This window comes from Pleurodeles waltl, chromosome 1_1 (assembly GCF_031143425.1).
Source record: "Pleurodeles waltl isolate 20211129_DDA chromosome 1_1, aPleWal1.hap1.20221129, whole genome shotgun sequence".
Classification (NCBI taxonomy): Eukaryota; Metazoa; Chordata; class Amphibia; order Caudata; family Salamandridae; genus Pleurodeles; species Pleurodeles waltl.
The window spans coordinates 764,105,462-764,249,640 of record NC_090436.1 but is presented as its reverse complement, the minus strand read 5'-3'; positions in this window follow the sequence as shown (position 1 = coordinate 764,249,640).

Sequence of the window (144,179 nt, the reverse complement as noted above, 5' to 3'; positions counted from 1 at the left end):
GCTGGAATAATCTAGGAGGTCCACCCAGGTCTGTGTGAGATGTTTGTGACTGCCCCTGAATTCTGTCAGTATATCTCAGGGGTCAACCCAAATTTACTGATAAGTATGGCCTTCATGGGAGTATAATGTGTGTGGCCCTCTGCCTCTAGTGTAAAGAGTGTGTCCCTCCCCACGGTGGGTATGTAACTCCACAAGCTACCCCACAGTACATCTCAGGAACGTTGTATACCCTTAAAGCTACCTCATATGCTGAAAACCACTCATCAATGTTATCCCCACAATATAGCTGGGTACCAAATCCTTGTGTATGAGGACCATTCCTTTTCCAGTAGACATTGCAGGTATGCTGCCTCCATTACTGCATGGCTTGATGTCCAGATGTCTGAGGCTAAGCTCATGGGCCATCACTTTTCCACCATGGGCAGCCTCTTCTCTTCCAGACCTTGCTCCTTCTCTAATTTAGCAAGCGCTGACATAAGCTTTCTCTCCTCCCCCTTGTCCTCCATATCCTTGTGGGACAGGACTCTGGATGACACACTGCTTCCTGCCCCAGGTGGTATATCGAATCCTGAAAGGATGTTAACCCTCTCCTTTACAGGTAGCAGTCATAGACCCTACTGTGAATCTTGGTCAAATTCCTCTTAATTTTCTACCTCTTCCTCATCATCTGTTGGGGCTTGGTGGGCCTCTGCCCATACCCTCAAAGCCTTTTGATAATCTGCCTTTTTTATGCTCTTCTTAGCAGGCAACTCATTATCATGGCATAATGCCTTTAGGTGGACCACAGTGTAGCTCTCCCGGGAGGCCAGCTGAAACCTCACCTTTTGCAGTTGAGGTTCCAGTCACAACAGTCAGGTAAAAAGAGGATACATTTGGTAAAATCAAGAAGGCCAGTCAGGGAGACTGTATTCAAATGTGTCTTAGATGTGGAAAGGTAGTGTACACCCACTTACTGTGTAGCACTGCACAAACACAAGTCCTATACTCACCTCTGATCACCAATGTTAGAAGTTGGGTTTTGGCTTGGCAGAGATATGTACCGTATACAAGCAGAAGCCATAATCCTAATCATTGTCAGTCACAAATTTACCCTAAATTAACCTTTGCTCATCCCCCTGGTACCTTGACACAGAGCAGTCAGGCTTAACCTAAGAGGCAATTTGTACAGTATTACTACAACACTTCAACCAGCAAAACAGTAAAACACCACAAATAACACACATGGTTTGAAAAATAGACCTTAATTTAGTGAATTATACAAGACAAAACAACATAAATCCAACAAGTAGAACTTTAGATATGAATATTTAGAGAACAAACTTTATTGTAGTACTTGAAAGTATGAAGCGCAAAGTGAGAATCTGGTTGCGCTGGATCAGGTGAGATCTGAAGAGTCAGGTTGACCACAATGCAGCGTGGGTCAGATACAGGGATCAGCCTTGGTCACTGCAAGAGTTCCTTGTTTGCGTTGATGCTGATGGAGATGCGAGGAGGCGATGCGTTGTTGTTGATCATTTGGATGTAGGCAATGTGTCAGTACTGAGCAGAGTAAAAGCAAAGATGTATCAGAAATGCAGGTGATGCATCAGTCTGTCGGCGATGTGATGTCCTTGCAACAGTGGCGATGCATTGGCTTCGATGGAGATTCCCCAGTTCCGAGTGACGCAACAGCGCTAATGCATTGAGTTTGTCTGTAGCACCAATTTCTACCTACTTCCAAGGGTCCAGGACTAGATTGGCACCACTTGGCAGGGCAACACTCACATTTGGTAGAGTCCAAGTTCTGTTGGTGAGGAGTTGAAAGTGTTTTGTGTCCCTGACACTTCAGAAAAGAGGAGACAAGCCAGCTAACTCTTGGAGCCACACTGGTTCTGGGCTCAAGTGCTGTGGGTCCACTCCCTCTTACCCGCAAGGAGTGCAGCAGGCAGCAGGTCAGCACAAAAGCAGTTCTTCAAGAGCAGCAGTCTACCAGAGTAGCAGAACTTGTAGCAGTACAGCAGTTCTTCTTCCTGGCAGAGTTTCCACAGGTCCGGATGTGTTCTGAGTTGGTAAGGTCAGAAGTGCAGCTCTTATACCCAGTGGTGCCTTTGAAGTGGGGGAAAGTTCAAAGAAGGTCATTGAAGTGCACAGGGGTGCTCCCATTTTGCACTGGCTCCAGGCTCACTACAGGGGATTAAGCAGTCCTCAATATGGGGTCAGGGCACAGCCTATTTAGGTATAAGTGTGAGGCTGCGGCCAACTCCTTCCTCCCATCCTGCCCAGGATGGTCCATCAGTCACATCTAAGCTCCCTTTGTGTGTGGTTGTCAAACGAAAATGCACAGGGCCCCACCCAAGACATTTATTGGAAACAGGCTGCAGGCGACACAGGTCTAAGAGCAGGAAAATGCCAACTTTTTAAAAGTGCCATTATCAAAACTGTAAAATAAATCTGACTTTCCATTAAAGAGGATTTATCATTACAATTCTACAGGTACTAAACATGACAGATCTACCCATTCCCAAACAGGAATTACAGCCTATTAAATGTGATAAGGAATTCCCAATGCTATCCTGTGAAACTGGTAGGTCTCACACTAGTGAACAATGAATTTGAGAGTTTTTCACTAACAGAACCTGTAAAACTTAATTATATATGGGCCATCTACTAATTGCATAGCACAATGTCCTTTGGGCTACCTGGGGCCTACCTTAGGGTGCCTTATATGCAATAAAAGGGGAGCTTAACGTTTGGCAAGGGGTTTTAGGTGCCACATCAACATTGAATTGTGACACTACATTCAGGCTGCAATGTCAGGCCTGTGACATGTTTTAAAGTGCTACTTCAGTAGGAGGCACATGCAGTGCTTCAGGCCCACTAATAACATTTGATGTACTGGCCCTGGGCACAAAAAGTGCACTTTGATATGGACGTATAAGTAAACTGAATATGCCAATTAGGTACATACCAATCAAACCATGTTTTAGGGAGAACACATTAGCACTTTAGCATTAGTTAGCAGTAGTAAACTGCACAGAGTGACAAAAATGAATTCAACAAAATGGGAGACAAGCAGACAAAATGTTTTGAGGCGGACCACCCTAAGACTGTGAGGTCTATCATACAACATATACCCAGGTCCTGTGAATTAAATGCTGCTAGTGGATCTGCAGCAGTTATTGTACCCCCATTCAAGTAGCACCTCAAACGATGTCCCAAGTCTGTCATTACTGTCTAAATGAAGGTTTAAGCTGCCATTTTGATTCAGTAATATAACTACATTGCCAAATTTGAAACTTTTGTTTTTGCATATAAGTCACCCCTAAGGTAGGCCCTTGGTAGTCCATAGAGCAAGGTGCATTATAATTAAAAGGTTGGACATGTACTTTTTAGTTTGATATGTCCTGGTAGTGAAAAACTCCTACATTTGTTTTTCACTGCTGCGTGGTCTACATGTGCCATAGAATAACATTGGGTTGCCTCATTACATTTAATAAGTGCTAAATTTTGATTGAAGACAAATAAGCATCTCATATTTGGCATGTATGAAACTGTAATGACAACTCCTCTTTAATGGTAAAGTCAGATTTTACATTACAATTTTGAAAGTGCCACATTTAGAAAGTTGACGATCACGCTTAAGGGCAACCCAGTATTCCCCTAGGAACTGGGTACAGATAATGGGGGTCATTACAACATTGGTGGTAAAAGGCACTTACCGCCGTGCAGAAGACAGCCAACACACCCCCGCAGTCGCGGATATCCGCCACAGCTATTATGACCCACAGGTCGGAATCCGGCAAAATTCAGACACCCACACAAGTCCGGCACACCAAAGGTCAGTGATAAACTGGCGAAAACAAAGCCTCCACCGTCACGCCAACAGAAATACGCCCACACTATCAAGACCCGCGCTCAAAATAAACACACATATACAAAACACATTGGATAATTCGAAATAAACACACCTGATACACATACACACACCACTCCCACACACCCAATCCAATATAAAATACACACCCACATCACCCACAAACCCTTACGACCAGAATTGCGATAGAAGGCCAGAGAGAGACACCACAATCTATAACCAGGCATTCACAGGCACACAACACCATCACCCACATAACATCCACGCACCCCACATAACACACCACTAAATATCACCCCACATATCATAACACAAACCACCCCACACATCACCCACACCACCCCATGGCACGGCAAAGACATCCCAGGTTCTCTGAGGAGGAGCTCAGGGTCAGGGTGGAGGAAATCATCCGGGAAGAGCCACAGCTATTCGGATCACAGGTGCAGCACATCTCCATAGCTAAGAAGATGGAGCTATGGCAAAGAATAGTGGACAGGGTCAATGCAGTGGGACAGCAACCAAGAAATAGGGATGACATCAGGAAGAGGTGGAACGACCTATGGGGGAAGGTACGTTCCGTGGTAGCCAGACACCACATCGCAGTACAGAGGACTGGCGGCGGACCCTCACCTCCTCCCCCACAACTAACAACATGGGAGGACCAAGTCTTGGCGATTCTGCCTCCTGAGGGCCTCGAAGGAGTAGCTGGAGGAATGGCCTCTGGTAAGTCAAACCTTAACTATTACAACCCCCACCCTACCTGCATGCCATCACATACCCCCACCCTCGCCCTCACCCCATCACTCCAACTCCTCACACATGTCCCTATATCACAAACCACACATCCCAACACCAAGCCCTGCATGCAACAGCAAAGCATGGACACCCATCACCAATGCATGGCCACAGGACATACCCATTCACCCCCCTAAACCATCATCACACAAGGTCCCACACAGGAATGCAAGCACTGGGGTACATGGTCACCCAACCATTGCACACCATGGTACACACAGATGCAATAATCATGCCTTTACACCCCTGCAGGACCCCTACCCAACGCCACCGCACAGGAGGGTCCACACATGTCCACTCCACCCACAAAGAGGCCCACAGTGATGACAGCAGCTCTGTCCAACTGGATCTAGATGACCATCCCGGCCAATCTGGGACCTCGGGACAGTCGGTTCCCCTCACACAGTCACAGACCACCACAGAGCTTCCCCCCTCTGGAAACACCAGCACAGCACCCACCCAGCGGGCCCATACCTCTGTCCCCAGGACACGTCAATCAACAGTGTGCCCACCACTGCAGGGAACCCAGGCTAACCCACCACCCCAACAACAACAGAGACCTGGGGGCAGTGGCAGTGGGCACACCGTTCAGGGGACAGAGGCCCAGGAACTCAGGGGAACTGGGAGGGCTGCTGTGCGACAGGGGGAGGACAGGCCCAGGGAACCCACTCTCCACAAGGCCCTCTCCAACATCATTGGAGCGTACCATCATTCCCAGGAGATGATGGCAACGGTACTGGCCAAGTTTCAGGAGACACAGCGGTTGCAGGAGAAACAGTATTTGGGCTTCAGGGAGGAACTCAGATCCATCAATTCCACCCTGGGCACCATCGTAGGGGTGCTGAAGGAAGTTCTCAACACCAGGAGGGACACTGTGGCACAACAAGGGACCCCTGACACTAGCCTGGAGATGAACTGCCCACCACCTCCGCCGGCACTAGTGGACAGGAGGCACCGCCACAGGACCACCACACCAGCACTCCACCCCCTGCACATGGAGAACCACCCCGCAAATGGTCCCTGAGATCCAGGACAAAGACAAAGAACGATGCCAAGACCCCCGCCAAGAAATGAGACCACCCTGATGTCATCCTTTTGTCCCACCTTGTCACCCTGTCCATCCTCAAACTGCCCCAGCTCCACTTCCTATGCCCCTTTTGGACAATGTACCTGTGAGACTGATAGACTGGACTCTGCCATGGACCATCACCACTCCCCATTTTTACAGCACCCTCCAATATTGAGCACTTAAATAAACACCCTTAAGGCACAAAACAATCTGGAGTCTGTCTGTGATTTCGAAATAGTGTTTAAGCAATTACAGTGACAAAATGCTCTTACAATTGTTATGTCAACATACCTATGTCACACAGCTCTAGTCCATGAGGAAACAAAGCAGATGTCACACAGTGGGACCCACATCTGTGAAATCGTAAGGGAAAGTGAAAACTCAGTGACCATACACTGGGTGAAAAGGACAGACAGTAGAGAGGTAGTAGTGTTACATTACATGTAGAAGGCAGGTTTGTCTTCTTACCTGTGTCTCACTGGAAGTATTGCAGGATAACCGAGTTCCTGTTGTCGATGTCCTCGTCTTCTGCTTCCTCGTCTTCACTGTCCATAGGCTCCACAGCTGCCACAACACCTCCATCTGGACCATCCTCCTGCAGAAAAGGCACCTGTCGTCGCAAAGCTAAGTTGTGAAGCATACAGCAGGCCACAATGATCTGGCACACCTTCTTTGGTGAGTAGAATAGGGAACCACCTGTCATATGGAGGCACCTGAACCTGGCCTTTAGGAGGCCGAAGGTCCGCTCTATAACCCTCCTAGTTCGCCCATGGGCCACATTGTAGCGTTCCTCTGCCCTTGTCCTGGGATTCCTCACTGGGGTCAGTAGCCATGACAGGTTGGGGTAACCAGAGTCACATGAATAAGGCGAGGGACAACTGTTGGACAGACACTAACCTGTAGGGATATCCCCAGACCCAGACAACTATTCCCACTGATTTGGTTCCAGGTGCTCACCTAGTAGCCACACCCGGTGCCTCTGGAGTTGCCCCATCACATAAGGGATGCTGCTATTCCGCAGGATGTAAGCGTCATGCACTGAGCCAGGGAATTTGGCATTAACATGTGAGATGTACTGGTCTGCCAAACACACCATCTGCACATTCATCGAATGGTAACTCTTCCTGTTTCTGTACACCTGTTCACTCCTGAGGGGGGGGACCAAGGCCACATGTGTCCCATCAATGGCACCTATGATGTTGGGGATATGTCCCAGGGCATAGAAGTCACCTTTCACTGCAGGCAAATCCTCCACCTGAGGGAAAACGATGTAGCTCCGCATGTGTTTCAGGAGGGCAGACAACACTCTGGACAACATGTTGGAAAACATAGGCTGGGACATCCCTGATGCTATGGCCACTGTTGTTTGAAATGACCCACTTGCAAGGAAATGGAGTACTGACAGCACCTGCACTTGAGGGGTTTCCTGTGGGGTGGCGGATAGCTGACATCAGATCTGGCTCCAACTGGGCACACAGTTCCAGGATTGTAACACGATCTAGCCTTTATATGATGATTACATGTCTTTCCTCCATTTTCGACAGGTCCACCTGCAGTCTGTACACCGGAGGATGATGCCATCTCCTCACATGTCTCAGCGGACAGTGCCTATGAAGGACAACAGCGAGCACAGAGTCAACCAACTTAGAGGTACGTACACACAGCTTACACAGAACACAATTCATAATCCTAAATTAGCATGTATGAGTGTTGAGGCTAGGCCTAGTTATGTGTGACACAGTTAAAAATAGAGCCATGTTGGCCCCTGAAATGGCGGCTGCCTGACCTGTAAAGTGGGACAATGGGATATGAGGTAACTGCGCTGGTGTTGTACACCGTCGCGGTAGGCGGTTGAAGACCATGGCTCAATTCTGCATTGGTTAACATTGGACCCTATGGGTCCCAGGAGCCAATGACGATGTACGCTGGCGGTGATGGTACGCACCGCCGTGGACGTGACTGCCATTTTCTATCTGTTCAATCACTTGATACCTGATCTTCAACAGGAGAGGACCTACACTGCAAGTGCTGCTGTGACCTCAGTCTGGAAGAGACAATGGCTCGTGCATCTGGGGAAAGGGCCCCTGCCTTCACATTGAAGGAGTTGGAGAAACTCGTGGATGGGGTCCTCCCCCAGTACACGCTACTCTACGGTCCTCCAGACAAACAGGTAAGTACACTGGGAGCATGCTGTATGGGCTATGCCTGTGTGGAGTGGGGTGGATGAAAGATATGGGTGGGGGGGAGAATGAGGCATGCATGAAACAACGGTGAGTGCATGTGCCACATGGCAAGGGTAGGGATGTGGGCCAATGACTGTGACGGTGCAGTTGGAAATAACTTATCTTTTTCCCCTGTATAATTCCTGTAGGTCAGCGCCCACCAGAAGAAGGATATTTGGCGTGCCATCGTCAAGGACGTCCGGACCCTGGGGGTCTATCACAGATGGTGCACCCACTGCCGTAAGAGATGGGAGGACATTCGCCGCTGGAGCAAGAAGACTGTGTAGGCCCAGCTGGGGATGGCCTCCCAACGTGGGAGGGGTACCCGTCACACCATGACCCCCCTGATGTTCAGGATCCTGTCGGTGGCGTATCCGGAGTTGGATGGGTGCTTGAGGGTATCACAGCAGTAACAAGGGGGTGAACACACTCTCATTCTGCTGATTCAGCGTGCAGTGGAGGTGTCTGGGTGGGGGAGGTGGGCTGTGGGTTCCCCTAGGCCAGGGCGAGTGTGCTAGTTAGGTCTCCTATTTCAGGCAGGCCCTGTGGCACTCCACCCCACCTGGGTACAGTGCCAACTACACCTAGTCAGGCTCCTGTGACATCCATGTGTGCAGATGTTGGCCATAGCCTTGTAGGCCACGTCCCAGGGATTGAATAGTGGACCCCAAGTGCGCAGCGTAGTGCAGGGGGCTTCTGTGTCTGTCCTGTCCGTCAACGGTAGCGGTAATGCATGTACTCAACATGTCTTTCTTCTGTCGTCGTCCCCCTTTTTGTGGTCTTCCTGTTCTTGTGTGCATTAGCATCATCAGGCCAAGGAGCAGTGGCACCGGAGCAGGAGAGAGCTACATCCCACATAGCCCTACGGAGTCGGATTTCACCAGTGGGCCGGAGGGTGAGGGGAGCTCCACGGCGGGGACAGGAGCTGAGACCAGTGATAAGGACTCGTCCTCTGATGGGAGCTCCCTTGTGGTGGCAGGCCCATCTGTACCCCCCCATCTACAGGTACAGCCACCACCCCCCCTCCAGCACCGCCCTCCCAGCAGCCACTCAGCCTTTGCCCGTGCCCACTCACCCAGGAGTGTGGGCATCATCTTTGCCCCAGGCACCTCAGGCCCTGCCCCAGTTACCCCTGCTGCCCTCAGTGAGGAGGCCATTGACCTCCTCAGGTCCCTCACTGTTGTGCAGTCTACCATTTTGAATGAAATCCAGGGTGTAGAGAGGCAGTTGCAACAGACAAATGCATTCCTGGAGGGCATTCATTCTGGTCAGGCAGCCCTTCAGCAATCTTTTCAGACTCTGGCCTCAGCACTGACGGCAGACATTGTCCCTGTCTCTAGCCTCCCCCCTCCAACTTCCTCTACCCAGACCCACACCCCTCTACCTCAGCCTACCCCAAGCACACCATCAGACTAGCATGCACACACCCCAACACACAAAGGAAGCTCAGGCAAACATAAGCACCACACATCCCACAGGCACTCACGCAAATATCACACACATGCAGACATAGCAACATCCACTGCCTCCACTGTGTCCCCCTCCTCCTTGTCTCCCTCCTCCCTCCCAGTCTTGTCTCCACACCTGCATGCACTACATCTACATCCACTACTTCCATCACCACCACACCCCGCTCACGTGCAGTCACAACCCCCACTACAATTGACACATCCCCTGTGTCCTCTCCCAGTGTGTCTGTAACCCCACCTCCCAAACTACACAAACGCAGGCACACACCCACCCAACAGCCATCCGCCTCACGACAGCCTCCAGCCCATGCACCTTCACCCAAAGTCACCAAATGTACAACACCTACAACCACAACCCTTTCCTCCACTCCCAAACCCCCTCCAGCTACCCGTCCCAGTGTTCCCAAGAAACTTTTCCTGTCCACCCTTGATCTCTTTCCCTCACCTCCCTCACCCCATCAGTCCCATAGGGCCTGACTCTCCAGGTCCCAACCTAGCACCTCAGCCACGACATTGGCGCGATCAGTGGTGCCAGTAGTCACCGGATTATGGAGTGCACCAGGCAGCAGGGTAGCCAGTGTGGCAAGGAGCCACAGCACGGATAGTCCCCCACCTGTCAAGCATCAAACGTTGGCCAGTGCCCGGCGAGAGAGGGGGAAGACACCAGCCACCAAAGCCGCTCCCAGCGGTACAGATGGGAATGTGGAGTCAGCTGCGACACCTTCCAAGGTGGGGAAGGGGCACAAGAAACCCAGCAAGTCTGGGAAGATCGGCACGGCGGAGAAGACCGCTATCAGCCCCGCTGCCCAGGAGGCGACTGCCATCAGCCCCGCTGCCCAGGAGGCGACCGCCATCAGCTCCGCTGCCCAGGAGGCGACCGCCATCAGCCCCGCTGCCCAGGAGGCGACCGCCAGCACCAGCCCCGCTGCCCAGGAGGCGACCGCCATCAGCCCCACTGCCCAGGAGGTGACCGCCATCAGCCCCGCTGCCCAGGAGGCGACCGCCATCAGCCCCGCTGCCCAGGAGGTGACCACCAGCCCCGCAGGCCCAGACAGGACTGCCAGCACTGCCAACACCAGCTCCGCTGGCCAGGATGCGATTGCCAGCAGCAGCCCCGCAGGCCCAAACAGGACTGTCAGCAGCAGCCCTGCAGGCCCAGACAGGACCACCAGCAGCTGAGTCGCTGCCAAGGACACTGCCGCCACAAGCACCGCTGCAATGGACACCGCCGCCACAAGCACCGCTGCCAAGGACACTGCCGCCACAAGCACCGCTGCAATGGAGACCACCGCCACAAGCACCGCTGCAATGGACACCGCTGCCACAAGCACCGCTGCCAAGGACACCGCCACCACAAGCACCGCTGCAATGGACACCATCGCCACAATCACCGCTGCAATGGACGCTGCAATGGACACCGCCACCACAATCACCACTGCAATGGACACCGCCACCACAAGCACCGCTGCAATGGACACCGCCGCCACAAGCACCGCTGCCAAGGACACCACCGCCACAAGCACCGCTGGCCCATGAGCGCCAAGAGCACTGACGCTACTGAGTCCGCCACGAGCAGGATGAAGCACTCTGGGCACAAAGCCCCCTCCAGAACCAGTGGAGATTTACATCCACTACCTCTGTCCTTGGCAGGATGAAGCACTCTGGGCACCAAGCCCCCTCCAGAACCAGTGGAGATTCACATCCACTACCTCTGTCCTTGGCAGGATGAAGCACTCTGATCTGTCCTTGGCAGGATGAAGCACTCTGGGCACCGGGCCCCCTCCAGAACCAGTGGAGATTTATATCCACTACCTCTGTCCTTGGCAGGATGAAGCACTCTGGGCACCAAGCCCCCTCCAGAACCAGTGGAGATTCACATCCATTACCTCTGTCCTTGGCAGGATGAAGCACTCTGGGCACAAAGTCCCCTCCAGAACCAGTGGAGACTGTTATCCACTTGAGAGACTGTGGCTTTGCACTCCCCAGGATTGAACAGTGGGCAAACCACCCACTGTAGAGACTTGAGAGACTGTGGCTTTGCACTCCCCAGGATTGAACAGTGGGCAACCCACCCACTGTAAAGACTTGAGAGACTGTGGCTTTGCACTCTCCAGGATTGAACAGTGGGCAACCCACCCACTGGAGAGACTTGAGAGACTGTGGCTTTGCACTCCCCAGGATTGAACAGTGGGCATGTGGCCCCCATCGTGGATTTGACGTCGTGCACTCATCTGGCTGAGGTGCCCCCCTTTCCCTTCCTCCTGAGGTGCCTGTTTTATTTCTATCTGATGCCCTGCAGTGTTCTCTCCGTCATGTTCGGGTACCTTGTGTGGGCCTCACCCATGCAGTGTGGGCCCAGTGTTCCACGGACTTAAATGGAGCAATACCTGGACTTCTATTCTTGGTGTATGTATTTGTTAATAGTGTATATATATTTTTGCGTACTGGATTTTAATAGATTACAATGGTTACACTCATTTCCTTTTGTCTTTGCATTCTTCCGGGGGTGTAACTGTGATGTATCAATATGTATTAGTGTGTGTGTTGTCGTGGGTGTGGGTGAGGGTGGGGGTGCTGCGTGTTGCGTGTGTGTGTCGCTGTTTTTTCCCTCCCCCTCCCCTGTGTCGTAGGTGCAGTACTCACCGTGGTCTTCTCCGCAGGCGTTCGTGCTCCTGGTAGAGGAGCAAGAAGATGAAAGCTGTGAAGCTCTGGTTCCATGGCGTCCTGTTTCCTTGTGGAGTGTGTTGAGGTGAGCGTTTTTCCTTCGAAGTCCTGTTTCCGCCGTGTTTTTGTTTGCGGTGAATCTGCCCCGGAAAAGGTGGCTGATTGGTAGGTTGTGATACTGTAGGCAGTACATTGTCTTCCGCTTGTCTGTTGGCGGTGACCGCCGCACTGTTTGTTTGTACCGCCGTGGCGGTCAGAGTGTTAAAGTGGCTGTCTATGTTGGCGGTTTCCACCACAGTCGTAATTAAAAAAAAATTACCGCCGGCCTGTTGGCGGTCTTACTGCCGCTTTAACACCGACCGCCAGGGTTGTAATGACCACCAATGTCTCTCTTAAAAATGCTCCTACAGGAATTGTTTAGAAATAGTATGTGTACATATGAACCAGTCTTCAATTAATGAATAAGACAACTCCGTACTGTTAAAATCCAATATATTATTCAATAGGATTCAGGAAGTTAAAAAAATGTACAACAAATCGAACAAATGTCCATCTCATAAACAACAACACTGTATACAATCCCCCTAGATCACAAGATTGAATCCCAACAGAAGATCCAGGAAAGGGTCATAACCCTCCTCATGACACAATTCTGCACAATAATTGCCTGGTTTTCAGACCCAGTTCGAACAATTTCACAGACTTTCAATTCAGCTTGTCAAAAGAGAAGGTAATGTCAGAGTTTCGGCCGGTGGTGGCAGTCAGATGTTCATCAGACTATCATCAGGACTCAGTGTTGTTAAATAATACCTTCACAGAAGGAAAATTAGTTATAAAACAGTACGTGCAATCTATCAAATCACACCATGTGTACCGCCTGTTGAACCCAACAAAACACCATGAACACAGGTGTGGATACTAATATAAGCCACCACTTATATGACAAGGAAAGTTCTGAAAATACTTTAAAAACATAGCAAATGTGCATCATAAACTACACTGTGTCAGGCTCCCAACCAAAATAGCTATATTCTGCTACTTACAACAGGTTGATAAAATGAATAATGTAGCAACAAACAAGGGGACTTCTACCTACAAGCCCAAGTAAACAAATCCACAAAGATAAAAATATTTAAATTGCTTAACGTCATACAACATGAACTTTAGAAAAACGTTGCCTCCATTGCATCGTACTCATACCTTTTAAATATGGAATGCTAGCTTCTCTCTCCATCCGCATCCGCTCAACACATGCGAGTCAGAATCAAACATTGCTAGCCTTACCGGTGAGTCTAAATAAGGAAGTGAAAGGTCATGTGACCATTCCAGTGACTATGGTGGCTATTGTACACTGGTAAAATGTTTAACTAATACCCAGAGTTTGGAGACTGTTGTAATTACGGTAAGTATACTGTTGTGGACCTCAGTAAGTTATTTAATAAAATAATCGGTAATAACACAAGTTTATTAGTTAATTAAAACCATAACTTTTCCTTCCACATGAAAGTTTAACAGAGCAATTTTAGTGCAATAAGGCAATTACAGATCTTAATGTAAAATGTATAAAATTTCCTTCCACGTAAAAATGTTTTTAAAAAAAGAACTTACTAATGCTATATGGCATTAATTATAATAGGGCAACAGAACAAACTTAGTAAAAGTAAGGCAAATACAGCGTAAAAAGGTCCTGTGTTTAAAATGAAATGATATATGAAATTTCCTTCCACATAGAAATGAAAAGAAAATCAAAATAGACCAATGAGGCATTATTAAAGACTGGACAAAGTGGGAAGAGATCTTCTGTCAATTTTGTTTACCCCTACTTAAGTCTAATTGTTAGTACCAGACTTTATTACCAACCTGCTAAGCAACCCGAATCAACTACCTCGAAACCTTCCCTTCTTTAAGATATTCAGAGTGGGTTATAGGGAATGTGTTATCATTTCCGCCCTCCCTAAGACTTGGTTATTTCGAGAGGCTGTGATTTTGTTCAATATTGTGTTTCGAGGGTTGAAAGCTACAATTAATGCTTGTCTGCAGGTTCTAATTCTTAAACTGTTTAATTCTTTTTCATCAAGAGTCTCCTTTCAACCTCCAAAGCTGGACAACTGCAGACCACATGCACCAAGCTTTCTTCTGCTAGATGACTGAAACTGCACTCCTGGGGGCCTACTTGCCGCTCCTTCCTCTATTTTGGCATGAGGTCTAACGTTGGGACTTCACCCAGCCTTAGTCTGAGAAAGGATTGCTTTATTTTCCGTGAGTAGGAGCCAGCCGTAAGTAGTGATTCTTTTAATGTTTTGTAGGAGTTAAGGATCAACCCACTATGCTCCCTTTTGGTCAATAAGACCCTATCTTCAAGCCAGCTCTGTAGTTTACTTGCTTTATTCATGGCTTTATTGAAAACGGGGATGGGTAGAGACCGATCCCATACCTCATCGAAGTTCAAAAGACTTACTTTTTTCTAGATACCTTATGTAGTTGCAGTTCCCTCTTTCTAGGATAATTTCCTGCCAGACTAGATAGGCTAAAGACCCTTTTAAAGCACAGCTCAATTTGTAGCAGCATTTAATATATGCAGCGGGTCGGGCTAACGACTGTTTGACCAGCATGAATTCCAGTCTGACCTGGGCTGGCGGGACCTGCCCGGGGAGCTGAAAAACGCACTTATAGGTCTTTTTCAGAAGGTTATCCAGTAGATTGCTTCCATCCCCCTCATTATTTCGATCCCATAGGTAATAGTTGGACGTAGTTTCGCTCTCATTACAGCTGTTAATGGGTTCAGAGCCTGACTGCAGATTGAATTTGCTAGCTTACAAAAGGCGTAAGTGAGGGCCTGCGTCTTGCTTTTTATTGCTTCTTTTTGTGGCGTGTAATTACCTCTAGCGTCCACCACAATTCCTAGGTATCTATATGAGGTTACTTCCTCTAGGGTTTTCCCATTCATGTGCCATTTACATTGGCTGGTTGGCCTGCGGTTTAAGGTAATCATTTTAGATTTTTTTATGATTGATTTCTAAATCATTAGATCACGAATATTCTTCTAATGCCTTTAACAGTTTCTGCATGCCTATTCTGGTATTGCCGATTAGTAGTAGGTCATCTGCATATCGCAGATTGGATACTTGTTGTCCGCCCAGTGAGGGAGAGTGGGAGGAATGACCATTTAACTTGGTGGGGAGATCTGCTATGTACAGGTTGAACAGTGTTGGGGCCAATACACAGCCTTGCTTCACACCCACTGTTGTTTTGACTGCCCTGGATAGGTGAGAGCCTTCCCCCAATTTCACCTTCACCCAAGTATCACAGTATATCATTTTGATGGCGTTCACAAAAGAATGTGGCAGCCCCGTCAGTAGTAATTTACCCCAGAATTTGCCGCGGGAGACACAGTCAAAAGCAGCTTTAAAGTCAACAAAACATAAATAGGTTGGAGTCCCCTTTGCTTTTGCTCTAATTATGATCAGACCTAGCCCAATAAGATTTGTTAATGTTCCTTGGTGCTTAGTGAAGCAGGTTTGGTTAAAGGATAGAATGTTGTTGTCTGTGATCCAGGCTTCTAGATGTTTTAGCATACAGCAAGGAAAGGACCTGAGGTCAACGTCTAAAAGGCTGATTAATCTGTAGTTGCTTGGGGAGAGCGCGCTTCCACCCTTATATATGGGGTGGATTATTGAGCCTTTCCAAGATGCCGGAACGTTGCCTGTTGTGAGCACATTGTTGAATATTGCAGCCAGGAAATTGGCCCATATTTCCGTTTCTTGTTTGAATAATGCTTGGGGTAACCCATTAGGGCCGGGGGCGCAGTCCGTGACTTTCCAATGATTTTTAATAGTTCTGGTGCCGTAAATTTCAAAGCTTCAGGGATGTTGGGTTCCCAGCCAATCATATGCCCCTGAATTTGAGGGCCTTCTTCGATGGGCAGTTCTTTTAGATGGGACTTTAAATGGGATACCCATACTTTCTCTGCTATATTTGCATTATTGCATGCTTTTGCGCCAATGTCTATTGTATTTATGATTTTCCAAAATCTTTTGCAGTCAGGTGTTTCGATCGCAAAATGTAGTTTGGCCCACAGGGCCTCCTGTTGGCCTTTTTTAAAGGTCCATAGATCCCTTTTGTACAAGTTCCTTTGCTCTTGCAGAGTGGTCAATATTGATCCATTATCTGGACATTTACGTGGTGACCTTAACAGTTTACCTACAGCTGCTTTCCTTTTTCGCACTGACAACGGTAAAAGTGAACTTTGGAGGTGGTTCAATTGTACTCCCATTCTCGTGTTTTTTAAGGAATCTTTTTTACGAGGTCGGTGGCAAAAGACTCCCAAACTGTTGACAACTTTGCCCCACTTGTAGTCATTGATTCTAGCTTTCGTAGGGCCTCTTCTGCCTGACTTTCAATGGTTTCAGATGACCATTTGAGTCGCTTTAGATTTTCGGTGCCCAATGCCCTGTTTAGGGCTACCACTTTCTCCGTTTTTTGTGGTGATGCACAGATCCCAAATACCTGTGGCTTATGATCACTTTCCGTGCGGTCCATGATGGTAAAGGTGTTTACTAACTGATATAAAGCTGGGGACACCAGGGTGTAATCTAGATAGGAGACTGATTTCCCAGAGAATCTTGTCCATGCCAGTGGAATATTGGGGCACTTCTGTCCGTTTAGCACGAAGAGGCCTACTGATTCACATGTGCGTATAAAACTCTCCCCTATTTTGTCTTTCCTGAGATTTTTGGGGAGGGTTTGGCTGGGCATTCTTGCCACTGTTTGAATGTGGTCCTCACTAGGGGTTGAGGAATAAGCCAAGATTGAAGTCGCCCGACATTAGCCAGAATGCCAATTTTACTGTGCTTTTTATCCATAACAGTTGAGTTAGCAATTTGTTTGCTTCAATTTTTTTATTTTTTGGGTTGATGTATGTGTTAACCAGAATCAATGGTTCCTGTGTGATTTTTCCCCCAATCGTCTAGCCGGAGTAATTGAAAGGGTTGGTCTTCCTCCTTATGCTCAGAGATTTTTACCAAAAGGCTCATACTAACGTAGATGGGTAGGCCTCCCTTCGGCCTACCGGACCTATTTGTTTTTGTTGCTGGGCTAAGATATTCCAAGAATCCGATTATTGGTATTGATTCCTTTGCCCAGGATTCCTGTAGGAGTAAAATGTCTAAGGTACTGAAAACATTTATTACTGCAGGATCCTCCAGTTTTGCCCGTAGGCCACCGACCTTCCAAGAGCAAATGGATAATATGCGGTGTGCGGGTTGATCCTTACCTATTCAATTGTTGCCCATCTGTCTTGGAGGTAAAGCCGTCACTGCCCATTCCCTTTCCCCATACATTTGTTGACCCAAGACCACTCTTTCCCTCCCTTCTTCTCTCCATACTTGGACTGTCCGCTGATGCTTAGGTGGACATTTCTCACTGGACCTTTCTTCAATGGGTCTGCTGGCCTGATGTACTCCTTTTAAAACTGACCATGTGCTGTTGGAATTTCCCAGGGATTGTGAGGCTAGTAATGGAGTTGGATAGCGCTCTCCTTTGTAGATAGTCATCTCAATGCCCCAGGCTTTCAATTTGTCCTTTCTTTTCATGATCCGCTTTGGGATATCTGGTGCCGAGAAGATGGTGAGTGTTGGATCTGTGTTTTGTTTGCCTCTTGCTTGGATACATTTTATTGCTGCAAGGTCCTCTGAGGCTACAGACTGAAGATCCAGTAAGGCTTTTATGATTCTTAGGATAGAAGAGCGATTAAGAATATCTGTGGGGGACCTGTAGGTGAATTCTGGAATCCACAGTTACTGGCGGGTGAACTCCTGGGTATTCGTATCTGATATAAGTTGCTGATTTTGCTCTATGTGCTGGTTTTTCTCCTTATAACCATCTTCCCACTGCACAGTGGCAGGCTTGTTTCCCTTGCTGCCCACATTGGCCAGTGTTAGTTGGGGGGGCAGCGCAGACGTGATGGATTTTGGTTTTGTACTCTGGTGGCCCCTTGTGGGGATTGGTCTTAAGTTCGTTGTTGTGCCAATTGCTGCGGGTGACCTCCAGGGGGACTTTGTTGACTGGGTGTTGTCTGCTGAGGCAGGGAGTGTTATCACATCTACTATTGTGTTAGAGCTTGTACTTATGTGGATAGTAATGTCTCTATTATACCCTCCATTTGACATTGCCTGGTCTTTAGGTGATTCCTTTAGGCTAGTATCAGTGCTTTTTATGGCAATTGGTTGATGTAGTTGTGCGGACTTCCTTCCCTTCCTTGCCCGCTTTTGTTCTCTTTTTGAAAGGATCCTGGTTGTGGGAAACTTAGGCCCGTATTTATACTCCATTTGCGCCGAATTAGCGTCGTTTTTTTCGACGCAAATTCGGCGCAAAACTAACGCCATATTTATACTTGGTCTAGCGCCAAAGTATGGGCAAATAGCGTCATTTTTTTGCGTGAACGCCTTCCTAGCGTTAATGAGATGCAAGGAAGGCGTTCCCGTCTAAAAAAATTATGGCGACGCAAATGTGTCGTATTTATACTCCCGGGCAAAAATCACGCCCGGGAGTTGGCGGGTCAAAAAACCCTGCATTTGCGCCACTATTTAACGCCTGGGTCAGGGTAGGCGTTAAGGGGCCTGTGGGCACAAAATGAGCCCACAGGTGCCCTCCCCTGCCCCCAGGGACCCCCCCTGCCACCCCTGCCCACCCCAGGAGGACACCCAAGGATGGAGGGACCCACCCCAGGGACATTCAGGTAAGTTCAGGTAAGTATAATTTTTTATATTTTTTAAATTTTTTTGGTGGCATAGGGGGGCCTTATTTGTGCCCCCCTACATGCCACTATGCCCAATGACCATGCCCAGGGGACATAAGTCCCCTGGGCATGGCCATTGGGCAAGGGGGCATGACTCCTGTCTTTACTAAGACAGGAGTCATTTAAATGGCGTCTGGGCGTCGAAAAAAATGGCGCAAATCGGGTTGAGGCAATTTTTTTGCCTCAACCTGACTTGCCCCATTTTAAGACGCCCTAACGCCATTTTCCCCCTACGCCGGCGCTGCCTGGTCTACGTGGTTTTTTTCCACGCACACCAGGCAGCGCCGGTCTGCTAGCGCCGGCTAACGCCATTCCATAAATACGGCGCCCGCATGGCGCTTCAGAATGGCGTTAGACGGCGCTAAATTTTTTGACGCTAAACTGCGTTAGCGCAGTTTAGCGTCAAAAAGTATAAATATGGGCCTTAGGGTTCCCGGGCTTATTGATGGACTGTAGCGGAGGGTGATTCTCTATGGGTGCCATACTATCACTTGCTAGTTAGCGGTTGTCAGCCGATATTCTCTCCTTGCTTGTAGTTGATAAAACAGGTGCTAGAGAGGAAACGGGCTGCTACTCCTCCTCTTGTTTCAGCTCCCTCGGTGTAGATTTTAGCTTGGTGGCAAGTGGTTTTGTGCAAGTATCTTCATCCTTCCGGGTGGAGCAGATTTCTTGAAGTATTCCCTCTAGGATTTGCGGCAGTTGAAATATCTTTTCAACTACCTCTTTACAGGAACAAATTGTAAAGTCATTAGAGTGATTGACTTGCGCCCTTGTTATAAGTGCGTTTAATTCTTCCAACTTACTGTCAATCCCAGAGACAAATACTGCAAGGGTGTTTAGCAAGTCAACTTGAATGTTTATTTTATTTGAGTGAAATTGTGGCGCCATGACCGTTGCTTGCATTGAATTTAGGATTGCAGCCCACATTTCTTCTGACCTGACTGCCACTTGGGCTTGTATCTTTAAGTCGGGCTCTTGGTTACCACTTGATAATACTTTATTTATTGTTGTTTTCCGTGGGACTTTCTGTATGGCTGTCACTGTTTCTGCCTTCGCTGATCTGCTTGTGAGGACCTGTTCTATACCCCGGAGGTCCTGTTCTTCTTTTTCACATTCATACGTTGGAAATGAGTGGAGTTTCGGACTTTAGCAGAATGAGTCACCTTCCTGAGATTCCTGTTCTAAATGTTCTGCGATTGCTACCAGTTCTGAGTCCAGGATGGGTAGCTTGTCTGGACTAGATGTCCATTGGTACTTAGAGGTATCTAAGGATTTATTGCATAGGATTGAGTCTCGCCTTGGATTGTAGAGGTGTCCTGGTGTAGGAGTAGCTGGTATTGCGTCTTCCTGGCCAGTACTTGATTTTCGTAGGGTGATTTTCCCTGATCCCTACTGTTGGCGATAGGGGGAGGGAGGGCGGGGTGGATTTATTCTGAGTTTCTTTTCGTTGCTTCCTTGCTGTTGCCGGTCTTGGCTGGATGAGGTTATTTCCCCAAAACTTGTTTGGGTTGGAGCCAGGGAGTCGATCCTTTTTCTGGCGGCGAGGCTCCAGCTGTAATGAAGTAATCGGTTTTCTTGCAATGCTTTGGGTAGACTGCGGACTCTGGAGCCCCTTCCGGCGGGGTCACCGATTTCCAAAAGCCAGGCTCTCCCCAGATCATTTCTTCCATGCTGGCGTTATGGTCGCCTCCCCTGCGTGTGCCAATTGTTAGATTATGCCTCCTGCATTGGAGGGGGAGACCCTGTTCGCTGCTTGCTTTCCTTTTTGAGTTGCTTCATCTAGAGCCAGGTCTCCTTTCCTTTTTCTCTTTCCTTGTTTTGCAGGACGGTTGATAATACTGCCTCGTGCTTTGCCTGATCTCATGTTCGCTAAATTTAGCTGCCTTAGAGCGGGGTGATTTGGGTGGGCTTTCGAAGCGGGGGAGATAGGCCTTGTTGTCCCTTTTATTATTTTGAGGCAGCTAATTGTGCTGTCCTCCAGGAAGAAACGTTAACGTCCATTGATTTCTGAGGGTGCAGTGAAGGTACCCCTCAGGGGATACTTGGAGCTTTTGAGGATGTGCGCAGAGCGCAGATAGTCCGAAATTACCAGTCCGTAACGGTCCTTGTTGGTCCTTTCCTGCTCCTGCCCGTGAGAACCCTGGGCAAGGTGCAAAGTCGAGGGGTGGGGAAGGGGCAAGGGGGGGAGAGTGTTGAGGCGACGGACTACCTGGTGGGCCTACCAGGATAGGTGGGAGCAAGGGATGCTCCACGGGCTGCACATCCTGGCAGCGGGACCGGGCAGTACCAGATCCAGAACCTGGACCAGCTTTCTGTCGCCTTGTTACCCTTCCTGCCCCTCCTTAACCCCTTAGCCCTCTGCCACTCACCTGCTCACTTGCTGGTGCCACTTGCTGGTGCTAGGGGTTGCTTCACGGCCGCACCTGAAGTAGATGGCTGGTAGGCGATGCCCTGAGGCCTGACCTGGCGTCCCTGAGGGGCGTTCGTCTTTTCTTTCTTTGCCTCCGTGAATTGTGCCACCATTTATATGCCCTTAATGCCCCCAATGACCCCTATGCCCCCCGCAAGCCGCACCTGCAATCGGGCCGCTTCAGCGGGGGTCCGCAGAGAGCAGGGGATGCTGCTGTTGTTGCCGCAGACCTCTAAGCACGACTGCTGCGGGCATGCTGGGCTGCTGCGTGCAGAATCCTACCGCCCATACTGCTGCCCGTACCAGGGGGAGTACCACCAGTAGCGAGTGGCGGGCAGCGGTAGTGGTGGTCTCGGGTGGCGAGCGGCGAACGGTGAGCTTCGGCGGGGCCCCGTACTGCCACTGCTGCTACTGCGCTCTGCTCCGAGTGAACTTTCCTCCAGATCCGGAAACTGAGTTTCGAGTTGAGGCGCCGGAGGAGTCCATCTGGGCCATCAGCTCAGGCCATGTTAGTAAGATACACACACTGTCTGTCTCCAAATTGCAGAGCATTCAGGTATTCACATGTCATATGACCAATGCAATAACTGTGTCTGCCATCTTTAAATGTAATAATGGCCCATCTAAATGCTCTCCGAAAACTTAATGTACTTTCACAACCCTGCTGTAGGTAGCCCCAGAATCTAGCTTATTCATAGAACAGAAAGAAAAGATTGACCAAACCAATTATTCTCAAGGCATTGTTAGCCAGCAACCACAGCAACCAATACAACTAAATGTCAGAAATGAAAGTACTGATAATGGGACTCACAGCCCTCAAACCAACCATAAGAAAGAAAAGGACACAATAAGAAACCCTGAAAGGGACCATACCCTCTCTAGTAGAACTGCTAGATATTGATAGTGTCCGCTATTGCAGGCACAGAGCCATGAAAGGTAATTAAGATACATAACCCTCTAGGTGGAATACATTACATTAACTGTTCCTTTCAAGATAGTCTATCTACGACATTGCCAGTATTTGCCATTCCACCTGTTGATTCAGACCCATTTTAACTGTATCTGTAAGCCAAATCCATCGGTTCTCTTTAATAGGCAACAGGTGGTCCACATTTACACGTCTTATTGAGGGTTTTATAACATCAAGTACAAACAAGAGCACATCGTTGGGGGCATGTTTCATGAGATTGTAATGTTCAACCATAAGAGCATTCACAGCATTACACCGTATTCGTAATTGATGTTGAATAATCCATTTTCTGACCTCCTGAGTTGTTTTACCAATGTAACACAAAGTACATGGGGATTGAATGCGATAGACATAATTTTCAGAACCACAGTTAGAAAAATGTTTCAGCTGCCAGGTTCTCTGATTTAGACAATGGCCCTCGTTACAACCCTGGCGGTTGGAGATAAAGCGGCGGTAATACCGCCAGCAGGCCAGCGGTAATAAATATCAAATAACGACCACAGCAGAAACCGCTCAGACAGCCACTTTAACACACCGACCGCAAGGGCGAAACCAACAGGCACCACGGCGGTAACAATGTACCACCCACAGTAATATGACCCACCTATCTGCCACCTTTTCTGGGGCATTGCCAATGACATCAAAAGCCTGGCGGAAACACTGCACAGAAGGGAAACAACTCACCTCTGGAGACCAAGGAAGAACCATGCCGCCATGGAGCCCGAGTTTCATGTCTTCCCCATGATCTTCTACCTTCTGCTCCATTACGAACACCAACGGTGGCGGAGAGGACCACGGTGAGTACTGCCACCTAGCACACAGGGGAGGGTGGGAGGAAAAATAGAGTGGCGTACACACGCAACACACAACACCCCCACCTCCAACAAAACACACACAACAAGATGCACTAACATTACATATACACTCCGTACCCCTCAGGAATAATGCAAGGAAAACTACCATAGTGTAAAAAGGCTGTAATAAAATAAATATAGGTGAAATTTGTGCATCCAAATCAAAAAGTATAAACATATTTGCAATGCAAGGGACACTGCCCAGTCCTCAATGTCTGTGGGCCACAGGGCCACATCACAAAGTCCAAGGCCCAACCTCACTCCTGCAACAACACAGAGAGAACACTGCAGAGGCATCAGGTTGAAAATATGCACCTCAGGGGGATGGGGAATGGGAGGGCATCTCAGCCAGAAGATGGTACAGCACCACTGGTCCTGGAGGGGCTAACATTCGCTGTCCTTGGTCCTGGGGAGTGCAAGGCCACAGTCTCTCAAGTGGATGACTTGCCCACTGCTTGGTCCAGGGGAGTGCAAGGCCACAGTCTCTCACGTGGGTCATTTGCCCACTGGTTCTGGAGGGGGCATTGTGCCCAGTGTCCTTCATCCTGAGAAGGATTGGGTGAGTGGATGGGCTCTCCACTGGTTCTGGAGGGGGCATTGTGCCCAGTGTGCTTCATCCTGGGAAGGATGGGGTGAGTGGATGGCTTCTCCACTGGTACTAGAGGGGGAATTGTGCCGAGTGTGCTTCATCCTGGGAAGAATGGGGTGAGTGGATGGCTTCTCCACTGGTTCTGGAGGGGGCATTGTGCCCAGTGTGCTTCATCCTGGGAAGAATGGGGTGAGTGGATGGCTTCTCCACTAGTACTAGAGGGGGAATTGTGCCCAGTGTGCTTCATCCTGGGAAGGATGGGGTGAATGGATGGCTTCTTCCACTGGTTCTGGGGGGGGGGGGCATTGTGCCCAGTGTGCTTCATCCTGGGAAGGATGGGGTGAGTGAATGGCTTCTCCACTGGTTCTGGGGGGGGGCATTGTGCCCAGTGTGCTTCATCCTAGGAAGGATGGGGAGAGTGGAAGGCTTCTCCTTTGGTTCTGGATGGTACATTGTGCCCAGTGATGAAGATCGTGGGGAGTGGAAGCTCACAGTCTCTCACCTGGGTGTCAGACCCACAGGATTTGCAGGGGCCAGGCCGCACAGCAGCCCATGGACGCAGGACTACACACTGTCTGCAGTGCTGTGCCAGCAGTGGTGGGGGGAGGCTCCAGCCCTTTCCCTGCAGCCTCGGATGGCTGCCCACTGGGGATGCTGCTGCTGGCAGTGGTGCTGGTGGCGGTGCTGGCAGTGGTGGGGGGAGGCTCCAGCCCATCCCCTGCAGCCTCGGACGGCTGCCCATTGGGGCTGCTGGCAGTGGTGCTGGTGCTGGCAGTGGTGGGAGGAGGTTCCAGCCCATCCCCTGCAGGCTTGGATGGCTGCCCACTGGGGCTGCTGCTGCTGGCAGTGGCACTGGTGGCGGTGCTGGTGGCGGTGGGGGGAGGTTCCAGCCCTTCCCCTGCAGCCTCGGACGACTGTCACAGTGGGGCTGCTCCTGCTGGCAGTGGCGCTGGTGGCAGTACTGGTGGCAGTGCTAGCAGTGTAGGGGGAGGCTCCAGCCCTTCCCCTGCAGCCTCGGAGTGCTGAACCACCATGGTTGGTGGTGGGGGCTCCGACCGAGTCCCAGCACCAGGCCTCTTGTCCTTTTTGCCTGCTGGTGCAGGCCCCTTGCTTTTCCTGCCAGCAGCTTGGGATGGCTCCTTGCTCGTCTTGGCAGCAGCTGGGGACTGCTCCTTGCCCTTGTTTGCAGCAGCTGGGCGTGCCTCCTTGCCCTTCTTTGCAGCAGCTGGGGGTGCCTCCTTGCCCTTGCTTGCAGCACTTGGTGCAGGCACCCTATCAGTGTGGCTGCCTGGTGCCCCGGATCCTCTCCCACCTGGGGTAGCTGTGGACACTACTGTGCCTCTGGACTGGGTGGCTGAGGTGCTTGGCTGGGTTCTGACCACCCTCGCCTGATGTGACGGACGGGGGTGGGAGGGCTAGGGAAGAGGTCAAATGTGGAGAGGAAAAGCTTCTAAGGGACATTGGGGTGGGAAGTGGGAGATGGTTTGGGCGTGGGCGTAGAGGGAGTGGTAGTAGGAGGTGTCCTTACAGCTGTGTTTGTGTGCAGGTGCATGGGCTAGATGCTGTTGTGAGGTGGATGGCTGTTGGGTGTCTGAGTGCTTACGTTTGTGTACTTTGGGAGGAGGGGGCACAGACACAGTGGGAGAGGACACAGGGGACGTGTGCATGGAAGTGGGGAGGTGACTGCCAGTGAGGGGCATGTACTGATAGGTGTGCTGGTGGTAGTGGATGAGGATGTAGTGCATGCAGGTGTGAGTGGAGATGCAACTGGGAGGGAGGTGGACAAGGAGGAGGAGGGGGCCACAGTGGAGGCAGTGGATGTTGGTATGTCTGCATCTGGATGGTATTTGTGTGAGTGCCTGTGGGATGAAGTGTGGTGCTTGTGTTTGCCATGACCACTCTTGCGTGTTGTCCTAGGTGCATGCTCGTCTGACTGTGTGCTTGGGATAGGTTGGGGTTGAGGGGAATGGGATTGAGCAGAGGAAGTTGGAGGGGGAGGCTAGAAACAGGGACAATGGCCGCCATCAGCCTGGATGGATCTATGTTGGGCCGCCATGTCAGTGTGAATACCCTCCAGAAATGCATTTGTCTGTTTCATTTGGGCTGCCAGCCCCTGGATTTCATTCACAATGGTTGACTGCCCAACAGAGATGGATCGCAGGAGGTCAATAGCCTCCTCACTCAGGGCAGCAGGGCTCACTGGGGTAGGGGCTGAGGTGCCTGGGGCGAAGGAGACGCCCAACCTCCTGGGTGAGTGGGCATGGGAAACACGCTGAGGGGATGCTGGGAGGGCGGTGCTGGTACAGGGGTGGCAGCTGTACCTGTAGCTGGGGTGGGCACAGAGGTGTCCGCAACCACCAGGGAGCTTCCATCCTTGGAGGAATCCGTGTCCGAACTGTCACCTCCTGTCTCCGCTGTGGTGCTCCACTCACCCTCCGTCCCACTGGTGCCCTCACCGTCAAGTGGATTCGGCCTCCTGGGCCCTGTGCAATGCAGCTCACTCTGTCGTCGGTGCCTCAGCTATTTCACCAGATGATGCCAATGCACATAAGGATAGGGTGACAAAAGAAAGAGGGAGGGGGAAGAGACAAAGGATGCACTTGGTCAATGGCGGCAACAACACCAACGTTGGCGTACACGACACACACACAGGGAACAGCCCTATGCACTATGCAATGCACTACCAGTCACAATGCTAGTCACCAGCCCATGGATAGGGACACCTAATGCCACATGCAGCATACCTGAGACCCACAGACCCCTGCCCAGTAGAGGATGCCTACTACCTTGGTTAGAGATATATTACATCAGAAACCTACCCAACAAGGGACCTACTCTGCAATGCCAGGCCTGGCCTAGGGGCACCCACAGGCACACATCCCCCACCCGGATACCACCCCACCATGCACAAGTTGAATATTGGGGCACTGTACTCACCCCCTTTTGGCTGCTGTGATGCCCCCAAGTGCCCATCCAGCTCCAGATTGGCCACTGCCAGTATGCGGGCCATCAGGTGGGTCAGGGTTCGATGGGTACCCCTTCCTTGTTGGGAGGCCATCCCCAGCTGGGCCTCCGCCGTCTTCCGTGCCCAGCGTCTCAGGTCCTCCCACCGTTTGAGACAGTGGGTGCTCCGCCTGCCATAGACCCCCAGTGTCCGCACGTCCTTGGCACATCATATTCCCTTTTTCTGAAGGGCGCTGACCTGCAGGGAAATGGATACAGGGAAAGATATTAGTCCGACCGTCCTGCATGTTATACTTGTGGCCCAACATGCCCCTTCCCATCCCCATTAGGACAGACATGGCCCAGCATACATGCAGCATGGTGCCCAGGACACATCAACCAACCCCCCCCCACATGAGGCCTTCACACACAGCACTCCAAGCATTCAAGCCCCATGCATCGTACTCACGATGTACTCATCTGTTGGTCTATAGTCCCATACAGCATTTAGTACTGGGGTAGGAACCCATCCACCAGTTGCTCCAACTCCGCTGTGGTGAAGGCAGGGGCCCTTTCCCCAGTGACACGAGATATGGTAAGTTCCAGACACAGGTCACAGCAGCACTTGCAGTGTAGGCCCTCTCCTGTCAGGTCAGGTAACAAGTGAGTGAACAGATAGGAAATGGTGACGTCCGCGGCGGTGCATACCGTCATCGCCAGCGTACATCACCATTGGCCACTGTACCCCACAGGGCCCAATGTTAACCAATGAGGAGTTGCACAGCGGTTTTCGACCGCAACGGTGCACTACGTCAGCCGAATTACCTCATTCCACCTGCCCCTCCAAACAGGACAGGCAGACGCCATTTCAGGGGGGGTGCAGGCCATGGTTCCTAACTGCATCACAGTACACATATGCACCATTTGGACCTCTCCAACAAAATACTGTTACAATCACACATGTATTAAAGAGTAAGGTTTGGAAATAAGAGACACTGACCAGCTGCTCACCATTTTGTTCCATAGATTGCAACCGCTGAGGATGAATACGAGATGGAGACATCCCCCGTGTACAGACCCCTGGTGGACTTGGCAACAATGGAGAACAGGCACATTATCCTCACTTATAGACTGGACAGGGCCACAATCAGAGAGCTGTGTGCCCAATTGGAGCCTGACCTAATCTCTGCTATCCATCTCCCCACCGGGATCCCCCCTCTTGTGCAAGTGCTATCAGAGCTCCATTTCCTGGCAACTGGCTCCTTTCAAGTGACACTGGGCTTGGCAGCTGGAATGTTCTCCGTAGTACTGACAGGAGGGTAGTCTGCCCTGATTAAACATATGCACAACTACATCATTTTCCTCTAGGTGGAGGATTTGGCCACAGTGAAAGCTGATTTCTATGCAATGGGACATATCCCCAACATTATTGGGGCAATTGATGGTATACATATAGCATTTGTCCACCCCTGGCAAAATGAACACGTGTTCAGTAATCAAAAGAGATTTCACTCGATGAATGTGCAGATGGTGTTCCTGGCGGACCAGTACATCTCCCACACCAATGCAAAATATCCTGGGTCTCTGCATGATGCCTTTATCCTGTGGAATAACAGCATCCCATATGTGATAACTCAACTCCAGAGGCACAGGGTGTGGCTAATAGGTGCACCCCGGTTCCCACCAAGTGGATGTTGATGTATGGGCATGATGTGGACCCTAAGGGTTGGTGTGTGGCTAACAGTTGTCCCTCAATATCTGCAGGTGACTCTGGTTACCCCAACCTCTCATGGCTACGGACCAGTGTGAGGAATCCCAGGACAAGGGCAGAGGAACGTTACAATGAGGCACATGGGTGAACAAGAAGAATTATAGAGAGGACCTTTGGCCTCCTGAAGGGCAGGTTTCGTTGCCTCCATCTAACATGTGGGATCCCTGTACTACTCACCCAAGAAGGTCTGCCAGATCCTCGTGGCATGCTGTATATTGCAAATCCTTGCCTTACGTCGCCAGGTGCCTTTTCTGCAGGAGGAGGATGCTGGAAATGGCTGTGTGGTAGCAGTGGTCTCTGTGGACAGTGAAGATGAGGAAGCAGAGGATGAGGATGAGGACAACAGAAGTGCAATAATTTGTCAATACTTCCAATGACACACAGGTAAGACAGTGTAACTTCACATTTAATTGACAGTTTTGTGTTTGACATTGTCACTGGAAGGCTGATTTTCCCACTTCTATGGCCACTCACTGCACCCTCTGGTATCTCTATTTGCAGATATGTGTGCCCCACTATCGTTCCTGGTGTGTTAACTGCAGCCAACTACAAGTCATTCCTATGTATACATTTCTGTACAGTTGATTTTCAATGTTTAAACCTTGTTAAACTAATACATACTTAAATCATTTGACATACTAGTATTACTTCAAAGGGTGTATTTTAAGAGGTAGAGGGGGATGTGCAATGGGCTGGGGGGATGAAGAAGGAGAGTCCAGGTTGGAGTCCAATCTATTTGTATCACAGGTACATTGTCCAAGGGGGCATAGGAAGGGGAGCAATGGCAGTTCAAGGTGGACAGGGTGACAGAGTGGGACACAAGGGTGACAATCAGGAGAGTCTTATTTCCTGGCTGGGGTCTTGGCAATAGTCTAACGCTTCTGCCTGGATCGCAGGGAACGTTTGCGGGGTGGTTCTCCTTCTGCAGGAGGAGGGGTGCTGGTGGCCTGTTGGTCCTGTGGCGGCAGCGGAGGTGGAGGGTTGTTCATCAGTTTGGCTAGTGGCAGAGGCCTGATGGGGTGCCGCTGTCTCCCTCATACTGTTGGCCATGTCTGCCAACACCCCTGCAATGGAGACCAGGGTGGTGTTAATGTCCTTCAAGTCCTCCCTGATACCCAAGTACTGTCCCTCCTGCAGCCACATGTTCTCCTGCAACTTGTCCACTATCTGGCCCATTGTCTCCTGGGAATGGTGCTATGCTTCCAGGATCACAGTGAGTGCCTCCTGGATAGTCGGTTCCCTGCGCCTGTCCTCCCCCCTCGCACAGCAGTCCTCCCAGGTTCCCTGATGTCCTGTGCCTCTGTCCCCTGAACCGTGTGCCCACTGCCACTGACCCCAGGTCCCTGATCGTCCTGTGTTTGTGGTGTGGCCTGGGGTCCCTGTTGTGGTGGACACACTACTGATTGATGTGTCCTGGGGACAGAGGTATGGGCCCGCTGGGTGGGTGCTGTGGTGGTGTTTCCTGAGGGGGAGGCTCTGTGGTGGTGTGAGTGTGCCTGGGTAACCGACTGTCTGGAGATCCCTGAATGGTCAGGTTGGTCATCCAGATCCAGGCGAGCAAAGCTGCTGTCATCACTGTGGGCCTCTTCTGGGGGGGAGTGGATTTTGCTGGCACCTTTCCTCCGGTGACATTGGCTGGGGGACCTGTGAGGATGTAAATGCAGTGTTATTGTTTCTGCGTGTGACATCATGTGCATGGGTGTGTTGCCCTCAATGGTTGTCATTGCCCTGGCAGATTTGCCTTTTTGTGAGTTGCTATTTGGTGGGCTAAGTGATTCTCTCCAGTGTGCATGCAGTGGTGATAGGTGTCCATGCAGGTCTGTAAGAGGTGTCCATGCATTGCTTTTACATGCAGTGCTTGATATTGGGATGAGTGAGTTGTGATGGTGGGGTATGTGGGAGGTGGTGAAGTGATGGGAGTGAGGGTAGGTGAGGGGGTTTGTTATGGCATGCAGGTAGGTGGGGTGTTAGTAATAGAGATTTGACTTACCAGAGTCCAGTCCTCCTCCTACTCCTGCCAGGCCCTCAGGATGCATGATTGCCAAGACTTGCCCCTCCCATGTTGTTAGTTGGGGGAAAGGAGGTGGGGGGTCCACCACCAATTCTCTGTACAGCTAGTTGGTGTCTTGCTGCTGTGGAACGTACCTTCCCCCTTAGGTCGTTCCACCTCTTCTTGATGTCATCCCTTGTTCTTCGTTGCTGTCCCACGGCATTGACCCTGTCCACGATTCTCCACCATAGCTCCATCTTCCTAGCAATGGATGTCTGCTGCATCTGTGATCCAAATAGCTGTGGCTCTACCCGGATGATTTCCTCCACCATGACCCTCAGCTCCTCCTCAGAGAATCTGGGGTGTTGTTGCAGTACCATGGGTGTAGTGTGAGTGGTGTGGGTAAAGGGGTGTGGAGTGATGTGTTGGGGTGTGTGATGTAAAGTGCGTTGGTGGTGTATAGGTGATGATGTTATGTGGCTCTGGTTGTGTGTGCCCTTGCTGTCTCTCTCTGGTATCAATTCTTTATAGTCGTAAAGGGTTGTGGGTAATGTGTGTGTGTGTGTGTTTTATAGTGGTGTGGATGCTTGGATCTGGTGTGTGTATGTGTGTCAGGTATGTGTACTTTGAAGTGTCGAATGTGGTGTTGTTTTGTTTGAGAGTGTATATTTTGAGTGCAGAGGTATGTCCGGCCAATGGTTTACCGCCATTGAATGTCCGCCGCTGTGATTCGTGGGACATAATCCTGTGGGCGTTGTTCTGTTGGCGTAACGGTGTGGGTTTGGATACCACCAGTTTATCACTGACCTTTGTGCTGGCGGACTTGTGTGTGTTGCTGTATAGTGACGGACTGGTATGTGTGTGTCATAATATGCTTGGCAGTTATCTGCCTCAGCGGCGTTATGTTGGTGGCAGTTGGCATAGCGGTAAGTGGGATTTACCGCCAATGTCATAATGAGGGCAATATGTTTTTACAATTTTAGTGGAAGCACATGCACTGCAGTTCCCACACAGGTAATGTCCAAACCTTGGTGTTAGCCTCCAGATGTTACTCAGTGTGTGTGGTTCTGGTTCAATGTAGGCCCTCACTAGACTGTCTCTCAAGTTTTTTCCTTTTTTGAAGACAAATAATGGTTTCTCAAGTGGAATATCAAGAGAGGCTTATAAATGCAAATTTTTAAAAATAATCTTTTTAATTCAATTTGACTCTGAAGCAAAGGTTGTAACACAAGTCATACGAGAATGAACAGCTTTCTCTTTGACCTGGAGTAAGGCTTGTCAATCGTAATGCCAGGTAAGTTTCAGGGATCTTTTAACCAGTCAATATGAGCAGCCTCTTTTAATCAATTTGGACATTAGAGTCTTGGCTTCCAAAAAATAGTCGTCTTTCTTAGTGCAATTACATTTAATCCTTATGAATTGACCAAACTGCAAATTGTCCCTTAAATTCCTAGGATGATGGCCATTCTATTTCAGAAGAGTATTTCTGGCAGTGGGTTTCGTATATGGGACTACATACAGCTCACACTCATCAACTGAAATTTTTAAATCTAAAAAATTTATGGAAGGGTAAATTGTAAGTTTCTATTTTGATTATTAATCCATTTGTGAAACTGTAGTAGGTCACTTATTGGACCATGCCAAATAAAGATGTCATCTATACACGGGAGCCATTTTATGATGTAACTACCATAAGGAGTGCCCTCCTTATAGATGGTATACTCTTCAAAAGTGGCTACATATAGATTTGCAACATCAGGAGCAAAAATAGCTCCAATCGCTACTGCCTTTATTTGTGCAAATAACTCAACATTGAATACAATTTTTATGAAAAATGGCGCACAACTGCGCTAACACAGTTGTGCGTCATTTTTATTAATGCTGGCTAACATCATTCCTTAGCGCCATCATGCGCTATATTTATGAAATGACGGAATGATGGCGCAAAGGAATGGCCAGCGTCATAAAAAAGACGCTAGGCTGTGGGGGATGGCATTAGGGGAAATGGCGCTAGTGGGTCAGCAATAACGTTAGGCTGGTTAGCAGCAACATTTCTGCTGCGAATCAGCCTGGTGTCATTTATTGATGCACAAGCAGCCGAAAAATGACTCCTGTCTAAGTATTGACAGGAGTCATTACCACCACCCCAATGCCCACCACAGGGGATCAGTTTCCCCTCGGCAAGCCCTACGTACCCAGTGCCAGGCATAGGGTCTCATGTAAGGGGCCCCCAGTGGCACAACACACACATACACAAACAATCACCTGCAATTTACATAACATGGGCTCCTTACTTCATTCTTTTTCTCCCTCTTTTTCTCAGGCAAAGTATGATGAGGAAAAATGAGTGCTGTTCCCCAGAAATGAGTGCCAGTGGGCCCCACCTGCAACCACCAGCTCAAACTAAGGGGCATATTTATACTCCGTTTGCGCCGAATGTGCGTCAAAAATTTTGACGCACAATCAGCGCAAACGTTGCCCCATATTTAAACCCTGACGCCCGAGGCCGCGCACAAGAAAAATCCGCAGTGTGCGCATTTTTCTGGAAGCGGCACCCCGCCCTGCGTTAATGGCATGCAGGGTAGGCGTTCCCGTCCAAAAAACGACGCACACGGCCGCGCGTCGTATTTATGCTTCCGGGCAAAAAAGACTCCCGGCCGGTAGGCGGAGCAAAAAAATGGCGCAAAACCCGATGTGCGTCAAAATTTAACGCCTGGGTCAGGGCAGGCGTTAAAATGGGGCAAACACACCTGTATTTAATCAGAACAAACAGCAGAGCAGCAACAGGGAGACATGGAGGTGATTTGTCTTCAACGTGCACGTAGACGCAGAGCCCTGCAGCAACAACAGCAGCCACTACAACAACAGCAGGGACCCCAAAGACAGCGCAGAAGGCAGGAGAGGATATTCCGCCCAAGAACAACCCTGCATGGCCTCAGGGAACACGACATCATCCAGAGGTAACGGTTGAACTGGCAGGCCATTCAGCAGCTGCTAAGAAATATCAAACAGCAGTTGGCCCCCACTTTGGTGACACCCCGCACCATACCAACAGAAACAAAGCTGCTTGCCGTACTTCACCTGCTGCCAAGTGGCTCGTTTCAGACAACTGGTGCCCTGGTTGGTGGAATATCCCAACCATCATTCTCTGCATTCCTGCCAAAAGTACTGGATGCCATCATTCGCCTGACACCCCGCCACATCTGCTTCCCTAACACACTGCAGAAGCAGCAGGAAACTAAACAGGGGTTCTACGCCATCAGTGGCTTCCCACACGTCCTTGGTGCAATCGACTGCACACACGTACGCCTTGTGCCACCTGCTGCGACTGAACACCTCTACCGCAACAGGGAGCACACACATTCAATCAACGTGCAGGCCATAGTCGATCACCAGGGATTGATCAGCAACATCGTGGCTAAATATCCTGGGAGTGTACATGACGCATTCATCTTACGTCACAGCACCATCAACCTACACTTCCAGGATGGACGTATGGCAATGGACTACTTGTTGGTAAGGACAAAAATCTAACTCATATACACACTGCACAGCAACCCTCTAGGACAAACAACACATACACCACATTAGCAACACCTAGCCAGGAACACACTGAGGTACTCACATCACAAGCCATGTGTCATAAGTCACCATTGAACCTGTCGCACATTGGAATGTACTCCACAGTTTAATGTGAAGACATTAATGAGTGTGGTTGCCTAAATGTCACCTTGCAAATTGGAAGTGTCACAATAACCTGTACATTAACACATTGCATAAGTCTTAAGGTATGGGATGTCCAGGGTACTTTCATATGAACGTTTCAACTACACTTTCATGTTTTAACTCTGCATGGAACTATCATCTCACCCCCAGTGAAGACACACCGACACCTGTATCACAAGTCACAATGCAAGGGAGGGCACACTGTTATTAAAATAAAAATACAGACTGCTGACAAAAGGCTAGCTAACAAACACTCGCTCAGCAAAGGAAAAAACCCAATGCAAAACTTTTACCCTACAAGTATAGGTTGTCACATTAGTACACAAAAGAGTCACAGACAACACAAGACAACTACTGCAATCAAAGGTCTGTACAAGAGTGCTTTCTACATCCAATTGATCCCATTCTGTGTTTCTATTTCAGTTGATCAGGGGTATGGCATCCAGCCTTGGTTAATGACACCATTTGGGAACCCCGCTACTGCTGCAGAGCGGGCATGCAACGACGCCCATAAGAGGACACGCAGCATTGTTGAGCGGACCTTTGGGATCCTAAAGTCAAGGTTCCGCGGCCTTGACATCACTGGTGGTAGCCTACTCTATTCCCCAGAGATGGTCTATAAGATCATACTCACTTGTGCCATATTGCACAACATTTGTGTAAAAAGGAACATTCCCCTCCTTGAACCAAACCCAGACATGCCTGAAGATGACGAAGAGGAGGATGCTGGCCTGCAACAGGAGGGGGAACAACAAAACACGACAGCAGGAGTGCGTAGGCGCCAACAGCTTGTCAATAATTTTTTTTTCATAATTCTTCTATCAACAATTATTGCACTATTGTAAATAAACACAGATAACAAACACAATATCATGCTTTGGCCTATTCATTTCTGACCACCTTTAGTTTGAAATTGCTGAAGAAGAATGTCGTCTCATTGAGCAATAATGACATAACACTCATCACACAAAAAAGAAAACATCACAAATGTCTGCACAGAGGGTAGGATGTTACATGATACATTACCATCCACCGAGGCCAACAGGAGTACAAATGTGCCAATTACACATGCCTGATCCAGACACCTGAGACAGTCTCTCACTCAGACCAAAAATGGAGATCATTTGAAAGTCTCATTACATATGTTCAGTGACAGGGTGGGACCATCCATGTGTACGTGACCATGTCCTCAATGGGTTCCCTCAAGTTTTTGATATAAACAATACCCAATTGGAACAACATTAGCTGCCACTAACTCATGAGGAGACCTTGAAGTTACAGTGACAACATACACCCAGACAGGTGATAGTGGATTCACATTCGCACACACATATAAACATATGTCATCCAATCAACCAAATATTTGCAAGCTGCCCATCACAGTAGTGTCCCAGTTCGAACCTAGCAAGCAAAATTTAACATGCCACTAAACCAGGTAATGCATAAAGGGCCACATACATCAACAACCTATTTGTCATCAGCACATGAGGAACGCTGAGATTTTGCTAACGTAGTCATTGCAAAATGGTATGTCAGATTACTCAAAATCAACAATAGTGCAAACGTCAAATGGGAAAATGAGATGAATGAACGGCTAACAGTGATTCATACCCTATGCCCTTACATTAGCCTGCTGCTGCAGGTTTTGAATAACAGAATAAATGAAAGCCATGGATAAATCAGCAAATCTGGAAGGGCAATGCCTAGGGTGCTGGGGGCCTAAGTCCACCTCTACCGCCCGCCAAATATACAAGAATCATGTACTTGTGAACTAAACACATGCATAAGGCACATGTGTGGCCTACATGTCAAAAGTCAAACACAAATCAGATACACAAAATCATAATAGGACATGGTTAGCCCCATAAAAAATGTAAGTGACTATTGCACTCCCTGTTTGGAATATAGAAAAATCCATTACCATGATAATTGTGGACACATTTTAGAGAAGGAATACATCATTGTATCCCATTCATCATTTCAAAATAGACATCAGCAATTAACCAAAATATGTGTACTAATACAGTTAATACATTTTTGGAAGGTATCATAATAATTACAGTGTGAATGCCTTCTATACATCCAATAAGGGACATGTGTCATAGCTAACCACAAATGTATATCACATAGCACCGTTTGGCCATGACAAATTTCCTTCTCCAAATTTAAAAAATGAAGACATCATTTAATAATGCGTCAAATTTCCACGCATACAGCATGGGCGTCATAATTTTTTCACGTACAGGAGTGCACAGAATGCAGAGTCAAAACATATGGTATGAAAATTCATAAATTAATAAGGTACATGAAATGTCCACCATATTGTCCATGTAGCGTCAAATTTCCACGCTTACAGCATGGGCGTCATCATTTTTTCACGTACAGGAGTGCACAGAATGCAGAGTCAAAAAATATGATATGAAATTTCATAAATTAATAAGCTACATTACATATCCACCATTTTGTCCATGTAGCGTAAAATATCCACGCACACAGCATGGGCGTCATAATTTTTTCACGTACAGGAGTGCATAGAATGCAGAGTCAAAAAATATGATATGAAAATTCATGAATTAATAAGGTACATGAAATGTCCACCATATTGTCCATGTAGCGTCAAATTTCCACGCATACAGCATGGGCGTCATAATTTTTTTTCACGTACAGGAGTGCAGAGAATGCAGAGTAAAAAAATATGATATGAAATTTCATAAATTAATAAGCTACATTACATGTCCACCATATTGTCCATGTAGCGTAAAATTTCCACGCATACAGCATGGGCGTCATCATTTTTTCACGTACAGGAGTGCACAGAATGCAGAGTCAAAAAATATGATATGAAAAATTATTATTTCATGGCAAAATAGGAGAAACATATTTGAAAATATATATTTGACTCTGCATCCTGTGCACTCCTGCACGTGAAAAAATTATGACGCCCATGCTGTATGCGTGGAAATTTGATGCTACATGGACAATATGGTGGACATGTAATGTAGCTTATTAATTTATGAAATTTCATATCATATTTTTTGACTCTGCATTCTGTGCACTCCTGTACGTGAAAAAATTATGACGCCCATGCTGTATGCGTGGAAATTTGACGCTGCATGGACAATATGGTGGACATGTCATGTAGCTTATTAATTTATGAATTTTCATATCATATTTTTTGACTCTGCATTCTGTGCACTCCTGTACGTGAAAAAATTATGACGCCCATGCTGTATGCATTGAAATTTGACGCTACATGGACAATATGGTGGACATGTCATGTACCTTATTAATTTATTAATTCTACACTAGAACTGTAAAATCAGCCTCACACTAATGTAAGGGAACAATGAAGAAATTAATTTTGACTCTGCATTATGTGCAATGTTATGCGTCAAAAAATATGATGCACAATGTGTATGCGTGAAAATATGACGCATAACAGGAAAATAAAAACGGCGGCCATTTTATGCAGGAAGTGATGTAATAGGATATCCTGTTTACAAAATCTGTACTGTGAGTTAACTTTCACTTTCACTTTGCAGTCTCAGATTTATCTAGACTGTGTGGTTGTGTCAAAAGTGTAGTCCTGTGTTTAACTGCTTTTGTGTCCTGTGTACCTTGTATTTTGTCTTTTTGTGATCATAGTCTTGTTGTCTAATATTGTCTTAGTCTGTTTAGTGTACTTTTGTCCAATCCTGTTTTTGTTCGTATTGTCTGTGGGAGTCTGTTGTGGGTAGTTTAACTTTGGGGTTATTTGGGCTATTTTTCTTAAGTTTTATTTTTCATTCACTACTCTACCTTTCCCCATTTCCCACTTTTACTTGTCTATCTCATTTTTCTACTTTAAATTAGTAAATATGTCAGGTAGGCCTCGGCTTGGCAGGATGGGTGAGGAGGAATTGGGGGGATTCATTTGGCTCGTTTGCCATTTCCTCCCACTCATGCTGGAGGCTGGGGGCCGTGTGATACAGGGGTATCACACGGAGGCACGGAAAGTCCGCTGGGGGAAGGTGCGCCATCACCTGGTCCGGGTGTACGGGAGCTTGAGGAATGAGCATCAACTGAAGCACCGCTGGGCTGATCTCATATCCAGGGAGCAAGACCTGCTGGACCACCTGGGAATCAGGATTGGTGGCCATGTTGGTGAGTACAAATCAATTACATGTGAATAAATGAAATCTGTGTGGGGACATATGATGATTGTTACCCAAGCTGCTAGATAAGTAGCTGACTGTGTATAATGCTAGGGAAACCTAATGTGTATTTGTTGCACAATGTGTAGGAAGACCAATGCTAGCAGTCAGATGGCTCATGTTTTCAACACATACCGGATGCCTGTAGCTGTATGTATTGTAGTGTTGCCTTTGTGTCAGACAAGCGACACGTTAATGCCTCCATCTTAAAACTACAGGTCATATTGGCCAGTGAGAAAGTCATGTAGAAACAACATACCTACATATGTTGACGCCATAGCTAGACAGAAAATTGTATACCCAAGATGATGCTATAAATGTGTGGTGCCTTCACATCACATGAAGTCAGCTATGTTGTCCACACATATGTCACATGTGTGTCTGGTTGCTGTGTGTTGAAAATGTCCACCTAGCCTGTTTGATTGTGAGGGGTCATGCAGTCCTCAAGTAACCAGCTTTTGGATGTCTCTCTGGGATGTACATGATGAGAAGTATGCAAGCCATTATTGTTGGGGCATACTAATGGAGGGGTATCTTTGACAACACCTGACTGTCCTGGCCAGTGCATGTGTGTAGTAGGGTCTGTAACTGTAGCAGGAGACTCTTCCAATGTTAATGTTGTTTAAAAATTCATCCATGCAGTATGAGCATGTGGGAAAGTGTATTATTACCATGTCATATTCACACACTGTCATAGTAACTGCAATTATTTGTCAGAGCACAGAGTCTGAGTATATTCTTCCTTTCATGCTTTACAGGTGGACCAGCACCGTACACCGTGGGAGAGGTGGCACATTTTGAGGACCCCGATACCTACAGTGAGTGTGGCCTGAGTGCTATTTTTATTGTTTGCTAGTGATGCATGATGGACTACTGTGTGTTCAACAGAATTCATGATTTGATGCGCTGCCCGTTCATTGGCATTGTTGCTTTAGTGGGATTTCAAATATCAATTCTGTTTCTGTAGACCAATACTTATCCATCTCTCAGATTTAGGGGCTGTAGGTCATTCCAGTTGGGCTGCTATGGGGAATGGGATGAGTCATGTGGAATACACTGGTAAATGTAAGAGTTGCTCTGGGACTTGGCTTGAACTGAGTCTGCATATCAGACTGACATTCTCCCAGATGGCTTTGGCAAATGGCTTTGCTGAAATGTGCAGCTTCCTAGTTGAGGATGGACTGTGTACACTGTAGGTTGGATCTTCCGGGGGCATGTACTTCCACTAGTTGAACTAGAAGTGTGTGTGACTAGAGTGCAATGGCCTAGGTGTTCAGTCGACTCATGATCATGGGTGTTCTTGCTCCTCTGTGTGTGTTGTAAAACATGCCTCACTGATAGTATGTGATGTTGGCCTAAGTCAGAGCATTTTGACATGTGTGGACCTTGGATATGACAATGTTTGGCTGACTCCAACGTGTTGCTAGCCCTTCATAGGTGTTGTGTGTGAAGGCACATACTTGTTGACCTTTCTATACACTCCTGGGTGTGCATTGAACATGGGATTGTTGGTTGTTCTTCCCACCCCACCCTCAAAGACTGCCATGTTAATGGGAAACAGGGTACCTAGGACTGTAGCAACAAGTACGTTACACGTACTTGTGATCTTTTGCAACTTTGTTTAGAACCTAGGGCCAGATGTAGCAAACAGTTTTCAAGTTGCAAACAGCATAAATTGCCCTTTGTGAGACACAAACGTCTGTTTGCTATGCAGAAATGTATTTTGTGATTCGGAACATACTCGCAAAATGCATTTCCGACTTGCACATAGGAAGGGGTGCTCCCTTCCTATTTGCGCCTCGCAGTGGTATGCAATTCCATTTGCGACCGAGTACGTGGTCGCAAAGGGAGTCGCAGTGACCATCCACTTGAAGTGGATGCTAACCCACTCGCAAACTGAAAGGGGTCCACATAGGAACACTTCCCCTTTGTGAGTGGACCCAAAAATAATTTTTCCGAGCAGGCAGTGGTCCAAGGGACCAGTACCTGCCCTGAAAAAATCCAACACTAAAGTTTTTTTTTTTTTTCTAAGTGTAGCTCGTTTTCCTTTAAGGTAAACGGGCTACACTTGTGAGAAAAAAAACCTGCTTCATTTAAAAGCAGTCACGGACATGGAGGTCTGTTGTTCCCAGCAGGCCTCCATCCCCGTGAGTGCCCATAGTTGCTAAGGGGGCACAAATTGGGACCAACCTCATTGATGTTAATGAGGTTGGTCTTTGCGACCCCATAGCGACTCGCAGACGGTGTGGGAGACACCGTTCTGCATAGCAAATTGCAAGTTGCAATTTTCCATCTTCCTACATCTGGCCCCTAGTGTACACATTCGGTTATGGCCCATGGGTTCAATATTAGCAAACAACAAATTACAAATGGCATTGAGTGAGGGTTGAGATAGTTAGCACATAGAGGGACATATGTAGTGAAGTCAGTATGCGGAAGAGGTGCAGCCATAATGTCAGATGCCTTAGGCATAATTTGGATGAGTAGTTTATGGTCATGTCATCCATCATGTAGAGAGCTGGATATGCTAGGTGTGAGCTGCCCTTATGTATGCAGGCTTCACATGTACTTCCTCTGAGCCTTTAAGTGAACTATGTTGTGACAATTGCTGCAACAAATACTTTACTAGTTATGTTCAAATAACCCATTGTGCTATTCCACCCAATGCAATTCCAAAGGTAAATATTTACCATTTCTCTTCACAGCTGCAAACATGAGTGCTGCAGATAGACACCAATTTGAGAGGCGGGCCATGCGATACAGGCACATCCTGCAGGTGCAGCCTGGGTACCGGAGGATGGCCCACAAATATGAATCGGATCGGGCCTCTGGGGCATGGTGGGCCTCACCACAGGGTCGGCCTACATTGCCCACAACAGCCACCAACACCACATCCACCAGGTCTCCCCAAGTGGCCCCAGCAACGTCGGGAAAAGTAGACGCTGGCTCATCCTCAAGACCTGGACCCAGCCATGTTCTACAACCAGGACAGTCCAGTGGGTAGTCAACTGCTGGCACAAGCTTCACCTCGGCCGGCACACAAACTGCATCAGCCCCTCCTGTGGACCCAGCCGCATTCCTGGCATTGAGACGGAAACTGGACAAGGTGTTCAATAAGGTGGACAAGCTGAGCCAGGATGTGGCCTATATCAAAAAAAGGGTTCGCTCCATCAGGCGGACCCTACGGAGGGCAAACCTCTAGGACAATTGCTGTGTAGAACTTTTACCCCTCCCCTCTCTCCTCTTTCCTATTTTCTAATGATAGTTGGGTTTTGGGGATTGGTTTTAGGTTAGTATAGGTAATTAGCTTAGTTAGTGTTAGTGAAGAGGGTGGGGGGTCCTTATTCTTTATATCGTTATTTTTTGTGTGGGTGGGTGGGTGGGGGGCAATGTTGGGATTCCTGTTAGTTTAAGAAAAAAAACAGAAAAAAAAGAAAAAAATATTAAAAAAAAAACATTACAAAAAAAATATGTTTGTTTAGGATAGTATAGTATGTGTGTAGGTTAGTAAGTGTTGTCCTGCATGTGTCCTGTCTCATAATGGTGGGTGGGGGGTTGATGTTTAGATCGTTTCGTTACATGTGTAGAGTAAGTTTAGCTTAGGTTAGTAAGGGACAGTTGTGGGTTAGTAGTAGTCAGGTTAGATTAGTGTAGGTATCACTTTTCCCTTAGTTGCCTCTTGTGTTAATAAATAGTAATAAATATATAGTTAACCCTTTACATGATGCGTTAGGTGCTACTTTATCATGGCCTTGACATCAGTGTAGGTGAATGTTTTTGTATGGCATTTGTGTCCTATGCTCGCCATCCCCAGGAAATGGAGGTTTAACATGCCAGCTACCCGTGTGATAACTTGGTAAGTATCCACCATTTGGGAGACCCACCATTGGTAGTTTGCATCGATCACCAAGGTTTTGTGTTGGTGAGTATGTATTCTAATTCACAAAGTGTGATTCCAGACTTGTTATTGTGGGTAATTTAATAGGTTGGACTGCTGTGTGAAGTTCAGGGAGATCTTTGTAGATGAGGAGTTGTTAACACTCTTGTCTTGTTGCCTTCATTGGTGACCTACATCATGTGTGTACTAATTCAGCATTACTTTCCTTCATGGAAGTATGCTCAGAAAGGGTGATTGATGCACTGTTCTTTGTTAATGTTTCCTCACATTTAGCAGCATATTTTCATGTTTTAGTATTGCATAGTGCCTACATTTCTCAGCCACCATTAGTTGACTAGAATTGCTATAGATGGTGCATCATTCTGTCCAACACAGCATGATTGTGTGTGGTTAGTCCCTTCATCAGTTATTCACCTCAGTATGGTAAGGCTATGATGCAATCCTGGCCACTGCACAGATGTTTCAGACTACATGATGTCAGGATAGTTGTATTGACAATCTACATGGTTGCCACACAGGCACTTTGGAGTTATGTACTGCACAGTTGAAGTGTGAAATAACACAGAGACATAATAGGTGTGCAAGTGCTATTTATTTATAGGTGCTGTAGTGCAAAATGTCCATTGTCCATGTTTGCAGGGTCCGTTCTGGTGCATTCTTACATGGTGATCCTACAGAAGGGGTGTGGATGAGGCTCCTGACATGCTGGGGTAATGTCACAGACAGTGCAGAGGGACAGGAATTGGCAAATAGTAGGAGAGAGACATTCACTGGCAATAGTGACAAGTCAGACAGTGGATTGCAGAACAGTCATTGAGTGTAGTTGTAGTGAGACTGGCATTTAACAAAACGTAGGACCTTGGTCAAAGTAGGCCATGGTGCAGGGACTAGTGCTTTCGGGTACTCTTCCGTGAGAATGTGATCTGTTCCATGTCTTCTTCTTCTGATGTGTGTGTTGCCTGGTTTGTCCTTGTTGTTGTTGGTTGTGAAGGGGCAACACACACCTCAGTGTTAGAAGACATGGAGGCAGACATCCCGGGGGCTGCTCCCTGTGGAGTTATTAAGGGCAGTACTGCAGCAAGGAGGGCCTGCTGGTTTTTGAGAATGGCAGCCACATCACGATGGTAGGCAGCTAGGTCAGCCCTGAGGGGTTCAATGTTGCATTCGTGCACACGTTGACTGGATTGCAGTTGTAGATGTTGTGTCAACTGGATGACAGCTGTGCTGATTTCCTTCTGTGTTTTGGCAAGTTCCTGCAAGAGAGATGTTAGGGCTTGCATAGCAGCTGCCTGATCTGCAGAAGACATCATGCACGAACGCACCCCCTCAAGGCTGGCTGCCATATTTTGCATCCCCACCCGCACCTCCTTGGCCAGCTCCCGCTGTACACCAACTACGGTTCTTTCAAAGCTGGTGCCAGTGTCGTCAGAGTCCTCAGCTGTGTTGGAGCTGGCAGGTCTTACAATTGGGGTGGCGGGTGGTTCTACTTTGGTGGCTGCTTCTTCTGTGCTCCTCCTTGTGACTGAAGGTGGGGTTTGGAGGCTTTCAAGGACCTTTTGGATGGTCTCCTGTGGAATGTTTATGGGCTCGTCATCCATGTCATCAGGGAAATCAGGGACAGGCATATCGGCAGGAGATCCATGTACGTCTGCAATGAAACAGGGTACAATTAGTGTGTCTGTGTTGTGACAATTTTGCAATCAGATGCAAGCCTTTGGATGCCTTAACTTTGTGCTCTGTTTTTGTCTTGGTATCTGCTGTCCTTCATATGGGCATTGTTATAGGCCTATGGCCCACCTGTTTGTCACATTTATGATATAGAGTTATCAGACTTGTCTACCTAATTGACTCTAGGTGTTGCTTTGTACCAATTTAGGAATAGCCATCTTTTTGTCCTACTCGTCCCTCCGTGTATATCTATTCTTATGGAGAGACATTTTGTTGCGTGGGCTCTCATTATCCTACATGAGATTACTGGCTTTCTAGGCAGCAGGATAGCTAATGGTGTGGGGGACTGAGTCTGACCCACTTGTAAATAACTCTGTCACCCTGATTCTTTCTTTTTGCTCTGGCTAACTAGCAGTGCCTCATGTCTCCCACGGCAAAGAAATGATTAGACATCCGAGCGCATGACATCTTTGGAACTTCTCAGGGAAGTCGTGGTCACTCAGATACAAACCAATTCTCTCTTTTCCAGTATGATCTCATACACAAATGACAAAGACAGTATTTGTTTTATATGATGATTTCATTCAACAACTGACTTGTAGATATTTAGGTGTGAGCCACAATAAGCCAAACAATACAACATGGTAGAATTGAAATAGTCAGCAGGAGAGTTAAACATTTGAACAAAGCTATCGTGGTGCCTAACTGTTTCTACTCTCCCTCTGCTTGTTCTATTTAGAGCACAGCATGTTAAGCTTCAAGCTTGCCTGTCTGAATCACTGGGGAGACATCAGCCCTCATATCAGAGCAATGGCCTGTGATCTGGTTCAGCATCTGCAGCAAGGCAGGCAGCGTCTAGTTGTGGTTCTCTGTTCGGAAACTCCCTCTTGCGTGTCTTGGGACAAGGAAGTGATTTTATAAGTAACATGTCATTGTGATGACAAAGTGTCCCAACGCAGGACTGCCAAATCTTAACCCCTACCACGTCTATCGGCAATGTACCAGACTGTATCCTTGACTGGGGCACAGAGTGAATATGTTCTGGCGAACTCCAGTGCTGAAGTAGGCAAAACAGTGTGATTTGCCTAAAAAACAACACCGTAGAACTGGATATTTTCAAAATTAACTGATACGAAGCCTAATAAAAAGCATTTAGTGCAAAGTGCTCAGAGGCTCTTAGATGTAAGCAAATGAGTAAAAGTACATTCAGGGCAAGGTGCACAAAGGCCTAAAGGCTGAAGCTAATGCGCAAAGTATACGCACAACTTACCACACTACACTTTGACTGGCTGTGGGTGTTGTGAATGTCCTGGCAGCACACTTGCCTCTCAGGACCTGCCCCAAACACTTTTAATTCACATTGACCGAAATGTACATGTAATGTGGCATATCCTATGCATGGCAATGTTAGGATGTGGTATGGATGTAAACATTCTTGATGTTTCGAGATGATGTTGGGTGATGTGTGTTCAATTGGTTTGCCCTGTTTATCGTATCAAAGTCCTATTTGGTTGTCCGACTGTGCAGGCGTGTTTCAGTGACCAGTTGCATGTGTCCCCTCCTCAATGTTGTTGTCTGAGCAGTATGACATTAGTGATGTTGCCTTGTTAGCCAGGCACGTGAGGGTCCCTGACGTATGCAGCATGTGTGTGTCCTTAGTGCTGTGTGGCTCCTATTGCTGTTTACTTTGGCTTATGTATGTGTCAAGTATTGGCATTGGCATTTGAGTGTACTGGTGCCCTTGTCTTATTTCTATTAATAGTTGCAGATGTCATCCTCACCCCCTAATTTAGGTATGTATGTTCCATGGGGAGGTTCCTGCCATTTGCTACTATAGCTGCACAGAGATCAGAGGTGTTATTGTCAACTGTTGTCGCAGTTACATTGCAGTTGTTGTTTTGGCTACTGGATTACTGATAGGGACCTAGTTGATGTAGGATACATTTTGACAGACGAGTGCCTGGATGTGAGTTTGACGTAGTGGCCTTCCCACCTGTCGCTGCTTTCCCTTGGCTCTATTGTTGTCATGACAGTATGGCCCCATGGGACTGTTGTTGGTGCTGTATTTTGTCGTGCCCCAGCTTCAGTCTGTGCTGGCCATGGCCCCCTGCCGTGCCCCTTTACCCATGCCACTTCATATATATGCTGACTTACATGCATTGTGTAGTAGGTATTCCCCCCCCCGCTTGCCGTTAACATTAGTGCATTTTAATTCCCCGTGCGACTTACCCTGCATGTGCGTTGTGTCGTGATAGTCTGCGCTGTCCTGTCCTTGAATCCCTGTGACGATCTCCTCAGGGATGACGGCTGCGACCATCTCCTCCATGTGGTCCAGGGCCTCCTGGTGTGCTGGACTCCCCCCTCCAGTCTGCAGTGCTGCCTTCCTGTTCCTGGCCATTTTTTCTTTTGTCCTACGTTTGCAGTCATGCCAGCGTTTCTTACACTCGGTGACTGTTCTGCGTTCTTCAGCCACACTGTTGATCTTGTCCACAATGTTTTGCCATATGGCCTCTCTCCTACTGAGTGGCAATTTAGAGGTGATGAACAATTGGTGCTGGTGTTCCGTCACCTCTTTAACCAGGATTTCCTGCTCCTCTGCACTGAAGCGACACTTTCTTTTTTTTCTGAAAATGTCCTGGTTCCGGTATGGGTCCTCCTGGCTGGTTCCTGGTCTGCTGTCATCTTCCTGGGGTCTGTAGTGGCATCTGGGATCCATTTTGGCTCTCCTCTGCTGAAAGGGCAGTGTTCGCGGGTAAATTTGACGCTATAGCGTAAAAAAAACCAGCGCTTTCCGGGTTGCGCTGTCGTAAATCGACCCACAGTATTGTGCGTCGCGGAAACGTTGGTTTTCTTTACGACTTGATGACGCTGTGTGCGTCACGAAATAATGACTCCCACCTGTTGGTTGTGCCGCCGCGCGTCAAAGTATAAATTTGACGCCCGCACGGCGCATCGAAATGGCGTTAGCCGGCGTTAACATTTTTGACGCAAAGCTGTGCCGGTGCAGCTTTGCGTCAAAAAGTATAAATATGGCCCTAAGCACTGCACGAGTACTTCTACTACCCTTTAACATAGAATATTAAAATAACGTTTCTACGATGAGAACATACCTGCAAGGGATTTGTAAATACCTACAATGTTCATATTTCTGGGTGTCTGTCACAACTGGATGTTTCTGTTTCTACTATCCTCCCAGATTACCCACAAACTCGCTCACACAATTTGTTAGAAGGTTGTAAGAATCACCGCCCACCCTGTGGAGAGATCCACTACAATAACCTACAAATTTCAGCCTTCAGACACTGAGCAGAAAACAAACTTAAGAGACCAACAAGAACACACCTGTCCTATGCAAAAAATCTAATATACTTATGGAAATCGATTTTCAGAGGTAAAAACATGTCCCACAAGACCAGGTCCCAATAACAGAAAGAAAAAACACTTGCACCGCCTGTTTAGTGGACGGTTGAAAACCACGCCCTCAAGAGAATCACCCTTCAATTGGATTTTATCACTTATGTCTTGCTACAGCATTAATTAAGTAGAAACCTGTTCTTTAAGGAAATGGCGTGCCAATGAAACGAGCATTGAGCTCAATCTAAGGTTTTTCAGGACACAAGTGATGTGAATTATTTTTCTTTTTAGATGAATTCTAATTTCAGTTGCTATCTTTATATTAATTGGTTTTTCTTCATTCCAGTAATGTTATTAATTGTACTCCATGTGGTTTCATCAATAGTGAACTGATGTTTTGTTATTTGTTTGAAAAGAGGCAAGTGCATTGTCTTATAAATATGCATGAGTCTAGGAAGGCACCACTGAGACCAATAAAAAAATAAATACATATGAAAAATTCCCAGAAGAGAATATGAAACACTCTCTATATTTCAGATATTTGAGTCCCTCTGCTCCAATCCTCGTGGAATGACATGAGACCATTGAGTTTCATATTTCAAGTGCCTAATTCTAGAGGGGCGCTGTGGGTATTCTATGTGGATCAGTAAATGTGCCTTCTTTCCCGTTTAATTTAAAAAGGGAGCACTTCTTACTTTGAATTTCTTCTTCTCCAAAGACTGCAACGTCGCAATTATAGATAATGTTTGTGCATACCGCAGCAGGCTGCAGACGCTTTTCTATTTGTAACAATCCCTTAAAAACAGAATTGTTCTGAGGCAACCATATGAACGTTCTATTTGCAGGTTTTCCTGTTAGAATAGTCTCATGAAATTCTACGCCTGATAGAATGAAAATATCTGTGAGCGGATGAAGAAAGTTAATGAATGTACAGAAAATAAATTCAAGTATCAGTAACTTGTAATCAGTGTACTCTACATGTATTAGTGTTATAGAAAGCAATTAATATACATCGTTTGATAAATGCAGAGATAAGCAAATTCCAGAGGAAGAGTGTAAGGAATCTAAGTCGCTAAATTAGCCTGAGCTCAACACTCTTGTGGCTATGACACAGAGCCCAAAGGCTGACCTTAGGGCAATGTGTAAAGTATTTATGCAAATTGAATAAGGGGAACTGGTGTCATGAGCTTCCAAAGGCCTCCAGCCTCCCCCCTCCTCCTCACCGTCTTTTCTTTTCTCTTTTACCCGCCGCTGCGTCCCCTGTGGCCCCACCCGCCTCTCCCCTCCTCCTCACCGTCTTTTCTTTTCTCTTTTACCCGCCGCTGCGGCCCCTCCCACCTCCCCCTCCTCCTCACCGTCTTTTCTTTTCTCTTTTACCCACCGCTGCGTCCCCTGCGGCCCCTCCCTTCTCCCCCCTCCTCCTCACCGTCTTTTCTTTTCTCTTTTACCCGCTGCTGCGTCCCCTGCGGCCCCACCCGCCTCTCCCCTCTACCTCACCGTCTTTTCTTTTCTCTTTTACCCGCCGCTGCATCCCCTGTGGCCCCTCCCGCCTCCCCCTCCTCCTCACCGTCTTTTCTGTTCTCTTTTACCCGCCACTGCGTCCCCTGCGGCCCCTCCCACCTCCCCCCTCCTCCTCACCGTCTTTTCTTTTCTCTTTTACCCGACGCTGCATCCCGTGCGGCTCCTCCCACCTCCCCTTATCCTCACCGTCTTTTCCTTTTCCATTTTCCCACCGCTGCCTTCCCCTGCAGCCCCACACCCCCAGCCTTCTCATTCGACAAGCCATCCCTCCTCCCAGCTGACACTCCCACCCTCCCCTCCTTTTATGGCAGCCGCGGCGCGGTAACAGGGAGCAACCCTTGACCCTGCTTCTGCAGGCAGGTCGCTCCCCGCTCCGCCATCCGTGCCACCTCCTCTCCATATTTCTCTTTTCTATTTACCCGCCGCTGTGTCCCCTGTGGCCCCTCCCGCCTCCCCCCTCCTCCTCACTGTCTTTTCTTTTCTCTTTTACCCGCCGCTGCATCCCCTGTGGCCCCTCCCACCTCCCCCTCCTCCTCACCGTCTTTTCTTTTCTCTTTTACCCGCTGCTGCATCCCCTGTGGCCCCTCCCGCTTCCCCCTCCTCCTCACTGTCTTTTCTTTTCTCTTTTGCCTGCCACTGCCTCCCCTGCGGCCCCTCCCGCCTTCCCCCTCCTCCTCACCGTCTTTTCTTTTCTCTTTTATCCGCCGCTGCATCCCCTGCGGCCCCTCCCGCCTCCCCCCTCCTCCTCACCGTCTTTCTTTTCTCTTTTACCCGCCGCTGCGTCCCCTGCGGCCCTTCCCCCCTCCCCCTCCTCTTCACTGTCTATTCTTTTCTTTTTTACCTGCCGCTGCGTCCTCTGTAGCCCCTCCCGCGTCCCCCCTCCTCCTCACCGTCTTTTCCTTTTCCATTTTCCCGCCGCTGGCTTCCCCTGCGGCCCCACCCCCACAGCCTTCCCATGTGAAAAGCTCTCCCTCCTCCCAGCTGCCACTCCCACCCTCCCCTCCTTTTATGGCAGCCACGGCGCGGTAACAGGGAGCAACCCTTGACCCTATTTTTCTTTTCTATTTACCCGCCGCTGTGTCCCCTGCGGCCCCTCCCGCCTCCCCCCTCCTCCTCACCGTCTTTTCTTTTCTCTTTTACCCGCCGCTGGGTCCCCTGCGGCCCCTCCCACCTCCCCCTCCTCCTCACCGTCTTTTCTTTTCTCTTTTACCCGCTGCTGCATCCCCTCCCGCCTCCCCCCTCCTCCTCACCGTTTTTTCTTTTCTCTTTTACCCGCCACTTCGTCCCAAGCAGCCCCTCCTGCTTCCCCCCTCCTCCTCACCGTCTTTTCCATTTTCCCGGCGCTGCCTTCCCCTGCGGCCCCACCCCCCCAGCCTTCCCATTCGACAAGCCCTCCCTCCTCCCAGCTCGCACTCCCACCCTCCCCTCCTTTTATGGCAGCCGTGGTGCGGCCGCGTCGCTGGCGCACCAAAGGCAAGCCCGTCTGTGCCAAGACCACGCCCAGTGCCAGCCGCCCTGGCCCTCTCCTAGCCCAACACACACTCATGGCCCCTTTACCTGCCACACCTGTCATTTCTCCTGCTCCTCATCCCTCACACCACACACCAACCATAGCGACCCCACCTTCAACAAACACACCACTCCCAACGCAATACTCACCCGCTCTGCCCCACCCCCGCCCCACCCCCGCCAACCAACCCCGCCGCACACCAGCCCACAACCAGAACACCCCGCAACCCATGCACCACACCAACACCACCCACCACAAACACCTCAACACCCGCTCCCTTCACAACCATGCCAAAGAACTCTGGGACCTCATCACATCACACTCACCTGACATCACCTTCCTCACGGAAACCTGGACCAACCCCTCCTCGGAACCTGACATAGCCATCGCCACCCCCCAGGGATACAAACTCCAACGCAAAGACCTCCTCAACAGGCCAGGTGGTGGCATTGCCATCCTACACAGGGACATCATCAAAGTCACCACCAGCTCCCAAGACACTATCAACAACACAGAACACATGCACTTCCTGATCCACATCAACAACAACTCCACCCTCAGAGTTACATTAATCTACAGACCACCAGGATTATGCCCCGCCTTCTGCGAACCATCGCCGACACCATCAGCTCGCACGCCCTCACCTCCACAGACTACATCCTCCTCGGTGATTTCAACTTTCACTTGGAAAACCTACAAGACCACAACTCTACCCCCCTCATAGACAACCTCACCAACCTCTGACTCAAACAACTGGTCACCGCACCCACCCACTCAGCAGGACACATGCTCGACGCAATTTTCATCTCAAGCCAACAAATAGCCTACACCCACACCACCGAACTCCTCTGGACTGACCACCACTGCGTCCACTTCTCCTTCACCAAACCCCCCACACACACCACCATCAACACACCACACCCTACTGCATGTGGGACAAGATCCCCACAGAACGACTAAACTCCCAACTGGCCCACAACCCCCCCACGCCAACTACCCCAACAAAGGAGCACACAACCTCTCCAAATGGATCACCACCTGCGCAGACACACTAGCCCCCCTCAGAAAACACATCGATACCTGCAACATCAAGAATGCCCCATGGTTCACCCCTGAACTCCAAGACTCCAAGCGCAAATGCCGCCAAGCTGAGAAAATATGGTGACTAGAACCCTCTACAACCAACTTCTCCACCCTCAAAACCAATATTCGCACCCATCACCAACTCATACGCACCGCCAAAAGAGATCACTACAAGACACGCCTTGACAACAACTCTCAAAACAGCAAAGAACTCTTCACCATCATTAATGAACTTGCCAAACCCAAAGCCAGCAACATAGACCCCTCACACACAGCCCCTATGTGACGCCCTTTCCAACCACTTCCTCCACAAAATCCTGGACATGCACAACAGCTTCATACCACACACACCCACCACACACACCCCTCACTCACCCAACCCAACCCCCACTCTTGACCCCCCACCACACTCTCCACCTGGGCCCCACCACACACGAAGAAACCGAAAAAACCATTAACTCCATCCACTACTGATCCCCTTCCGACCCCTGCCCACATCGGTCCCCATAGACAAGAAATCATATTCAAGATCCTCATCCATGCACAAAAATCCCTCCACAACACCGGCCCATCCTAACTCTACGAAAGAGTGAACTTCCACACTCCCACACGCGGCCTCCGATCAGCCGACCTCGCCCTAGCCACAGTCCCCCACATCCAATGCACCACCACAGGAGGCAGGTCCTTCTCCTACCTCTCCCCCAAAACCTGGAACTCCCTCCCCACCAACCTTCACAAAACCAAAGACCTCCCGCTCTTCAGAAAGAACCTCAAGACATGGTTGTTCGGACAGTGACCCTCCCTGCCCCCACCCCCTTGATACCCCTCCTCAGCGCTTTGAGACCCTCACGGGTGAGTAGCGCGCTCTATAATTTTTTTTGATAGATTGATTGATTGATGGCAACTAACACTCTTTGCAACCTTTCCTTAAGTGAAGGGAACTTTCCATCTCATCTGATATGGCCAATAAATGGGTCTGGGTCTTCCCCCAGAACTGCAAATGTGAACTTAATTAGGTGGCAAACACGCAACGACAGGAAGAAAGAGGCACCTGGTCCTAATGCCACTCCCGTGGCGATCTTCAGGCAGAAGGGAGATTTCTGGGCAGAGGTTTTGCAGCCACTTTTTATAGAAATCAGGCTCACAGGTACAATCCTGGATTCCTGAAGAGGATATAGGAGGCTGGCCTGGTTGGGATTGCGCACCATTGGTACTTACATCTTATACCAGGAACAGTTATCCCTTATTAGTGAAATGTAGGCAGTGTCTAGAAGCCAGGCTCTCTAGAGGTAGCCGTAGATGAGAAGCCAAGGCATATCTAGCAGACATGCAAAGCTCATGCAATACCACTATAGTCACACAGTACTTATACACAATAAAAGACAATACCCAGTGTTACCAAAATAAAGGTAATTCATTTTAGTGACACAAGTCCAAAAATATCTTAAAGGCAATACTCTTTCTGGAGGTAAGTATTATACACAATATCTACAATACTAACCAACATCAGGTAAGTAAATAGTCATAGAATAGTGCAAACAGTAGAAAATACAATAGATTGCAATGGGCTTAGGGGCAACACAAACCATATACTAAAATAGAGGAATGTGAATGTAGAATTCCCCCCTGGGCAAGTGTAGTGTGTAGAGGGGCACTGGGAGTATAAGAAAACACCAACGGTAAGTAAAGTACCCCACGCCAGAGCCCAGGAAAGAAGGAGTAAAGTAAAGCAAGTTTCCTCAGAACACACTACAAGTTGTGATGAAGAAATGTGCAAGAAAAAAGCAATACTGGAAGCAACCAGTGATGGATTCCTGGACCTGAAGACCTGTGGAGAGAGGAGACCAAGTCCAGAAGTCGAAGAAGAGTCCAGGGAGAACAGGATCCCCTGCCCACCTGGATGAAGGTGCAAAATTGGATTCTCCGGTTAGAAGAAAAGAACAGAAATGCACCAAAGAAGATAGCTGTCTCTCAAGTGGGTGGTTTGCCCACTGCTTGGTCCTGGGAAGTGCAAGGCCACAGTCTCTCAAGTGGGTGGTTTGCCCACTGCTTGGTCCTGGGGAGTGCAAGGCCACAGTCCCTCAAGTAGGTGGTTTGCCCGCATGCTCTGGAGGGGGAAACATGCCCTGTGCTTGGTCCTGGGGAGTGCAAAGCCACAGTCTCACAAGTGGGTGGTTTACCCGCTGCTTGATCCTGGGGAGTGCAAGGCCACAGTCTCTCAAGTGGGTGGTTTGCCCACTGCTTGGTCCTGGGGAGTGCAAGACCATAGTCTCTCAAGTGGGTGGTTTGCCCACTGCTTGGTCCTGGGCAGTGCAAGGCCACAGTCTCTCAAGTGGGTGGTTTACCCACAGTCTCTGGAGGGGGCAACATGCCCTATGCTTGTTCCTGGGGAGTGCAAGGCCACAGTCTCTCAAGTGGGTGGTTTGTCCACTGCTTTGTCCTGGGGAGTGCAAATCCACAGTCTCTCAAGTGGGTGGTTTGCCCACATGCTCTGGAGGGGGCAACATGCCCTGTGTTTGGTCCTGGGGCGTGCAAGGCCACAGTCTCTCAAGTGGGTGGTTTGCCCACTGCTTGGTCCTGGGGAGTGCAAGGCCACAGTCTCTCAAGTAGGTGGTTTGCCCACTGCTTGGTCCTGGGGAGTGGAAGGCCATAGTATTTCAAGTGGGTGGTTTGCCCACTGCTTGGTCCTAGGGAGTGCAAGGCCACAGTCTCTCAAGTGGGTGGTTTGCCCACATTCTCTGGAGGGGTCAACATGCCCTATGCTTGTTCCTGGGGAGTGCAAGGCCACAGTCACTCAAGTGGGTGGTTTGCCCACTGCTTGGTCCTGGGGAGTGCAAGGCCACAGTCTCTCTAGTGGATGGTTTCTTCCACTGGTTCTGGAGGGGGCATTGTGCCCAGTGTAATGCTTCCTGTGAAGGAAGGGGTGAGTGGATGGCTTCTTCCACTGGTTCTAGAGGGGGCATTGTGCCCAGTGTGCTTCTTCCTGTGAAGGATGGGGTGAGTGGATGGCTTCTTCCACTAGTTCTGGAGGGGTCATTTTGCCCAGTGAGGCAGATCTTGGGGAGTGCAAGGTCACAGTATCTCACCTGGGTGTCAGACCCACAGGATTTGCAGGGCCCAGGCTGCACACAGCCCATGGATGCAGGACTACACACTTCCTGCCGGCGGTGACGGCTGCTCAGTGGTGGCAGTGGCGGTGCAGGTGTCGATGCTGGCAGTGGTGGGGGAGGCTGCAGCCCTTCCCCTGCAGCCTCGGGCGGCTGCCCACTCGGGCTGCTGCTGCTGGTGCTTGCAGTGGTGGGTGGAGGCTCCATCCCTTCCCCTTCAGCCCCTTCCCCTTCAGCCACTGGGCTGCTGCTGATGGTGGCGGTTCTGGCAGCAGTGCTGGTGGCGGTGCTGGCAGTGGTAGGGGAGGCTCCAGCCCTTCCCCTGCAGCCTCAGAGAGCTGCCCACTGGGGCTGCTGCTGCTGGTGGCAGTGCTGGTGGATGTGCTGGTGGCGGTGCTGGCAGTGGTGGGGGGAGGCTCCAACCCTTCCCCTGTAGCCTTGGACAGCTGAACCACCATGGTTCTTGGTGGGGGCTCCGACTGAGTCTCAGCACCAGGCCTCTTGTCCTTTTTGCTGTTGGTGCAGGCCCTTTGCGCTTCCTGTCAGCAGCTGGGGATTGCCCCTTCCCTGTAGCAGCTTGGTGTTCCTCCTTGCCCTTCCTAGACGTTGCTGGTGCAGGCACCCTTTCAGTGTGGCTGCCTGGTGCCAGGGATCCTCTCCCATCTGCAGTGACTGTTGACACTACTGTGGCCGTGGACTGGGTGGCTGAGGTGCTCGCCTGGGTTCTGACCACCTTGACCCGACGTGAAGGACGGGGGGAGTGGTAGGGAAGAGGTCAACGGTGGAGAGAAAAAGCTTCTTAGGGACGTTGGGGAAGGATGAGGGTGAAGGTTTGGGAGTGGAGGAAGAGGAAGAGGAAGTGGTTGTAGGAGGTGTCTGTCTTCTGATTTTGTGTGTAGGTGCATGGGCTGGATGTTGTTGTAAGGTGGATGGCTGTTGGGTGTCTGTGTGCTTGCATTTGTGTACTTTGGGAAGAGGGGGCACAGGCACAGTGGGAGAGGACACAGGGGACGTGTGCATGGATGTGGGGGTGGTGACTGCCAGTGAGGGGCGTGTAGTGATAGGTGTGATGGTAGTAGGGGATGAGGATGTAGTGCATGCAGGTGTGAGTGTAGACACTACTGGGAGGGAGGTGGACGATGAGAAGGAGGGGGCCACAGTGGAGGCAGTGGATGTTGTTATGTCTGATTCTGGATGGTGTTTGTGTGAGTGCCTGTGGGATGATGTGTGGTGCTTGTGTTTGCCTGAACCACTCCTGTGTGTTGTCCTGTGTGCATTCTGGTCTGCCTGTGTTCTTGGGATAGGTTGGGGTTGAGGGGAATGGGATTGGGTGGAGGAAGTTGAAGGGGGGAGGCTAGAAGCAGGGACAATATCTGCCATCAGATCTCTGTTGGAATGCCCTCCAGGAATGCATTAGTCTTTTGCAAATGGGCTGCCAACCCCTGGATTGCATTCACAATGGTTGACTGCCCAACAGAGATGGATTGCAGGAGGTCAATAGCCTCCTCACTTACGGCAGCAGGGCTAACTGGGGCAGAGCCTGAGGTGCCTGGGGCGAAGGAGATGCCCACCAACCTGAGTGAGCGGGCACGGGAAACATGCTGAGAGGCTGCTGGGAGGGTGGTGCTGGTACAGGGTGGCAGCGGTACCTGTAGTTAGGATGGGCACAGAGATGTCTACCACCACCAGTGAGCTTCCATCAGAGAAGGTATCACTGTCCAAACTGTCCCCTCCAGTATTTGCCGTGGTGCTCCCATCGCCCTCCGTCCCACTGGTGCCCTCACCGTCGGTGGATTCATCCTCTTGGGCCCTGTGGGATGCAGCTCTACCTTTCGCCAGTGCCTCTGCTCCTCCACCAGATGATGCTAATGCACATGAGGACAGGGTGATAAACAAAATGGCGTGGAGAGACAAAGGATACACTTGGTCAATGGCGGCAACAATACCACGGTTGGTGTACACAGCACACTCACACAGGGAACCGTCACAATGCTAGTCACCAGCCCATGGACTTTGACACTTAACGCCAATTGCAGCATACCTGAGACCCACAGACCCCTGCCCAGTAGTGGATGCCTACTAGCTTGGTTGGAGGTATTTTACATCAGGACCCTGCCCAACATGGGAGCTACCCTGCAATGTCCAGCCTGGTCTATGGGTACCCACAGGCCCACATCCCCCACCCAGATGCCACCCCACCAAGCGCAAGTAGTAATTCGGGCACTGTACTCACCCCCTTGTGGCTGCTGTGATGCCCCCAATTGCCCATCCAGCTCCGGATAGGCCACTCCCAGTATGCAGGCCGTCAGGGGGGTCAGGGTTCTATGGGCACCCCTTCCTCGTTGGGAGGCCATCCCCAGCTGGGCCTCTGCGGTATTCGTGCCCAGCGTCTCAGGTCCTCCCACCGTTTCCCACAGTGGGTGCTATGCCTGCCGTCCACACGTCCTTGCCGATGGCTCGCCATTTTCCCTTTTTCTGATGGGCGCTGACGTGCAGAGAAATACATATAGGAAAAGTTATCAGTCAGATCTGCCTGCCTGTTACACTCATGACCCACCATAGCCCTCACATCCCCTTATGCACAGACATGGCCCACCATACATGCAGCATGCTACCCAGTACCCTTCCACCAACCCCCCTACACAAAGCCTTCATACACACACCACTCCATGCATTCATGCCCCATGCATTGTGCTCACAGTGTACTCACCTGTTGGCCTGGAGACCCACAAACCATTTGGTACTAGGATAGGACCCCATCCACCAGTCACTTCAACTCCACTGCAGTGAAGGCAGGGGCCCTTTCCCCAGTGACATGAGCCATGGTACGTTCCAGACACAGGTCACAGCAGCACATGCAGTGTAGGTCCTCTCCTGTTGAAGGTCAGGTAGCAAGTGACTGAACAGATAGAAAATGGAGGTCACGTCCGTGGCGGTGCGTACCGTCACCGCCGGTGTACATCACCATTGGCCACTGTGACCCAGAGGGCCCAATGTTAATCAATGAGGAGTTGCACAGCGGTTTTCGACCACCTCCCGCAACGGTGCACAACATCTGCAGAATTACCTCATTTCCACATGTCCCTCCTAACAGGACCGGCAAATGCCATTTCGGGGTGGGGCAGGCCATGGCACCTAACTGCGTCACAGTACACATAAGGACCATTTGGGCCTATCCAACAATATACTGTTACAGTCACAACATGCAGTGAAGTCTAGTGTAGTGTTTGGATATATGGGCTACTGACCAGCTGCTCACCGTTTTGCCCCCTAGATTGCAACCACTGCGGATGAAGAAGAGATGGAGACATCCCCGAATGTACAGGCCACTGGTGGACTTGGCAACAATGGAGGACAGGCACATTATCCTCACCTATAGATTGGACTGGGCCATAATCACAGAGCTGTGTGCCCAATTAGAGCCTGACCTGATATCTGCTATCCGTCACCCCACTGGGATCCCCACTTTTGTGCAAGTGCTATCAGTGCTCCATTTCGTGGCAACTGGTTCTTTCCAAGTGACAGTGGGCTTGGCAGCAGGAATGTCACAGCCAATGTTCTCAATAGTGCTGACCAGAGTGTTGTCTGCCCTGACGAAACACAGGTGCAGCTACATATTGTTCCCCCAGGTGGAGGATTTGGCCACAGTGAAAACTGATTTCTAAGCAGTGGGACATATCCCCAACATTATTGGGGCTATTGATGGTACACATATTGCATTTGTCCCCCCCGGAGAAATGAACAGGTGTTTAGAAATTGAAAGATCTTTCACTCTATGAATGTGCAGATAGTGTGCCTGGCGGACCAGTACATCTCCCATGTCAATGCTAACTATCCTGGGTCTGTCCATGATTCCTTTATCCCGAGGAATAGCAGCATCCCATATGTGATGGCTCAACTCCAGAGGCACAGGGTGTGGCTAATAGGTGAGCCCTGGTTCCCACCCAGTGGATGTTGGTGTATGGATATGGTGTGGGCCCTAAGGGTAAGTGTGTGGCTAACAGTTCTTCCTCGATATTTGCAGGTGACTCTGGTTACCCCAACCTCTTATGGCTACTGACCCCTATGAGGAATGCCAGGACAAGGGCAGAGTAACGTTACAATGAAGCACATGGGCATACAAGAAGAATCATAAAGAGGACATTCAGCCTCCTGAAGGCTAGGTTTTGTTGCCTCCATCTGACAGGTGGCTCCCTGTGCTACTCACCCATCGTGGCATGCTGTATGTTGCACAATGTTGCTTTACATTGCCAGGTGCCTGTTCTGCAGGAGGATGAGATCGGAGATGGCCATGTGGCAGCAGTGGACCCTGTGGACAGTGAGGATGAGGAGGCAGAAGATGAGGATGAGGACAACAGAAGTGCAATAATTCGACAGTACTTCCAATGACACACAGGTAAGACAGTGTAACTTAAAATTTAAATGACTGTTTTGTCTTTGACATTGTCCCTGGCAGGCAGATTTTCCCACTTCTATGGCCACTCGCTGTAACCTTTGGCATCTCTATTTGCAGATATTTGTGCCTCACTACCGCTCCTGGTGTGTTGACTGCAGCCAACTACAGGTCAGTCCTATGTATACATTACTGTATAGTTGTATTGCAGTGTTTATACCTTGTTAAACGAATACATAGTTCAAACATTTGACAGACTCCATACTTGTATTATTTTTCAAATGGTGTTTATTTAAGTGGTAGTAAGTAGAGGAGGATGTGCAATGGACTGGGCTGATGGTGGAGGAAAGTCCAGGATAAAGTCCAGTCTATGTGAATCACAGGTGCATTGTCCAAGGGGGCATAGGAAGTGGAGAAATGGCAGTTCAAGGTGGACAGGGTGACAGAGTGGGACACAAGGGTGACAATCAAGAGAGTCTTATTTCCTTGCGGGGGTCTTGACAATAGTCTCTGGCTTCTTCTTGCATCACAGGGACCGTTTGCGGGGTAGTTCTCCTTCTGCAGGGTGAGGGGTGTTGGTGGCCTGTTGGTTATGTGGCAGGGCCTCCAGTCCACTAGCGGCAGCGGAGGGGAGGGCTGCTCATCGGTTTGGCTAGTGTTAGGGGCCTGGTGGGGTGCCACTGCCTTCCTCATAGTGTTGGGCATGTCTGACAGCACCGATGCAATGGAGACCAGTGTGGTGTTAATGGACTTCAAGTCCTCCCTGATCCCAAGGTACTGTCCCACCTGCAGCTGCTGATTATTCTGCAACTGGTCCAATATCTGGCCTATCGTCTCCTGGGAATGGTGGTATGCTCCCAGGATCTTGGGGAGTGCCTCCTGGAGAGTCGGTTCCCTGGGCCTGTCCTCCCCCTGTTGCACAGCAGTCCTCCCAGCTTCCCTGTTGTCCTGTGCCTCTGTCCCCTGAACCGTGTGCCCACTGCCACTGACCCCAGGTCCCTGATTGTCCTGTGTTTGTGGTGTGGCCTGGGGTCCCTGTAGTGGTGGACACACTGATGATTGACGTATCCTAGGGACATAAGTATGGGCCCACTGGGTGGGTACTGTGGTGGTGTTTCCTGAGGGGGAGATCTGTGGTGGTGTGGGACTGTGCCTGGGTAATCGACTGTCCGGAGAGCCCTGATGGGCCAGGTCGGTCATCCAGATCCAGGGGTCCAGAGCTTCTGTCATTACTGTGGGCCTCTTCTGATGGGTGGACTGGATGTTGCTGGCACCTCTTCTCCGGTGACTTTGGCTGGGGGACCTGTGGGGATGTAAATGCAGTGTTATTGTTTCTGCGTGTGACATCTTGTGCATGGGTGTGTTGCCCTCTAAGGTTGTTATTGCCCTGGCAGCTTTGCCTTGTGTGAGTAGTTATTTGGTGGGCTTGCTCTTTCCCTCTAGTGTGCAAGCTTTAGTGATAGAAGTCCATCGATGTCTGTGATCAGGATCCATGCATTGGTGTTGCATGCCGGGCTTGGTATTGGGATGACTGGGTTGTGATGGTGGGGTATGTGGGAGGTGGTGGAGTGATGGGAGTGAGGGTAAGGGTGGGGGGTTGTGATGGCATGCAGGTAGGGGGGTGATTGTAATAGAGATTTGACTTACCAGAGTCCAGTCCTTATCCTACTCCTGCCAGGCCCTCAGGATGCATGATTGCCAAGACTTGCTCCTCCCATGTTGTTAGCTGTGGGGGAGAGGGTGGGAGTCCACCACCAGTCCTCAGTACAGCTAGTTGGTGTCTTGCTGCCATGGAACACACCTTCCCCGTAGGTCGTTCCACCTCTTCCTGATGTGATCCCTTGTTCTGGGGTGCTGTCTTACGGCATTGACCCTGTCCTCGATTCTCTGCTATAGCTCCATCTTCCTAGCAATAGATGTCTGCTGCATCTGTGATCCGAATAGCTGTGGCTCTACCAGGATGATTTCGTCCACCATGACCCTCAGCTCCTCCTCAGAGAACCTGGGGTGTCGCTGTGGTGCCATGGGTGTGGTGTGAGTGGTGTGGGTGATGATGTGTGGGGTTATGTGTTGGGGTGTGTGATGTAAGGTCCGTGGATGGTGTATAGGTGATGGTGGTGTGTGGCTGTGGTCTTGTCTGTAGTCTTGCTATCACTCTTGTGGCACTTGTTTGTGGTTGTAAAGGGCTGTGGGTAGTGTGGGTTTGTGTTTTATAGTGGTGTGGGTGTGTGGTGGATGTATTTGTGTCAGGTGTGTGTAGTTTGAATTGTCCAATGTGGTGTAGTTTTGTATGTGTGTGTGTATTTTGAGCGCGCCTGTATTTAGCACCAATGGTTTACCGTCATTGACTGTCTGCCGCAGTGATTCGTGGGTCATATTGTTGTCGGTGTAGTTCTGTTGGAGTAACGGTGTGGGTCTTGCTACTGCCAGTTTATCACTGACCTTTGGGCTGGCGAACTTGTGTGTGTGGCTGTATAGTGACAGATTGCTATGTGTGTGTCATAATATGGGTAGCAGTGATCCGGGGCAGCAGCGGTATGTTGGTGGCAGTCAGCATGACGTTAAGCAGTACTTATCGCCAATGTCATAATGAGGGCCACAGCTGGCCTGAGAGAGTAAGGCATGTCTGAGGTTTTGCTATTTGCCCACCTGCCCTATTTAGAGTGAGCAAACAAATGGCAAGTTTTCACTACCTGTCACTGCTTGGTAACATACCTCGCAGTAAGGGGCAGGGAAAATTGCAAAATGGTCACTACACCATGGAGATAACGCTCATGCAGTATACTGTCTCACTTTAGCCACAGAGAAGGTGATCCAACTGACCCTGGGAGTCCCCTTTGTTTTCCTGGGTGCAAGAAGGAGCAGGTCCAGCCTTTCAGGCTCCTCTCAGGTCACAGACAGCAGATTCAATCTTCTTCTGATATTCCACAGGTACTGAAAGTGTTCTGAATTGGGTGCCTGAGGGTGGTAAGTTTATGCCCTGAAGCAGCAAGGGGGGAGGAATAGAGTATGTTCCCATGGTGCAGCTTGCTTGTGACCAGGGCATGAGTCAGTGACTGCATTGACCTGGGTGGTCATGTTGAATTTGTTGTTGATGACAATCCTGAGGTTCTTGGTATGAGCAGTAGGTGTTGGTCCAAGCTCTATTGGCCATCAGGTGGAGTTCCACAGTGAAGTCCACTTCCTGAAGGTTATGATTTCAGTGTTATTGGTGTTAAGCTCTAGGCAATTGGTTTTCATCCAGTGGACGATCTCAGTCATACAATCTGTGACCTTGATCCAGGAACTGGACGTATTGTTTATGAGAATGAGTTGCGTGTCATCTGCATAGGAGAGGACGTTGATGTCCTGGTAGTAAATGATGTTGGCTAGAGGGATCATATATGCATTGAAAAGTGTGAGGCTCAGGGAGAATCCTGGCAGAACGCTGAAAAAGAAGTTCCAGGTGTTTGAGATGTATGGTGCCAGGCCAACTGACTGTCAGAAAAGAGCAGATCCATCACAGTACATCTCCTCAGATTCTGATGTTGTGTAGGTGTTGGATGAGGACGGGGTTGAACACAGTGTCAGATGCTGCAGAGAGGTCCAGGAGAATGAGGGATGCCTAATCTCCTCCATCCAGAGCCATGCAGATGGCAGCTTTGGCAGTGATGAGGGCAGTTTTTGTGCTGTGGTCTGTGCTGAAATCAGACGGAGTGGTACTGATGAGTTGATGGTCGAGATATTAGGTGAAGCATCCCCAATGGTTTTCTCTAAGACCTTGGCTGGTAATGGTACCAGGGAGATTGGCCTGTAGTTGACAGTTTTTTAAGAGTCTGAGAAGGGTTCTTTCTTCAGCAGGAGAACAGATGTATGTTTTCAAATGTCTGGGAGGGTTACATAAGAGGTGGGGCCATTCAGATTAGGTGTGGGCATGGCACTGATGTGTTACAGTCCTCTTGAGTAGGTGTGCCGGGGCAGAGTTCCAATGGGGCCCCTAATGGGATGGATTTCATGGTGGAGCGAGTTTCTTTTGGGGTGAGGATGGGCCATGTGGTTCTCATTGGTTCTTCGGATAAGATCAGGGGGTATTTAGATAAGTCTGTCAGGTCCAGTTACGGGTTGGACTTGCTGTAGATGGTGGTGATTTTATTGCTGAACAATTGAGAGAGATTTTTGCATGGGTCCTGTGATGGACTTGTTTGAACTGCAGGCCACTGCGGGTGTGTTGAAATCCTTCACAATGGTTAAGATTTCTTTGCTTCCATTGATACTGGCATTAATGTGGTCTGGGAGATAAGTGCATAGAGGTAATTCTCATAATTCAGTTGACTGCAATAATGCAGATTTACCTACAAATTCCACAAAAAAGTAATCTTGAGTTTAGCACTAGTTCTTAATGTAAAAATGCTACCTTGTGCCTAAAATGGGGATGAGAATGCATTTTGCACTAAGAAATAGGGCTAAATGCAACAGGACATGAAAATCAAGAGCAAGTAGCCCTTTGAGATCACTAAGTATTCTCTTGGGGTAGGATGTTAACCCAACTTATCCCACCATTTAGCACTAATATCTTATTGCAAAAGTCATCCTTGCATCAAAAATGGACACAAGGAGGCATTTTGTGCTAACAAATAGCACTACATATGCTGTTTGGGTAGAATTTTCTCCAACTTACTCCCAACATCTAACACTCTTTTCTGAGCACTAACTGCACCTTGGTGTCATAATTGGATGCATGGATGCACTTTGCTTTAAGAAATACTGCTAAATGCAGCAAAACAAATAGCAAGTATGAGCTGCTGCTCAAGGATGCTAAGTATGCTCTTGTGGTAGGATTGTTTCCCCTGAAATTACTCTTAACTATGCAACCAGGCATAATTACATTATTATCTGTAATTCTGCATCAAAATGTGACACATAATCAGCTAAATTATTCAGATGACTCCAGCATTATCAAAACTACACCCTGGTCTAGTTTGGTTTTCAATATCATTTGGTGGTAGTGTCTCAGGTTGTAGTTAAATGTGACCATGTCTGTATTGTCCTAACTCATTCTCCATTAGCACTCTATTTGCTGTCAAGTGGCATTTCATCCATCTGAGTGCCTCCATGTACCAACAGGCCTGGTGTCTAGATTTTTATGTAATGCAGTGTTTGAAGGGAGCCACGGAGTAGGCACAGAAAGTAACCCTATTGTTGAAATTCTTGATAACTTTGGGGAAGCTGTTGCTGTGGTTTGGTCAGTGGGTGTTGAGAGCGGTGTTCCAGTCCTTGTCTGTGATGATGTTCCAGTTTCTGTGGTCTGGTCTGGTGGTGGTGTGTGTGACTAGGACAGAGATGCTGAACTTGATAAGGGCATAGTCTGCCCTGGAGACTGGTGTGGACTTCTCCATTAATATTGTCAAAAGTGTTAAGAATAGGATCTAGAAGATGTCTAGCGGCAGGGGTAGGTCTAACTTGTTGGGTGATGTTGGACTTTCATCCTTGGCGTGGTCTCCCTTAACTTTTTGCCTCTGTTCCCCAGGTTGTTGATGTGTGCTGGACTCTGATTTTACAGTTTTTGTTACTCTGGGCACTCTACCACTACTAACCAGTGCTAAAGTGCAAGTGCTCCTTTCCAAAATGTGTATGTAATTGGCTTATCCATGATTGGCATATTTAGTCTACTAGTAAGTCCCTTGTAAAGTGCACTAGAGGTGCCAGGGTGTGTCAATCAAATGCTACTAGTGGGCCTGCAGCACTGATTTTGCCACCCGCATAAGTAGCTCTGTAATCATGTCTCAGACCCGCCATTGCAGTGTCTGTGTGTGCAGTTTTAACTGTAGATTCGACTTGGCAAGTGTACCCACTTGCCAGGCCTAAACCTTCCCTTTTCTTACATGTCAAACACCACTAAGGTAGGCCCTAGGTAGCCCCAAGGGCAGGGTGCAGTGTATGGTTAAGGTAGAACATATAGTCATGTGTTTTATTATTTCCTGACAGTGAAATCTTGCTAAATTTGTTTTTCACTGTTGCAAGGCCTTTCCCTCTCATAGGTTAACATTGGGGCTACCTATAAATCTGATTAAAGTGTAGATTCCCTTTGGGAGCGGATGGACATGAGGAGTTTGGGGTTTCTGAGCTCACAATTTAAAAATACATCTTTTAGTAAAGTTGATTTTAAGATTGTGTGTTTGAAAATGTCACTTTTAGAAATTGAACATTTTCTCACTTATACCATTTCTGTGACTCTGCCTGTTTGTGGATTCCCTGTCTGGGTCAGTTTAACAGTTGGTCTGGCTGCACCTCACACTAGACAGTGACACAAAGGGAGCTGGGGTGTAGTCTGCATTTCCTGATGAGCCATCTGTGCTGGGGGGGAGGAGTGGTCACTCACACCTGTAAGGGCTGTGCCTGCCTTCACACAATTCAGTCTCCAACCCCCTGGTGAGTGACTGGGGGCTGACCTGGGAAAGGCAGGATTTCACGTTCAAAAGGGACTTTACTTTGAAGTAGGCCCACTTCAAAGGAGAATTTGGGTCTAAGAAGGGCACCCAAAACCACAGACTTTAGAACACTTCTGGAAACAAGAGGAATCTCTGCCTGGAGAAGAGCTGAAGAGCTGAGGAAGAAGATCTGCCCTGCCTGTGACTGTGCTTTGTAGAGTTATCCTGCAGTTGCTGCTTCTGCCAGAGTAAGAGGGCAAATACTGGACTTTGTGTGCCTTCCATCTTGAGAAGAACTCTCCAAGGGCTTGATTTAGAGCTTGCCTCCTGTTGTTTGAAGTCTCAGGGACAGCAAAGACTTCTCTCTGCCAGCACCTGGAGTCTCTGGAGAGACTCCTACTCTGCCCTGTGGTGCCCATTCAGTTCCTGGGACCCTGAAAGTTGAAGCTGGCAGCCTAAAATGAAGAAATCCACATACAGAGCTCCGTGCGGGGAAAAGATCGACGCAACTCACATGTGCGGCTGAAAAAATGATGCGCTGCCAGCTCCGTGGCTGAGAATCGAGGCTCACTGGAAACGTGACCGAATAAACGACATACAGAGCAGGAGAAATGGCACGCAGCATTGCTGACGGAGTCTTGTAGATCGCATCTCGCACTGTGGGGTTTTCGGATCATCGTGCGGCTGGATTTCTGAAGCGAACCATTGTGTTCGGGCAAAAAGAACGCAAGGCCTGCCTGGACCCATGTGAGGACCGAATCCACGCATCGCTCTCCTGCGGAGAGAAGAACCGACGCACGCCGACTCGACAGAAGGGGAAAACAACACAAGGTCTTGCTTTTTTTGTGTTTTCAATTTGGGATCAGCATAGTCTTCCAGACAGAAGTTCAGGTTTCTGAGGAGGGTGTAATTGTTATTGCTGTGGGCGAGTGGTGCAAGAAGTCTGTGATGGAGTCAGTGAAGGTGGTGTATGGTTCCGGTTGTCTCTAGATGAGAATGCATCTACGGGTGAAGTTGATTGTGACATGGAGCTTGAACAACAGGTTTTTCATGATGGAGGGTGATGTGTCCTTGTTGGATGTGATGGAGTTCTTGCAGACAATGGTAATTCCGCCTCTGGTCTTGTGAAGTCTGTCTTGTCTGGAGATATTGTAGCTGGGATGGATGGCTCTGATATTGTCAGTTCAGCCAGTTTTCTATTGGGGAAAAGTAGGTCCAGCAAGCATGTCCCATATTTCTGTGGCACATTTGTTAAGTGAGCTGGCTTGGAGGAGTGTGCATGCAAGGGTGTAGTGTTGTGTGAAGTGGTTGTGTGACTGTGTGAGCGCAAGACACTGCAGAGTTGAGGGCTGTTGATGCAGTCACGGTTTGTATTGGATGTGGGTAAGTGCATGAAAACTTGCAGGAAGCATATGAGAATGCTCCCTCTGTGTTGTGTGGTGAGGCAGGAGTGGATGAAGCAGATGCAAGGGTTGAGAGTATGGACGGTGATAGCAGGGTTGTAGCAGGATTTTGTAGGACCAAGGTTCCTGGAGCTGGCAGGGGTCCAAGCGTGGATGGGTGCAGATGGTCTTGCCTTCTGAGGTAACAGTGAGATTAAAAAAAGAGGACTGTCTTGCATGTGGTATATATGGATCACATCTCCTCATAGGGCTCCACTTTCTTCTAATCATTATCTTTTTGGTATGCCTGCTGGGATGCAATGTAGCCCCACCATATAATCTGGATTCCTTTTCCCCACAGTTCACAAGATCACTATACTTTAATGGGGTCCAATCATGGACTAACGGAAAACAGAGCTGCAGGAGAATATACCAAGTGGGCTAAACAGAGCGTTTCAAGCTGCCGGAGAATGCACCAAGTGGGCTATAGAAAGAGTCTAGCTCCATAGAATGCCCAAGAACTGCCAGGCCTAATTTGGAATTGGGAATGGACAGTTGCCATCTGTTCATACTAAACTCTGGATTCAGGTGATGTAGATATTCGATGGGATTCCTCCTGAATGGAAGAGGCTCATCCTCACTGAAAACCTCACTGTAATGTTCTTAAACAGTGAGAGCGATTTTGGGGGTGGTGCTCATACTCCAAATGTTTCTCTTTTTTATATCCCTGTATATAGAGCTGTCTTGTGGGTATTCTGCTGAGTTCAGATCCTGTAAAGTTTGGTTCTACTCTCTGTCTTGCTGCATCATAGAGATGCAGGTGATTCAGGGCAAATAAACATCTTGCATTTGTGTAAATCTGTATTTGAAGTTACAACACTCTGTTAATCCCCTGGAAGTTTTGCACTATGTACTTAGCAATACTTACATATATCTGCACTTTCACTGGGACTGGATGCTCTTGCTGCTAGTCATCCCTGGTGAGAGGAGTGTATGATGATGAGCATGCTGCCAAGTGGTCTCTCCACACAATGGGACACCTGCCAAGACGTTCCATGGAGAGGTGGTATGATTTTGTCTGCAAACACTTGCTGACCCTACTACACACCTTGGCCCTGATGGTTTGAGTGTCCTCTGGCAGGTGAATCTTCCCACCATTTCTGAGTCACCTGAGTACTGGGAGCCCAAATCCCACTACCACTCCCCTGCATTGTGTGTCATCTCCACTCATTGACCCTGACTTATCTCAGCAGGATGACTGTTACTTACTGTACTTACTGCACAAGTGTAACTTCACAACTTATCAACCTGTTGCCCACAAGAGCTCAAGCAGAATCCTGTTTCTACTACACAATTCAGCTCAAGCGGATTGGCCATCCACTAAGTGCACAGGTGCACTCTGACTTGGCAGTTCACAAGTCTCTAATTCTGGGTCATCTGGTGAGCATAATATAAGGCCTAGCCAACGGTCCATGCACAGCCTCTCCCTCAAATGCATGTGTCTGTCAGGGTAAAGATATAATGACACAAGCAGGAATGAAATTTGCACTCTGCGCATCTAACTGGACTACATAAGCAAACTATTAACATTGGCCCTGTGCAATTACAAACATATTTAGCTGATCTTTCATTAAAACATTTGCCTACAGAATCAGGAAGAAGCACAAGACACTCAGATTATGCATTAGGAATTAGTTAAAGAAATTTTGAAAATGCAACATGCCAGTCCCTGTGAACGATGGCCCCCCCAAATGAATTATACCAAACCTGTACAATGTGATTGACTGACACATTACTGAAAGTAAACAAGAAAACACATAATAAAGTAATACTCCCTGACCCCATAAAAGATTAACTCCTCGTTCAACTATCGGAAAAAGGTGGAAAGGAATTTACAGGACACTGTTCTCTGTCAAAGTTAAAATGCTTATGTGAAAATACTGCACAAAGGTCTGGCTAGCAGACTGCTATAAAGTGATATTAACCTTAGTAGACAGTGATCAGTGTTAGTTCATACTCCGTAGGAGTACAATATGCAGTCTTCGGTGTCTAGCCCACATAGTGCATAGCTTAGAAGCAAAGGTCCTTGTGCTCTAGGCTGTGTACATCTTGAAAAAAGATTCAATACTTAGGGCTTTATTCAGAGTTTGGCAGATGGGGTTACTCCATCACAAACATGACAGCTATACCGTCCGTCGTATTATGATTCCATAATATCCTAGGGAAATTGTGATACAATGGACAAGATATCCATCATGTTTGGGTCGAACTTACCCATCTGCCAAACTCCAAATCAGGCCCTTTTTTGGGTATATATGTCGAAGTGCTTACACAAATAGGAGTGGGAGCTATGTATCTTAGATATGTGAAACTATTGTATACAGAGCCATGAGCCAGATTTACGACAGAAGGACCAATTTCCAAATGTCTAGCCTCCTGAGAGGTAAAGGACCAGGTTGCCCCCTCTCCTCTGGTGCTTACATTGGCTGTGTAGCCGCTGGTATGTTGATTAAGGGTGGTGCTGGGGGACTGACGTATTTGGCCACAAACCATTTTATATTGCTTTATGCAGATCACATGCCATTCTATCCGATGGACTTGGTAAAGCTAATGCCTTTAGATAAATATAGGAGAATATCAGGCCTACAGATTCTTCCACTTGGAGGTGCCTATGGGTTTAGTAGAATATGATTTGCAACTGTTGGCCTTCATGTGGAAGGCAGATGGTTTTCATTGTATGGATATTCAAATAAACCTGGAGAGTGAAAAAGCGTAGTTTGGCTGTGCCGCTACGACCTTGAGAAAAGATCATGAAAGCATTTTCATTTTCTGGTGGTCTCAATTTGATGGTCAGATTTTATATAACATTTAATATGGTTCATATAATTTCTGCACTGTAAAGCATGTGAGTGGAGTGCATGTCTGCATATAACATTTGATAATAGTTTTTTGAATATCTATTCAAGACTAATGTTTTAAAAAGGTTATTTTGCATGATATAATTTTCTTTTTTACAGTTAACATTCAACGTGGACTTGTTTTTCTTAAATGTTTCTTTCGAGTTGCAAGTAGTAGGAATGGAGTCACCAAGCGGTTTATTGTGCGTGAGAGATAATAAAGACTGAGACAAACTATGCAAGGATGAAGAGAGGAATGTTCTGGAAGCTTGGCAGTTGTAACTCTTTTGAAATTGCTGAGATTGAAGAGTACCATGACGGGGTTTATCAGGTGGTTGGAAATTAACTTCCAATTAATTTTAATTAGGTTTTCAATCTAGAAGCTTCAACTATGATGTCATTGTCTTGGGAAACTGTCATTTAGGAAAGGTTAGTTGGTGAAAGATTCAGATCCTTTCCTATTCTTAGAGCTTAATGGACCCTGCTGAGGTACAGACCTCATTATTTCTTCATGGCTTTATGCCATCGCACCTCTCTTAACAGAATATTCTACTGAACGTCTGTTTGCAGACCTTTCTCAATTATTCCTTCAATATTAGAATAGATAGGTTTTATTTTAAATGCTTAGACAGGATAACTTGATTCTAGTGACTAAGGACCATCTACCTTTTCTGATCTTTTGTATTGTGGCTATAGAAGTTTTAGTCCTGCATATGCTAACTATGTTTACCACTGTACAACGCTTTAACTCTCCTTTGGTGATTTTATACATCTACACTATGGTTTTGAGGCTCATTTATGTAACATTGACTTTGAGCCTATAGAAAAACTCTTTAACCCTATGGAATGACTCCAAGTGTTATTATGTGACATTTGGGTTGTAAATAAATTATTTAATGAATTTGATTACTGTTACTCTTCTTCCCTTGGAACTGAGAAGCAAAGATTCATTGGACCCCAGAATTAGTTAAAGGGCCCCAGGCTCTATCAAGGGTGAAGTAGTTAGATGAGAAGACCCTGCTTCTAGAAACACAAAACAAAATACCACTACAGGGTCTACTTATGAAGGTACACAAAGTGCAGAATCATATGGCGTATGCAAAGCCACCGGAATTATGCAATTCTGCGGCTGCTGCTTTTTCTCACGTAGTTATTTATTTGACTCATTTGTCACATAAATCATCCTCTGCTGCATAATCTGCAGATTTTAACAAAAAAACATTTCTTCTAGATCAGATGAAAAAGACATTACTGAGCATGGTGACAAGTGTTCCACACGCAGAGGAATACCCTTTTCACAATTTAACTGGTCATGTTTTAGTTGCTTATTTTTGTATTTGGTTGTTGAATTAGTACAAATGAGGTGACATCTTTAGCCTGGTAGTATTTCTGTATGTTAAAAATACAAACAAGCGTTTCCAATGCAATGGGTCTCGCGTTTGCTCGAGTTAGAGCTATCAACATTTTAAATTCCTAAGTGGCCTCTGAATGCAGGCTGCAGCAGCACTTTGAAACCTGTGCGCCTGCCTACAGGACACAAGGAGCTCGCTGCAGCTCCTTGAAGTACCAGTTCCCCAAAGAGCACAGCCCGCGCATAGATGGCTATACAGTTCAAACCTGTCAATCCCGCTGAGAACCAGCGCAAAGGCGCTAGAGTGCATTAAAGCCTGTTTTTCGTGGCGCTCCTCCTACTGTGTGTGTCCAGATTCTCAGAGCATCCACCAGTGTTTTTTTGCTCGGGAAAAGCACAAACCTGCACCGACGGCCACCCCACCGGCTCGCACAGCTATAATTATGCCGGTAATTACAGGGGCGAAATAAAGCACCATGGGAGCATTTGATGCGGTTTCTATTCTCTCCCGCAAGGTCTGGGAAGACTCCTTTCACTGGCAGGTTAGCGCTTCATTTTCAAGAATGAATGGTGCTTTTTATTAACAGAAACGTAGCTTACTTTCTGAATACTTGGGGATCTGGAGGAAGGAAACGGGTGGAAGGTAGGCAGGACTGAGAGCTAAACGCAGCTTTTGAAAATCATTAACTCCAATTCATGCTGGGCGCTACCTTTAGGAGGGTGTGGGGGCTTTAAGAGTCAGATATGCCTGAATCGGAACTATGAACTACTCCTGCGCTTTAGTATCTGGAGAAACATGAAGGCGTGTTACCTTTCCACAGCAGCAAATCACATGTGCGCCAAGGGAGGGTGAACCAGGGTGAAAGGAGATTGTTTTTGAAACAGAGACATTCAAAGACGGGTGAGAGGCGGTCTTGTGGCTGGCATGCTGACCTTGTGGAGCCAAGATTTATAGCGTTGTGTGATCTTAGGCGAATTAAACTATCTCCTGTGTCCGTCAGGTCCCGCATATGTAAAACAAGGGTGGTAGAGGGGACGTGGTATGTGGGGGGGCGGGAAGGAGGAGCAGTGTTTACAGTTCCTGTTGAAAAAACTGTTCGGCTGTGAGGGCCCAAAATAACAAGCATTTGGAATGCAATGGTGTCATGTTTGCTCGAGTTGGAGCTCTTTGCGTTATAAATTACTGACTGGACTTTTATTGACAGACAGACTGAAAATAACAAGAGGAAGAGAGCAAGAGGAGTTGGCCCTGGAAAAGCCCCTCTCTGTTTTTATTATGTTTGCAAAGGGAGCTGGGGGGGAGGAGGGACTGAACATGCACCCACACTGTTGAGGTGAAACAGGCAAATGCCAAAAAAAAGTCCCTTACAGAAGAGATAAACAGGATATAGCGTAATTACACAGTACTTTGTGCTGCTCCTAAAATGAAAAAAGGCAGGACAAAGAGGCAGAACTGACCACTAGCAAACAAGGATTTTTGATGGACACTGCAACTAACAAATCAAAACGCTGGAACTCACTCTATTGTATACTATAGAATACAGCAGGCCGAACGATAACTCTCCACCTAAAAATGAAGTCATGCTATGAAAAAAGTGCTGCATTATGCTGCACTATTTGCCTTTATTTGCCGCATAATTTAGTCAACTCCTAAGCGTAGTTTGGTGCTCCCTTGACGCAGTTTTCCAGTTGCCCTGGCCATATGTTATCAAACAGGTTTGTAAAATGTCGGACGGAGTAGTGAGAGTCAACTTAAGACACCCACCATTTGCCGCTATTATGCAGAGGTAGAGCATTCATCCCATTGTACAAATAGAACAAAATAAGTTAGAGGGTGGCTGGAGAATGGGAGAATGCCAGGTACTGAAAGACATGTACCCATGCTGCAGATTTATGACAATGAAAGATGCCCAAGTACTATTCATCACCAGACCTACCTTACATTCCTGAAGGCACTGTAGACAACACAGACAATGGTGACGATGCAACCCGTGGTCCAGTGAAAAAAGGGTGGTCGCTAATAAAGGGCAGTGAGAGAAAAGAAGGACATAAGGATTCAAAATAACTTATTTTTGAGGAAGAAAGGGGTAGAGAGAGCACCCTGCTATGCCCACTTTAAACTGGTGCAGTGCAATTACCTGTAAATGACAAACGGGCATCAGTTAAACTAAGCAGAGTTTACATAGGGCATACACACGGCTGTCGAACATGAAGCAAAGAAATAGTATATTCGTGCATATGATTTAGCGTTACCCCAAGGTGCAGTTTTTAGGGACAGAAAACCTAGAAAGTAGCATAAGGGCTTTCCAAAACTGGCAATTAAACGAAGACTCCAGGGCTCATTTTGAAAGAAAAAAAGTTAAAAATGCAAATACATTTTGCGGTGCTAGGGTCAATGTTGGCGAAAAGGCGAATAGCTGTACACTGACTCTACCCAAGGCACCTGGAATCAGTAGTTGGTAATAAGATATGATAAGATGATCAACAGTGGAAAAGGGATAAATGAAAAAAGTAAGGAAGGATGAGCAACTCACTGAAGACCTGGCAGAATGGACCCGAATGCTTTAAACTCTTGTAGATTTACTGCATTCTAGACCACTGTGACCTAAGACTATAGGGCTAGATGTACATAGCATGTTTTTGCTTTTGCAAACAGCGTGATTCTTAGAATCTGCTCATGTGCGACCACAAAAATGCTTTTAGTATTGTACAAACACCAAATTGCAATTCAACTTGTTATCAAAAGGCAGTTTGTTTTGTTAACAAAAACAGAATAGTTATTTGGAAGGGGCCTGTTGAGTGCATCCTTTTCAAATAGTGAATCTGAATGAAATGTACAGATATCTTACAGCAACTGAAATGTAGTTGCAAAACATTCAAACTTTACCACTACTTAAAAGTTGGAGGTAACTCATCTGCAAATGGGAGGTCGTCCCCTTGAGATGCATTCCCCCATGGGAATGTTTGAAAAAAAAAACATTTAAGAGCAAGCAGTGGTCCCAAGGGTCATTTAGGTTTAATTTTTCTTCTGCAAAGCATCCCATTTTAAGGAAAACCGCAGGCTTTTTTTATTTTTATTGATTTGTTTAAACGCAATCACAATCATGGTCAAGATAAAGAGGGAGGGATACTAAGTGATGGGACGAGGAATTAGGAATCAGAGTAATCAAGATTACTAGTAAGTAATCCAAACATTACTTCCTAATCCGTTCCTTGTCCCATTCCTTACTACATGCAAGAATACCCAAGCGTATACAAAAAACAAGACAGAATTCATGCTGCAAATATTTATTAAACATCTTCAACAAATAATCTGTCATGAAAGAAAATTGACAAACAGCTTCATACAGGTTTCAAAGAGGTAACTGATGTACCAAAACTCAGTTCTGGTCCTTGAGCCAAATTCAACCTATAATGATCAAAAAAGGTTGATTGAGAATCCCAAGTGGCAGCTGCACAAATATCTGAAATAGAAACACCACCTCATTCCATCCAAGAAATAGCTATTCCCACGAATTAAGAATGCTTGAACAGACATGCCCTGGAGTAGGAAATTGAAATCGCTTCCCTTATCCAACAAGACAGAGTGGAAAGACAAGGGGGGTCATTACAACATTGGTGGTAAAAGCCACCTACCGCCGTGCAGAAGACTGCCAACACACCGCCGCGGCTGCGGAATTCCGCCACCGTCATTATGACCCAAAGCCCGGAATCCGCCAAAATCTAGACACCCACACAAGTCCGCCACACCAAAGGTCAGTTATAAACTGGCAATAAGAAATCTTCCACCGTCACGCCAACAGGAATACGCCCACACTATCACGACCCACGAATCCATGCGGCGGTCTTTCAACTGCGGTATTCCATTGGCGGTTCACACCGCCGCGCTCAAAATACACACACATTTACAAAACACAGCCACATTGGACAATTCAAAATACACACACCTGATACACATACACACACCACTCCCACACACCCAATACAATATAAAACACGCACCCACATCACCCACAAACCCCTACGACAAAAATGTAGAACGAAGCACAGAGAGAGACACCACCATCTACAAACGAGCATCCAGCAGAGGTCTGTACACCGGAGGATGCCGTCATCTCCTCACATGCCCCAGCGGACGGTGCCTATGGAGGAGAACAGCAAGCACAGAGTCAACCAACTCTGAGGTACGTAAACACAGCTTACTCTGAAAATATTCACAAATCGAAATTTGCCTGTATGAGTGTTTAGGCAAGGCCTAGGTATGTGTGACGCAGTCAAAAATAAAGCCATGTGGGCCCCTGAAATGGCGGCTGTCTGACCTGTAAGGTGGGACAAGGGGATATGAGGTAAGTGCGCTGGTGTTGTACACCGTCGCGGTAGGTGGTCGAAGACCGCAGCGCAATTCTACATTGGTTAACATTGGACCCTATGGGTCCCAGGAGCCAATGACGATGTACGCCGGCGGTGACGGTACGCACCGCCGCGGACGTGACCGCCATTTTCTCTCTGTTCAATTACTCGATACCTGATCTTTGACAGGAGAGGACCTACACTGCAAGTGCTGCTGTGACCTCAGTCTGGAAGAGACAATGGCTGGTGTGTCTGGGGAAAGGGCCCCTGCCTTCAGCACGCTACTCTATGGTCCTCCAGGCAAACAGGTAAGTACACTGTGAGCATGCTGTATGGGCAATGCCTGTGTGGAGTGGGGTGGATGAAAGATGAAAGATAGAGGGGTGAGAATGAGGCGTGCATGGAATGACGGTGAGTGCATGTGGGTCATGGCAAGGGTAGGGATGTGGGCCAATGACTGTGACGGTGCAGTTGGTAATTACTTTTCTTTTTCCCCTGTAAAATTCCTGTAGGTCAGCGCCCACCAGAAGAAGGATATTTGGTGTGCCATCGCCAAGGACATCCAGACCCTGGGGGTCTACCACAGACGGAGCACCCACTGCCGTAAAAGATGGGAGGACATTCGCCGCTGGAGCAAGAAGACGGCGGAGGCCCAGCTCGGGATGGCCTCCTGTCGCACCATGACCCCCTAATGTTCAGCATTCTGGTGGTGGCGTACCCGGAGTTGGATGGGTGCTTGAGGGCATCACAGCAGCCAAAAGGGGGTGAGTACACTCTCATCCTGCTGGTTTTGCGCGCAGTGGAGGGATCTGGGGGGGGAGGTGGGCTGTGGGTTCCCCTAGGCCAGGGTGAGTTTGCTAGTTGAGTTCCCTTCTTCAGGCAGGCCCTGTGGCACCCCACCCCACCTGTGTATAGTGCCAACTACAACTAGTCAGGCTCCTGTGACATCCATGTGTGCAGAAATCGGCCATAGCCTTGTAAGCCATGTCCCAGAGATTGAAAAGTGGATCCCAAGTGTGCGGCGTAGTGCAGGGGGCTTCTGTGGATGTTGTGTCCGCCAATGGTAGCGGTATTGCATGCACTGAACATGTCTTTCTTCTATCTTCACCCCCCCTTTTTTGTGGTCCCCCTGTACTTGTGTGCATTAGCATCATCAGGCGGAGGAGCAGTGGCACCGGAGCAGGAGGGAGCTGCATCCCACATGGCCCTGGAGGGCGAGACTATGGACTCCGAATTCACCAGTGGGACGGAGGGCGAGGGGAGCTCCACAGCGGGGACAGGAGCTGACACTAGCGAGACGGACTCCTCCTCTGATGGGAGCTCGCTTGCGGTGGCGGCCCCATCTGTGCCCCCCGCATCTACAGGTACAGCTGCCACCCCCCCTACCAGCACCGCCCTCCCAGCAGCCCCTAAGCCTTTGCCCCGTGCCCGCTCACCCAGGTGGGTGGGCATCACCTTCACCCCCGGGCACCTCAGCCCCTGCCCCTGTTACCCCTGCTGCCCTCAGTGAGGAGGCCATTGACCTCCTCAGGTCCCTCAATGTTGGGCAGTCTACCATTTTGAATGCCATCCAGGGTGTAGAGAGGCAGCTGCAACAAACCAATGCATACCTGGAGGGCATTCACTCTGGTCAGGCGGCCCTTCTGCGAGCTTTTCAGACTCTGGCCTCAGCACTGATGGCAACCATTGTCCGTGTCTCTAGCCTCCCCCCTCCAACTTCCTCCACCCAGACTCAATCCCCTGTACCTCAGCCTATCCCAACCACACCATCAGACCAGCATGCACACGCCTCAACACACACAAGGGAAGCTCTGGCAAACATAAGCACCAAACATCCCACAGGCACTCACGCAAGCATCAGACACATGCAGACACACCAACATCCACTGCCTCCACTGTGTCCCCCTCCTCCCTCCCTGTCTCGTCTCCACTCACACCTGCATGCACTACATCCTCAGCCACTACGTCCATCACCAGCACACCCACCACCACACCTGCCACGTGCAGTCACCAGCCCCACTACCATTCACACATCCCCTGTGTCCTCTCCCAGTGTGTCTGTTACCCCACCTCCCAAGGTACACAAACGCAGCCACACACCCACCCAACAGCCAATCACCTCACAACTTCCTCCAGCCCATGCATCTTCACCCAAAGTCACCAAACGTACACCTCCTACAACCACAACCTCTACCTCCCCTCCCAAACTCCCTCCAGCTACCAGTCCCAGTGTTCCTAAGAAACATTTCCTGGCCAGCCTTGACCTCTTTCCCTCACCTCCCCCACCCCGTCAGTCTGCTAGGGCCCGACTTTCCAGGTCCCAACCTAGCACCTCAGCCACAACATCGGCTGGACCAGTGGTGCCAGTAGTCACCAGATTATGGAGTGCACCAGGCAGCAGGGCAGCCAGTGTGACACAGAGCCACAGCATGGACAGTCCCCCACCTATCAAGCATAAAAAGTTGGCCAGTGCCCGGCGGGACAGGGGAAAGAAACCAGCCACCAAAGCCGCTCCCAGGGGTACAGTTGGAGTGTGGAGACAGCTGCCACATCATCCAAGGTGGGGAAGGGGAACAGTAAAACCGACAAGTCTGGGAAGATCAGCATGGAGGGCAAGACCGCCAGCAGCCACACAGCCCAGGAGGCGACCGCCAGCAGCCGCACTGCCCAGGAGAAGACCCCCAGCAGCAGCCCCGCTGCCCAGGAGGTGACCGCCAGCAGCCCTGCTGCCACTGACAGGACCGCCAGCAGCAGCCCGCTGCCCAGGAGGCGAACGCCAGCAGCCCCGCTGCCACAAACAGGACCGCCAGCAGCAGCCCCGCTGCCCAGGAGGCGACCGCCAGCAGCCACACTGCCCAGGAGAAGACCGCCAGCACCAGCCCCACTGCCCAGTAGGCGACCGCCAGCAGCCCCGCTGCCACAGACAGGACCGCCAGCAGTAGCCCCGCTGCCCAGGAGGCGACCACCAGCAGCCCTCTGCCACAGAGAGGACCGCCAGCAGCAGCCCCGCTGCCCATGAGGTGACCACCAGCAGCCCCGCTGCCAGAGACAGGACTGCCTGCAGCAGCCCCGCTGCCCAGGAGGCGACCGCCAGCAGCCCCGCAGGCCAGGACAAGACCGCCACCAGCTGAACCGCTGCCAAGGACACTGCCGCCACAAGCACCGCAGGCCAGGACAAGACCGCCACCAGCTGAACCGCTGCCAAGGACACCGCCGCTACAAGCACCGCTGCCAAGGACACCTCCACCACCAGCACTGCTGAACAGGACAAGACCACCACAAGCACCGCTGCCAAGGACACCGCCGCCACAAGCACCGCTGAACAGGACACCGCCGCCACCAGGACCGCAGGCCAAAAGCTCTGACGCTACTGAGGCCGCCACAATCACAATGAAGCACTCTGGGCACCAAGCCCCCTCCAGAACCAGTGGAGAGATACATCCACTACCTCAGTCCTTGGCAGGATGAAGCACTTTGGGCACCGAGACCCCTCCAGAACCAGTGGAGAGATACATCCACTACCTCAGTCCTTGGCAGGATGAAGCACTCTGGGCACCAAGCCCCCTCCAGAACCAGTGGAGAAAAGCATCCACTACCTCAGTCCTTGGCAGGATGAAGCACTCTGGGCACCAAGCCCACTCCAGAACCTGTGGAGAGATACATCCACTACCTCAGTCCTTGGCAGGATGAAGCACTCTGGGCACCAAGCCCCCTCCAGAACCAGTGGAGAAAAGCATCCACTACCTCAGTCCTTGGCAGGATGAAGCACTCTGGGCACCAAGCCCCCTCCAGAACCAGTGGAGAAAAGCATCCACTACCTCAGTACTTGGCAGGATGAAGCACTCTGGGCACAATGCCCCTTCCAGAACCAGTGAAGAATGTTATCCACTTGAAAGACTGTGGCATTACACTCCTCAGGATGGAACAGTGAGCAAACCACCCACTGTAGAGACTTGTGAGACTGTGGCTTTGCACTCCCCTGGATTGAACAGTGGGCAAACCACCCCCTGTAGAGACTTGTGAGACTGTGGCTTTGCACTCCCCAGGATTGAACAGTGGGCAAACCACCCACTGGAGAGACTTGTGAGACTGTGGCTTTGCACTCCCCAGGATTGAACAGTGGGCAAACCACCCACTGGAGAGACTTGTGAGACTGTGGCTTTGCACTCCCCAGGATTGAACAGTGAGCATGGAGCCCCCTCATGGATCTGGCGTGGTGCACTCAACCGGCTGAGGTTCCCCCCCTTCCCTTCCTCCTGAGGTGCCTGTTTTATTTCCAACTGATGCCCCTGCAGTGTTCTCTCCGTCTTGTTCGGGTATTGAGTGCGGGCCTCGCCCATGCCTTTTGGGCCCAGTGATCCACAGACTATGATGGTGGAATCCCTTGGACTTGTGTTCTTGGTGTAAATAATCGTATATAGTATAAATGTATATATTTGTAAATATTTTTGATGTATGTAATTGAATATATCACAATTATTCGACTCATTTCCTTTTGTCTTTGCATTCTTCCGGGGGGGTTGGGTGGTGTAACTGTTATGTATCAATATGTATTAACGTGTGTGTTGTAGTGGGTAAGGGTGGGGGTGTTGCGTGTGTGTGTCACTGTTTTTTCCCTCCCCCATCCCCTGTGTCATAGGTGCAATTCTCACCGTTGTCTTCGCCGCCGGCGTTCGTGCTCCTGGTAGAGGACCAGGAAGATAAAGGCTGGCAGAATCTGGAGCTCCGATTCTAAGGCATCCTGATTCCTCATGGGGTGTGTAGAGGTGAGCGTTTTCCCTTCGAAGTCCTGTTTCCGCTGTGTTTTTGTTCGTGGTGAATCTGCCCCAGAAAAGGTGGCGGATTGGTGGGTTGTAAGAGTGTGGGCGGTACATTGTCCTCCGCCTGTCTGTTGGCGGTTACCGCTGCGGTGTTTGTTTGTTCCGCCATGGCGGTCGGAGTGTTGAAGTGGCTGTCTATGTTGGCGGTTTCCGCCACGGTCGTAATTAAATTTTTTTTACCGCCGGCCTGTTGGAGGTTTTACTGCCACTTTAACACCAACTGCCAGGGTTGTAATGACCACCAAGATTTCTTACCCTTGTTTGTAGGACCAAAATTAATGAGAATGGAATCACTCCTCCTAAAGTCAGCAGACCTATTCATGCTCTGTGATTTTGAAATAGTTTATTAACAATTACAGTGCCAAAATGCTCTTTCAAATGTAATGTCAACATACCTATGTCACACAGCTCTAGTCCATGAGGAAACAAAGCAGATGTCACACAGTGGGACCCACAACTGTGAAATCTAAAGGGAAAGTGACAACTCAGTGACCATACACTGGGTGAAAACAGCAGACAGTAGAGAGGTAGTAGATTTAAATTAGACGTAGCAGGCAGTGTTGTCTTCTTACCTGTGTCTCATTGGAAATATTGCAGGATCACCGTGTTCCTGTTGTCGATGTCCTCTTCTTCTGCTTCCTCGTCTTCACTGTCCACTGGCTCCACAGCTGCCACAACAGCTCCATCTGGACCATCCTCCTGCAGAAAAGGCACCTGTTGTTGAAAAGTCAAGTTGTGAAGCATACAGCAGGCCACGATGATCTGGCACACCTTCTTTGGTGAGTCGAATAGGGAACCACCTGTCATATGTAGGCACCGGAACCTGGCCTTCAGGAGGCCGAAGGTCCGCTCTATAATCCTCCTAGTTCACCCATGGGCCTCATTGTAGCGTTCCTCTGCCCTTGTCCTGGGATTCCTCACTGGTGTCAGTAGCCATGACAGGTTGGGGTAACCAGAGTCACCTGCAAATGGCGAGGGACAACTGTTAGACACACACTGACTCATAGGGACATCCACAGACCCAGACAACTATTCACAATGATTTGGCTCACCTAATATCAACACACGATGCCTCTGGAGTTGCCCCATCACATAAGGGATGCTGCTATTCAGCAGGATGTAAGCGTCATCAACTGAGCCTGGGAATTTTGCATTAACATGGGAGATGTACGGTCTGCCGAACATACCATCTGCACATTCATGGAATGATAACTCTTCCGGTTTCTGTACACCTGTTCACTCCTGCGGGGGGGGGAACCAAAGCCACATGTGTCCCATCAATGGCACTTGTGATGTTGGGGATGTGCCCCAGGGCATAGAAGTCACCTTTCACTGTAGGCAAATCCTCCACCTGAGGGAAAACAATGTAGCTCCGCATGTGTTTCAGCAGGGCAGACAACACTCTGGACAATATGTTGGAAATCATAGGCTGGGACATCCCTGATGCAATGGCAACTGTTGTTTGAAATGACCCACTTGCAAGGAAATGGAGCACTGACAGCACCTGCACTTGAGGGGGGATTCCTGTGGGATGGCGGATAGCTGACATCAGGTCTGACATCAGGTCTGGCTCCAGCTGGGTACACAGTTCCTGGATTGTGGCACGGTCAAGCCTGTATGTGATGATCACATGTCTTTCCTCCATTGTTGATAGGTCCACCAGCGGTCTGTACACCGGAGGATGCCACCATTTCCTCACAAGTCCCAGCGGACGGTGCCTATGAAGGACATCAGCGAGCACAGAGTCAACCAACTCAGAGGTACGTACCCACAGCTTACACAGAACACAAATCATAATCCGAAAAGTGGCCTGTATGTGTGTTGAGTCTAGGCCTAGGTATCTGTGATGCAGTTAAAAATGAAGCCATGTGGGCTCCTGAAATAGCGGCTGCCTGACCTCTTATGTGGGATGATGGGATCTGAGGTAACTGCGCTGGCATTGTACACCGTCGTGGTAGGCGGTCGAAGACCGAGGCGCAATGCTGCATTGGTTAACATTAGACCCTATGGGTCCCAGGAGCCAATGACGATGTACGCCGGCAGTGACGGTACACACCGCCGCGGACGTGACCGCCATTTTCTATCTGTTCAATCACTTGATACCTGATCTTCAACAGGAGAGGACCTACACTGCAAGTGCTGCTGTGACCTCGGTCTGGAAGAGACAATAGCTCGAATGTCTTGGGAAAGGCCCCCTGCCTTCACATCGGAGGAGTTGGAGAAACTTGTGGATGTGGTCCTCCCCCAGTACACACTACTCTACGGTCCTCTAGACAAACAGGTAAGTAGACTGGGAGCATGCTGTATGGGTTATGCCTGTGTGGAGTGGGGTGGATGGAAGAAGGGGGGGAGAGTGCGGCGTGCATGAAACAATGGTGAGTGCATGTGCCATATGGCAAGGGTAGGGATGGGGGCCAATGACTGTGACAGTGCAGTTGGTAATACGTTTCTCTTCCCCCTGTACAATTCATGTAGGTCAGCGCCCACCAGAAAAAAGATATTTGGCGTGCCATCGCCAAGGACGTCCGGACCCTGGGGGTCTACCACAGAGAGAGCACCCACTGCCGGAAAAGATGGGAGGACATTCGCCGCTGGAGCAAGAAGACAGCAGAGGTTCAGCTGGGGATGGCCTCCCAATGTGGGTGGGGTGCCTGTCACACCATGACCCCCCTGATGTTCAGGATCCTGGTGGTGGTGTACCCGGAGTTGGATGGGCGCTTGAGGGCATCACAGCAACCACAAGGGAGTGAGTACACTCTCATCCTGCTGATTTTGCGCGCAGTGGAGGGGTCTGGGTGGGGGAAGTGGGCTGTGGGTTTCCCTGGGCCAGGGCGAGTTTAGTAGGCAAGGTCCCTCCGTAAGGCAGGCCATGTGGCACCCCACCCCACCTCTGTAGAGTGCCAAGTACACCTAGTCATGCCCCTGTGTCATCCATGTGTGCAGATGTCGTCCATAGCCTAGTAGACCATTTCCCAGGGATTGAACAGTTGAGCCCAAGAGCGCGGCGTAGTGCAGGGGGCTTCTGTGTCTGTCGTGTCCGCAACGGTAGTGGTAATGCATGCACTCAACATGTCTTTCTTCTGTCGTCCCCCCCATTTTTGTGGTCTCCCTGTTCTTATGTGCATTAACATCATCAGGTGAAGGAGCAGTGGCACAGAGCACGAGGGAGCTGCATCCCACATGTCCATGGAGGGCGAGACTACGGACTCGGAGTTCACCAGTGGGACAGAGGGCGAGGGGAGCTCCACGGCGGGGACAGGAGCTGACACCAGCGACACGGACTCGTCCTCTCATTGGAGCTCCCTTTTGGTGGTGGCAACATCTGTGCCCCCCGCATCTACAGGTACAGCCGCCACCCCTCCTACCAGCACCGCCCTCCCAGCAGCCCCTCAGCCTTTGCCCTGTGCCCGCTCACCCAGGAGGGTGGGCATCACTTTCGCCCCAGGCACCTCACCCCCTGCCCCTGTCACCCCTGCTGCCCTCAGTGAGGAAGCCATTGACCTCCTCAGGTCCTTCACTGTTGGGCAGTCTACCATTTTGAATGCCATCCAGGGTGTCGAAAGGCAGTTGCAACAAACCAATGCATTCCTGGAGTGCATTCATTCTGGTCAGGCAGCCCTTCAACGAGCTTTTCAGACTCAGACTCAGCACTGATGGCAGCCATTGTCCCTGTCTCTAGCCTCCCCCCTCCAACTTCCTCCACCCAGACCCAATCCCCTGTACCCCAGCCTATCCCAAGCACACCTTCAGACCAGCATGCACACACCTCAACACACAAGGGAAGCTCTGGCAAACATAAGCCCCACACATCCCTCAGGCACTCACGCAAGCATCACACATGTAGACACACCAGCATCCACTGCCTCCACTGTGTTCCCTTCCTCCTCGTCTCCATCCTCCCTCCCAGTCTCGTCTACACTCACACCTACATGCACTACATCTACAACCACTACTGCCATCACCAGCACACACACCCCGCTCACGTGCAGTCACCACCCCCACTACCATTCACACGTCCCCTATGTCCTCTCCCAGTGTGTCTGTGACGCCACCTCCCAAGATACACAAACGCAGGCACACACCCGCCCAACAGCCATCCACCTCACGACAGCCTCCAGTGCATGCACCTTCACCCAAAGTAACCAAACGAACACCTCCTACAACCACGACCTCTTCCTCCACTCCCAAACCCCCACCTGCCTCCCGTCCCAGTGTCTCCAAAAAACTTTTCCTGTCCAACCTTGACCTCTTTCCGACGCCTCCTCCACACAGTCCATCTCCTAGGGCCGACTCTCCAGGTCCCAACATAGCACCTCAGCCACAACATCTCCGGGACCAGTGGTGCCTGTAGTCACCGGAATTTGGAGCGCACCGGCCACCAGGGCAGCCAATGTGGCACGGAGCCACAGCACGGACAGTCCACCACCTGTCAAGCATCAGAAGTTGGCTAGTGCCCGGTGGGAGAGGGGGAAGACTCCAGCCACCAAAGCAGCTCCCAGGGGTCCCGGTGGGAGTGTGGAGTCAGCTGCGACACCTTCCAAGGGGGGGAAGGGCCACAAGAAACCAGGAAAGTCTGGGAAGAGCAGCACGGCGGAGGAGACCGCCATCATCCACGCTGCCCAGGAGGCCACCGCCATCATCCCCGCTGCCCAGGAGGCCACCAACATCATCCCCGCTGCCCAGAAGGCCACCGCCATCATCCCCGAGTCACTGCAAAGGAGCCCACCGCCTCAAGCACCGCTGAACAGGGCACCGCCGCCTCAAGCACCGCTGAACAGGGCACCACCTCTCCAAGCACTGCTGAACAAGGCACCGCCGCCTCAAGCACCGCTGAACAGGGCACCGCCGCTCCAAGCACCGCTGAGCAGGGCACCGCCACCACAAGCACCGCTGGCCCATGAGTGCCAAGGGCACTGACGCTACTGAGTCCGTCACGAGCAGGATGAAGCACTCTGGGCACAGAGCCCCCTCCAGAACCAGGGGAGAAATGCATCCACCACCTCTGTCCTTTCCAGGATGAAGCACTCTGGGCACAAGGCCCTCTCCAGAACCAGTGGAGAGATACATCCACTACCTCTGTCCTTGGCAGGATGAACCACTCTGGACACAAGGCCCCCTCCAGAACCAGTAGAGAGATACATCCACTACCTCTGTCCTTGGCAGGATGAAGCACTCTGGGCACAAGGCCCCCTCCAGAACCAGTGGAGAGATACATCCACTACCTCAGTCCTTGGCAGGATGAAGCACTCTGGGCACAAGGCCCCCTCCCGAACCAGTGGAGAAAGGCATCCACTTGAGAGACTGTGGCTTTGCACTCCCCAGGATGAAACAGTTGGCAACCCACCCACTGGAGAGACTTGAGAGACTGTGGCTTTGCACTCCCCAGGATTGAACAGTGGGCAACCCACCCACTGTATAGACTTGAGAGACTATGGCTTTGCACTCCCCAGGATATGGCAGTGGGCAACCCACCCACTTTAAAGACTTGAGAGACTGTGGCTTTGCACTCCCCAGGACTAAACAGTGGGCAACCCACCCACTGTAGAGACTTGAGAGACTGTGGCTTTGCACTCCCCAGGATATGGCAGTGGGCAACCCACCCACTGTAGAGACTTGAGAGACTGTGGCTTTGCACTCCCCAAGATTGAACAGTGGGCAACCCACCCAATGTAGAGACTTGAGAGACTGTGGCTTTGCACTCTCCAGGATGGAACAGTGGGCAACCCACCCACTGTAGAGACTTGAGAGACTGTGGCTTTGCACTCCCCAGGATGGAAGAGTGGGCAACCCTCCCACTGTAGAGACTAGAGAGACTGTTGCGTTGCACTCCACAGGATGGAACAATGGGCATGTGCCCCCCTCGTGGATTTGGCGTCGTGCACTCAACCGGCTGAGGTGCCCCCCTTTCCCTCCCCCTGAGGTGCCTGTTTCCTTGCTCTCTGATGCCCCTGCAGTGTTCTCTCCGTCATGGTCGAGGATCTTGTGTGGTCCTCGCCCATACCATGTGGGCCCAGTGTTCCACGGACTTCATTGGAGCACTACCTGGACTACTAAGCTTGGTGTATATTTTGTTTATGGTGTATATATATTTTTTTTGCGTACTTTATTTTAATATATTACAATGGTTACACTCATTTCCTTTTGTCATTGCATTCTTCTGGGGGGGGTTGGGGGTGTAACAATATGTATTAGTGTGTGTGTTGTAGGGGGCGAGGGTGGGGGTGGAGGTGTTGCGTGTGTGTGTCCCTGTTTTTTCTCTCTTCCCCTCCCCTGTGTCGTAGGTGCAGTACTCACTGTTGTCTTCGCTGCCGGCGTTCATGCTGCTGGTAGAAGAGCAAGAAGATGAGGGCTGGAAAAATGTGCAGCTCTGGTTCTATGGCGTCCGGATTCCTCGTGGGGTGTGTAGAGGTGAGCGTTTTCCCTTCTAAGCCCTATTTCTGCTGTGTTTTTGTCCGCGGTGAATCTGCCCCGGAAAAGGTGGCAGATTGGTAGGTTGTGATACTGTGGGCGGTACTTTGTCTTCCGCCTGTCTGTTGGCGGTGACCGCCAAACTGTTTGTCTGTATCGCCATGGTGGTCGGAGTGTTAAAGTGGCTGTCTTTGTTAGCGGTTTCCGCCACGGTCGTAATTCCAATTTTTTTACCGCTGGCCTGTTGGCGGTCTTACTGCCGCTCTAACACTGTCCGCCAGGGTTGTAATGACCACCTTAGTGTTTTACAACTACTGGCTTCTGGGGATAGGGGACAGACCAAGGTGGCTAAAGTGGGGAACAAGCTGCAGTCATAAATTAATTCAAAAACCAGGAAAGCAAAGATGGAGCAACTTTAAACAACAGAATAGGCAGACCTTTAAAGGGCAGTGGATCTTGGGGTTGGTTTGCTTAGTAGAGGATTCAGCTTGCGACCATCCCAAGTTTCCTTGCGAGCTTTCCTACTCATATCCAAATACCTGCCATAACCGCATTCAATTATATGCTTGGACATTTATTTATTTTCATGCAAAAGCAAAGGATAGTCCATCTTTATTGAACACAAATGACCAATTTCAATTCAAATGAAGCTGCAGTCATTGCACAATGTTTCAGTGAAAAACAGACCCCTTGTTAACTCAGCAAAGGGTCCAAAACACCAATTGCTCACAATGTCATCAGCAGCACCACCAGCAAAGGCTTTCCTAGATCGCAAGCAGTTGACCATCTTTTCTGCACAAAAGCCTGCTTTGGAAAGGGACAGATTTGCAAGCCACAAAGGCAATCACCATAGGGTGCATCAGGCAGTGTGGCCAACAAGCTCAACTTTAACTGCCACAGGAGAATATGAGACTTCCTTATACACTAGATTACCTGCAAATCCGGAAGCAAGGGATAATAATGTTTTGCAGGTAGCGATGCAAGGTAACTAACCCGCCGCCCTCATATAGTAGGTTCAGCACTAGGTTCAGCAGGTCCAGCAAGTGGGCATTAAAATCAAAGTCTTTGACCAACTATTATTAGCTTTATTGCCAAAAGTAACATGTCCAATTTTTTCTACAATAATAAAGGCTATTGCCACAGAAGGTATGGTATCCTAAGCAAATGAAAAGGGGAATGATAGCAGCCTTTCTATCTCCCCTAGACTGATGTAAAATGACACAATTGTATCTCTAATTCTTCCTGAAAACCCAGCAGCTCCTAAGCACAGGCACTGCCTCAGTGGAGATCATATTGTCAATTGTCAGTAATGCTAACCTGACAATGCCAGCTGCACCTTCTTTAAGCTCAGCACAATTCACTTTATAGCCTAAGGACAGAGGGCTTGATTCATAAAGATAAACTAGTATGTTTGGTCTAAACATAGACCAACAATTCTGAGTTTACGACTTTAGGAATTCTCAAAGGGCATTTACAAGTACTATTTTTATGTCCGCACTCTGGATGGGTCTCTGCTCTGAGTGTGGACATAAAGATACAACACTTAAATGCGCTTTGTGACTTCCCAAGTTCATAAGCTTAGACTTTTGGTATAAGTGTATACCAAAGGTCTAAATTTACCTTTGTGAATTGGGCCCATAGTTTGTGATCCACCCATGCCTTCCTCATCATCCTCATCTGCGATAGCTTTGGTTCTTCAGCAAGTCTTGGATGAAGTCCAAAAAAGTTAACCTTCACAAGAAAAAAGTATGAAATTTGGTTGTAGGTTGACTGGGTGTGATCCCTGGTCAAGCAGAAACCACAATACTTCTCAGCGTGAGGCAAAAGCCAAACTTAGGTTAATGTGTGCTCAACCCTCTGGTAATGCTTAACTTAGAGGTAATGTGTTAAGTATTTGTTCAACACTTCAAATAGTAATAAAGAGATAACACCTCCAAAAAAGATCTCAAACCAAGTTAGAAACATCAAACTTTCTATAATAAACAAAAGAAGACCAAACTAACAAAAATCAATCGGTAAATCTGGAGATATGCAATTTTAAACTTTTAGTGAAAAAAGCACCAAAAAGCACAAAGAGTCAGCTGTGGATATCTGGTTGCGCTGGACTGGGAATAAGTCACAAGTTTAGGCCTACCACAGTGGTTCACCTGCTGGCCACTGGGACCTAGCAAGGCCTGCTGAACAAAGTACTTTAACCCTTCTGTGTTGCGGACATAATGGCACAGTGCTCGTGTGCCAAGGACATAACCATTACGTCCTGGGCACAGAGCTCAAAGGGAGCGCTAGCGCTCCCTCTGTGGTCTTCCCTCCCACCCTCCAAAGGCAGGGATGGAAGTGGAAGCCCTTTCCCTTCTATCCCGACAACCCCCCTGACTCCCTACCCCCCTGTTACGTCAGCGCGTGATTGAGCCCTGACCTCACAGAGGCCGCCTCCCATCACGGTGGAAGAGCGCGATCGGAAGAGAAATGCCCTGAGAGGCTTCAAAGGGAAGGAAATGAATTTCGTAAAGAGATCCAGCTTTTGAAATGCCCACTAGACACCAGGGATTATTTTATAAAAGGAAACTGGCATGAGGGGAGCGACCTCTTGGGCAAGGGTCGCTCCCCAGGATGGCATTGTTTTTCAAGGCCTTTTCTGCCCCCCCTGGGGGCAGATTGTCCTATAATTAGGCCAATCTGCCCGGGGGGGGGGCAGAAACCTCTAGGCGCCAGGGATCTTTTTTTTTTTTTTTAGGAGTGGGGAGCGACCCATTAGGCAAGGGTCGCTCTCCTGGGGGGCAAATTAAATTTAGGCCATTTCTGCCCCCCTTGGGGGCAGATTGGCCTATTTTTATGAGGCCAATCTGCCCCCAAGGAGGTAGAAACCACTAGACACCAGGGAATTGTTTTTTTTAAATGTAAATTTCACGCAAGGGGAGCTACCCCTTAGGCAAGGGTCAATCCCGGGGGTAAATTTATTTTAGGCCATTTCTGCCCCCCCTGGGGGCAGATCGGCCTATTGTTGTGAGGCCGATCTGCCCACGGGGGGCAGAAACCTCTATGCGCCAGGGTTAATTGTTTTTGTTGTTTTTGTTTTTTATTGTTGTTGTTTTTCAGTGATGGGGAGCAACCCGTTAGGCAAGGGTTGCTCCCCTGGGGGGCAAATTATATTTAGACCATTTCTGCCCCCTTGGGGGCAGATTGGCTGATTTTTCTTAGGTCAATCTGCCCCCAAGGGGGGCAGCAACCACTAGGCACCGGGGATGTTTTTTGCGCCAATTTAACGCAAGGGTAGCGACCCCTTAGACAAGGGTCGCAACCCAGGGGGGCATTTTTTTCCATGCCTTTTCTGCCCCCCAGGGGGCAGACTGGCCTATTATTAGGCTGATCTGCCCCCGGGGGGGGCAGAAACCTCTAGGCGGCAGGGATCATTTATTTTGTTAGATTTTTTTTTTTTAGAGGTGGGGAGCGACCTGTTAGGCAAGGGTTGCTCCCCTGGGGGGCCTACTTTTATGATGTCAATCTGCAGAAACCACTAGATATCAGGGAGTTTTTTTTAATGCAAATTTCACGCAAGGGGAGCGACCCCTTAGGCAAGGGTCACTCCCAGGCGGGGCAAATTTAAATTCTGCCATTTCTGCGCCCCTCAGGGGCAGATCTGCCTATTGGCGTTAGGCCGATCTGCCCCCGGGGGGCAGAAACCTCTAGGCGCCAGGGATATATATTTTGTTGTTGTTTGTTTTTATAGAGATGGGGAGCGACCTGTTAGGCAAAGGTCGCTCCCCTGGGGGGAGGAGCGGCAAATTTATTTTAGGCCATTTCTGCCTCCCCTGGGGGCAGATCAGTCTATTGTTATTAGGCTGATCTGTCCCCAGGTGGGGCAGAAACGTCTTGGCACCAGGAAAAAAAAAATGTAGGTTTTCTTTCTTCTTTGAGGTGGGGAGCGACCCCTTAGGCAAAGGTCGCTCCACTGAGGGGCAAATTGTATTTAGACCATTTCTTCCCCCCTTGGGGGCAGATCGGCCGATTTTGTTAGGCCAATCCACCCCCAAGGGTGGCAGAAACCACTTAGGCACCAGGGATTGGTGTGTGTGTATGTGTGTGTTTTCTTTAGGGTGTCGCTCCCCATGGGGGCACATTACTGTTGGCCATATCTGCCCCTCTTGGGGGCAGGTGGGCCTATTTTTGGAAGTCCTATCTGCCCCCAAGAGGGGGCAGAAAGCCCACCAGAGACCAGGGAAGTTTTTTTTCCCAAAATAAGAGGGTGGGGGTAGAAAGTCTACTAGATGCCAGGGAATTTTATAAAACAAAAAATATTGAGGTGGTGGCTACCAACCAGTATGGGCCTGGTTATGAACCCACCCCAACTGAAGGGAGTAACAGTCTTTCAGCTCTCCCCGCACTCTAAAACATCTTATCCCACAGCAAGCAAGATGACATTTGATTATTTTGTGTTTTGGTTTTACATTTGGCCCATGAGAGCTTATATTCATATTCATCCCACTTGGAATAGTGAGGGCTACACTTTATGGACTTTGGGACGCTGCCATGTAGAAAAAGCCACAAAACCTAGACACATCTGAAAACTAAACATCTGGGTGATTCCAGGGAGGTGTGTTTCACATGCACCCGCACCATTTTCGTACCCACAATGCCCTGCAAACCTCCAACTTGGCTCGAAATCACACATTTTTCCCACGTTTTTGTGATGGAACCTTCCGGAATCTGCAGAAATCCACAAAATTCCTACCACCCAGCATTGTCTCATCTATACCGATAAAAATTCGGCTGCACTTGTCAGCCTAAAAATGTTTTTTTGCAAACTGCCCTTTTGGACCCCCTTTGGTTCCCCCTCAATATCAACATGTTTTTGGCTCTTCCCTGTCACAAGCACTAGGCCCACCTACACAAATGAGGTGTCATTTTTACCGGGAGACTGAGGGGAACGTTGATTGGCATGAAATTTATCCCAGTGCGGTAATCCCACACAGAAATGTTGGAAAAATTCGATTTTTTAGTTAAATTTGAGGTTTGCGGAGGATTCTAGGTAAGAAAACATTGGGGATACACGCAAGTCACACCTCCCTGTACTCCCTCGGGTGTCTAGTTTTCAGAAATGTCTGGGTTTGGTAGGTTTTCCTAGATGGCTGCTGTGCCCAGAACCAAAAAGGTAGGTGCCCCCCCAAAAAACAGGTAGTTTTATTTTTGATAATTTTGATGTGTCCAGATAGTGTTTTGGGGCATTTTCTTTCGCAGACAGTAGGCTTACCCACAAAAGTGAGTACCATTTTTATCGGGAGACTTGGGGGAACACTGGGTGGAACAAAATTTGTGGCTCCTCTCAGATTCCAGAACTTTTCCCCTTTTTGGATTCCCCTAGGTGTCTAGTTTTCAAAACTGCACAGGTTTGCTGGGTTTCCCTAGGTGCCGGCTCAGCTACAGGCCAAAATCCACAGCTAGGCACTTTGTAAAAAACACCTCTATTATCTGTGGAAAAATGTGATGTGTCCATGTTGTGTTTTGGGGCATTTCCTTTCGTGGGCGCTAGGCCTACCCACACAAGTGAGGTACCATTTTTATCGGGAGACTTGAGGGAACGCTGGGTGGAAGGACATTTGTGGCTTCTCTTAGAATCCAGAACTTTCTGTCACCGAAATGAGAGGAAAAAGTGTTTTTTTGGCCAAATTTTGAGGTTTGCAAAGGATTCTGGGTAACAGAACCTGGTCAGAGCCCCACAAGTCACCCCATCTTGGATTCCCCTAGGTGTCTATTTTTTAAAAATGTGCTGGTTTGTTAGGTTTCCTCAGATGTCCGCTGAGCTAGAGGCCAAAATCCACAGGTAGACACTTTGTAAAAAAAAAAAAACTCTTTCCTGTGGAAAAATTTGATGAGTCCACGTTGTGTTTTGAGACATTTCCTTTCGAGGGCGCTAGGCCTACTCACACATGTGAGCTACCATTTTTATTGGGAGACTTGGGGAAACGCTGGATGGAAGGAAGTTTGTGGCTCCTCTCAGATTCCAGAACTTTTTGTCACTGAAATGAGAGGAAAAAGTGTTGTTTTGGCCAAATTTTGAGGTTTGCAAAGTATTCTGGGTAACATAACCTGGTCAGAGACCCACAAGTCACCCCATCTTGGATTTCCCTAGGTGTCAAGTTTACAAAACTGCACAGGTTTGCTAGGTTTCCCTAGGTGCCGGCTGAGCTACAGGCCAAAATCCACAGCTAAGCACTTTGTAAAAAACAGCTCTGTTTTCTTTGTGAAAATGTGATGTGTTCACATTGTGTTTTGTGACATTTCCTTTCGCGGGCGCTAGGCCTACCCACACAAGTGAGGTACCATCTTCATCAGGATACTTGAGGGTACACTGGGTGGAAGGAAATTTGTGGCTCCTCTCAGATTCCAGAACTTTCTGTCAACGAAATGAAAGGAAAAAGTGTTTTTTTGGTCAAATTTTGAGGGTTGCAAAGGATTCTGGGTAACAGAACCTGGTCAGAGCCCCACATGTCACCCCATCTTGGATTCCCCCACGTGTCTAGTTTTCAAAAATGCGCTGTTTTGCTAGGTTTCCCCAGGTGCCGGCTGATCTAGAGGCCAAAATCCACAGGTAGGCAGTTTGTAAAAAACACCTCTGTTTTCTGTGGAAAAATGTGATGTGTCCACGTTGTGTGTTGGGCCATTTCCTTTCAGGAGCGCTAGGCCTACCCACACAAGTGAGGCACCATTTGTATCGGAAGACTTGGGAGAATGTTGGTTTGCAGGAAATTTGTGGATCCTCCCAGATGCCACAACTTTCTGTCACCGAAATGAGAGGAAAACGTGTTTTTGGGCCAAATTTTGAGGTTTGCAAAGGATTTTGGTTAACAGAACCTGGTCAGAGCCCAACAAGTCACCCCATCTTGGATTCCCCTAGGTGTCTAGTTTTCAAAACTGCGCAGGTTTGCTATGTTTCCCTAGGTGCCAGCTGAGCTACAGGCCAAAATCCACAGCTAGGCATTTTGTACAAAACAGCTCAGTTTTCTTTGTGAAAATGTGATGTGTCCACGTTCTGTTTTGGGGCATTTCCTTTTGTGGGCTCTAGGCCTACCCATGCAAGTGAGGTACCATTTTTATCGGGAGACATAGGGGAACACAGAATAGCAAAACAAGTGTTATTGCCCCTTGTCTTTCTCCACATTTTTTCCTTCCAAATGTAAGACAGTGTGTAAAAAAGACGTCTATTTGAGAAATGCCCTATAATTCACATGTTAGTATGGGCAACCTGAAATTCAGAGATGTGCAAATAACCACTGCTTCTCAACACCTTATCTTGTGGCCATTTTGGAAAAACAAAGGTTTTCTTGATACCTATTTTTCACTTTTTATATTTCAGCAAATGAATTGCTGTATACCCGGTATAGAATGAAAACCCATTGCAAGGTGCAGCTCATTAATTGGGTCTGGGTACCTAAGGTTCTTGATGAACCTACCAGCCCTATATATCCCTGCACCCAGAAGAGTCCAGCAGATGTAACAGTATATTGCTTTCAAAAATCTGACATCACAGAAAAAAGTTACAGAGTAAAATGTGGAGAACAATTGCTGTTTTTTTTCACCTCAATTTCAATTTTTTTTTATTTCAGCAGTTATTTTCTGTGGGAAACACTTGTAGGATCTACACAAATGACACTTTGCTGAATTCAGAATTTTGTCTACATTTCAGAAATGTTTAACTTTCTGGGATCCAGCATTGGTTCCTCACCCATTTTGGCCACTAACTGGAAGGATGCCGAAAGCACAAAAAATAGTAAAAATGGGGTATGCCCCAGTAAAATGTCAAAATGGGGTTTTATAATACAAATCTGCCTGTTCCTGAAAGCTGGGAACATGGTGATCTTACCACCACAAACCCTTTGTTGATGCCATTTTCAGGGAAAAAAACCACAAGCCACCTTCTGTAGCCCTTTTTTCCCCATTTAAAAAAAACAAAAACAAATGTTGCTGTATTTTGGCTAATTTCTTGGTCTCCTTCAGGGGAACCCACAAAGTCTGGGTACCTCTAGAATCCCTAGGATGATGGAAAAAAAGGACGCAAATTTGTCTTTGGTAGCTTATGTGAACAAAAAGTTATGAGGGCCTAAGCGAGAACTGTCCCAAATAGCCAAAAAAAAGGATTGGCCTAAGAGGGGAAAAGGCCTGGCAGGGCTGCAGGATTAAACCTTGGTTTGCGGAGCTTTGCGGGGAGCCACTTCAAAGACACAGCCAAAGAGATGTGTCGGCTCTGAGGAGAGGTGAGGCTGTTATGAACGGGCCTGCTTCCTCGACGACCCTGTTAATGGGGCTTGTTATGCAAAATCCTGCACTGTGGATGTTTTGTACAGTTGAAGTGATGCATCAGTGCTGAGGAGTTGTGAGACTGAGGTGGAGCCCGGGGTCATCATTGAGGCTGCTTTCAACATGGCATGTGAGGGCCTGCACTGAGGGTGCATCATTCCGCAGCAGTTTCAATTGGGCTGCGAAGGTGATGCAGGTATTTGTGACGGGTCCAATCCATGCAGCAGTGTTGATGCATTGATTCTGCTCAGGTTTGTGCCATGCAGCAGAGATGTGTTAGTTCTTCTACATCCACAGAGGCTGGCAGAGCCCCTTAAGCCCACTTCCAAGGTACCAGGACAGGTGTGACACCACTTGGCATGGTAGAAGTACAGGTGGCAGAGTCCTAGTGCATGTGCAATGTGGATATGTAAGGTTGTTGCATGCCTGTTATGTTTCTGAGGCTTAAGATCAGGAGGCCACTTGAAGTCACTCTGGGTTTTGGGTTCAAAAGATGCAGGTCCAGTCCTTCTCCCCCAGGCAAGTGGGCAGCAGGTCAGCACAGCAGGGCAGCAGTCCTTCGGAGCTGCAGTCAGCAGAGTGGCAGTCCTTTCCCTTTTAGCAGTACATCAGTCTTTGTACTTGGCAGAATAATCAGACAACCAGAAGTATCCTGAAGAGTGGATCCTTGAAGTCTAATATGCATACACAGTTGTGCCTTTGAAGTGAAGAAAAGCTTCTACAGGCCGGCCTTTGAAGTGCACAGATGCCCTATATTCCTGGTTCCAAACTTACTGTAGGGTGCATGCAGCCCTTTGTGTGGAGACAGGACACAGACTTTTCAGGTATAAGTGAGGCTGGGCCTAGCTCCTCCTTCCTACCCTGACAGTGATGGCCATTGCCGTCCCACTTAAGCTCACCATTGCTTGTGGCTTTTTAGGGAATACACAAATCCCAACTGTCACCAGGTCATATGAACCAGAGAAAGGCTGCAGGCACCAAAGGGCCAAGGCAGGATCATGCCAGTTTCTAAAATTTTTATTTTTAAAATTTTAATTTAAAGCACCATATCTTAGGATTTTTCATTAAACTTCCAGAGACACCAAACACGAACGGCTAATGGTTACAGTTTGGAAATTACACATATATAATGTAATTAGGTAACTCCAATGTTATCCAATGGGAAAGGTAGGCCTTGCAGTAGCAAAACAGGAATTTCCGATTTTTTCACTACCAGGACATATAAAACTTAAAAGTACATATCCTACTTTTTAAATACATTGCACCCTCCCATCTGGGTTGGCAAGGCCTAGGTTAGGGGTGACTTGTGTGTATTAAAAAGAAAGGGTTGGCCTGACAAGAGGTTTAAGTTGCCATGTCAAAAGTGCAGTATAGACCTGCACACACAGTCATCAATGGAAGGCCTGAGAAATGTTTAAGGGCTGCGTAAGTGTGTGGCACAAGGAGTGCTGCATGCCCACTAGCAACAATCAACTTACAGGCCCTGGGCTCAGGTAGTGCCATTTTACTAGGGACTTACAAGTAAATTAAGTAAATTGAAGCAATTTACAATGGGAACTTCATATTGTCTCTTAAGTTGTGCTGCCCAATGATTTTTTGGAATCTATAACTCTGTCTTAGGATAGTATTTAAGGGCTGTAGTGGCAAAATGAATAAGATGCAATTTCATTCCTTTCTTTTATCCTTGTTTCTACTTCTCTGCTTTTTTGTGCTGCCTGTTTTTTGCTTTGTCGTATTTCTATTGCTACCTACTAGGTTGCTTTGATTATTGAAATCCTATACACTCACTGCATTCTCACCAAAGTTATGTCCAAAATAAAAACAATAGCATGGCAATGCTTTGCCCTTACGTAGTGAGGATAAGGAGTATCAAAATTACTAGCTATCATGCCTCCAGCATCCAGGAAAACAGTTTTGCTTCGATATCACTCAATTTAGGGGGGGTGTAAAAGGTGGGTGGTCTTTTCAGGGAGGTTTTAGTAGTGCTTTCCTAAGGACCCATGACGGATGGGGTTTTGGAATCACCTACCCGATATAGGGGGAGAGACAAGGTATAGGGATGGGGGTTACACCTTTGTAATAACAAAGTAGAAACATCGTAGTAAGACAATTAGGGAAAATATCCCAAATGGAAGCTAGAGTCATTTTAAATGTATGTCGTAATCTAATTATCATTGTTCAAGCTAATATGTTAGCACTCCTTTGTTTAGCCTCCAAAAGCAGTCACAATGCATCAATGACAGTGGCTATAGCACATCAAAAGGGCAATTATGATTCCTAAACATATGACGGTAGTTTCATGCAATGCAGTCAAGAGTTGATATCCATGCCTTTTTTACATTGACAAACACAGCTGTTATGAGGAGTTGCCATATTAATCTCAAAAGAGCTGCACTGTGAGATACAGAATGTTATACGAGATCCAGGGCATCATGGATCTGAGTGAAAACCTTGGTGGAAAAGCAGGATATCAACTTCATTACAGCCCAATCAAAGATTCAACAACAGTGATGGAGGGATTATATTATATAACTATGACATAGCTATGGGATACACCTCATTCAAAAAGTTCAAAGCATTAGTTTGGACTCTTTGCAAATTAACAAGCAACAAAATAAACCAAAATCCAACAAATCCCTGAAAAGTTTAAGAGTGGATTTGACCTTTATACATCCATGACAAGTTGACCATCCACGTCATAAACAATACACATGTTTCTCTGAACATTTAAATTCAGCTTCATGAATTGATTTTTTCTTACCCTCACATTTGTTTAGTTGAGGTAAGGCAGGGATTCCAGCTTGCAGGTGTTGCGATCACTCAGCTATCTGGATCAAGCCAATTATAGAAGAATTTAACACAATCCTTTACAAATGGTGTTTTTATAAATCCTCATTAGTTACTGAAATTTGGGGATGGAATATGTGGCTTACAGTAGAGGAGTTCATAGTTCAAAACAGAATGCAGCTTCTTCCTTTTCCGTATGGAGTACTTTAACGGGGCAATTTCATTTAAAGCCAAGCAGACTCAGTAAGGGAAGGCAACACTTAAGTGACTCCAAACTTCACTAGATCAGGAAACCAATGTTTTTAATACACTAAAAATATCTGCTGCAAAGTTAAAGTTAAGCCAAGGAAGGCAGAATTTAAAATATATTTTATGGCGGTTAAAATAGGTGATAGAAACACCAATCCACAGAAAAGTTATGAGAAGAATGAGCAAGAGCAAAGATATTTAGTTTGGTTGACAAAACAAAAACAATACAATAAAATTTCAATAAAATCAATCCTGGATGTGGGTGAAAGAGAATTAGTCACTCTGCCATACTCAAATGCAGCGGTTTATCAAAACTATATTCTGAATCTCAAAACCATTCATCAGATGCCATTAACAACTGGCTGAATTACCCTTATATCTTTATTTTATGATCAGCAAGTAGCCATCACCACACCAATTATATTACCCAAAGTTGAATGTGTAATTCATTTTTTTTCCCACATGACTTAAACATATACGAGGAGTTACATGTATACTTATAACATCAAGTGCAAGTCACTTTATTGCTGTATTGTTTCATTGTTGTGCTGTCTCATATTGATAATTGGGTAATGATTAGGAAATTAGGCCCCTCTACTATGTTACTAAAGGAGAAGCAAGTAAGATATCAAATAGAATAACTTAAAATACATTAAAAGTCATCACAATCTGCTATTTCAGTAGAGACAAACTTGTTAGGTGTCCACTCCACACGAGACTCCCAATTGATTTTTTATGTTTTAGCATATAAAATATGAGTGGTACTGAGTTAGTTGTAATATGTTTTTAATATGGTATGACTAAGAACATATACATTTGATTGGCTACCAAGTACCTGGAATACATATACACAATTGTATTTACAACCTTATATTCCTTACAGAGTCATGCAATGCATTCTGCTTAACCAAAAGAAACCACAAAATGGTACAATAGGGTTGATTCAACTGCGACAACTGGTGGTAGGATCAATAGAAAGTTAAGCACTATTGAAAGCAAACAGTGTTGCATGGATACCAAGGAGGAACACAAGAAATTGGTGTCAGATTGCTACCTCCATATAAATTGCATGTATGGAGTTTTTGATTAAAAACAAAATGAATGAATTGACTACATGATCCATGATGACTCTTTGGGGGCTAATATAGGCATTTGTGTATAAATGAAGATAGAGTTGTAGGACAAGCACACTGTGATCAAGACTTTTTACAAGTTGCGTTTCTATGGAGTCATTTTGGTGGCACTCGCGCCCCCACCATGTACAGGTATATGATCAATAATTTTACTGCAGATGTTACAGTGGGTTTATCAATGATGTTATCAAAGATGGCATAGGTAATTTGTGGGGTAATTAGCAGTGCATGACGAGGGAGCGAGTTAAAGTTACCTTAGTTGCTTGAGGTAACTCTAAGTATAACTAGTGAATTTCTATGCTTATGTACTTCTAAAACGTGAGCCTAACTAAAATGCCCCTGTAACTTTTGTTTTTTTAAGTGAATTGTTTATGTTTTTTGAACATTTTATTTCCTATCTATAACAACCCTGTAACCTTGGTTTTTTTAGTGAATGTCTATGTTTTTTAACGTATAGTAATTTTCATTAGTATACATTAATTCAACCACCGCTGTGCACGGCCAAAGGCAGAGCACAGCAGCAGTTGGCCACTAAGCCAGATCCTGAAGTCAACGCCCTATAAGAAGCCACCCATGCACTGTGCATGGCCTTCAGCCATCCACAGCGGACGGTGTCCACAAGACCTGGCCTACAGCCAGACCCCATAGCCAACCCCCTTAACCACCCAACACCATGATGTGCATGGCCCTTTGGCTGTGCATGGCTGGAGATGGCCATGACCTCTCTTGGCGTGAGAATAATCTGGTGGTGAGAGAGGCTGTGAGAGTGTCTGCCTGGGTACGAGTGTATATACATCTGTGTTTTAGTGGGTGTGTCAGTGTGTGTGTGGGTCTGTGAGTGGGTGCTTGATGGTGTCAGTGGATCTGTGAGTGGTTGTGTGTGTCTGAATGGGTCTATGAGTGGGTGTGTAAGTGTATGAGTGGGTGTATGTGGGAGAAAGGGATTGAAAGAGAGAGAGAGAGCGAGAGAGAGAGAGAAAATTACAGTGAGAGGGAGAGAGTTAGAGAGTTTTGTAGGTTTTAATGGATGATATATTTAGAATGAGATATTTCTGCACACACTGGAAAGACAGATATATTTGTCAATTGAAAAGAGTAAGATCACCTTTCAGTAAGAGCCTTAAACATTTGAAATAAAAAATGAGGAAAACAACCAAGGACACACCTGGATTTGACCCATCAACTCCCAGTGTGAAGCTCAGCGACCTTCATACTTGAGCTATATATTTTTTTCCTTCTTTTTTTAGTCCTATCAGGGACCCCGGTGGAAAGCCTCAAGGCCTCCCCCATGGTCCATCACAAATTTTAAATGTATTTTATAATATTCCCTTATGGGCTATCAGGGACCACGGGGGAAGCCTCAAGTCCTGCCCAGAGTCCTTCATTAATTTGTTATTAATTTTGTAATATGCCCTTACGGGCTATCTGAGATTGCATGGAGGGAGCCTCAAGCCCTCCCTCATGGTCACACTGCTCCAGCAATCAGGCAGCTGCTTTTAAGAACAGCTGCTTGGTTGCTGGAACAAAGCTTCATCTCTGTTCCCAGCATCATACTGGGTGCAGGTAACAGAGATGAAAAGTCCGCTCCTTGACAGCAGGACCTGTTTGACAGCTCCTGCTGTCAAAAACTGGACTTTGTTTACTGTGACTTGTCTGTAGCTGCATAGCCCCAAGGAGGTGGTGATCCCTGGTGCTAAAGGGGATCCAAAATGGACCACCTTTTTATATTAAAGCCCGGGGAGGTAGTGATCCCTAGGGCTGAGGGGGGACTGAATGCCCCCCTCACAGAAGATAATAAATGCCCCTGTGAGGTGGTGGTCATCCGGGCCTGTGAGGGAGGCCATCGGGTCTTCCCCCATATGAAAAGCATTTTTGCCCATGGGAAGTTGTACCTGGCCCACGCTCATAATTCATTATAGCCCTGGGGAGGTGGTGTTCCCCGGGGCTGTGGGGAGGCCCATAATAAAAGCATTTTTACCCCAGGAGGTGGTGGTACCCAGGGATTGGGTGGGTGCTTGCCCCCCTGGTCATATTTTAATATTCACCCTGGGGAGGTGGTTGTCCCTGGGGCTGTTAAAAAGAAAAAAGTGTCCCCAGGACCATGACCATCTGGAGGCTTTTTTTAAAACAAGCGCAGAGCTCACACTTTCTTCTTTTTTAATTTTTTTCACTGATTCGCAAATCACATTACGATTCCACAGTAAAAAGTAAAAATAAAATGCTTTTTAGCCCTCAAGAACCCAGTACTAGAACTAATTGGTAAGGGTGTTCGTACCCTCGCCCCTTTTGGATTTTTTATTCCTTTTTTCGAGGACTCTGCTTCAGCTAAGTCCCAAGATTACTGACAACACTTCACCAACTTCCATGTTGAAGTGTTGGCAGATAATCAGATCTCAGCACAAGATTGGGAGTGGTCGCAAATCCTCTGTGTACCTATATATGCAAATTTAGATTTTCTATAATTTCTCAAAAACTAATGAACAAATTTACACCAAAACAAAAAAAGGTCGCTTCCTGGATAGGGACCTACCTTGCTGCCAAATTACCAGCCAGTAGTTTTGGCTACACTCAGTCAGGGGTACACGTTTCAAAACCCCATGGAAAAATGAATAGGAAAAATGTGTTTTTGGCCCCTACCCTCCCCCCCTCCACCCCAGATGGATAACTCCAAAGCTTTACAGACAGCTGGCAATTTTTTGGGAAAGTTTTGTGAAGATTCGTCAAGCGGCGCCAAACATATAGGCAAGTAAAAATATGCTTTTTATATGGAAACTAGGTCCTAACTATACCTACCTAGTGGCGACAGCCATACATCTTTTAGGCAAACATTCATGTCATTTATTTTAATGAATTTTGCTGCATGAGTGTACTGATATATACGTAACTGACGTTTTTATGATACTGTGTTCCTTAACAATATGGTGGCTACGACGGAACTAAGCACTATTTGGAGATTATGTACTGTCCATTGTTTATATTTTCACACTGGTATTGTTTCTGACCCCTACTGTGATAAAGGCTATGCATTGGGGGAGGAGGTACATTTTGGATTAAATTATATAATAGTGTGTGTGTGTGTATAAATAAATAAATATGTATATATATATATATATATATATATATATATATATATATATATATAACTTAGTGGCGGTCACCTCTGGGTAGTTATTGTGGGTACCTAGTTTCCATGGGAAAAACATTTTTTGTTTTCTCAATAACTTTTGTGTTGTTTAATAAATCTTCACAATATTTTATAAATTAGCGCACCACTTAGTTCTGCTGCTGTCTTGAAAGTTTCAGGTGGGGGCAGAGAAAAAGGGGGTGCCAAAACACTTTTCCCATGCAATTTCCTGTAGGGATTTTGAACACTACTACAGGCTGAACGGCTGGACGGAATTACACCAAATTTGGGAGAATGGTAGCTATTGGTCAGGAAAGAGCTCTTGTTGTTATTTGGTGTGAAATTGTTCAGTAGTTTTCGAGCTACTAAAGAAAATTAAATATTGATAACTAGGAAAGCATATCCTCCATGGATCCAACAGTCCCCGTGCTGATATCTCATTGGCTGCCAACACTTCAGCCAAAAAGTGTTGGCAGCCATTTTGGGACCCAGACTCAATCAAATCCCAAAAATGAATTAAAAAAAGGAAAGGGGTACACAAAGACAACGAGCATATTGAACAAGCCAACTTAAAAAATATTCTCATTGGCATAATGGTTTAGTGCCTCCACGGTGGCTTGCTTCATGCTTAATAAGATGCTCCAAAGACCACGGGAGGCCTCAAAGGGATCTTTTATGGACTCTACGTCCTCCATTCTGAAACTCTCTGCCTTGGGTTACCCAGCATATTTCAACTACTTGGGAGTGGCACTTCCTTATTCGTCTTTGTGGGGGCTACACTGACTCTCAGCCAGCCCACTCACTAGAACATTTGGCTGTTCAGTAAAATGGGGGAGACATCTATATAAGCTGGAAATTAGTTCAAAGTTACAAGAAAGTCTGAACTACAACTTACATTGATAGCTTTGGCCATGACATTTGTTGAGCCGAACTCCAATCTTGCATACTGTGGCTCCAAAATTGTAATTTGCAACTGGTTTGCACCTGATTGGGTTATAGATGGAGTAAGTGTTTGTGCTGTTTCACTTCAGTGTAATATGTTGGAAACAATGACCACTGGGTTCAACAGTGGAGGGGCGACTGCAACAGCATTGACAAGAACTGTTATCCAACAACTGTGGCAATGAACAATGCTCCCCACCCCAGTCCGCAAGACCCTCCCTTACATAATTGGGATTCAAGCAGGCCCAAGGCCCACGACTGGACCAATAACTGAACTAATAGGGTGTTGAGGGTGCTGACTTCCTCCTTTTCCTGCAGCTGAAAACAATCAGATATCTTTAAGTAGTTTGAACTTCCTGAGCTTTTTGGGTCTTCAGTCATATCCCGCGTCTCTATATGACCATGGGGCTACAGTGGCTCATCTTCCTTCTTTCCCTCAAAATTATCAGTGGTAGCTTTTTCTACTAACAGGCACCTATCCTCCCAGAAGGTTGTTGGTGCCATATTTTGCTTGATTTGATTTGTGTTTGGTGTCACCTGTATAGGGACTTCACTCCTTCTTTTCGTCTGGGCAGTTTGTGCGCTGGTCCTGTTCTTTCCTGACCTCATTGCAGCCACTGGGGCATGCAATGAATATGAAACATGTGGCTGATGTAGCTGATGTAGCTGGTACATATTAATTATTGTGAGAAACTTATATGAAGTTTCTATTTATTGATTCCGGTAGGCAGTCGTAGATTTGATATCAATTAATTTCAACATATCTACTTATTGAGAGGCTGCTATGCTTACTTAGTTATTGCAACCTTACTGTGATTTACTACAGCTTACAGCTTTATCACAACGTGTGACTTCATACCTCAACTTGTCCGACCTTTTCTTCCAAGAACAGTTCCAAAGTTTCCCAAGGGTCTTAGAAGCCTCCTCAGGGCCTCTACTATGGGCCTACTGGACATGTGTGGGCGCAAGCATGCTATATGCTTCACTCACTGATTCACACAATGGGTGGCAATTAGACAGCAACTAAAAGAAGTCTCTGGGATGCATTCCAGGATAATATACAGGACTCTGGCCAAACAGCTGGCCCCATGAGGTGGTACAAAGCAGATTCAAGTGGATGCAAGGGGGGTAGAGCAGGAAACCATGTGCATAGAAGCCACACCGGCCTAAAACCAGCCTCCACCGCATAACACATAGCCACCTGCAGCCTAGTGCTTCCTTTCCCCAATACCGTTACCTAACCTCTTCTTAAGTGCTTGAGCACTACGTAACTGTGTATAGCTGTATAAATATGATGCTCCTTGCCACTTTTAGATCCGCCCCAGACATGCGCAGTTTTTCATCAAATTTGTGGGGTAATTAGCAGTGCCCGGCAAGGACGGTAGTTATAGTTACATTAGGGCATGAGTTATAGTTACTTGAGGTAACTCAAACTATAACTGGTACATTTCTATGGTTGCATACATTTAAAATGTGAGCCTAACTATAACACCCTTGTAATCTATGTTTTTTTAGGTGAATAAATATGTATATCTTTCTATGTCTATATCTAAATATAGCCACATCTACATCTATATCTCTTTGCCTATATTTATACATCTATATATCTGTATATAAATATACATTAAATGCATAATGGCATGTTATCCAGCCCAGTGGATGGAGTTGTATCCCCAAATTCCGAGGCAAACCATGGTGCTTTATGGAGAGCTCAGTCTCAAAGAAGTGCGCAGCAGAATGAGTACGTTTCAGGAGATTTGTGGAGTTATATGAGGATAGAAAAATGGGAGTGTAGCACAATTATAAATGTAATTGATAGGTTTTTGGCAGTTACCAAAGTAAGTTAGGTTGAGGAAAACTGTGGAATGTATGCTGCATAATTACTTGATAAACAGTATGTGCTTTTCTATTGGCTGACATTAAATATTGGTATGATGTTGCGAGAGGCTCGCAGGACCAAATCAGGAGGTGCTGCCCCCTCTGACTGTATCACAATGGATTGCCTCCCTGGCTCACATGAGAGTCATTCAAGAAATTTTAAGAAAGGGAACAAATGTCAACAGTGGAAACAACATAGAAAAAAAGCTAGAGGATAGCTTTCAGAAGAGCTGCTTTTGTTAACAGTTTTCAACAACTAAAATTTTTATTTGTTTTCAAACATGTTTAATTTTTTGGGTTCTTTTGTTTAAACAAGGCTATATCAACAAAAAGCAAACAACTTGAGATGGCAAACAAACATCAACAGCATCTCTTTAAAACAAAAAGGAGAAAAAGTTACAATAAAGGTTAAAAAAAATATTTCCTAGGGGGACGCGTGTCCTGGATAAACTTGCTTGTCTCTGAAGAAAAAATAATAAGCAAAATTGTGCTTTATTGGAAAAAGCAGGATCATTGACTGCCTATGCACTTAGAACATGTGCAGGCACAGTATCTCCTGAAGCGAAGGATGTTGAAGCCTCTGTAGAGTTGTCTAGCTCTGTAGCATCAACCAACTCAGCCTGCACAAGCCTTTTTAGGTGCATAGACCTCAGGTGTCTCCACATTTCTGTGGTACTCATAGTATCATGCTTCTTTTTTGCACCCAAGCTAAACTGTTTGCTGCAAAGCTTACAAGTGACATTATTTGCTGAAACATTTTGGTGACTGGCCTCATTTAAAAAATTGCCACACCAAGGATTACTTGTGTGACAGAGGTGGCTGAGCTGGTGCGGAAGCCATGGCTGTTCATCTGAATTAGATGAAGACATGTTTCTATTCAAAGCCAAACAGGAAAGGAGAACATGTCAAACATGTGCACTCTCACAAACATCCAATAGTTAAATGAAGCAAAAACAATGGAATCTTCTTTTTATAAATAAAGGCATCCATACCAACCAACTAGAATTCTTCGATAAGGTATGTTTCCTCTCCTGGGCCTCTCACAAAGTTTCTCTTGGTTGTCTTGCGAGACAGTGGGAAAAAATACTTCCTTTTGATCTTCTATAGCACAATATACAGTTCATTTTTGTACCATAAACAACATGTCTAATGTCTAGTTTGTTGAAAATGACACTAAGAGACTGTAATCAACTTAATTCTTAATATACAATCTTGTGAGGTGGTTGCGCCAAACAGGAAGTACAGCCATCTTGGAGTCCATGTAAGGGACTGTGTGTCCCACTCCAGAGAGCGTCTTACGAGAGCCATCACTTTTAAACAAAATTTAAAAGAAAAATCCAACCATGTTTTCTTCACTATACTATTAGAACCACTTAGAATAAATGACAATAAAATGTAGGTATTTAGAATCTTGCGAGTCTCCAGTGAGCTTCTCATGATCCTTTCGCAAGAGCATTGATACCTGAAAGAAAAAGATTGCTGGTGACATCTCTTGTTATCAGAATTAAAATTACTGAGCAAATAAATATTTTATATTAAGTATTTATCTGCTTAATACTCACACACATATTACAAAGAATTTTGCAAACTGTCAACCTTGCACTATTTTGATATAATAAACAATTTTGTTTACTAAAATAATGTATAAGCACAACATATATTATACAGACATTTTATAATGCATACACTCACAAACATAATTAATTTACTGTAAAAAAAACCTAGAAATTCACAGAAAAAAACTAAAATTATAGTAATGTTATCGTTAGGTGTAATACAAATATCTGTGTTCAACTAAAAAAACAAAACTTAGAAATCCACTGATAAAAACATAGGTTAACGTAACATTATAATTGTGTTTATTTCTCAGTAACAAACTTGGATGATGTCATCAGTGATTTAATCAGTGATGTCATCAATGGTGTCATTTGAGATGTCATCAGTGGTGTCAAAGATATCATAGAACATGTCATGAGTGATCATGTGAGCTCATGAGCTATGTGTGGCGGGACACACGTTAAAGATAGTGCTGCTAACTATAAATGGTGAATTTCTGTGTGTTTTTTAAATCGAAAACATTAACACTGTCACTGAGAAATTCACCTAACTATAATGTTACATTAACCACAATTTTTTCAGTAAATATGTATACCTAGTTTGTCACCAAAAAAAAAACAAAGGTCATAGGGACGTTATAGTTAGGCTCAGATTTTGCACACACAAAACCATAGATATTCATCAGTTATAGTTATAATTATCCCAAGAAACTAAAACTGTGTGCTCAGATTATAAAATCGTGTGCCCCTGACATGCATAGATTTCTCATCATTAATTTTAAGGTCGCTCCCCTTCACTGCTGCCTCTGCTCCAGATGCCCGGGTCTTGAAATTGGATTTCACTCCTTTTTTCATTTCCTGCTCCCACGTCCCAAGCCGCTGTGTCCCCGCGGCTCCGCCCCCCTCCCTCCGCTCCAGTTCTCTTTTCCCGCCGCTGCGTCCCTGCGGCCCCACCCCCTGCTCTCCCATTAGCAGTTCCCCTCCCTCCTCCCTGCTGCCACTCCCTCTCACCTCCCCTCATATGGCAGCCACGGCGCAGTAACAAGAGCGACCCTTGACCCTGCTTCAGGCAGGTCGCTCCCCTTCACCGCTGCCTCTGCTCCAGGTGCAGGGGTCTTGAAATTGGATTTCACTCCTTTTTCCATTTCCCGCTCTCCCGGTCGACAGAACAGCTGATCTCCACCCTCACCCAGGCACCTCCTCCTAGTACCCGGGATCCCAACTCAGCCGCCACCAACCTGCATCAATGGATAGACGACAGTGCCAACACCCTCTCACCACTCAAACAACCCTCGAACATTCACCACAGATCCAAAGCCAGCTGGTTCACCATCTCCAAAGAGGAATGCCGAAGAATGGAGAAGACCTGGTGCCTTGTACCTACCGAATCCAACTATATCGCCCTCAAGACTGCCATCCGCAAACATCACCAGCTGATCCGCACCACCAAAATAACCTAATACAAAAGCCGCATAGACACCAACGCTCACAACAACAGAGAGCTATTCAGCATCATCAAAGAACTCTCCAACCCCAGCCCGTGCTCCTATGAACCCCCGCCATCACAGGAGCTCTGCAACTCCCTCGCCACTTACTTTCGTCGAAAGATCGAAGACATCCACAACAGCTTCAAACCCCAGACCCACCAGCTAACCACAGACAGCCACGAACCCAACGCGCCAAGCAACGTTAACCCTCTATGCGCCTGGACCCACATCAACAATGACGACACCATCAACACCATGGCCTTCATCCACTTTGGCTCCCCCTCGGATTCCCGCCCACACCAGATCTTCAACAAAGCCAGCAACATAATCGCCCCCCATCTCCGCGCCATCATCAACAGCTCCTTTGAGACAGCCACCTTCCCAGAGAGCTGGAAACACGCCAGCGTCAATGCCCTCTTTAAGAAACCCAAGGCGGACCCAGATGACCCCAAAACCTACCGGCCCATCTCCCTCCTCCCCTTCCCAGTGAAGGTCATTGAGAAAATCATGAACAGCCAACTATCCCTCTTTCTGGAAGACAGCAAAGCGCTCGATACCTCCCAATCCGGATATCGCAAGAACCACAGCACTGAGACCGCTCTCATTGCTGCTACAGATGACATCAGGACCATGCTCGATGAAGGCGAAACCACAGCGCTCATCCTCCTGGACCTCTCCGCAGCCTTCGACACTGTTTGTCACCAAACCCTTCGAACACGCCTCCACAACGCCGGGATCCGCGGCAAAGCCCTCGAGTGGATCTCTTTATTCCTCTCCAGCAGAACCCAGAGAGTCCGCCTTCCGCCTTACCTGTCTGAATCCTCCAAAACCATCTGTGGCATCCCCCAGGGATCCTCCCTCATCCCAACACCTTTCAACGTTTACATGGCTCCTCTTGCCAACATCGCACTATCCCACCACATCAACATAGAATCCTACGCAGACGACACCCAGCTGATCATCTCCCTCACGAATTAACCTACAAAAGCAAGAAACAACCGCCACAATGGACTTCACGCCATCGCCAACTGGATGGAATCAAGCCACCTCAAGTTAAACACAGACAAAACAGAGATCCTCATCTTCGGCAGCAACCCCTCAGCTTGGAACGATTCCTGGTGGCCTACCTCCCTAGGAGCTGCACCCACACCCAAATACAAAACCTGGGCATCATCTTGGACTCAGCATTACTCAGCAGGTAAACGCAGTCTCCTCTTCCTGCTACAACACCCTTCACATGCAAAATTTTCAAGTGAATTCCCCAGAAATACGGTCACCCATGCCCTGGTCAGCAGCCGACTGGACTACGGCAACGCACTCTATGCAGGAAACACAGCCAAACTACAAACGAAAATGCAACATTTCCAAAACGCCTCTGCCCGACTCATCCTCGATGTCCCACGCCACGACCACATCTCTGCCCACCTCAGAGACCTACACTGGCTACCCGTATTGAAGAGGATTACCTTCAAACTACTCACCCACGCACACAAAGCCCTCCACATCACAGGTCCAGCAACCTCAATGACAGACTCACCTTCCACACTCCCGTCTGCCAGCTCCGCTCTGCCAGCCTCGCCCTCGCCTCCGTCCCCCGCATTCACCGCACCACCGCCGGAGGAAGATCCTTCTCTCACCTCGCCGCCAAGACCTGGAACTCCCTACCGCTCCACCTACGCCAGACCCAGGACCTCCTGTCTTTCAGGAAACGCCTCAAAACATGGCTATTCGGCCAGTAGCTTCCCACCCCGCCAGCGCCTTGAGACCCTGACGGGTAAGTAGCGCGCTTTATAAATTACATGATTGATTGCTTAATTAATTGAGTAATATTAGCAATGATGTCATAAAAGATATCATGAATGATGTGGGATAATTAATAGTGCATGGCCAGGGTGCAAGTTATAGTTCACTAGTGGATTTCTAAGGTTTTTTTAAATTCTATTTTCTAACTATAACATCCCTTTAACCTTTGTTTATAGAAGTCAATTTCTAAGGTTTTTGCAATGCTATTTCCTAATTATAACGTCCCTGTAACCTTTCTATTTTAGGTGAATATCTAATTTTTTTTCCTTCGTAAACGTAAAGTAATATTTAATTACCATGAGTAAATCCAACTGCAGCTGTGCATGCCTTTGGGTCATGCAGTGTGAGGATTTGGCTGAAGTGCCTGGCCTGTGGCCAATCACCCCTTGCAGCCAAGCTCACACATGCAGTTAACCACAGCCAGGCCCTGTGACCAACCTCTGAAAGGCAGTCAACATGGAGAGAAGCAAGCAGCACCCCTTCCTTGACTGATTTTGTCTCTGGGGACCTTATCCTCTTGGTGATGGCACATTTTTTAGGGCAGTGGGCACGTGGCCCCCCTCCCCAGGCTGGTTTTGGCCCCAAGTACCCCATCTCCCGAGACCCACCCTTATATTTATTGGGGAAAGGGCCATTCAGACTCCCTCCCCAGGCCAATTTTGCCTCCATAGACCCCATCTCCCAGGGCCTGACCATATTCTAAAGGGGGAGGGGGCACGCAGCCCCCCCTCCCTCTGCCTATTTTGGCCCTGGGGACCCCATTTCCCGGGGTGTGGCAATATAACAAAGTGGGAGAGGCATGCAACCCCCTTCCCTGGGCCAATTTGGCTCCAAGGACCCCTCCATTCCCTGGGGCCAATCATTAATGGAGGAGTGTGGCTGCATGTTCCCCTGGACCAATGTCAGCCCCAGAACCCCATCCCCCAGGGCCAAGCCAATACAGGGTTGGTGCCCTGGAGCCCACCCAGGTTACCTACTATATTCTTTTGGGGTCACAGAGGATCCTCAAGTCCCCAGCAGCCCCAGCCAGCTCCCCACTCCCCTCCCCACTCCCTGGGAGCTGGCATTGGTTTCGTCTACAGGGAGCAGCTAAAAATGGTGCTCAGGGTGGGCCAAAGCATTGTTTTCATCTGTCTCCCTGCCCGCTTCAGTGAGGGTAGGGAAACAGGTGAAAAGTCCAACCCAGCGGGCGGGAGCATTTTTCATACTCCTGCCTGCTGGGAGTGGACTTAGTGCTCACTATTGCTTGGTGGGAGCTTTGAAATTGTCTGGCCAAGCAGGAGCAAACACAGGTTTCCCTACTGACAACAGTGTGGGCTGAGAAACCTCTGTATCCTAGTGGTAGGCACCTCTGGACATAGCAGGAGCCAGCCATGGGAGATGTATCCTAGGGCCATTAATGGACAGCCATTTAATGCATGGGCAGACACCGGGAAATGGGTTGATGGGGTCCCTGGGGTGCTCCCTAATCTAGTTCTTTAAAAAAAATAGATTTTGGCCCTCATTACAACTCTGGCGGTCGGTGATAAAGTGACGGTAATACCGCCAACATGTTGGTGGTAATTACCACCAGAAATATGACCATGGCAGTGAGAAATCAGATAGACAGTCACTTTACCACACCAACCACCAGGGTGGAAACAACAGCCACCACGGCGGTAGCCGCCTACAGCCAGGCGGAAGCCAATGTCCCGCCCACCATATTAAGACCCTGCAATCTGCTACCTTTTCTGGGGCGGTACCAACGACATCAAAAGCCTGGCAGAAACAGAAGGGAAAGGACTTACCTTTGGAGACACAGGTAATAACTATGCCACCATGGAGCCCAAGCGGCATGTCTTCCCAATCATTTTCTACGTGCTGTTCCACCACGAACACCAATGACGGTGAAGACGATAACAGTGAGTACAGCTGCCTAGCACAGAAGGGAGGGTGGGAGGAAAAAGAGAGTGACAAACACACGCAACAACCCCACCCCCCCTCCAACACCATGCACACAATCAGCTGCAGTAATAAAACATATATACCCCGTACCTCGAGTGGATAATGCAAAGACAACAGGAATTTACTAAAGTGAGTGTAATAAGATCAAGACAGTAGAAATAAGAAAATGCAATGTAACTGGCATATACAAATGTACAGTTCAATCAACACTGCCCAGTCATCAGTGTACGTGGGCCACCGGGTCATAGTCCAAAGTCCAAGGCACCAATTGTCACCTGCATCAACATGGAGAGAACACTGCAGGGACATCAGTTGGAAAATAGGCAGGGACTTCAGGTGGATGGGGGTTGGGGGGACACCTTAGCCGGCAGATGAAACAAGACCACTGGTTCTGGAGGGGGCAACATGCCCTGTACTTGATCCCGTGCTTGAGTGCAAGGCCACAATCTCTCAGGTGGGTGACTTGACCACATGTTCTGGAGGGGGCAACATGCCCATTGCTCCGTCCTGAGGAGTGCAAGGCCACCATCTCTCAAGTGGGTGACTTGCCCACTGGTTCTGGAGGGGGCATCGTGCCTTGTACTTTTGATCCTGGGGAGGCTGGGGTTGGTGGGTTTCTTACCCACTGGTTCTGGAGGGGGCATCAGTCCCTGTGCTCTTGATACTGGGGAGGCTGGGGTTGGTGGGTGTCTTACCCACTGGTTCTGGAGGGGGCATCGTGCCCTGCACTCTTGATCCTGGCAAGGCTGGGGCTTGGTGGGTGTCTTACCCACTGGTTCTGGAAGGGGCATCGTGCCCTCTGCTCTTGATCCTTGGGAGTGCAAGGTCACCGTCTCACAGGTGAGTGTCATACCCACTGGATTTGCAGGCGGCAGGCCTCACAGCAGCCCATGGATGCAGGACTACATACCGTCCGCCAGCGGTGATGGCTGATCAGTGGTGTGGTGGTGCTGCTGCTGCTTTTGGGGGGTGGCTCCAGCCCATCCCCTGCAGCCTCAGAGGGCTGCACAACCATTGTTGTGGTGGGGTCTCCGTCTGAGTCCCTGCACCAGGCTCCTTGTCCTTCCTGCATGCTGGTGCTTGCTCCTTGCCCTTCTTGGCAGCAGTTGGGGCTGGCTCCTCGCCCTTCCTGGCAGCAGCTGGGGCTGGCTCCTTTGACTTCTGTAACGCAGCCGGGGAAAGCACCCTTTCCTTGAGGCTGCCTGATGCAGGCTCCTTCACCATCTGGGGGTGGGTATGGGGGGTGGCAGCTGTACCTGTAGCTGGATCGTGGTGGGATCCTTTCCCACCACGAGTGGGTGTGGAGACTACTGGGCCTGTGGACTGGTTGGCTAAGGTGCTTGCCTGGGTTTTTGCCACCCTTGCCAGATATGAAGGACGGGAATGGGAGGGGTAGGGAAGAGGTCAATGGTAGAGAGGAAAAGCTGCTTAGGGACATTGGGGCGGGAAGAGGGAGAAGATTTGGGAGTAGAGGAAAAGGGAGTGGTTGTAGGTGGTGTCTGGTGATTTTGGGTGCAGGTGCATGGGCTGGATGCTGTTGTGAGGTGGATGGCTGTTGGGTGTCTGAGTGCTTGCATTTGTGTAGCTTGGGGGGGGACAGACACAGTGGGAGAGGACACAGGGGATGTGTGCATGTCTGTAGTGGAGATGCCTGCCACTGAGGTGTGTGTTTTGTTAGGTGTGGTGGTGATGAATGCATGCATGTGTTTTTGTAGACAGAACTGGGAGGGAGGTGGAGGAGGAGGAGGAGAGGGACACAGTGGAAATTGTGGTTGTTGGTATGTTTGCATCTGGATGGTGTTTGTGTGAGTGCCTGTGGGATGATGTGTGGTGCTTGTGTTTGCCTGTGCCACTCTTGTGTGTTGTCTTGTGTGCATGCTTGTCTGCCTGTGTACTTGGGATAGGTTGGGGTTGAAGGGAATGGGAAGTTGGAGGGGGGAGGGTGGAAACAGAGACAATGGCTGTCATCAGAGAGGAGGCCAGAGCCTGGATTGATTTCTGTTGGGCCGCCAAGCCAGTGTGAATGCCCTCCTGGAATGCATTTGTCTGTTGCATTTGGGCTGACAGCCCCTGGATGGCATTCACAATGGTTGACTGCCCAACAGAGATGGATCGCAGGAGGTCAATAGCCTCCTCACTCAGGGCAGCAGGCCTAACTGGGGCAGGGCCTGAGGTGCCTGTGGCGAAGGAGATGCCTACCCTCCTGGGTGAGCGGGCATGGGAAACTCGCTGAGGGGCTGCTGGGATGGCGGTGCTGGTATGGAGGGTGGCAGCTGTACCTGTAGCTGGGGTGGCCACAGAGTTGTCTGCCACCACCAGGAAGTTTCCATTGGAGGAGGAATCCGTGTCTGAACTGTCCCCTCCTGTCTCCGCCGTGGTGCTCCCCTTCGCACTCCGTCCCACTGGTGCCCTCACCGGCAGTGGATTCGGCATCCTGGGTCCTGTGGGATGCAGCTCCCTCCGTTGCCGGTGCCTCTGCTCCTCCGCCAGATAATGCTAATGCACATAAGGACAGGGTGACGAAACAAAAAGGGGGGGAGAGACACAAAGGATACACTTTGGCAATGGTGCCAACAACACCACCGTTGTCGTACATGACACTCTCACACACAGGGAACAGCCCTACCCACTAGGCAATGCACTACCAGTCACAATGCTAGCCACCAGATCATGGCCAGGGACACCTAACACCAATTGCAGCATACCTGAGACTCATAGACCCCTGCCCAGTAGTGGATGCCTACTAGCTTGGTTGGAGGACTTTCACATCAGAACCCTGCCCAACATGGGCCCAACCCTGCAATACCAGGCCTGGTCTAGGGGCACCCACAGGGCCCACACCCCCTACCCGGGTCCCACCCCACCCAGGCGCAAGTGCATATTGGGGCACTTTACTCACCACCTTGTGGCTGCTGTGATGCCCTCAAGCGTCCATCCAGCTCCGGACAGGCCACTGCCAGTATGCGGGCCATCAGTGGGGTCAGGGTTCGACGGGCACCCCTTCCTCGTTGGGATGCCATCCCCAGCTAGGCCTCTGCAGTCTTCTATGCCCAGCGTCTCAGGTCCTCCATTGGTTTCCACCATTTGGTGCTCTGCCTGCCGTAGTTCCCCAGGGTCCGTACGTCCTTTACGATGGCACGCCGTATACCCTTCTTTTGATGGGCTCTGACCTGCAGGGAAATGGACACAGGGAAAGGTATTAGTCTGACCGTCCTGCCTGTTATACTCATGCCCCACCATGCCCCTTCACATCCCCATTAGCACAGACATGGCCCATCATACATGCTGCACGCTGCCCAGGGCCCATCCACCACACACACCGTACATGAGGCCTTCACACACAGCACTCCATGCATTCATGCACCATGCATCGTACTCCTGGTGTACTCACCTATTGATCTGGAGGCCCATAGAGCATTCGGTACTGGGGTAGGACCCCATCCACCAGTCTCTCCAACTCCGCCGAAGTGAAGGCAGGGACCCTTTCCCCAGTCACACGAGCCATGGTCAGTTCCAGACACAGGTCACAGCAGCATATGCAGTGTTGGTCCTCTCATGTTGAAGGTCAGGTAGCAAGTGAGTGAACAGATTGAAAATGGCAGTGACGTCTGCGGCGGTGCATACCGTCACCGCCGGCATACATCACCATTGGCCACTGTACCCCATAGGTTACCCTATGTGAACCAATGAGGAGTTGCACGGCGGTTTTCAACCACCTCCCTCAACGGTGCATAACATCAGCGGAATAACCTGATTTCCACCAGTCCCTCCATACAGGACAGGCAATCGCCATTTCAGGGGGGGAATGGGGCAGGCCATGGATCCTAACTGTGTCACAGTACACAAATGCACCATTTGGACATCTCCAACAAAATACTGTTACAATCTCAACATGCATTGAACTGTAGTGGTAGGGATTAAGAGATAAAAAGCAGCTGCTCACCTATAGACTGCAACCGCTGTGGATGAATAGAAGATGGAAACATCCCCCTGTGTACAGACCCCTGGTGGACTTGGCAACAATGGAGGACAGGCACATTATCCTCACCTGTAGACTGGACAGGGCCACAATCAGAGAGCTGTGTGCCCACCTGGAGCCTGACATCTCTGCTATCTGTCATCCCAACAGGATCCCCTCTCTTGTGCAAGTGCTATCAGTGCTCCATTTCCTGGGAACTGGCTCCTTCCAAGTGAGAGTGGGCTTGGCAGCAGGAATGTCTCAGCCAATGTTCTCAATAGTGCTGACCAGAGTGTTGGCTGGCCTGATTAAACACATGTGCAGCTACATCGTTTTTCCCGGGGAGGAGGATTTGGCCACAGTGAAAGTTTATTTCTATGCAATGGGGCATATCCCCAACATTATAGGGGCAATAGATTGGACACATATTGCATTTGTCCTCCTCCCGGCGAAATGAACACGTGTTCAGAAATCGAAAAAGCTTTCACTCCATGAATGTGCAGATGGTGTGCCTTGCGGACCAGTACTTCAAAGTAAAATATCCTGGGTCTGTGCATGATGCCTTTATCCTGAGGAATAGCAGCATGCCAAATGTGATGGATCAAGTCCAGAGGCACAGGGTGAGCCCTGGTTCCCACCCAGTATATGTTGGTGTATGGGTATGGTGTGGGCCATAGGGATTAGTGTGTGACTAGCTGTTGTCCCTCGATATTTGTTGGTTACCCCAACCTCTCATGGCTACTGACCCCTGTGTGAAATCCACAGGACAAGGACAGAGGAACGTTACAATGCGGCACATGGGTGAACAAGGAGAATTATAGAGAGGTCCTTTGGCCTCCTGAAGGCCAGGTTTCGTTGCCTCCATCCAACAGGTGGATCCCTGTGCTACTCACCGAAGAAGGTCTGCCAGATCATCGTGGCATGCTGTATGTTGCACAACCTTGCCTTGCGTTGCCAGGTGCCTTTTCTGCAGGAGGCGGAGGCTAGAGATGGCCATGTGGCAGCAGTGTAGCCTGTGGAGAGTGAAGATGAGGAGGCAGAGTATGAGGACAACAGAAGTGCAATAATTCATCATTACTTCCAATGACACACAGTTAAGACAGTGTAAATTCACATTTAATTGACAGTTTTGTGTTTGACATTGTCACTGGTAGGCTGTTTTTCCCACTTCTATGGCCACTCACTGTACCCTTTGGCATCTCTATTTGCAGATATTTGTGCCCCACTATCCCTCCTGGTGTGTTGACTGCAGACAACTACAGGTCTTTCCTACGTATGCATTATTGCACAGTTGAATTTCAATGTTTATACCTTGTAAAACAAATACATCATTAAATCATTTGACATACTCCATACTTGTATTTTTTTAAGTGTGTTTATTTCAGTGCTAAGAAGTAGAGGGGGTAGTGGAATGGGCTGGGTTGATGATGGAGGAAAGTCCAGGATAGAGTCCAGTCTATTTGTATCACAGGTGCATTGTTCAGGGGGGCATAGGAAGAGGAGCAATGGCAGTTCAAGGTGGACAGGTTGACAGAGTGGGACACAAGGGTGACAATCAGGAGAGTCTTTTTTCCTATCGGGGTCTTGGCAATAGTCTGTGGCTTCTGCCTAGATCGCAGGGAACGTTTGTGGCGTGGGTCTCCTGCAGGGGGAGGGGTGGAGGTGGCCTGGTGGTCCTGTGGCTGGGCCTCCTGTCCACTAGCGGCAGCACAGGTGAAGGGCTGTTTATTGGTTTGGCTAGTGTCAGAGGCCCGGTGGTGTGCCACTGCCTCCCTCACAGTGTTGGCCATGTCTGCCAGCACCCGTGCAATGGAGATCAGGGTGGTGTTGATGTCCTTCAATTACTCCCTGATCCCCAGGTACTGTCCCTTCTGCAGCTGTATGTTCTCCTGCAACTTGTCCAGTATCTGGCCCAGCGTATCCTGTGAATGCTGGTATGCTCCCAGGATCGCAGTGAGTGCCTCCTGGAGAGTCGTTTCCCTGGGCCTCTCCTCCCCCTGTCACATAGAAGTCCTCCCAACTCCCCTGTTATCCTGTGCTTTGTCCCCTGAACCGTGTGCCCACTGCCACTGACCATCCTGTGTTTGTTGGATGGCCTGGTTTCCGGTAGTGGTGGACACACTGCTGATTGACGTGTACTGGGGACAGAAGTATGGGCCCACTGGGTGGGTGCTGTGGTGGTATATCCTGAGGGGGAGGCTCTGTGGTGGTGTGTGACTGTGCGTGGGTAACCGACTGTCCGGTGATCCCTGATGGGCCAGGTTGGTCATCCAGATCCAGGCGACCAGAGCTAATGTCATCACTGTGGGCCTCTTCTGGGGTGGAGTGTATGTTGCTGGCACCTCTTCTCCGGTGACATTGGCTGGGGTACCTGTGGGGATGTGAATGCAGTATTATTGTTTCTGGGTGTGACATATTGTACCTGGGTGTGTTACCCTCTATGGTTGTTGTTGCCCTGGCAGATTTGCATTTGCGTGAGTTGCTATTTGGTGGGCTAGGTGATTCTCTCTAGTGTGCATGCAGTGGTGATAGGTGTCCATGCAGGTCTGTGAGGGGTGTCCATGCATTGGTGTTTTATGCAGGGCTTGGTATTGGGATGAGTGGGTTGTGATGGTGGAGTATGTGTGAGGTGGTGAACTGATGGGAGTGAGGGTAAGGGTGGGGGTTTGTGATGGCATGCAGTTGGGGGGTGATAGTAATAGGGCATTGACTTACCAGAGTCCAGTCCTTCTCCTACTCCTACCAGGACCTCAGGATGCATGATTGGCAAGACTTGGTCCTCCCATGTTGTTAGTTGTGGGGGACGAGGTGGGGGTCAACCGCCAATCCTCTGTACAGCTAGTTGGTGTCTTGCTGTCACAAAACTCACCTTCCCCACCTCTTCCTGATGTCATCCCTTGTTCTTGGGTGCTGTCCTACGGTGTTGACCCTGTCCACGATTCTCCACCATAGCTCCATCTTCCTAGCAATGGATGTCTGCTGCACCTGTGATCCAAATAGCTGTGGCTCTACCCGGATGGTAGCTCCTCCTCTGAGAACCTAGGGTGTTGTTGTGGTCCCCTGGATGTAGTGTGAGTGGGGTGATGTGTTTAGGTGTGTGGATGGTGTATAAGTGATGGTGTTATGTGGCTCTGGTTGTGTGGTTGCTCTTGCTGCATCTCTCTCTGGTGGGAATTATTTATAGTTATAAAGGGATGTGGGTAATGTGGCTGTGTGTTTTATAGTGGTGTGGGTGTGTGGGTGTTTTGTGTGTATGTGTGTCAGGTGTGTGAAGTTTGAATTGACCAATGTAGGGTTGTTTAATTAGGTTGTGTGTGTTTTGAGCACAGCGGTATGTACTGCCAGTGGTTTACCACCATTGTATGTCCGCCGCGGTGATTCGATAGTCATAATGTTGTAGGCGTAGTTCTGTTGGCGTAATGATGTGGGTTTTGCTCCTGCCAGTTTATCACTGACCTTTGGGCTGGCGGACTTGTGTGTGTGGCTGTATAGTGACGGATTGGCATGTGTGTGTCATAATATGGTCGGCGGATATCCGCCGTGGCGGCGTTATATTGGCGGCAGTTGGCATGACGGTAAGAGGGATTTACTGCCAATGTCATAATGAGGGCCTCAGTGTTACAAAAATAAAGGTACTTTAGTTTGGTGACACAAATGCTAAAAATACCTTAGAGACTATATTCCCTCAGGAGCTAAGGCCCTCATTACGACCCTGGCGGTGGGCAATAAAGTGGCGGTAACTACCGCCAAATTATGACCATGGTGGTGATATCCTTGAAAGATAGCCAATGTGCCACACTGACCGCCAGGGCGGAAAAAACAGTCACCACAGTGGTAGCTGCCTACAGCCAGGTGGCAGACAAAGTACCACCACCATATTGGGACCCTTCAATTCACCACCTTTTCAGGGGCGGCACCAACTCCATCAAAAGCCTGGCAGAAACAGAACACAAAAGTCAAAGGACTCACCATTGGAGATACAGGGAAGAACCACGCCCCCATGGAACCCGAACTGCATGTTTTCCCAATGATCTTCTACGTCATGCTCCACCAAGAACACCAACTCCGGCTAAGATGACAACAGTGAGTACAGCCGCCTAGCAGACAAGTGGGGGGAGGAAAACAAGAGTGACACACACATGCACAACACACACCCCAACACACATACCATACACACAACCAGTTACACAAGATAATGAATTTGTCCATAATAATCAGCAAAATAATGCAAGGACAACAGGAATTGACTACAGTGATTGTTATAAGATCAACATCAAAAATCATAAGTCGATGTGGCAATGCTACAGATATGTACAAATGTACAAAAAGAGACACTGCCCTGTCCATAGTTCACAGGGGCCACATGGCCACAGGGCAAAGTCCAAGGCCCCACTAGATTCCTGCACCAATACAGAGAGAACACTACGGGGGCATCAGTTGGCAAACAGGCAGGCACCTCGGGGGAAGGGGTGGGACTGCAGCCAGATGTGGAAACAAGACCACTGGTTCTGGAGGGGGCAACATGCCCATTGCCTTGTCCTAGGGAGTGCAAGGCCACAGTCTGTCAGGTGAGTGACTTACCCACTGGTTCTGGAGGGGGCATCATGCCCTGGGCTTTGTCCTAGGGTGTGCAAGGCCACAGTCTCTCAGGTGGGTGACTTGCCCACTGGTTCTGGAGGGGGCAACATGCCCTGTGCTTTGTCCTGGGGAGTGGAAGGCCACAGTCTGTCAGGTGAGTGACTTGCCCACTGGTTCTGGAGGGGGCAACATGCCCTGTGCTTTGTCCTGGGGAGTGCAAGGCCACAGTCCCTCCGATGGGTGACTTGCCCACTGGTTCTGGAGTGGGAAACGTGCCCTGTGCTTTGACCAGGGGAGTGAAAGGCCACAGTCTCCTGAGTGGGTGAATACCCACTGGTGCTGGTAGGGGTAGGCCGCACAGCAGACCATGGAGGGAGGCTGGCTATATGGCAGCTGCCGGCGTTGATGGCTGCACTGTGGTGGTGGTTGTGGGAGGCTCCGGCTCAGCCCCTGTACCCTGCGACAGCTGCACTGTGGCGGTGTTTGTGGGAGGCTCCTGTGCAGTCCCTGCACCCTCCTATGGCTGCACTGTTGTGAGGGTTGTGGGAGGCTCCTGCTCAGCCCTGCATTCTCTGATGGCTGCACTGTGGTGGTGGTTGCGTGAGGCTCCTGCTCAGCCCCTGCATTCTCTGATGGCAGCACAACCACAGCTGGCAGTGGGGACTCTGTGACAGCTGCTGGTGCAGGCTCCTTCCCCTTCTTGGTGGCTGGTGCAGGCTCCTTCGTCTTCTGTATTTGAGGCCTGGAATACTTTCCACCATGAGTAGGTGCTGCTGAAACTGGGCCCGTGGACTGTTTGGCGGAGGTGCTTGGATGGGTCCTTGATACCGTGGCCATACATGCAGGACGGGGAGGGAGGGGTAGGGAAGAGCTCAATATGGGAAAGGAAAAGGTTTTTAGGGACAATGGGGCAGGAAGAGGGAGAAGTAATGGGAGTGGAGAATGAGGGAGTGGTTGTTGTAGGTGTTTGTCTTCTGGATTTGGGTGCAGGTGCATGGGCTGGATGATCTTGTGAGGTGGATGGCTGTTAGGTGTCTGAGTGCTTGCGTTTGTGTACTTTTGGAGGGGAGACAAACACAGTGAGAAAGGACACATGGGACGTGTGCATGGATGTTGTGGAGGTGTCTGCCAGTGAGGTGTGTGTTCTGTTTGGTGTGGTAATGATGCTGGCAGTGGATGATGATGTAGTGCATGCAGGTATGAGTGTGGATGTAACTGGATGGTTGTTTGACATTCATAGATGGATCTCAGGAGGTCAATAGCCTCCTCACTCAGGGCAGCAAAGCTCACTGGGACAGGGCCTGAGGTGCGTGGAGCGAAGGAGATGCCCACCCTCCTGGGTGAGCGGGCACAGGAAACTCCCTGAGGGGCTGCTGGGAGGGCGGTGCTGGTACAGGGATGGCGGCTGTACCTGTAGGTGGGGTGGTTACAGAAATGTCAGAGAGCTCCCATCGTAGGAGGTATCAGAGTCTGTGTTGTCCCCTCCAGTCTCCGCCGTGGTGCTCCTCTCGCCCTCCATCCCACTGGTGTCCTCAGCGTCGGTGGACTCTGCCTCCAGGGTCCTGTGGGATGCAGCTCCCTCTGTCTCTGGTGCCTCTGCTCCTCCGCCAGATGACGCTAATGCACATAAGGACAAGATGACAAAACAAGAAAGTGGTGAGAAGACAGAGGATGACTGCACCAACGCCACCGTTGGTGTACACAGCACCCTCACACACAGGATACAGGCCGACGCACTATGCATTGCACTACCATTGATATTGTTCACCACCAAGGCATGAGGAGGAGCACACACCACCAACTGAAGCACGCCAACTGAAGCCCTGACCAGTAGTGGATGTTAACAAGCTAGGTAGGCAGTATTTCCCCTTCATACCCTTAGCCACCAGAGGACCTACTCTGCTATGACTGGCCTGGCCTAGGGGCACCCACTGACACACAAGCACTACCCAGATACCACCCCTCCAGCCGTGAGCTTCAATGATGGCCACTATACTCCCCCCTTGTGGCTGCTGTGATGCCCTCAAGCGCCCATCCAGCTCTGGATAGGCCTGTATGCGGGCCCTCAGGGGGGTCAAGGTCCAACGGGCACCCCTTCCTCATTGGGAGACCAACCCCAGCTCGGCCTCCGCGGTCTTCAGTGCCCAGCGTCTCAGGTCCTCCCACCGTTTCCGACAGTGGGTGCTCCGCCTGCCATTGACCCCCAGGGTCGGCACCTCCTTGGCGATGGCACACTATATACCCTTCTTTTGATGGGCGCTGACCTGCAGAAGAAATACAGAAAGGAGAACACCATTAGACAAACAGTCCAGCCAGTAACACGAATGGCCAACCATACCCGTTTCCATCACCATTGGCACACACATAGCCCAGCACACAATGTGTACCCAGCCAAGAGGACATCCCTCCCTCCTTACATGATGTCTTCCCACACAACTCCATGTATTCATGCCACATGCATCGTGCCCACAGTGTACTCACCTGTTGGTGTGGAGGCCCATACAGCAGTCCATACTGGGGTAGGAACCCATCCACCAGTCTCTCCAACTCCTCAGAAGTGAAGGCTGGGGACCTTTCCCCGGTCACACAGGCCATGGTACGTTCCAGACACAGGTCACAGCAGCACATGCAGTGTATGTCCTCTCCTATGAAAGGTCAGGAAACAAGTGATGAATACGACAGAAAATGGCGGTCACATCTGCGGCGGTGCATACCGTCACCAAAGGCGTAGATCACTATTGGCCACTGTGGCCCATAGGGCCCAATAATAACCAATGAGGAGTTGCACGGTGGTTCCTGACCGCCCGCCGTCACGGAGCACAACGTCAGTGACATTACCTCACTTTCACCTGTCCCTCCACACAGGACAGGCGGACGCCATTTCAAGGGGGGGTAACAGGCCTATGGAATAATGCTTCGTCACAGGATAAACAGGAAAATACTTGACAAATTGCACTGTCCTATTACATGTTTACAGATTGCGGACTACTGTTGTGGCTCCATTGTTCAATTTGTGACAGCCTCCTCACTCTTTTGTCCCTTAGATACCTGCCGCTGCTGATGAATAGGAGATGGAGACATAACCCGTGTACAGACCCCGAGTGTACTTGGCTACAGTGGAGGACAGGCACATTATCCTCACCTATAGACTGGACATTGCCACAATCACAGAGCTCACAATCACAGAGCCCAATTGGAGCCTGACCTGATACCTGCTATCGCTCAGCCCACTGGGATCCCCCCTCTTGTGCAAGTGCTATCAGTTCTCCATTTCCTGGCAACTGCTTCATTCCAAGTCACAGTGGGCTTGGCAGCAGGAATGTCACAGCCCATGTTCTGATTAGTGCTGACAAGAGTGTTGACTGCCTTGATAAAACACATGTGCAGCTACATTGCATTTCCCCAGGTTGAGTATTTGGTCACTGCATAGGCCGGGTGTTATGTAATGGGACATATGCCCAATATAAATGATGTGATTGACGGAACACATATTGCATTTGTCCCTCTGCCAGAATGAACAGATGTTCAGGAATCGCAAGAGTTTCCACCCATGAATGTGCAGATGGTGTGCTTGGTGGACCAGTACATCTCCCATGTCAGTGCTAAGTATCCTGGGTCATTGCATGATGCCTTTATCCTGAGGAATAGCAGCATCCCAAATGTGATGGCCCAACTACAGAGGCACAGGGTGTAGCTAATAGGTAAGACCTGGTTCTCACCCAGTAGATGTTGGTGTATGCCTATGGTGTGGGCCATATAGGATAGTGTGTGGCTAAATGTTGTCCCTCAATATTTGCAGGTGACTCCGGTTACCCAAACCTATCATGGCTGCTGACTCCTGTGAGGAATGCCAGGACAAGGGTGGAAGAACGTTACAATGAGGCACATGGGCGAACCAGAAGGATCATTGAAAGGACCTTTGGGCTTCTGAAGGCCAGGTTCTGGTGCCTTCATCTGACAGATGGACCCCTGTGCTACTCACTCAAGAAGGTCTGCCAGGTAGTCGTGGCATGCTGCATGTTGCACAACCTGGCCCTCAGACGCCATGTACCTTTTCTGCAGGAGGAGGAGACTGGAGATGCCCCTGTGGCAGCAGTGGACCCTGTGGACAGTGAAGCTGAGGAGGCAGAGGATGAGGATGTGGACAACAGAACATCTGTGATCTGTCAGTACTTCCAATAATACACGGGTGAGACAGTGCAACTTTACATTTCTATGACTTTGTATTCTGTGTGTCATTGGCATGCTGGTCTTTCACACTTCTTTGCCCACTTACTGTTACCTCTGGCTATTCATTTTGCAGATGTTGGTGATTTGACAAATACTCCTGGTGTGATCACAACAGCCAGCTACAGGTCATTGATTCTGTGCTCATTCTATGTACAGTTCATTTGCAATTGTTGCACCTGTTTCAATCAAAACATATTTGAAATATATGACATACTTGAAATCGATTTATATCAAAGGGTGTTTATTGTAGTACTAATATATAGAAGGGGAAGTGCAATGGGATGGGGTGATGATGGAGGAAAGTCCAGGGTATTGTTCCAGTCTGTTCGCAGCACAGGTGCATTGTCCAAGTGGAAATAGGAAAGGGAGCAATGGCATTTCAAGGTGGACAGGGTGATTGAGTGGGACACAAGGGTGACAATCAGGAGAGTCTCATTTCCTGGCGGGTGTCTTGGCAAGTGTCTCTGGCTTCGGCCTGGATCGCAGGGAACGTTTGTGGGGTGGTTCACCTTCTGCAGGGGTGCTGGTGGCCTGTGGGTCCTGTGGTGGGGCCTCCTGGCCACTAGCAGCAGCGGATGTGGATGGTTGTTCAGATGACTGGCTAGTGGCAGGGGCCTGATGGTGTGACACTGCCTTCCTCATAATGTTGGCCATGTCTGCCAGCACCCCTGCTATGGAGATCAGGGTGTTTTTGATGGCCTGCAAGTCCTCCCTCATCCCCTGATACTGTCCCTCCTGCAGCCGCCTGTTCTCCTGTATGCTGTCTAGGATCTGGCCCATCATGTCCTGGGAATGTTGATAGGTTCCCAGGATCTCAGATAGAACCTCCTGGAGAGTCAGTTCCCTGTCCTGTCCTCCCCCTGGCACACAGCACTCCTCACAGTTTCCCTGTTGGCCTATGCCTCTGTCCCCTTAACCGTGTGCACACTGCCACTGACCCTGATTGTCTTGGAGGCTAGGTGCAGCTTGGGGTCCCTGTACAGGTGGGCACACTGCTGATTGATGTGTCCTGGGGAAAGAGGTTTGGGTACACTGGGTGGGTGCTGTGATGTTGTTTCCTGATGGGGAAGGCTCTTTGGTGGTCTGCGACTGGACTTGGGTAATCGGCTGTCCAGTGGTCCCTGATGGGCCTGGTAGATCATCCACATCCTGAAGCCCAGAGTTACTGTCATCACTGTGGGCCTCTTCTGTTGGGGGACTGGATAGTGCTGGCACCTCCTCTCCAGTGACATTGGCATGGGTACCTTTGGGGATATATAATGATGTGTTATGGTTAATATGTATGACCTGTTGTACAACACTTGCTTCCCTTCTATGGTTGGTGTTGCCCTGTCAGCTTTTACTTGTGTATGTTGGTATACGGTGGGATTGTTAGTTTCCCTCTGCTGTGCATGCTTTAGTGATGAGTATCCATGCAGGGCTGTGAGGGGTGTCCATGCACTGGTACAGCATGAAGGGCATGGCATTGGGAATAGTGGGATGTGATGGTGGAGTGTGTGGGATGGAGTGGAGTGAGGGGAGTGAGGGTGAGAATACGTGGTGGCATGCAGGTATGGGGGTGATAATTGATGGAATTTGACTTACCAGAGTTCAGTCCTCCTCTGACTCCGGCCAGGCCCTCAGGATGCAGCATTGCCAAAACTTGCTCCTCCCATGCTGTGAGTTGTGGCGGAGGAGGCGGGGGTCCACCGCTAGTCCTCTGGATAGCGAGCTGGTGTCGTGCTGCTGTGGAACGTACCTTCCCCCGTAGGTCATTCCACCTCTTCCTGATTTCGTTCCTTGGTCTTGGGTGCTGTCCTACGGCGTTGACCCTATCCACGATTCTCCGCCATAAGTCCATCTTCCTGGCTATTGATATTTGCTGCACCTGTGCTCCAAACAGCTGTGGCTCTACCCTGACAATTTCCTCCACCATGACCTTTAACTCCTCCTCAGTGAAACAGGGGTGTCTTTGTGGTGCCATGGGTGTTCTGTGATGTGTGTTGGTGAGGGTGTGTTGGGTAATGTATTGGAATGTGTGAAGTGGGGTGCATGAGGGATGTATGGGTGTATGTGGTGTGTGTATCTAGTTGTCGTAGTGGTCTTGGTGTCAGTGTGGTGGCGCTTATTGGTATTCGTAAAGGGTTGTGGGTAATGTGGGTGTGTGTTTCATAGTGGTGTCGGTGTGTGGGTGTGATGTGTTTATGGGTGTCAGGTGTGTGTTGTTTCAATTGTCCAATGTAGTGTTGTTTTGTTTGTGGGTGTCCATTGTGAGCTCAGCGGTATGTACTGTCAATGGCTTACCACTGTTGAATGTCTGCCATGGTGATTCGTGGGTCACAAAGTGATGGGCTTTGTTCTGTTGACGTAACGGTGTGGGTATTGATACCGCCACTTTTGCACTGACTTTTGGGCTGGCGGATTTGTGTATGTGTCTGTATTCTGTTGGATTGGTGTGTGTGTGTCATAATATTGTGAACCGATGTCTGCCACCGCCGCTGTAAGTTGGCGGCTGTCAGCGTGGCGGTGAGTGGGATTTACCACCAGGGTCAAAATGAGGACCTAAGTAATATACACAGTATATACTCTACAATGCAGAATTAGCTGTAAAAAACTGTTAGAAAATAGTGCAAATAGTGAAAATCACAATAGTAAGAAATGGGCCTGGGGGAACACAACCCATATACTAAAATAGTGGAATGAGAAAGTCGGTTTCCCACCTAGGTAAGTGTACTGTGTAGAGGGGCGCTGGGAGTGTAAGAAAACACCAAAAGTAAGTAATAGAACCCACCTCAGAGCCCAGGAAAGCAGGAGTAAATCACAGTATGTTTCCTAGAACACACAATAACACGTGATAGAAGATTATGCAAGAACCAGAGAGAATGCAAGACACTAACAATGGATTCATGGACCTGAAGACCTGTGGAAGAAGGGGACCAAGGTCAAGAAGCACTGAAGAGGCCAGGCAGATCAGGAGCCCCTGCTAAAACAGATGAAGGTGCAAAAGAAGAACCACCGGTAAAGTAGAATAGTCAGTACTGCACCAAAGATGGATGTGGGTTCCTGGTTGGTGCAGATGATGTCCCACGCCAGATGGACGACTGCAGTCTGGTTTGCGTAGCTGGATTCCGCCAACAAGCCTTGGAACACGCAAAGCTCAAAATTAGTGGAAAATGGTGCTTCCCGGGACCAGGAGGGACCTGGTGGCCTCTACCCAGGATGGGCAGGCAGAGGGCACTCTCAGCAACTCAGAGAGCCCTCAGAAGACCAAGCAGCATACACAGGAGTCCCATAGCATGGGTACAAAGAAGTTGCAAATGGAGGCCCACACAGCACTACTCAAAGGGATCCCAAGCTGCCGGAGAATCACTAAAGAAGCTGTGCATTGCAGGAAGGAGTGCTAGGGGCCGGAGCTGTGCTGTGCACAAAGAACTTTGTGGAAGGTCACACACAAGCCTTGACAACTGCAAAACATGTGTTGCATGGTGGTACTGTCTTGCGTGTGGAAGCAAGCTCTTACCTCCACCAAAGTTGGACAGCTGGACCTTAGGACCATCGGAACTACTTAGGTCCACCACCCGTGTTGCTGGATCCATGTTCTTCATCTGGAGAGGGTACCCACGCCACTGGTCGTCACTGCAGAGATGTACCTGCTGAAGCAGGGAAGATACTCCATCACTCCACGGGTGATTCCTTTGGTTCTTCTTGGGCAGGCTGAAGACCCGCAGTCCTCAGAAGATGCATGACCTGGAAGCTGTTACAGTTGCTGGCAGGAGCTTAAGTTACAATGTTGCAGAAGTCAACTTTGCTTCTTTGTTGCAGTTTGTAGAGTTTCTGGAGGGGTCATCTGCAGTTCCGTTGGTAGAAAATGAAGGATGCAGAGGATTCCTGCTGGAGTCTTGCAATCCAAATTTAAAGAAACACCCAGAGGAGAGATCCTAAATAGCCCTGAAAGGAGGATTGGTCACCTAACCAGGTAAGCACCTATCAGGAGGGTCTCTGGCATCACCTGCTGGCACTGGCCACTCAGATGCTCCTAGAGTGCCCCACCATCTCAGAATCCAATATGGTAAAACCCAGGGACACTCTGGAGGAGCTGTGGGCACCACACCTCAGGTAGTGATGGACACAGGAGCGGTCACTCCCATTTCTTTTGTCCAGTTTCATGCCAGAGCGGGGACTGAGGGTCTCTGAACCGATGTAGACTGGATTATGCAAGGAGGGCACCATATGTGCCCTTCAAAGCATTTCCTGTGGGTCTGGAAGGATACCCCTTGCATGCCTGTAACACCTATTTCCAAAGGCAGAGGGAGTAACACCACTCTCCCAAAGTAAATGCTTTGTTCTGCCTTCTTGGGCTCAAGCTGCTTGAGCAACAGGAGGGCAGAAACCTGTCCGCTGGGTGGCAGCAGCTGGGGCTGCCTGGAAAACCTCTGAAGGCAGGTATGGCAGTATTGGGGGTTCATTGTTGAGCCCCCAGAATGCATGGGATTGTGCAATCAATACTGAATCAGTATTGGGCTGCAATTCCCAATTGGTAGACACCTTATATGGCCATATTCGGGGTTACCATTGTGAAGCTGGACATAGGGATTGGAAAATGGTGATTCCGCACTCACAAAATCCGGGGAAATGGGCCTGGATGACATGGGGGCACCTTTGTTAGTTCAGGGGTGTTCTCACACACAGGTATTTAGCACGCAGCCTTCAGGGTTGGAAGGCCTGACATATAGGTGACTCATAAGTGACCTGGTGCACTGAAAATGACTGTGAAATAGTGCATGCACTATTTTACACAGGCTGCAATGACAGTTCTGTAGAAGCCTTTGCATGGGCTCCCAATGGGTGGCAAAATATATTCTACAGCCCATAGTGATCCACTGGAACCCCAGTGCCCTGGGTACCTAGGTACCATATACGAGGGACTTATGAGTACCGGTATGCCAATTTGTAGCAAAATACTAAGTTACCATTATGTAAGGACAAATTTGGAACCAGAGAGAGCATGAGCACTGGGGTCCTGGTTAGCAGGACTCCAGTGACACTTTAGAAAACAGTGAGTCATACTGACAAGTAGACCACAGACCATAAGCACTGGTGTCCTGACTAGCAGTATCCCAGTGACACAATCAAAACACACTGACAAACAGGCAAGTGTGGGAGTAACCGTGCTAGAAAGAGGCTACTTTCTCACAGTATGGCTGTACCGCGGGTCCAATGTGGAGCCCCCAGAGTGCATGGACTATACAACCAATACTAGAATCAGTATTGGGGAACAATTACCAGATATTAGACACCTTACATGGCCATATTCAGTGTTACCATTGTGCAGCTGGACATAGGTATTGACCTATGTCCAGTGCAAGTGTAAAATGGCATCCCTGCACTCACGAAGTCCAGAAAAATGGTCCTGGATGATGTGGGCACCTCTGCTAGGGCTGGTACTTTGCACCCAGCCTTCAGTGTTGGAAGGCCTGGTGACTTATAAGTAACCTGGTCCAGTGAAAATGGCTGTGAAGGGTGCAGGCACCATTTCAAACAGGCTGCAATGACAGTCCTGCAGAAGCCTTTCCCAGGGCTCCATATGGGTGGCAAAAATAATGTTGCAGCCAATAGGGATCCCCTGGAGCCCCAATGCCCTGGGTACCTAAGTACCATAAACTAGGGACTTATAAGGGGTGACCAGTATGCTAGTTTGGGATGAAATACTGAGTTATCAGTATGTAGTGACAACATTGAGAGGAGAGAGAGCATAGGCACTGGGGTGCTGGTTAGCAGTGAACACAATCAAACACACTGACATCAGGCAGAAATTGGGGGTAACATACCAAAAACAGGGAATTTTCCTAAACCCTATGTTTGCATCTATTGTCGATGCACCCATTACAAAGGCCAAATTTGAAATGTTGATTTGTCCTTGAAAGCTGAAGAACACAACAGAGAAAAGAGGCTAGAATTTTCAGTGTATTTATTTAGAGTGGAGTGTTTTGATTTATTAACATGCAAGATCATGTGCAAGTATTGCTATGACAAAGGAAAATAAAATGCCTTCCAGAGCAATACACAATAAGGTTGAGGTGGTTGAAATTCCAAAGGAACTTCAACATCTGAATGTTTATGAAGGAATACTCATGCAATACTCATAGTTTGTATCGAACCAAAGACTAGGAAACTACCACCCATTGAGCTTTAAAAAGGGCTTAAAGGTAGAGTTGTGTATTTATGCAATATTGAAACTGTGGGTATAGAGAGCGATTTGGAAGAACCACGTGTTATTCTAGTGAATGTTGTGCCCTGAAAAACAAAACAATCTGGCAGGAACTAATGGATGTAAACAAGGTGAAGATAGCTACATTGTACCTTAAAATAAAATTATATACCATATTAGGTTATAAAGATGTAGATGTTGTCAAACATGGAAGCTTCATGGAGAAACCCATCTTGCCTTCAAATGGACAGTTTGAAAACGTGGATAGAGGTAGATCCGAAGAAATATATGAGAAATACAGTGTCCATCCACTGCATTAAAAAGACGTTATGGGGGATGTCATTGAACAGTTTCAGATGAAACAAGCTAAAGGAGCTCTAATGCGTATGTGGTAGAAAAGTTTAGAAGCTTGATGGTTTCCTCAACGATTCCCAACTGGAGTAGGCTGACAGTATGATGACTGCCCTGTGCAAATACCTGCAGCTGTGCTAGGTCAAAAAGATTATATTCAGAGATCCGTAGTTTTCAACAAAGTATTACATATGTATTCCATCTCTTATTTGAAAGTGATTTGCTTGCACTGTCATATGCTGTTAGCCATATTCTTAAAACATGAGCTAATGTACAAAATATGTCTGCAAAAGACTCTGTTGAAAAAGTTAATGGAAAAGATGAGAAGCTCAAGTACAATTTGATAAATTTGATGGCAAGCCAATGTTGGCCAATAAGTATTGGAATTGTTGTCATGGTAAGATCATGTATATGGTGTAAAATGTAGGTGCACCAACTTAGTTTGTAACCCTGAGTGGTAGAGAGTGGGTATGGGATGATTCACATGAGTGTTTGAGAGAAGCAAACTCTACCATTAAATGCATTGAATTGAAGACACCAGGAGAACTTTGCTCTTTGGATACTGTAGATGTTTGCAGGTACTTTAACTACAAAATCTCAAGATATGCTGCCCCTCATCTGTAACAAAAAAGTCCACCTCTTGGAGAAGTTGCTGATTTATTTTGGTGAAAAGAGTACCAAACAAGAGTTTGACTGCTAGAAGACTCTTTCAGTTCTGCAAAGGATGGCATTGTGTGCTCACTATTTCTAAACTACTTGAAAGTACTGAAAGATGATATTCAACAGGAAGATACTGTTGCTGCTCAGGTAGCTCAGGAGAATTTCCAAAGCAGGAAATGATCAGGTCCTAAAAGTCAAGACAACCTTTGACAGACAATAATTGAAAATTAGCCTGCTATTGCAAGGAATCAGGTGGAGACTGCAGTGGAGCAAGCAAAACAGGAAACAATAGATTTGGCATATTTAGTTGGACAACTAAATGATGAGCAAATGGAGATATATATGGGCCTGTGAGCCTTAGTTGAGAATGGATTGCTTTTTTAGAAGAAAGAGTGTGCATGCTCAACATTTCAGACAGCTGTTTAGGAGTAGGCAGATTGGTTGTAGCCGTGCTACGCGGCACTCCCCAAAGTTCTAAAAAACTCTGCAGTGCTACGTGGAGTTCCCCAAGCAGCCGTAGTTCTCTGTGGCACCCGTTCACATTGCATTTGACATCAAACGCAATGCGAAGTACATTCTCGTACTGAAAATTGCACAAGAACAGCTCCACATGCACCTTGTTTTTCACTCTGTTTATGGTGCTGGGCCTATTTTTTACATCCCTAATTATCTTTGTAATCTTACACCCTCCTAATTATTCAACCTCTCTCTTTTTTATTTACTTTGTTACACTCTCTTTTTTCTGAATTTGTATTTTTATGCTTTTTATATTTTTTTATGTTTTTTGTGACTTTTTGTCTTTTAGTTTAGTTTCCCTTATTTTCTTCCTTCCTTACTGGTCCTCTTGTTTTTCTTCTCCTCTTCACCCCACCCAGCACCATGGCAGAGCAGGGTAGCAGCTGCATACCTTGCGGGAAGCCACGCTGTGAAGGGGTGCAGCCTTGGGCCATCTTTAATGAGAAAGAGGTGTCAGCACTAGTTTTTTATGTGCAGCACCACTTCCCTTTCATGCTGGCAGCAGGTGGCCGACCTGGGAGTGGTTACACCCTTCGGGAGACTACTGTGGGGGGGAGTGCACTTGTTGGTTCATCTGCACCCTGTGGGCCAGTGATCCCAGCAGTAGTTGAGGCACCGTTGAGCAAACATAATCAACCGCGAACAGGACCTTTTTGACCTGCTTGGCGTCTAGTTGAGAAATAATTATTTTTGGTTGTTTGTGTTGTTGCACAGTGCTAATTTTTTTCAACTAGCAGTGCTGACTTGTCAAGTTTATTTATTACATGATCAAGACTGAGCTAGCAAGGTGAGTCAGCAGCAGCTCTTCCTTATTGTACACCTGGGCGCATGTTTGGGCTGAATATTTAATAAACCATGCAGACAGAGACTCCTCCCACCACCAGGAATAAGATGATGGTAGGAGCAATAAGTAATATTAATGAGTTAGCATTCCCTTCATCCCAATCGCAACATCCCTGTAATGTGGAGTGTGATATCATCATAGCATGTATGTATTTATGTTCATTTTGATCATTGTTAATCTTGTCACATTTTGATGGTGAATGACTGGTCCTTCTCACTGTAACAAATGCACCAGGTGCACTGAACACATGTTCAGCAGACACTTTGGCTACAGAACAAGCCAGAAACTTTATTGCCAGTCTGCTGAGCTCTGGCCATTGATGCATCTTCCCATACCAATACACCAATGGGTTTTGATCCAGATACACCTCTTTTGTGTCATCCAGATACTCCTGGAACATACTCTGAATGGTCATTGGTGCTGCCACTTGCTTGACTGCTTTTGCCTTCACCTCTGCACTGGACTGAAGTCCTGCCACGTGAAACCAAGCCAACACAGTCATTGGGTCTGATTCTTCTGTTGCTGTTGTCACTGGTTTTCTTGTGGGTGGGGTTGGTGAATGTGAAATAAGACTGTTCTTTCTGGAAGTTGAAGGTGGTACCAAGAACTGTGAAGTGGGACTCTAATTTCCAGTCAATCTTCTTCCAGTTCTCCTGCTTGCTCAACAATCTACCTCTTGTATTGTGAAAAATCCCCTTCAGAAAAATGAAAGAAAGTGGAAAGAATGTTTTTGTGGCGTAGATCAAGTAGTGGGGCACAGATGCACTTGTTGTAGAGATACGTCATTTTGCAGGCTTGCATTACAGGTCAAGCGATAGCTTAGGTTCTCAACCAAGGCAAGCGTTTCTGGGTTTTTGTTCTCACCCCGAATGCAAAACTTTCAGACACCTTCTTTAGCTGTTCCTGTAGCAGATGCAAAAATGGGATAGCTTGGCCCATTGTACTGTCCTCCTTGCTAATGTCCCATGTGAAAACCTCAAAATGAAGCAGCATCTGTGTGAGCCATTTGAATAGGCCCAATTTGACTGCATTCATGGTCATAGCTTTCCCAATTGCATCCCCTCCTCTTTGAACAACATAGTAATTTATCTGTTTGCACTGCTCAAACAGATTTTGAAACATATAATAGGTTGAGTTCCAGCCTGTTGGCACCTCCTGTATCAGGGCTTTAACTGGAAATCTGTTATCACACTGAATAATCCGCAACTGTTTCTGGGCTCTAAAAGAATGGCTGAAATGAGTGCTGATGCATCTGCAGGCGGTCAGTAGATTGCTGACTATGTCTTCTTTTTAAAGAAAGTCTTGCACAACCAGGGTGATGCAGTGCACCAAACACGGACCGGTGTGATAAGCACATGTCTCCCAAAATGAAATTGCCATCATCTGCAATGGCCTTGACTATATTACTGCCATTGTCTGTGGCAAAAATTTGAAGACCGCCAGGTTGCAGCCATTCAGACACCTTGCTTCTAAATTCATTCAAGATGTTTGCATCTGTGTGATTTCTCCATGGAGAACATTGCTACTGTTGCTTGCCACCGAACCCTCTTAAAACTTTCTTCAGGACCAAGCCCTGTAGATAGCTTTTGTTTTACTCCCCACAAAAGAGATCCAGTGTGCAGTGATGCACATGTAATCAGTCGCGTGATAACTGGCCCATATGTCTGTCGTCAGGTGGATAGTGTGGATAACAGTTTGCTGCAAAGCTTGTCCAACCAACTGCAGCACACTCTGATGCAGTGCTGGAACAGCAACGCTGGCAAACTAGGTTCAACTTAGAATCTTACATTTCAGGAAGATGGCTGCCACAACCTCTAAGAATCCCATTCCTTCACAAAAGAAAAAGGAAGGATGTCCAGCTCTATCATTTTTGCCAGCTTCTCCTTGTACAAACGTGCCTTTGGGTGTTTGAAGTCATAGAGCCCCTCCTGCCGAAACATGCCCATAAGAGTAGGCTGGATTTTCTTTTTTTCTGGGGCCACTGATGCAGGCGACTTATGAGAAACAGTAGGTGGTGGTACACTCAATATGCATCATGGGGCAGTTATATGTTGTGGTGTCTTACTCTACATCTGACTCTGAGTCTCCATGTGCCATTGTGAGGTCGTTGAGGTGGGTGATTCTGGCACACTGCTGGGGACTGGGCTGCTTTTCATGAGAATGTTGTTACTCTCTTCTTCCTCATCTTTCACTTGTCACGTAGGCTCTCATTATCCTAATGAGACTACTGGATTTTGAGCGGCAAGATCGTTCACAGTTTGGGGGACTAAGTTTGACCCACGGTGAAGGACCCTTGTCACTCTAAATCCAGGTTTTGCTCCGGCTAACTAGCAGTGCCTCATCTCTCACAAAGGGAAGAGATAATTGGGCAGCCGAGTGCATGACATCTTAGTACTTCTCAGCGAAGTCGTGGTCACTCAGGTCGCAACCGGTTCTCTCATACACGGTACGGTCTCACATATAAATGACAAAGGCAGTTTAAGTGTTAAAGATTGGTTTAATAAAACGACTGCATTTTAGATAGCAAAGCATGAGCTGCAATTACCAGAACTACACAACACAGTAGGATTAAAATAGTAACGATGAGAGTGAAGCACAAGAATAAGGCTATCATAGTGCAACTAGATTAGGTTCTCTCTAAGTTCTATTCTGAGCACAGCATATAAAGCTCTAAGCCTGCCTTTCAGATTCCCCCGGGGAGGACATCAACCCTCATACCTGAGCAAATGCCTGTAATCTGCATCTGCATCTGCAACGGGGCAGTTAGCATCTAGTTGTAGGTTCCTGGTCGGAATCTCCCTCTGACCTGCACTAGGACTAGAAAGTGGTTTTATAACTAACACGCAGATGTTCTATGAAAATGTCCCTACGTAAGGATGCGTATCTTCTACGAACACTAGAGACTAAACTTCTACCACGTTTTCCGGCAATGTGCCAGACTGTAGCCTTGACTGAAGCACAGGGTGAGCAACAATGCAATGTTTGAGAACACATTGCTGAACTAAGCCAAACAGTGAGATAGAAAGAAATAAAACAAGACCGTAAAACTGGTTATTGTAAAATAACAGTGCGAGGCTGAATAAAATGTATCTAGGGCAAAGTGCAGAGAGGCTGTATTAAAAATGGCTACACTACACCCTCCCCTTGTCGGTAGAAAGTGGTTTAGGCCAAAGCTAAAAATGCCCTAAGCTAAAATATAAGTAAAACCCTATTCAATTTCAACAAGTTAAGAGGACACACAAGCATGGTGATTTTCAATTTAAAAAATGAGCATGAGGCCAAATGCCGAATTCAAAGGATAATGTCAATTTAGAATAAGACCAAATCAAGCATTGGTCATGGAAAGCAGGAGATTCTCCACTTCGACAGATGACAAAACCGGAAAATCAACGCCAAAGACTAGCAAGGAGCAGGTGTGTTCCAAAGCCCCAGTAGCAACCAAGGATGCATCCCGTGCAGTGCCTATGAACGAGTTAATATCAACTTCCTCCAGGAGGGGTATCTCGTAATCAGCCTCTCCAAGCAAACGCAGCCGCAGCGCGCAAGTCTGGTAATGAGCCCTCATTGAGAACATCAACAGATCAGCATCAACCACTGGGGAGTGTTGCTGTGAGAGAAAAACGTTCAGTGCATGTTCAAAAGAGCACCAACAGCACCGAAACACGGGCTGCACACAATCCAAAACCAGTCTGAATGACAGAGACCAGTTACACTCCAAATATTCCAGGAGTGTTGCTCCAAAGTGCTGCATCATGCGTTCACGACAAACCAACACCAACGGCTTTGAAAAAATGTGCTAATCCAGCCGTGCTGAAAGCATTAAATATGCGTCCCATGAGCCCACCGAAGTGGCTTGGAAAGTTTGTATTTAACTTTAACAGGGACTGTATTTCCGCTGATGACCTTGCCACCTGAAGTGCGTAGGTCTCGCATGCAGATGTAAGGGCCACATACTTCTGAAACAATAAAGCCTTCAGTCTGCTTAACTTGTCAAAATTCACCTTGGAATGTAGCAGTGTGAGGCCAAATATCTGCTACCTCCCTAATTTTAGTGGGGGGAAACAACACGTTCCCGCAGCAAGTAACGACCTTAGTGACCGAAACAACGTAACTATTCCAGCCCACATGCCACAACAGTCTTTACTATTAAGGAGGACGTAGCTGCCATTTGAAAGCACCTGGAACGTGCATTTACTCAAGGGGACTGGAACCCATTTCAGATAGCAACCCTAGTTCGCAACCGAGGTATTACACGCCCCATGCAAGGACTGCTGCTTACAAATCATCGAATGGCTGACTGAAGTCTCACATTCACTGCCGCTAAGAAAGACCTCTTTCATGCCATCAAGGCATTTGTACAAGAAGGCGAAGCTCCCACACCTCATGGATGTAACTATCTCCCAACCTTTCATATCTGCCTACAGGAACATGTTTCAAACAAGAAGTGAATTGTAATGTAGAAATAGGTAGATTAATAACCCCATGTATCAACCACTCTGCTGAGGGAATCTCGGCCACGGTGAACGGCAATCTTTCTAACTTTTCAATGTGAAGCATGACATAAGTCGCCTCCTTCTTAGCTATTAGTTGTTGTTGTTGCGTCAAATTAAAGGAAAAAAACATTCCTGGCACTGATGTGCTGCCACGGAACGCGACCCGCCTTCAATGTCTGAAGCGTCCAACCCAACTGCATAATGGACCTGGTCTGACTCTGTCCATGATATAAAGAAGACATATCAGATCTTATAATGTCTATAGCAGAGGAAACAATGTTGTTAATCATATATATCCGGTCGGACAAGGTGTGAATTCCATTATCCACCACAGCTAATGCATTCTTCATATTATCTTGATCTATCTGCCTTAACTGGGCTGCAGCCTCTTGTTGGGAAAGTTTCCATATTTCATTGTATACTTCATACAAGAAATGCTTTGAACGTGGTGTCTTCGGGCCTGACAAAAAATCTTGTAAGTCAGTGTTATTAGACAGGAGAGTGAGATGTGTCTTAACTGCATCTAGCGAGGATGATTTTAGCCATTGCTGGCACAATTTTCCCACACTATATGTCGTAATTATTTCAGCATGTTCTGGTGACATATAGCGAGGGTCTGACCTACTCGTTCGGAAACCCCCCCGAGGAGGTGACAAAACGTTGATGACACCCATTGGTTTCTATTGGCCACAATAACCACCCGCCTGGTCGTGTCAGTGAAGTGTTAAATGTACCATTCTGGACCCATTCAGTAAGCTCACTAAAAGTTGCATTCATGTGCTTTTGCCAGTTATCAAATTGAGCATGGGCAGGGATGCTAGGCATGTTTAATTCTCTGATTGTAGCTAAACCTAAGCAGCTGGTCTGTTGTACTGTTTCATTTAAAAAAATCATTTGAACGGGAATGAGACATGCTCTAAACAATGTTTCTCTACCCTTAGTGTGCCAATTTTTTGTTCCTCAAATGCTTTTCAAATCAACATTTTTTGACCAATATTCATAACCCTCAATTGATAACCGGGAAACAAAGGAGTCCGAATATATAAATTTGGTGTTGGTCAATAACATTTGTTTATCCTTAGTCGGAGTTAACTTAAAATAATATGACTCAGCATTCTTTTGATGAGGCCCAGAAAAATGTATCAAAATAGGTTTCGGAACTCCCTTGCGGGGGATTGGGCAATGTTCCCATTGCGTATAGCCAAATATTGTTTTTGGACTGCTGGCTTTATGTATGAAGTGGTACCCATAATAATTATAGCAAAACATGTCACCATAATTGTCTCTAAACTGGTAAACATCTTCATTTTCATAGTCAGTGTAATATTGCAATTCTGTCATCATTGAGTCAACTGTCTTCACATCCCAATCAACAGATACAATGCCTGGTATGACTATATGATTCATAGATAACTTCAGCACATATGGTATTTGAATTATTTCAGTGGGACCGTATATATCAAACATTACTTCATCCCACACAATCCCATCCGGAATTGGCACTGCAGAAATTTTCACAAAGGACAAGTCTCTTCGAACCTTATGTGATGAAAAATGTACTTTCAACACCTCCTCCACCTGTTCAACCGCTGATCTCTCGGGAAGAAAATGACCAAGTATCAACAGAAAAAAGGTAACGACAAACCCAATCAAATGATTTGACAAGTTGTAACTGATGTTTTCCGTCTCTCCTCAATTTTACCACTGCAACCGTGTTCAACCATTTTTTAAGGTGCATCTCTCACTGGATTGCATGGTGTTTTTTCACATGGGTCATCTGATCTCCAGTACCATAATGTGAATCAGGCCAACCTCAACAAACACTTGTGTGGCAAATGGAGCATATGATAAAGGTCTCCTTCTTTGGATAATGGTAAAAAAATCCCAAACTGGGGAGGAGTACTTTCTTTTGGGCCAGTGCCAATGTCTGAAGAAGAACTGGAGGTAGGTGGGTGTGTCAATTGCCTCTATGCAGTGCATACTTCTACTGAAGTTACCCCTTGGTGCAGGTCTCTGCTGAGGCCTTACGAAGATGGGAGCTGATGGTGCTGTCTGTGTCACATCCCTCAGAGCAGGTTGGATAATGGCTGACTCCTCTATGGCTATGCCAGCTTCCAAAATGACTGTCTCTTCGTCATCATCACCCACTTCCATAATTATAAGACTTTTTGGAAATGTTTTTTCCATTGTCTCTCCTGGAGTCTCCTGGACTCTGCTGCGGTCCACTCCATGCCGTTATCATCACCATCAGAAGTGGTGCTTGGAGAAGATAGTGGAGTAGTACTCTTCCTTTTTCTTGCTGGAGATGTTGGAGCCATTGATTCTAAAAGAAGATGTTCTTGCTCGTCAGAAAGCTCGACCTTCTGTCCTGCTCCAGCTTCAGGAAGATCTGCTATTGCTGGCTGTGCTTGCTGTCCACTTTGCTCTGTTTCCTGGAATCATTAGATACTACTTTGGGAAAGAGACAAATCCAATTCAACATCACTGCTCATCGGCATCACCATGACTGCAGAGGCAGCCTTACTGACAGACATGGTCTTGGGTTTTAGTTGGGGTTGTGCTGTTGATGAGGGAGTACTGCTTCCAGGTTCCAGCGCCCAGAGACCAGTGTGGCAAGCACACGTCTCCTAAAATGGTCCCACTGGCGGAAAGCTGCTTCTTCTTTTCATTGGCCACTTTCTTAGGAGCAACTTTCTTAGGGGCTATCTTAAGCCCTAGGTTGGCAGTGGCACTAAGATGCACAAGCGAAAGAGTTTGGAGGACTGAAGTAACTGTAAGGCCTTCTCTTTGGCAATACTATGGGCGATGTGGGGTCGCTTCTCTTGTGCACCTAAACACACCTAGCAGGAAATACATGCACAATTAAATAAAAATAAAAAAATTTAAAAAATATATTCACAAATAAAAAATTAAAAAATAAAAATTTATGAAAAAATGATAAACTCAAAGATTATTTTTTTTAAAGAAATTATAAATGACAATTAAAACGGAAATGAACGGAAATGAAAATTAAAATAAAAACATTAAATTAAAAATTAAAATTGAAAAAAAAAATAGAAACTTAAAAAACAAATGAAATTGGATGGACAAAATGGCTGCCAGCCAGTCCCATGGTCAAATAACAACAATAAGGAGGCATTGCAAACAACGGACACATGCAAGCCAATGGCAAAGGGACACTGGCTGGAAGGACAAAATGGATGCTAGCCATCCACACAGTCAAACAACAACAAGAAGGAGCAAAGAGTCAAGGCAATCAAAGGAAACACCCAAGTAAACGACAAAAGACAAACTGGTTGCATGCACAAAATGGCCAACAGCCAGCCACATGGTCAAACAACAACAAGCAGCAAGAAGGCATGGCAAACAAAGGACGCATGCAAGCCTATGGCAAAGGGACACTGGTTGGATGGACAAAATGGCTGCCAGTCACGTGGTCAAACAACAACTGCGAACAAGAAGGCATGGGAAACAAAGAACACATGCAAGCCTATGCCAAAGAAGTACTGGTTGGCTGGGCAAAATGGCCACAAGCCACATGGTCAAAACAGAACGGCAAACAAGGAGGCATGGAGAACAGAGAACACATGCAAGTTTACAAACAGAAAATAGCACCTGGCCTGGCCACACTGCATGGAGATCAAAGAGAAATGTTGGACGATGACAAATACACACACACACACACATAGACAGACACATGCATACACATACACTGACCTTAAGGAGGCATTTTGGTGGTGGTAACACTGAAGAAAAGTGACCATCAAATATAAACCCAGAACATATACAATTTATGCAAAACATAACATGAAATGCAAACAATAGCCAACATTTTGAATTAATCCAATGCCATCCCTGCCCTGAATTAAGTTTTACATAATTTACAATTGAAATATGTATTTCTTGCACTGACAACTACTAGTATTGGGCCTACTGGCTAGATGACCCTTTGGAAATCTATGCCACATAGTAAAATAATATCGCAAATGTTACAAACATGCAGAAAAGGCCAGGTAGTACTGAGCTATGCAACACTGTTCCTTTACCAAAGGTGAAAAATCAGTGAAATGCAAAATAAATAACAAGGCCCATACTTAAACTTCAGGCCACCCACCAAAATACATTTTTAAAATCAAATTAAAGTACAAAGAAATATTGGTGCATGCACTAGCAAGCAAACAATACCCGTATTCAGTAGTTTTGGAACTTACTTGTGTGATTTCACAAAAACAAAGTCCTTAAATCCAAAGGTATATCCAGGAGACAAAGTGGGGGATCCTTCCACCGCAAAATACAAGTGAAAAACCAGAAGATGGACAAAGCACTTGGAGGAAGCTGCTGGACAGGAAAAGCAAGTTGGAGTCTCTGACGCACTTCCTTCCTGTTTGAAAAAAAGGATTCCGAATCTGAAAAGAAAATTGCAAGGTCCATTGGAGAAGAAAATCTAGTCAAAAATCTATTTTTGACTGGATTTAGATGCATCTGGAGTAGAAAATGTACTCCAGAAATGAGTTCTCACTCACTCCGGCACTGTTTTGGCTGCCGGCACTGCCGGAAGCAATGTGAGAGAACACAAAGTTTTACACACGCTATCCAGCGGCCTGGGAGAATTGTGGTGCTCGTAAGAGAACACCAAAAGCCAATTTCATGAACGCGAACCAACTCCTCTCTGCATCTCAGTGTGGAATTTGAGAACTTCGAGATGCTCCACGTAGTGTGAAGTGCCCAAATTCTGCAAACTCTGCCAGCGGAGCAGAGTTCTACTCCTAGGCTTAAAGCTGTTGTATGTCAGTGGTCAAGTTGGCACTGATAAAAGTTTCTTAATACAAGTTTATTATTGCTTTTTTTTCAGAAGACTACAAACTAATTTATCATGTGTGGTTTAGTACTTACTGGATTAGCTACACACAATTTCAAAGATATTACTTTACATCAACTTTTGATGCTGCTTGTGGAACACGTCAGCAAACTGGAATACCAAAATGTATCAGGTGAAGCTTGTCATGAAGTGTCAAGAGTGATAATAAAGTTTAAACTTTTAGTCATCGATGAGGTGAGCTTGGTCTCAAACCTAATGCTTGCCTTTGCACAGCTGAAAACGTAAGAGGTTCTGAGAACAGACTATGATGTCCTATTTGCAAGAAAACATTTGAATTTTTTAGGAGATCTACTGCAACTTACACTTGTGAAGGGTCAGTCTGTGTTCAAAACACTGATCTATGATGAAACTGGGAATTCTTTGGAAAGCATTGAATAGGTAAACATTTGGTTAAAATTTGAATACAAAGAATAAGGAATATGCAACAAGCATCTGACCCTGAATTTGGTATTATTCTGAAAGATAGTAGAGCGAGCATTCTGTCAAAAGGTGGAAGGTGTGTTCTTGAAACTAATCTTCTTAAAATACTTCATCCAACAAGGAAGACAGCAGCAGAACTAATGTTTGGTTTTATACAAGAAGGTAAACATATTGTATGCCTAATTCCCACATTGGAGGAACAGACATCTTTCAACAATGAACTGCTGGATAATAAGTATGAAGACATTTTGCAATTGAAGGCAATATGTAAAATGTAACAGCAGGGCGTCACTATATTGCTAAAGGAAAAGCTACAAGCAAAACTGGATTCATTAGAAAAATCCGATTCACAAACTTCAAGATTGGAGAAATGTTTAAGTCTATGCAAAAACTGTAGGCTGATTCTTCTTCAACATTGAAATGTTCAAGGAGTATATGGTTATTGGTGCTATAGGTAAAGTTGTTGATTTTAGTTATTTTCCTAATAGGAATGATGTGGAATATCTTGTGAGATTCGATCAGGTTGACAGTGCAAAGCAAATCAGACAATCTACTGCATGTTTTTCGCTTGGAAATGATTTATATGTTTAACGGAATGAGTTTCCAGTTTCTCTAGCATATACTATTACTATTCATAAATCACAATATTTAAGGTTAGATGCAGCATGTATTATTAATATTGGTAGTACAGTGCATAAGGAAGGTTTGTCCTATGTAGCTTTGTCTCAAGTTAAGACATTGTCTGACTTGTACCTTTTTGCATCTGATGAGAGAAGAGTACACGCAGACTCAAGGAGTGTTAAAAAATACAACTGATTAAGAAGCATTTATGCCCCTCAGTTAGGACAGTATCATGTTTGTGAGAAACACCCCGTCTGTCCAAAGGGGAAAGCACTAGTTTTATGGTGTTACAAAGAAGGAAATGAAGGAGAAGAAGGACATTTTTAGGAAAACAATTGAAAATGATGGCTATGTTGTTGGTTATCCATTTTCAAGCCCCTTTGTTGGGAACTGATGTTGCAAATGCAATTCAAGAGAAACAATAGAAGGTATTGTATTCTGCACTGTGTAGTTTGTTGAACCGACTGCATACTGAGAGAACCTAAATACATTCTGCATCAGTAATTCGAGACCGTGTAGATATGTACCTGATCTGTACAGTTTACTCAACATATTCTAAAAGAAGCACAGGAGATTTTAATGGTGATGTTTGCTGTTTTAGAAGAGATACCTGTTAATGAGTTATTTGGACTTAGATACTCGTTCCACTATGAATGTGAACATTGCCCATGCACATCACTTGCCTATATAGAATCAGAGGCCCGTATTTATACTCCGTTTGCGCCGAATTAGCGTCGTTTTTTTCGACGCAAATTCGGCGCAAAACTAACGCCATATTTATACT